We start from the raw sequence: 144,179 nt of genomic DNA on the forward strand, positions 1-144,179 counted from the left end.
TCATTGGTATTCTAATAAATAGATCACTGTAAATTATCTATAGAATTCGCCCACCAACCTCTTATGATTTTCAAAATAAAAGTTAGAACTAAGAATTATATTATTAAAAAATTGGTGTATCGGTTAGTATGTATCTTAAGCATGTGAAGTTTAGTGTACTGTAATTACATTATTCTATTAATGTTATAGTAAAAACAAATAATACAAATGATCAGTTTTGTTTAAATATTGTATATTAAATAAGTCTAAGAATCCAATTAATATCTTAAATAAACTGGGAGTGATCTCCCCTAAACTTTATCGAATATTCGAATATAACACTACGGGGGATGGCAACTCGGGATATAGACTTCGAGACATGATTTTTAATCCATTATAAATACTCAAACTTTTTAAAATAGAATATAATCTCGTAGAAAAAAGAATTGCACACCAAGTGAACGCTAAATAAAGATGTGCATAATAGTGCGCAATATTATTAGTACTTTATAAATTTACATGCGTTTTTTGAGAAATCGGAAATAGCGTAAATAAGTACTTCCGGTCAACGGAAATTACTCAAAATCTGACAGAAGGTAGAGAATTTCATTTATCTATCTGAAATAGTACTCAAGTTATAGGCTTTTGAAAAATTCAAAGTAGAGAAAGTACCACTTCCGGTTATCGGAAATCGCTCAAAAGTTGATACGGATCTACGATTTTAATAAAATACTTGTATATGAAATTTCATCAACCTAGCTGTAACGTACACAAGTTATCGTGTTTACACACGGACACACAGACAGACAGACAGACATACAGACAGACAGACAGACACACAGACATACGGACAAGATTGCAAAATTATGTTTTTTCCGTATCAGTGTGGTGTAGAACGTCGAGATTTGCAAAAATCTGGATTTATTTTTTGCACTATTACAAGACTTTCTCTATACTTCGTATATACGAGAAAGTAAAAATGGACGGAATCGTTGACACTACCATAACAGAAAATGAAAAGAACACTCATACATCAAACTATTGATCTAATAAATAAAATATATCACATAAACACTCAAATACCAAACAATTGATCTAATAAATATATCACATAAAGACCCACACACCAAACTATTGATCTAATAAATATATCACAAACACTCAAATACCAAACAATTGATCTAATAAATATCTATATATATAATTCTCTTATGGGAGACGCCAGAAAACAAGCTATAAGCGCGCCTTGCAGTCCTCTCTCTTCTTCACTAGGCATAAATCAACCTTCCCCACCCCTACATGGTCTGGTGAGCCGTAGTTCACGCTAAATGTTTACTATCATAGAGCCGGGTTTAGTGACTCCTATTAAGGGCAGATAATATAGTTTGAAACTATTTTAAACTTAGGGGAGGTAATTAAGAGGAGGCTGCTTTCACGGTGGGGGGGGGGGGGGGGTAGGTTAGGGGTTGGGGGAAATGAGGGTTAGTGGGGGATTATCGTCCTTAACGACCAAGTATTTTCAGTGGCAGCATTGGTACTGTCGAATTAAAAAAATATGAATTACTGAAAATTAGAAAATAAAACAACTAAATAGCGGCATATGATACGCCGCAGGTCGGCTCGTATCACATAAACACTTAAATACCAAACAATTGATCTAATAAATATATCACATAAACACTCACACATCAAACAATTGATCTAATAAATATATCACATAAACATTCAAATACCAAACAATAGACCTACAAAATAAATCACACAAACACTCAAATGCCAAACAATTGATCTAATAAATATATCACATAATCACTTAAATACCAAACAATTGATCTAAAAAATGTATCACATAAACACTCAAATACCAAACAATTGATCTAAAAAATGTATCACATAAACACTCAAATAGCAGCACAATTGATTTAAAAAATGTATTACATAGACACTCACATATCAAACAATTGATCTAATAGATTTTTTTGCATAAACATTCATATACCAAACAATTGAGCGTATAAAGAAATACATTTATACATCAGAAAATTAATCTAATAGAGAGATCACTTATAAACTCCCAAATTAAGCATATAAATTATTCACAAAAACGTAAGGTTATTTAAAAGTTAGATGTAGGAATCGTCAGACACAAATCATTAAGCGACATGTGACCAAGCAACACGTTTAAAATGTCAATTACGTAAAAGGATCTTATTATATTAATTGCTTATTTTAATTATTAAAAGTATAACAACACCTGTCAGAAAATGAATGAAAATAAAAAAGCCATCATAAATAACTCCAAGTATCCTCACACAAGTTACGTAAACTTTCGTGTACCAGGGACGTTCGAGGTAATCACGACACACAATTTTGTCAGAGTAACCTCCAATAATACCATGAGATAACGCTGTTACTTGATTGAGGTTGTAAGATTCTAGATCTACGTCACAGTGTCCATCCTCTTGCTCAGAAATGTTTTTGGCTGAAGATGCCCAGTGAAGAACAATCCAAAAATTGTAGAAAGCACAGATTAAGGACAGAGTAATCAAAATCTTGTTCCAATGCATTTTAGAACTATTCTTAGCTGTCAGTGATATATGGGGTTATTGTACTGCAAAAATATGTTTTGATTATTTCTGTAGAGAAAAAAAAAACATTTATCGAGTTAGTTGTTTTAAACTCTACTCGTGTTTATGAGTTTTGTAGTGTCTTTAGAGCAAAATGTAATTAAAAAAAATATTCCCAAATATAGGTCCATTTGCAGCAGCAGAGTTTTGTTAATTTTAAATCTCTCTCTCTCTTTATACATATACATATATACATATATATATATATATATATATATATATATATATATATATATATATATATATATATATATATATATATATATATATATATATATATATATATATATATATATATATATTATGTAGTGTTTAATAAAATTTTGCTCCAACGTAACTTGATTTAAAAATTGTTGGGAGTAATGTATAAACTTGTCTAGTCTAGTAAATCTTTCCCAAATTATTGTATTAATTTTCATCTTGTCTGTTACTTGTTTAAATCTTAAAATTGTATATTCTGAAATGAAATATATTTCAGTAAAATATTGTCATAATATATATTACTTTTCTGGTAAAATAAATATAATCGCACAGCTAAAAATGGGATTTCCCATAAGTGAAAATAACACGCCAGTAATTGAAGAAAGATTTAAGCTTCGATTTTTTTCTTTCCTAAAGTATACGTACAATATAATTTAACCAAATTTCTGAAAAGTTCAAGCATCTACTACAGAAAACGGAATATTATAATGTTTTACAATGCTTTAATTCTTAATTTTTAAAAATTAACTCTGCAAAGAACACAATAAACATTTTCTACACAGCTCTAGGGCAATTATAAAAAAAAATTCAAGCTCCCTAAAATTGAAAACAAAGTTATATTTTTGAGGTGATGGATATTATTGCAGCAAGTAGTATGGTTAAGCAATGGTGCTTGGACAAACTTCTTTCACATTGCTCGCTTCATTTCTGACTTGCAAAGCTTAATATGTTATTTAATTTGAATTATTTGAGACTAGTCATTTTTAAACGGCGAATATTGTTTCATATTTTAGTGCCCCTAAAATTGAAGATTGTGTTTCATATATGTACATTTAACAGGCTTAAGTTTTACATGTTTCTACTCATTACTTTAATGACTAATTAAATAATTTACATTTTTATCGTTCCCGTTGTACTGAGTGGGCAAGTGGAAAGAGATAAATACCAAACATTTATAATTTGTCTGCATGCTCCAAAGCTGCGTTAACGCTTGTTTTTAATTGATCTATCTAATACTGGTAAATAATAGAGACCTAACATTAGGTCTTCATATAACTTATGTAAGTAAAGTAATATCCTAAACACAAGTATTCATATATTTATATTCTACCCTTTTTCATTTTTAATTTTAAAATGGATGTATTTGTAAAGACGTCATATTCATTGTAATGATGACAGTAATGTCATCACATCTTTGCCAAATGACCATCGCCTGACTAGATAAGAATCATGCACCTTCAGGTGAAAACCTACGCAACCAAGATTTACCTGCCTATAGGATCATGCGTAAACTAGGTCGACCTTACCCTTCCTCAGAAAATTAGTATAATTATTGTTTTCTTCTGCCACTACTTCTGTGCAGTCATATCGCGTCTGATATATAAAACTAATTTCAAGACAGTCTGTATACTAGTTTTTATATAATATTATAATATTATATCAAACGAGCGAGTTATAGAAAAAAAAATAATTTAATCGGCGCATGCAGTAGTCTTGACACACTATAAACATACAGACGCGTGGGCAAAACTGTTTTCCAAAAGGTAAATTAATAGTGGATAGGCCTATAGTGTGTACCAGGTCACTGTGGGATGCCCCGTGTTTGTGTAGTGTGTTACTACATAACGAGGCGCATCTAAGAAGCTTTGGTCGGATTATAAATATTTCGTTGCAGGTTTGTAGGGGTGGAATATGTATTATTGTTATATTGTTTAGTTATTTGGTTGAATCTGTTTTTAAATGTATGAAAGCAAGCCTATTGTTGTCAGGTTAGTAGCAGTAATATATGTTATACTTCTTGTCTGAACCTAAAAACACTACCGTAAACGAAATTTCAAGTTTATTAACGACTCCAATATGTATGTATACTTTGTTTACTAGCCATTAATTGTTTAAGATAAACACGTCTTGTGTAAATTTTACTTGACCCATCTGTCTATGTTGTGTGTGTGAATGTTACTTGCCCAACCTATGACAGGTGTGTGAATGTTTTTGACCCACCTGTCTTTGTCTTGCTTGATCTATATGTTTATATCTTCGTGTGTGTGTAGGGTGGGTGGGTTGCTTGCCTTGCCTTGCGTGGAATAAGTTATAAAATGTTCAATTCCTTTCTTGACCATGGTAATTCATTAAGAGACGTGTAATTCGGTAAAATTATACCCAAATAGGACTTTAAATTTTTTATTAAATGCTTTTTTCTACTATCTTAAGCAAGATTCATACATATTTATCAAAATACATTATTTAAAAAAAATAATTTTAACATAAAAAGTATATATATATGTATTTTTGCAGGAGAATGTCTAAGACATTAAGTGATTTAGCGCCTGCTTTACTTCTTATCGGAAGGTCAGGAAATGGGATGAAACTACTTGCTAACTCTGTTGAAAAAACATACAGTAGTGAAAAGCTACAAAACTTAAAACTTATAAATCCTGGTTTGAACTCAGCCCGTTTGGCTTCTCTTACTACTACTACAGATACAGGTTCTGATACAGCAACTAAAGATCCAGGTTCTGATACAGCAACTAAAAATTCAGTTTCTGATACAGCAACTAAAGATCCAGGTACTGATATAAAAGATTCAGGTTCTGATACAGCAACTAAAGATCCAGGTTCTGATACTGTAACTAAAGATCCAGGTTCTACAACAGCAACTAAAGATCCAGTTTCTGATACAGCAACTAAAGATCCAGGTTCTGATATAAAAGATTCATGTTCTGATACAGCAACTAAAGATCCAGGTTCTCATACAGCAGCTAAAAATTCAGTTTCTGATACTTCAACTAAAAATCCAGGTTCTGATACAGTAACTAAAGATCCATGTTCTACAACAGCAACTAAAGATCCAGGTTCTGATACAGCAACTATTTCAAACGGTATGAAGTGTATACCAATAAGTATGAACGACAACGATTTTGATAATAAAGCAATACTACTTGATGAGCATGATAGTGCTTAATATTATGAAAGTTCTGGATTTTCAGCAGTGCTGATTGTGCTAAAATACGGAGTTCGCTTCACCAAACAAGAGAAAGACGCGATATCGTTGATAAAATACTCGATAGGTGAGGAATGTATAAGAAATTATGGTATTATTTTTATTACACATGGAGATAACTTTGATTTAGATCATGAAGATGGCGACACCCATAAAAACTTTAGTTCCTGGTGTAGAGAACAGAGAGGAGACGTTCAAGCTCTGTTTCTTGAGGTTGACGATAGATGTGTGGTATTTGACAACAAGACTAAAGATGTTATTCAGATACAACATCAACTGCTGGTTGATAACATAAAAAAAAATAAAAAGTACTCTTTTATACACTAAGGAAATGTACTGCCAACGTTTGTTAAAATTTTCTGAAAGGTACCTCCAACAAAAATTAAAATTTGTCAAAGATAAGGAAGTGTTCCAAGAACGAAATAAGGAACTGTGTATTATCCTACCCTCGGTAGCTAAAGCTGTTGAAGAGAAATAAAAAAATATTTTTATTCCTGCTGATATAAGAAAACGATTTTTCAAGATCCTAGATGAATTACAGAAATTACAAGAAAAATGGTCTTTATAAATTGTAAAACGGGCAGCATGCCTAGTGTGTCATAAGCGCTATAAAGCCACCCCAACACGAAGGCTAAACAAGGTGTTCAAAACATTCATCTAAAGAATGTTAGAACTTGGTACAACATCCGTCGCTTCTAGTGTATCGAACTTGGTACAACATCCGTCGATTCTAGTGTATCGAACTTGGTACAACATCCGTCGCTTCTAGTGTATCGAACTTGGTACAACATCCGTCGCTTCTAGTGTATCGAACTTGGTACAACATCCGTCGCTTCTAGTGTATCGAACTTGGTACAACATCCGTTGCTTCTAGTGTATCGAACTTGGTACAACATCCGTCGCTTCTAGTGTATCGAACTTGGTACAACATCCGTCGCTTCTAGTGTATCGAACTTGGTACAACATCCGTCGATTCTAGTGTATCGAACTTGGTACAACATCCGTCGCTTCTAGTGTATCGAACTTGGTACAACATCCGTAGCTTCTAGTGTATCGAACTTGGTACAACATCCGTCGCTTCTAGTGTATCGAACTTGGTACAACATCCGTCGATTCTAGTGTATCGAACTTGGTACAACATCCGTCGCTTCTAGTGTATCGAACTTGGTACAACATCCGTAGCTTCTAGTGTATCGAACTTGGTACAACATCCGTTGCTTCTAGTGTATCGAACTTGGTACAACATCCGTCGATTCTAGTGTATCGAACTTGGTACAACATCCGTCGCTTCTAGTGTATTGAACTTGGTACAACATCCGTCGCATCTAGTGTATCGAACTTAGTACAACATACGTCGCTTCTAGTGTATCGAACTTGGTACAACATCCGTCGCTTCTAGTGTATCGAACTTGGTACAACATCCGTTGCGTCTAGTGTATCGAACTTGGTACAACATCCGTTGCTTCTAGTGTATCGAACTTGCTACAACATCCGTCGCTTCTAGTCTTTCGAACTTGGTACAACATCCGTCGCTTCTAGTGTATCGAACTTGGTACAACATCCGTCACTTCTAGTGTATCGAACTTGGTACAACATCCGTTGCTTCTAGTGTATCGAACTTGGTACAACATCCGTCGATTCTAGTGTATCGAACTTGGTACAACATCCGTCGCTTCTAGTGTATCGAACTTGGTACAACATCCGTCGCATCTAGTGTATCGAACTTGGTACAACATACGTCGCTTCTAGTGTATCGAACTTGGTACAACATCCGTCGCTTCTAGTGTATCGAACTTGGTACAACATCCGTTGCTTCTAGTGTATCGAACTTGGTACAACATCCGTTGCTTCTAGTGTATCGAACTTGCTAAAACATCCGTCGCTTCTAGTCTTTCGAACTTGGTACAACATCCGTCGCTTCTAGTGTATCGAACTTGGTACAACATCCGTAGCTTCTAGTGTATCGAACTTGGTACAACATCCGTCGCTTCTAGTGTATCGAACTTGGTACAACATCCGTTGCTTCTAGTGTATCGAACTTGGTACAACATCCGTCGCTTCTAGTGTATCGAACTTGGTACAACATCCGTCGCTTCTAGTGTATCGAACTTCGTACAACATCCGTCGCTTCTAGTGTATCGAACTTGGTACAACATCCGTCGCTTGTAGTGTATCGAACTTGCTACAACATCCGTTGTTTCTAGTGTATCGAACTTGGTACAACATCCGTCGCTTCTAGTGTATCGAACTTGGTACAACATCCGTCGCTTTTAGTGTATCGAACTTGGTACAACATCCGTCGCTTCTAGTGTATCGAACTTGGTACAACATCCGTCGCTTGTAGTGTGTCGAACTTGCTACAACATCCGTTGTTTCTAGTGTTTCGAACTTGGTACAACATCCGTAGCTTCTAGTGTATCGAACTTGGTACAACATCCGTTGCTTCTAGTGTATCGAACTTGGTACAACATCCGTCGCTTCTAGTGTATCGAACTTGGTACAACATCCGTCGCTTCTAGTGTATCGAACTTCGTACAACATCCGTCGCTTCTAGTGTATCGAACTTGGTACAACATCCGTCGCTTGTAGTGTATCGAACTTGCTACAACATCCGTTGTTTCTAGTGTATCGAACTTGGTACAACATCCGTCGATTCTAGTGTATCGAACTTGGTACAACATCCGTCGCTTCTAGTGTTTCGAACTTGGTACAACATCCGTCGCTTCTAGTGTATCGAACTTGGTTCAACATCCGTCGCTTATAGTGTATCGAATTTGCTACAACATCCGTCTCTTCTAGTGTATCGAACTTGGTACAACATCCGTCGCTTCTAGTGTATCGAACTTGGTACAACATCCGTCGCTTCTAGTGTATCGAACTTGGTACAACATTCGTTTATATTTAAATAGCAGAGAAGAAGGTAGCAAATTGCAAATTTAGAAGTATAGTGACGACAAGGATTGTTTTTTATGCTTGTACACTAGCATGTTTGAGAGTTTATACGTCAGTGTCGAAATGTGTATGTGTGTGTTGGCGTGGGTAAGCATATCTGAGCGTGTGCATGTGCGTTCTTGAAATGACATGCGTAGTTTCAGGTTTGTGCTAGCGATTATTCTATTGCGAGTTGTTGGACTAGATTCTAAATAACGTGGTAAAGTTCGTTAAGATTTATTTTATTCGACGGAAATTATTTTAAACAGTCTATCTAACACTCTAAACGAAAGCAGAAATATTTAATAGATAAATAACTGTATAACTATATATATATATATATATATATATATATATATATATATATATATATATATATATATATATACATATATATATATACATTCCTATTGAGACGAATTTTTTTATATATATTATTTTTATTATAGTGATTTATATAAATAATTATGATAAATTGTATTCTCAAACGTCTGAAATTATGCTGTAAAGGAATATACACTTTTATGGATTCGAAACCAGCACAATAACCCTCCCCCAACCCTTACCTGTCTTTAACGTAACGTTTCTTCATTGTGTCCAACATAGTTATGGTTCTGATAAAAATAATATTCTGCGTCCTGGGAGTATTATTTTTTAGGATCTATTACCCACTCTTTTAAATTGTAATTACCATTGTTCCAATGACAGCGGTGAGAGTTAGTGTTTGCCACAGGCTCTATGTGTATATTGATTCTTACGGGAAGATGTTGTTTATTTTAAACCTAAGGTTATTATTTTTCTTTATTCAGGCTGGGGGACGGTTGGATGTCGGTTTCTGACCGACGGGGAATCACACAGTGACCCTAATGGTTGCTAACCGGCAAAAGGTTTGTTTCTGTGTCGAATGTGAACCGGCTATGGTAAGAGTTAATTTTCTTTTGAAACATGGAATTTTTGCACGATATTACTACGACTCGTATTGCCGTTATATGATCAACTTCATTGCGTGGTAAATCAAACATGTGACTTTGTCTAAAACGTTTCAAGTGTGTTATCCTGGTAACAGAGAGGGGAAGAATTTACATATGTATTTTGTTCTTTTGTAGAGCGTGCACATACGAGCTTTCCGTACACATCAAAATAAGTTCATTCTGCAACATTTGGTTTTGATCTCACTGATTGAAATCAAAGCTAATCTACAAACATAACATTAGAATTCTACTTATTGCATAACATTTTTTCATAACGGCTTTATTTGCTGTTTTATTAATAGAACATTTTAATTACCTTTTTGTTACAACCGTTTATTTTCAATAATCGTCCTTTATTCATGGTATGCAATCTCTGTTCAGTGCAATATATTTATTGCTGTCCGAACTTAATTTTTGAAGCTATAAAGTTACCAAGGATTGTTAAACAGTACATTTTCAGATAATCTTTAATGCCAAAATAATAAATCATGTTATCCACATGGTCTTTTCTTAAAAACGTTTCAATATATTGTTAATTAGTTTCAAACCAAATAAAAAAAGCACTGGAAATAGTTAATTAAGCTATTACAGTAAAATAATCCAATCTTAGTAATTACAATCCGTCGGTACCGTTACATGCGAATTATAGGCCTATGTATTTTAATGTTATACGTATTCGGAAAAAATATTTTATAAAATAGTTATTGGTCAAACCGCAACTAAAACATTGAGACATTAGTGACAAAGCAAAGAAATAACTGAATAGTCAATGATGGGGCACATTTAAAATAACAAAGACTACCAATACTTATTAAAAAACAAAATTATATACATTACTAGCGTACCCGTCCCCACGCGTTGCCGCGGGAATAGAAGAAAGTCCGACGAATAATATCAGAAGGGTTTCATGCATGCGTTATCGATCCTATATTCTTAGACGCGTGACCTTGGTTTTTAAAAGTGAGTTATTTAAATGTAAACAATGCCTGCGCTTGGATAATAAATATCGGTTACCTACACTACCGCATAAAAACTTGAGTGTACATTATTCACTCAACAAAATTATGAGGTAGAACACACTTCGGGGACCGCCCATGTGTTATGTCGTAGATGGGCGCTCTCATGAGCCTCCCTCCCCCATAACACTACGCATAGGGGCCTCGTACGGCCCCTGGCTTCTTAAAAGTAACAGGCGCCATCGTGTCAAATAGCATCCTGTTAACAATGATGCAGATTGCGTCATTCACTAAAGTGACACAAGTGAACAGGGTTTTTTCTTTAACATGTAAAACATTAATTGGCGTGTTTTAAATATCAGTCTGACTGATGCAATATGTTAGCGTTTTAATTTTGTGAGCGTTTGTAACGCCCCATCCTATCCATTGTCTATCACACTGTTTAGACCGAACGTAGTCGCCATAGCGGTCATGGGAAAGACCAGGGCGCCAAATCGCATCATGCCGGGAGGGAGGGGGTTACCGATTCAAAATTACATCCCCTCTCCCACCACCACCAATTCCACCCTCTCTTCCATCCCAGAAACCTTACCCTAAAGTTTTATGGCACCTAGATAAACTGTGTCGAACCGCAATCGTCTTTTATTTTTATATACCGTACATAGAGAAAAATAGCTAAAGTGTTCCGCACTATACCCAGCGGCCTTTGTTTTCCTTAAAGTGAGTTAGCATCAGAGCTGGGAGGATTCAGGGATGTTCTACAAGCTGAACCCGGATTCAAAACTCGAGACTTTTGAATTCACAGTACAGCCCTCTACCGGTAGTCGAGGAGATTAAAGCTTACGCGTCACGGGTGATATATATAAATAGATAAAAGTTATCTGGAAGATAAAATGCCGGGTACTTGTAAAAGGGACTGTACTTAGGTTTTTTTGTGTGTCGACAATATGAACAGACATATGAATCTATATATTGACAGAAAATTGCTGGGAATGCCATCGAGTTGAATGATGAACCAGATGTTAGCACCACACCAGTCTACTTCTCCTGCATTTGTAAAGAGGTCACAGTGTGGCATGACACGGGAATTGTTTGCATAAGGCTATGTCAGTTATGTAATGTGTTTGCATATAGGAAATTGTATTGAACCGAAGTAGTTTTCCCCTACTTGCACTAAATTGAATCTTTTTACACAGCTATACAAGTCGCTCCCCATCAACATCTGTTGGACAGTTCATCAGTGCAGCACCTTTAACTCCACAGCGCTCAAGTTTTTCCTTTCGTAAGTTTTATAACAACCAAAATTTATAAGATAGTCATTCAGAAGCACGTTCAATATAGACTAAAAAAAATACGTGTTTATTAAGTAACCTCTTGGTCATTATCTATAATTTTAAAAATTGACGATTATAAAGGAACTGCACAGACTGGAAGAATGATTTCTTTGGAAATAATGCTTAGACTTAACATGAAATAAAATGAAATATTTCGCCAACAAGAAGGATTATAAGATTAGAACGATTTCAATTTGGTTTTATTTTTACAGAGATCATCAACCCTGGTGAACAATGCTATATTACTAATGGACTGTGTAACAAGACAAATGCACGTGATAGACAGCCAGGGTGGGATTATGGTTCTATTGGATACGATGATTGAGTTAGGTGTCAATTATAGCTAGCATTTGTGCCTTAAAATTTATATTAAATAGAAAGCGATTACACAAATATTTTTAAATTTATAATAACCATATTTCATATTTTAAAATAAGATTAAGTTTGGCTTAATAAACTAGATTACGTATTACTACGTTCTCTTAAAATTTGAAAAACAAAATAGTTAAAGCAACATTAGATTTATATCTATATCTATATCTATATCTATATCTATATCTATATCTATATCTATATCTATATCTATATCTATATCTATATCTATATCTATATCTATATCTATATCTATATCTATATCTATATCTATATCTATATCTATATCTATATCTATATCTATATCTATATCTATATCTATATCTATATCTATATCTATATATATATATATATATATATATATATATATATATATATATATATATATATATATATATATATATACCGTAAATTTATTGTAACAAAATTAAGTTTTAAGCTTACGTACATTTGTATATTGATATATTTGGCCTTTGAACACTTTTAGCCTACCTCTCCCCTAAGGCTTAATCCGCCATTTTATTTGTATTCACCTACTGTTATGTACAATTAACGTTCTGTCTTGTTTTATTAAAAAAATGGTCTACAATTTAATTGAACACTTTAAAAACCTGAATGTTCACTACTTACGTTCAATGTTCGTCTCTATGTTAAAGCTACAACTATTAAGTCTCACTAATTGTTGAATTTACAAATTGTTTATACTAGGCTTGCTATTTGAACTCTAGCCTACATATCGAACCTCGCCAAGACAACTACATCAACACACCGCATCACGTGTATAAACGTCTAACGCACAACTTTACGCATGAGTGGATACATATATATAACCTATATAATTCGAGTTACAAACACGGCATTTGAGGGTGTGTTTTTTTTTTTTACTTAACAAGGTCTGGTCTTGCTATATTAAATATTTAAAAGGGCAAGACATTATAGTAGTAATAAATTTAATGTATCTTTGCAAACACAGAAATAGACTGTTTTCCTTTCTCGTATTTGAAACAACTTTGATGAAGACCTTTGCATACCTGATTTATTTATTTATTAGGTACTATAATCCAAACAAGCAATTTGAGGTTGATTGTTCAATGTTGGAAGAATGTATATTTATTGTATGTAATATTTTTGCCAACTCCTCCTCAGCCTCCCTCTCTGACAGCATTTCTTTTTACCTGTATTTGAAGTTCATTGTAAAGTCTTATGATAGTGTAGAGTGAAGGTGACAATCTTATGGTTTAACTTCCCATATGTATGAACTGGGTATTAAAAACCTATACCCCACTAGGAACACTATAGCGAGGTATTTATAGTAAGGGAAACTAAGAATCCGGATTTTTTAGGGATCTAAAAATAATACTTGTTACTGCATCACCATTTTAAATTTTCAGTTTATTTAAAAACTGTCATATTTGTGGCTGAAGGTAGGTAATTATAAAGTTTTTTACACTGTGGGTAGTGGGCGATGGTTGGAAGTTGCCAATGTTTGTGACTATGATTTATTATGTGGAACTTAAACAGACATAGGGGGTGTACTAGTGTTAAAAATGTAGTACTCGGGGCAGGCCGGCTAAAACATGAAGTAGTTAACGTCGGTGATAAGGAAGTTATAACGAAATGTCAGATATTTTTAATTAATTTGTATAAGGCACTAGATTTACTTTAATGTTCAGAGCATTTCTAGTGTCGAAGGCCATTGAAATTGAGCACATGAGAGAAAGAGAGAGAGAGAGAGAGAGAGAACGTTTACAACATTTATTACCATTATAAACTACTTAGCATAAATGCCTGCCTCAAAAAACTCAATAAACATTTCTGAATCTTAAACTAACCATAAAAAAACATGTGTGTTAGCCTTTATACGCTTCGAGATTTCATTTAATAAGATGCTTGAATTGTTAAAAAAATAGTGTTACGAATCTCAAACTCGCGTCAGATTTTCAAGTTAATGAAAACATTTTACTATACGTGAACGCATATGACTGTTTACATGGTATACGTTAACACTTTGCTTTGTCAATTTCACTAAAGTACCAAATTTGGAAAAACAAGTTAATAAAAAGTCTAGTGACAATTTAAGCGCAATTTCCTTATGTTATCTAAAAATAGCTCTGTCGTAGCGTAAAGCACACGGGGACAAAACACAAGACATATAATGCTGGGGTGCGTTCAAGCTGGAGAACGATCGGTTTGTAAGTGTTTATGTAATTTAAAAAATAAATTGTGACCGAACGAAAGGATATTTTTGAAAACTTTCTTCGGCAATATTGTTCTAAATTATGGCAGCAATCGATTGGTAAATGGTTCAAGTCGCTAAGTGGACTGGTTGCCGAGATATGGGCCAAAAACTGCATTTTTTCCCGAGGTTTTTGGCTTTTCCGGGAAATCCAGGAAGCAATTCCGGGAATTTTTTTGGCCCATTATCATCCTCAGAACTTGCGTAACATATTTGCTTTGGAACTAGTCCTCGATATTGCTTCGTTGAGGAGGAGGTACGACTTAAAGCTGCGGACACACATCCATCCATCCAGAAATGACGAGTTAATAATCGCAATCCCAGTATGGAAATTGCGCTAAAAATGGTTACATTTTTATTTGAATATGATTTATTTTTAAATATCGTGTTTATCTAACAGAAGAACCTGATGAGTATTGGCCCTGTAACTGTAAATGCTAAATGTTTTCTGTTGTAGTTTCCCATGTCTTATGTAATTATCTTAAAACAATAGGTTATAAGATTTAAGGTTATATTCAATTATTAAATATGTCCCACTTTATCAAACTAAAAATGGAAGGTAAATTTTGTAAGTCGATAATGCTGACTTAATACTTGAAAACCTCACAAGCTATTTTAAAACAATAGGTGTACTCTTATATAAATTTAGGAGACCGCGTCATTTTCATGTAATACTAAAATGAATATCTATTTCGTATAAAGATATGAAAGCGAAAATCCAGCTTAGGTTTTTAAAAACATACCACAACGGATGTCCAATATTTACCCTCGTAAAACCACAAACTTCAAAGTTATTTTTAAACCAGCCAATGAGAATCAAGGGAAAAACAACACATGTCATCAGCTAGCACACAATCTGGACATAAGTGATTTGACATGTTTTCCAGTTTGAGTACATTCCTAAATAGAATGTGATTGTCACATAGCCATTGTAAACAAAAGATTTCAGCAGAACAGTCAGCATTTTGCAAACCTCACTTAATACACCAGAGACACAAAACAACATCATCAATATGACAAGCGATATGCTACTGAAATTCAAAAACAAATACAAATAGTAAAGGAAAAACCACACGTTATCATGTACAGAGACAACTAGAATAAACAGTTCAGCTCTATGCCTGGTGCTCACCGACAGGCCAGAGCATCCAGTCGTGCTTCAAGAGACAGAAACCATGCTCAAGCTGCCCGAGTCGCTACGTGTCTGACGACCCAAAACAAGATTACACACATATTCTGGCCAGTATAAAATTTAAAGACATTGAAATTAAAACACTAGGTATGTGAGCAAAACAAACATTTATTGAAGAACTGCAAAACGACGACCGGAGCAACCCTGTGTCAGAAACAGATATATATATATATATATATATATATATATATATATATATATATATATATATATATATATATATATATATATATATATATATATATAAAGAGATGTATAGATGGATATTGATAATCAATAAATAAATCTGTAAAAGCTTATATAACGAGTTTATTGACAATACACAATATTTTAAAAATTTTTGTTAAAAAAATTCAATATTGTTTTCAAACAAGTGATTGTTATATGTTATATTAATAAAAATAAGAATGGAGCTTTAAAATACAACATAAAATAATGTTAAATAACATTTTAAAACTGTTTATTTATTTTACATAACTGATTTTAGTTCTATTGTTTATTGTTTCGCATTTTGTACGTATGTTGATGAATTACCATATAAACGGAAATGTCAAACATGAAATAAAATCGGGAAAACCCCATATTCCCGGACTTGACGTCGTACTAAAAATAATACTTTCTGAGGAATCGCCATTCCAGTTCAATATAGCCCTATACGAACTGTTGCTGAAGGTATGTGATTACTATTTCTCTACCTAGTTTTATTAATATAGTTGATTTGATTTTTTACTTTAATATAAATAGGGCTTATTAAATGAAACATTTTTATGTCTGTATACATCTATATAAAATTGCAGATTTTATTTTTCCCTTCATAAGAAATGGCTCAAAATCGGGTGACCCAAAAAAACAAAGGACCTGTATTTTAAAATTAATATTAATATCAAGTTTCTATTCAGCACTCCTCTCAACTTCCCCATTCATACTACCTTATATATATATATATATATAATGTAATTACTGATTAATTATGTCGTAATGTTGCCTACTGATATGCAACGAGTGACCCCTACATAAACTCATTGATTCTATTGATCAGTGGCGTAGCCAGGATCGCCTAAAGTTTGGGGTGTCCAATCTTTCACACACACACACACACACACACACACACACACACACATATGGTATTGTGTTGATTAATACAATATATAATTTGGTTTTAATTTTTCCAATAGGCATTGGTAGTCTGTGTTATTTTAAACAAGTATAAACATAGACATTAGATAAAACAAAGCCCCTTCTTTTTCATAATCTTAACAATGTTTCATTCCAAAGCTCTTGATCAATAACATGTTTCTTTTCCTAAGTTTCTGATAATGACTTTTTAAACAGCTGAATTACAATTCATTTCAATACTCACTTTCTGTAGATATATACGTTTATTTCAGGTATCTCTACCGTTTCTCCCCCTTTCACCTCCGAACGATATTGAAAAAGAGAATTCATGAAAAATATATAGAAAAACCCGTATCAGCTACCCCCCCCCCCCCCTTCCAACCCCCCTCGCCCTTCGGACAGTTTTAAATGCCGCTCCCTGGAAATAAATACCAAAAAGAAAAAGTTATCAGAATTGCCCGTGTAAGTGGTACCAATTGTTAGTTTATATAGAAAATATCTACTTTTATTTGTGTCAGGCCATCCACCCTTAGAAATGTATCTACACGCCCCGTTCAAAATGTATAGTGCCCCCCCCCCCTCTACTCTCGGAGAAAAAATGTATGAAAAAAACATCGTTTCCATGATTGAGGTTTATGATGACGTCACGTCTTTTTGACGATTTTTACATCCCCCCTCCCCTCCGTCACACATCGTCACAAAAAGCCAGAATCCCCCCCCCCCCCTAAAATGACGCCACACCTCTGTCTTTAACCCCCGCCAATCTTGTCAGAACTATGTCAACATAGAGTATTTTGATCAATTCATATTACAATTTATGTAAACCGTCTTGTAAAACGCCAAATAACGGCTAAAACTCGTTTTCTAACATTGCTTTTTTTTATAATGCAAAAGTGTGACGTCACACCATCTGAACACCCCCCCCCCCTCACCCCTAGAAGTGTGACGTCATTTATGGACGGCCAAAGTAGGAAACGGGTCTATAATAAAGAAGTAGGGTCTGCCTTAAATCTTTATTATCTACAAATGCGACCAGTGTTTCGTTCAGAAGTTTTGCTCCACGGAGGAGTTACTTGAAATTTTCGGGGGTTGGGATGAACCACTGGGGGCGGCCACTGGTAAAAGTATGTTTTCTATATTATAGGCCCCTAAATTATATTTCGCTTAAGGGGACGGTAGACGTGCTTAGGGGGAGGGGTGACTAGGCCTATTTAGATAAAGTATTTGTGTATGCAAATGTTGACCATATCCATATTCAAAATAATTAATCATTCTACTTATATCAAGATGCATATTATGACTCTACGATAGGTTGAAATTTAAATGAAAGATGAATTTTTTTTAATATGTTGATTTTAACTTTAAGATTCTTAACTTGTTATAGAAATAATAATGTATTGTATATTGCCTTATTTCTATCTACTAACTCAAGGCCTAAATGGCATACTCAAAAATAAATGATGGTATCGATACTTTTAAAAGCAAAACTAGTTATGCAGCAGACGATCATTTAGCTTCGTTGCATTAGCAAACTCAACTGGTACTTGGAGTACGTAGGCCTAGCATGAAACCTGTTAATTAATTAATTAAATATATCTAGATCTAAAATGTAAAACGATTAAGAATCTACTACACTTAATCTAAATTTCTAGATCTAGATTTCTAGAGTAGATCTTGTTGGTCAGCTATGTCTCTAGTACTAGATTTAGATCTAGAATCTAGATCTATCTACTATCTAGATCTAGATCTAGATCTAGATCTAGTAAAGTACTAGAATCTAGATTCTTCATCTCTAGATACTAGATCTCTAGATCTAGATAGTTACTAGATCTAGATCTAGACTAGATCTATTCTAGATCTAGATTTAGTAGTAGTGTAGTAAATCATCTAGCTAGATTCTAGATCTAGAAAATCTAGATCTAGGGATCTAGTATTCTAGATCCAGAATCGAGATCTAGACTAGAATTAGATCTACTACTAGTCTAACTACAAACCTAAAAGGTTAGGCCTAAAAAGTAACAATCTAATCTAGATCTAGCTAGACTATCTAGATCTAAAATCTAGACTAGACTCTAGTAGACTAGATCTAGAGTCTAATGTAGATCTAGAAAATCTTAGATCTAATTTTAAATTTAAGTAATGTCTAGTAGATTTAGAATTTAGTAAGTCTAGAATCTAGATCTTGAATTCTAGAGTTTTCTAGACTAATCTAGCTAGACTAGATCTAGATTTCTAGCTCTTAAAAACTAGACTAGTTTGCCCATAGTCTGTCTAGATCAGGGGTCTCCAAACTACGGCCCGCGGGCTGGATGCGGCCCGCGAGGTCCTCTCATCCGGCCCTCGGAGATCTTTTTGTCCACGGAAAAAAAAATGTTTGTTGTAGATGGTTGCGGAAAAATGCCACCACAATGATAAACTTGGAAGAAACTCTGGCCCCCGAACTTATATTTAATAATTAATGCGGCCCTCGGACTGAAAGGTTTGGAGACCCCTGGTCTAGATCTATATTCAAATTCATGGCTAAATTAGTGAAGTGGCAACGGTCCTAGGGTCCTAGAGTTCTAGACTGACACAGGGTTAGAGTTGTTAGAATCAGTGTTTCTTCCATACTTTTTAACCGGGGGGGGGGAGCACTTGAAATTTTCGGGGGGAGGTGGTAAACTTTCTTCGGGGGGGGGGGGGGGGCGGACACTGTTAAAAGTATATATTTTCTATATAAATTTCATTTAGTTCGGGGGGGGGGGGGGGCGGTAAAAAAATTTCGGAGGGGGGGGGGGGCGAAGAGATGCCTGGAAGAAACTCTGGTTAGAATAGTTTTAAAAAGTAATTTTCGTATGTTACCACACTCTCGCTCTAGTTTAAAGAAAACTTTTTAAAATTCTAGATCTAGACCTTCTCTTGACATGGGTTAGCAGCCAAGAGCTTAGGTTCTTGTTAAATATCTTACAGTCATTGAAATATAATGGAGGACCTACTTGTATATCTAAAGGGTGCTAAATGTATTAACACAATCTCCATCTCATTACATGACTTTATTTACTTTATAATACTTTAAAGTTTAAAGGGTTCCTGTGTTTATCTAGCCTTAATTGTATGCTTTCGGGTGTTGAAGTTTTGATTCTGCTGTGTGTTCAAATGCCGTTCCGTCCTAGCAAGAAAAGAGGTTGTGTTTAAGGACAACATTAAAGTGTTTGAATTGTGTGAATATTGTAAGCTATATTTAATTCTTTGAATTTTGATACAAATGTTGATAAATAGTACATAATTTAATTTATTTAAATTTAAGCTCATTTTTGGTAAAACGTTAAATTTTTAACAAACTCAAGTAGGCCTACATAGCTTACTTGGTAATATAATTTGTATAACAAAAATTAGTCACATTTGTGAATTTCCTTCACCACCATTACATCAATAAAGAGTAAAAATTAATTATATTATATGGTATATATATATATATGACATATGTTGTTATACTATATTGCATTTTCTCAGATCATTATTTCAAGGTCTGACAACTATCTGTTTATTCTAACAACATTTACTTGAGAACAGAAAGGTGTTTGTAGTCAAGGTTCAAGCTGAAACATTTAATAGTCTCCAAGTTGTAAGTGTTCAAAAATTTAGAAACTTACATTTTTTTAAATTTGTTAGACAAGAAGAAATAAGTATGGCTATTTACATTAATATTTTATTTTTATATAGACTGCTTAGTATATAAAAATTTGATACTATAAAGCCTAAAGTTATTACCTATTTTGCTAATTTAACCATTTTCAATTTTCTATAGTATCATTTTTTTTAGAATTAAAATAAATCTTAAGATGTTTAAATAATTTTTAAGATTATTACTGGTATATAATGTTACTTATTTTATACTACAGCAGTGGGCAATTCCCACAGAAAGCCAAAAAGGAAACAGGAGCCACGCAGTTCAGGTAAGAAAAAAGTTGATTTAAATTCATTTGAAAATGGTCAGGTAATTTGTTTTACAATTCTGAAATGATCTGTTATTGCTTATCAAGCTGTAGTTAAAAAATGTGTTTACTGTTACAATAAATGTCATAATAATTATAGCTTTAATTCACAACAGTAGCAGAAGGCACAGAGGACTATTTTTGACATTGGCTGTTTAAAAACATTTTTGCAACACATTATAAAGGGCGATTGAATATTAAAGATGTAGTACAAAGTGAAAATTTAGAAATATATGTCTGTAAAAATTAAATTATTCGCTATTATTAAATTAGCACTTTTGTAGCATTGTTTTTTTCTGTAAGATGGAAATTAAACTTATACATTGTTTCAGTTGTGGCAAGCTGTGAAATTCAAAACAAGCAAATAATGATTGAAGAATCAGGAGTATTTCATCTAGGTAGGATATACTAACACAGTTAAGGCAATTATAATGTAAACAGTTTAATATATGTGCTAGTTTAATATCTAAATGACTGTAGTAAACTTGTTCCATATTATAATTTTTTGTTCCATTAAAATGCAGTTGATCATTAAATTTAACATTTCTGTTGCTAGAGAAACAATTTGTTGTCTGTTCCTGTAGGAAATCATGAAGCTGAGATGTGCTATGGAGGAGAAGCTGATCTACACAAACATGTTACTGGCTGTAAGAAGAATCCAGGTCACAAAGATTTTATACCTCTTAAAGATTTCAACGCAAGTTGTCTCCCCTCACGTTACCATGACGACGACCTCATGTCTGAGACAATCAAAACATTGGCAGCCCTAACTGTCCAGGTAAAGACTAAATTCACCAGTCTAGAGAGACCAGAGTTTTACCCAGGCACTCAAGTTCCATATCCATGTTATAATGACAGAGGAAGTCTCGTGATGAGGTTAGGGACGGGGAGGGTGTGGCGTGCAAAGAAGTACACAGAGAGTGATGGATGGGGAACTTGTCGTTGTGCCAAATGTCAAGTCTCTGCCACACCCAGTAAAGTGTGGGGGGAGGTTCATGTGGTGACAGCCACACACGTGGTGTTTGATGACAGTGAGGCGAGACAGACCAGGTGTGTTTTAGGTTTTGATGACAATAAAAGTCCAGTGGTCAGTCTTGATGGCTGGGAGGTGAGGGGTGGGACAAACATTGAGAGAGACTGGTGTAGGTTGAGTTATGTGACTTGTGACTTAAAGTTGGTCGATGATCTGGACAAGATGTGGCGGCGCTTTGATGGTCTATGTAGGGATGTAAGGAACAAATACGGTAGATTTGATGATGTGGACAAGTTGACCGTTATAGTGTCACATCCTCATGGCTGTCCTAAACAGGTATCTGTAGGATAATGGACACACAAACGTGAGAGGGTTGTTAAACCGTTAAACTGGACCAGGTACTGGTACACAACATGTACATGTCCTGGCTCCAGTGGAGCGCCTGTCTACAGGCTGGGACATGACGGGTGGATGTATGACTATCCACACAGTGGATCAAACTCTGAAGGAAATTATAGTGGGGAGTGTTTGTACTGATGTAACTGTTAGTTCTCTCCCCTTGTCTGCATAATGTAAACAAACAAAATGGCGGAACTATTCCCATCATTAAACTGATTGTGTTAAGTCCTGCATGTCATGTAAACATTTTATCACATTTAAATGATTAAAACAAATGTTTTAATTGATGTAAACCGTTTAATCGTTATAATTTGCATGTACATTGATGGGTTTTAGAGTTTTTTTGTTTCAAATGTTGTAAATAATGTGCTTATAATTTTTGTCGCCAAATTGTTGTCATATAGATCTACTTATAGGCTGGCTATTACCTGTTAATAAAATGTAACCTACCTGCTAAATGTCATATTCATGCTGTTTGTATTTACTTACAAATTGTTCACACTAGACAACATTAAATGGTAACAGAAAATATCTTTTTACTGTTGTTATTTGAATCTTTGTTGTCTGTTGATGTTTAAGTTGTTGCTAAACAGAGCATGTTGTGATGTCGATATTCGCGCCAGGTTGTCATGGGTTGTAAGTTTAAACTTTACAACAAAGTCCATTTGTTTATGCTCAATACACCCGTAAGACTAATTTAAATTGAGATAATTAGAAACAAAAACGGAATTCTAATCATTTAAAAATATTTGACACATCGCATACTATATTTAGATGCTTCGTCGCTTCTAGACCTGCTCCAGTAGAAATGTGAAAAAGTAGTTTGATGCTGTCATTGACTGACATTTGTGTAAACACTGCTGTCATTGACTGACATTTGTGTAAACACTGCTGTCATTGACTAGAAATCCTTGTATAAACTGACTGTGATATTGTAAAACATCTTTTGCACAGGTTAATAGATAGGCAGTGAAAGAACAACTAGTGTAAATGTAAAAAACGGAATATAAGTTTTTAAACAACATGAAAACTGTAAACCGTGGCATAAATAACGCAATTGGAGAAATGGGACGACATGATCGAGTAAAATACTACGCGCATTTTATCTCCAATGACACGAGTTTGATTCCCATGTTAGATTACCTTTTTTTGCACTAATGTGATGTGTACCTGGACATGTTTTGAGAAAAAAAATTCGCCTGAGTGTTCCGCGTGGGCTCAATGACGTAATAAGTCATGGGTATAACATGAACTCTACTTTCTCTGCCAAATTGCCTGCACGCTATGCAAATTAGTTAAAGTTGCTGGTCAATGTAAATATAATATGTAACACAATGTTTAACACAACTGTTACATCAATCCTACTAAGGTTGAAATATCGATACATTTTCAGAATATTATGTACATTAATAAGGGATTATATCGGTTTCATGTTCTTCGCATATCAGAAGAAGACTCCCGAACACTGCACTAGAATGGACTCCACATAGAAAAGAGAGGGAGACCACTTGGAACATGGAGGAGAGAGATGGAAGAAGTTCTGGGTAATGACAAGACCTGACATGAACTGAAGTGGCTCGCCCAATACAGAGTTGAATGGCGGAGATTTGTGGCTGCCCTATACTCCACAGGGAGGGGCGAGGTTTAAGTAAGTATATCGGTTTCATAACTATACACTCTGTAGATATTGTGATAAAAACAATAAAACAAGCGTATGAAATAAAAGTTCTTGGACAAAGTTATAAGCGACCGTGCGATCTCTAAATTAAAATATAAGTTTTTATGGTCTAGGGGAAGTAACAATGAATATAATTGAATAAAAAGTATTTACATAGTTGTATCCCTGTTTATTAAATTTGACGTTTTACATTGTATTTCACAATAAAATATTCGTATGCACCCGACGGCTTGCAAAATATAAATTTAAAGAAAATGCTATTAAAATATTTGAATGACAGTCCACATTCTGGGATAAAATTCAGTCAATTTTAGCATCACGATCGGTTGTTTGCAGCTTTTTCTTTTAAATCAATTTCCAATGATTCAGTCTACATCAGTTCGTGCAATGTAAGAAGTTCCTTTGTTGTTAGGAGAATAATGTTTTTAATAGAGCGAATTAAATTGATAACAAGATAAGTACAACACATTGTTACCGTCACATGTATAGTGTACATGGAACAGGTGAAGTAGAGTTCCTCAATAGCAACAGTTGTAGATTTGTTTTATTGAACGTTTACAGCAAAGCTGTCAAACATTTAAACCTCCTAGATGAAACAGCATTTTGAGTATCAAAATGTGCCTTTCTAACTCGGGTTTAGAAACTGTTAAATAGTTTTACTTACACCACCCAATGTATGGTCAACTCGGGTTTAGAAACTGTTAAATAGTTTTACTTACACCACCCAATGTATGGTCAACTCGGGTTTAGAAACTGTTAAATAGTTTTACTTACACCACCCAATGTATGGTCAACTCGGGTTTAGAAACTGTTAAATAGTTTTACTTACACCACCCAATGTATGGTCAACTCGGGTTTAGAAACTGTTAAATAGTTTTACTTACACCACCCAATGTATGGTCAACTCGGGTTTAGAAACTGTTAAATAGTTTTACTTATACCACTCAATGTATGGTCAACTCGGGTTTAGAAACTGTTAAATAGTTTTACTTACACCACTCAATGTATGGTCAACTCGGGTTTAGAAACTGTTAAATAGTTTTACTTACACCACTCAATGTATGGTCAACTCGGGTTTAGAAACTGTTAAATAGTTTTACTTACACCACTCAATGTATGGTCAACACGTGTTTAGAAACTGTTAAATAGTTTTACTTACACCACTCAATGTATGGTCAACTCGGGTTTAGAAACTGTTAAATAGTTTTACTTATACCACTCAATGTATGGTCAACTCGGGTTTAGAAACTGTTAAATAGTTTTACTTACACCACTCAATGTATGGTCAACTCGGGTTTAGAAACTGTTAAATAGTTTTACTTACACCACTCAATGTATGGTCAACTCGGGTTTAGAAACTGTTAAATAGTTTTACTTACACCACGCAATGTATGGTCAACTCGGGTTTAGAAACTGTTAAATAGTTTTACTTACACCACTCAATGTATGGTCAACTCGGGTTTAGAAACTGTTAAATAGTTTTACTTACACCACTCAATGTATGGTCAACTCGGGTTTAGAAACTGTTAAATAGTTTTACTTACACCACTCAATGTATGGTCAACACGTGTTTAGAAACTGTTAAATAGTTTTACTTACACCACTCAATGTATGGTCAACTCGGGTTTAGAAACTGTTAAATAGTTTTACTTACACCACTCAATGTATGGTCAACTCGGGTTTAGAAACTGTTAAATAGTTTTACTTACACCACTCAATGTATGGTCAACTCGGGTTTAGAAACTGTTAAATAGTTTTACTTACACCACTCAATGTATGGTCAACACGTGTTTAGAAACTGTTAAATAGTTTTACTTACACCACTCAATGTATGGTCAACTCGGGTTTAGAAACTGTTAAATAGTTTTACTTACACCACTCAATGTATGGTCAACACGTGTTTAGAAACTGTTAAATAGTTTTACTTACACCACTCAATGTATGGTCAACACAGATGTCCGAGACAGTGTAACATGATGTCAGGCACGTGGTGTAAATGCCGAGAGACACATGGAGGGGGGGGGGGGACATGATGTCAGGCACGTGGTGTGAATGCCGAGAGACACATGGGGGGGGGGCTGTGTACGTGATTGAGCGACATATACAAGTCAGCATCTCCAGCAGTAGATAGAGCGCTCAACTGTTAGCTGTGTCATCCACTACCTTGGTGGTGACTGTGAGCCCCAAACATTACAACTGCGGTGTGTCACCAGCAGTAGATTGGGCCACCCTTGCGCTGTGTCACCAGTAGTAAGTAGATTGGGCCACTCTTGCGCTGTGTCACCAGCATAAGTTTGGGCCACCCTTGCGCTGTGTCACCAGCAGTAGATTGGGCCACCCTTGTGTCACCAGCAGTAGATGGGGCCATCCTTGCAGTGTGTCACCAGCAGGAGATTAGGCCATCCTTGCGGTGTGTCACCAGCAGTAGATTAGGCCAACCTTGCTGTGTGTCACCAGCAGTAGATTTGGCCAACCTTGCGCTGTGCCACAAGCAGTAGATTGGGCCAACCTTGCGCTGTGCCACAAGCAGTAGATTGGGCCATCCTTGCGCTGTGCCACAAGCAGTAGATTGGGCCAACCTTGCGCTGTGCCACAAGCAGTAGATTGGGCCAACCTTGCGCTGTGCCACAAGCAGTAGATTGGGCCACCTTTGCGGTGTGTCACCAGCAGTAGATTGGGCCAACCTTGTGGTGTGTCACCAGCAGTAGATTAGGCCATCCTTGCGGTGTGTCACCAGCAGTAGATTGGCTGTCATGGGTTGTAAGTTTAAACTTTACATCAAAGTCACATTGTTTATGTCTAATACACCTGTAAAACTAAGATGAATAAGAACATTTAAAAAAATTGGAACATCAGGTAGTGTAGTTTATATTTCGACGATTCTAGACCCGCTCCAATTGAAATGTAAAATGAGATCTTGCCGATTTGATTGACGAACAGTTGTGTAAGCATTGTTGTCATTCTAATTTACTAGATATCATTGAACAATCTGATGGTTATTTTGTGAATGACTTAAATAAACGCTTATGGACCCGCATTGGTATAGGCTACTTAACTAGTATTGTTGTAAAACATAAAACACTTCAAATATTTCAAAAATTATAACTGTAAAGCAGTACTTTCAAAAATCAACTGGATACATGGGACATGTTCGAGTGATGGAATACAAGCATTTTGTCCCCAAGAGCTCGAGTTTAAATCCCAGGTTTGAGTACGTACTTTGGTGTACATATTCTTATCTCTCATGTGTACAGGACATGTTTGAAGAAATAAAGTTCTGCTGGGTGTTCCGAATGGACTCAATACCACAATAAATCATGGGTAGAAGAAATAAATGAACTTTAACTAAGTCATGGGTAGAACAAATAAATGAACTTTAACTAAGTCATGGGTAGAACAAATAAATGAACTTTAACTAAGTCATGGGTAGAACAAATAAATGAACTTTAACTAAGTCACGGGTAGAACAAATAAATGAACTTTAACTAAGTCATGGGTAGAACAAATAAATGAACTTTAACTAAGTCATGGGTAGAACAAATAAATTAACTTTAACTAAGTCATGGGTAGAACAAATAAATGAACTTTAACTAAGTCATGGGTAGAACAAATAAATGAACTTTAACTAAGTCATGGGTAGAACAAATAAATGAACTTTAACTAAGTCATGGGTAGAACAAATAAATGAACTTTAACTAAGTCATGGGTAGAACAAATAAATGAACTTTAACTAAGTCATGGGTAGAACAAATAAATGAACTTTAACTAAGCCATGGGTAGAATAAATAAATGAACTTTAACTAAGTCATGGGTAGAACAAATAAATGAACTAACCCTAGATCTAGAAGGCCTAATAATTAGTAAAATTATAGATCTAGTTAGGCCTAGATCTAGATCTACTCATTGAATTTAATATTCTCTAGCCTCTAGTACAGGGGTCTCCAAACTACGGCCCGCGGGCCGGATGCGGCCCGCGAGGTCATTTTATCCGGCCCGCGACGATCTTTTTGTCTACTGAATAAATGTTTGTTGGAGGTGGCTGAGGAGCTTTGCACAGAAAATTCAAAACAATTTGAAATTGTAGCTTTGTGTGCGAATACAATTACTCGCCGTGTTGCAGACGGCTACAGGACATTACCCCCCTGGATATTTCCCCCCCCCGGACTTCCCCCCCCCCCGTATTTACCTCCCGGAGCAATTACCCCCCTGTCAATTACCCCCCTCCAATCCCGGGGAATTACCCCCCCCCCCCTCTCAAGTTAAAATCCTAACTCTAACTAGAATTTTATACCTATATACTACATTAATCCAAACCTTAAGAAAAAGACCAAAACCTTAGCATCCATCTTAGCCTAATACTTCACACAAAACCAAAACCAAAGCTAGACACAACCCTAACCCTAAAACTAGCTCTAACCCTAACCCTAGCCCTAACCCTAACCCTAACCCTAACCCTAAACCTAAACCTAAACCTAAACCTAAACCTAAACCTAACTTTAACCCTAAGCCTAAAACCTAACCCTAACCCTAACCCTAAACCTAACCCTAACCCTAGCCCTAAAACCTAACCCTAACCCTAACCATAAACCTAACCCTAACCCTAGCCCTAAAACCTAACCCTAACCCTAGCCCTAGCCCTAAACCTAAACCTAAACCTAAACCTAAACCTAAACCTAAACCTAAACCTAAACCTAAACCTAAACCTAAACCTAACTTTAACCCTAACCCTAAAACCTAACCCTAACCCTAAACCTAGCCCTAACCCTAACCCTAGCCCTAAAACCTAACCCTAACCCTAACCATAAACCTAACCCTAACCCTAGCCCTAGCCCTAAAACCTAACCCTAACCCTAACCCTAAACCTGACCCTAACCCTAACCCTAACCCTAACCCTAACCCTAACCCTAACCCTAGCCCTAACCCTAGCCCTAAACCTAAACCTAACCCTAGCCCTAAACCTAAACCTAAACCTAAACCTAAACCTAAACCTAAACCTAAACCTAAACCTAAACCTAAACCTAACTTTAACCCTAACCCTAAAAAATAACCCTAACCCTAACCCTAGCCCTAGCCCTAAAACCTAACCCTAACCCTAACCCTAACCCTAACCCTAACCCTAACCCTAACCCTAGCCCTAGCCCTAGCCCTAGCCCTAGCCCTAGCTCTAACCCTAACCCTAACCCTAACCCTAAACCTAGCCCTAACCCTAACCCTAACTCTAACCCTGTCCGGGGGGGGGGGTAATGTCCTACTGGGCGGGGGGTAATTGACAAGGGGGTAATTGACAGGGGGTAATTACTCTGGGGGGTAAAGTCGGGGGGGGGGGAATATCCGGGGGGTAATTGACAGGGGGGAAATGCCCTGTTCCCGTTGCAGACATTGGTGAAAACATTGCGACTCAAATAGCGAAAAATTCAAGCAAGTTTCGTTATTTTTCAATTGCAATGGGTGAGTCGCTGGGCAGCTAATCCACCTCTCAATTTCTTGTGTTCATTAGAGGTGTGGATGAAGACCTGAACATAACACAAGAGCTGGCTTCCCTACATATAATGTATGACACTGTTACCGAAGAGGTTATCTAACCATATATAGTTCAGAGATTAACACAAAATCGCAAGATTTACCATATTTCACATCAGTGAGATTGCTAATTTTGCGAGAAAATTCTGAGCAGAGTATCTAAGAAAAGAAATGGGTGACTTCCTGATAGTAAAGGCAAGTCTGGCCTTAAAGAAAATCTGGCCCCCGAACTGATATTTGATAGTTGATGCGGCCCTCGGGCTGAAAAGTTTGGAGACCCCTGCTCTAGTAGACTCTATGTTCTAAAATTGAATCTTTCATTACTGACTGACCTTTCATTCTAGGCTAGGTCTATCTAAATAAATAAATTCTTATGATCTATGACATAGTAATTAGATCTAGATCTAGTATTCTATGATTCTTTCTAGATCTATGTATATTATCTATAGGACTATTCTTTTGGGAGATCTATATTTATATTATTATTAGGCTATAGGCCTATATATTAGGCCTATGTATAAAGTATAATAGTATAGGCCTATATTTATTCTATTTCCATCGAATCTATTTTGAGATTAATAATTAAATTTATATTAATAGGTATAAATCTTATCTAAATTAAGAGTATAGATCTAGATTCCTGTACTGTAATGTTACTATATATTACTAGATCTATATAACTGTCTATAGGAATCAAGATCTAGGCTCAGGCCCAGACAATTGGATAATCTATTAATTATGATAGAAAGTCTGGATCTAGGACTAGACTACTAGTAATAATTAATTAGTGAGCTGATTACTTAAGTCACTACAGTCCTAACTATTTTTTATCAGCCCTTTTCTGTCTAGAAACCTGTTTCATTTAGGTATAGCCTGTAGGCCTATATATAAATTATATGTATCCAACACATTAAAGTTACAATCAGTCTAAACTGATGTTTATATTTAATTCATTCAGGTGCAGACGCCAAAAACCAAGTGGAAAAAACCTGCTTGATAAATTTAGAAAGGAGCATATCAAGATTAACAACAAAAGAGTAACTGGCAGTATAGCTCCAAACAAACCATGGAGATATTATAATCAATTATCGTTTCTGAATGATTGTTTCACTTTAAAGCAAATGATAAGCAGCATACAAGTACCTTCAACTTCAACATCAATTCAGTATCAAGTGAAACCATTGTTTAAATGATATTTTATTTTGATGACACTGATTCAAATTGTAGTCAAGTTGTGGAAGAAGTGGGAAGCCATTGTTAAAAATCCTGACCCAGGATTAATTAATTATGTGTTATGCCTAAATAAAATAAAATAAAATGAAAAGTGTATGTTGTTTACTGTTTTATTATATATTTTTTAAGAGATCTTCAAATGCAGGCCTAAACTGTAATGGAGAATTACCTATACCAGTAGTTAAAATAATAATTCAATGAGGCCTGTGCCTTATGAGATGTATTTATGTTAATACATGTTTTACAGATTTGCTTAATATATTAAAACAATGAATTATGCTTTTTAAATGATCAAAAACCAATACCATCTTAGTTTGTAACAATCTAACATGTGACTGACATTGAGTTAGAAAATTAAATCTAACTAGTAGGCCTAACTGGTGGAAATGGTGGAGGCCCTATGTTCTATAAGGAGCAAGGAGGACTAAGTCAAACTAAGACAAGTAGGCCTAACTAGTAGGAACTATTGATATTGATCAGGTGATTTGGCCAATGATTTTATTATTATCTATGAATAATACAAATAAAACAAACATAACAAAAAGAAGTTTATTTCAATTAAATATCAAATTCAACATGTTTCATAATACTTCAGATGGTGTCTTCAGTCTTCAAAGGCCTTGGCACATTGCTGCTGTTGGTAATGGTACATGCTTTTTAGTGAGGCATCTCCACATAATATCACATGTCTCATAGATAATTGTGGTGATAGGTGAATGGACAATTCGATATTAGTAGGCCAATCCTGTTGTAGCGAGGGGCCTATCTGTAAATGAAATTATTTTCATTTAGCACTAAAAGCAGGCCAGAACATAGAATAAAGACCTTATAGATTAGATCTACTCCCCCACTACTGAGGTATTGCAACCAAATTAATAGCTTAGATTTTACTTGTTTTAAATGTATAGATTACATAGAACACACTATTGTAATAATCAGTGGCGTGCAGAGGGGGGGGCGGACGGGGCCCAGGCCCCGGGCATCCACCACTGGGGGGCATCCAGCGGAGGCGGAAATTTTTAATTTTTTTTACTCTAAATTTTTTTTTTTTTTTTTTTTTTTTTTTTTTTTTTTTTTTTTTTTTTTTAGTAATTTAAAAATTGTTGCGAATATGTCTTGTCATATTGTCATCGCATATTTCCAACTTTTTTTCACTAAAAAAAAAATTGTAACACTCAATCATCTGTCACTTGTTTTAACATTACACTGTCCATATATAACTTATATAGAAAAAGCGGGCATCAGTGAAGGAAGTCAATGATATTCCCTTAATAAATGTGGGGGCATCGTTTAGAGTACTTGTGACCAAGTTATTCCCATGCACTGTAAGGGCATCTTAAACGTAATATGCGCGTATTCGTTATACTCATTTTTAAGGACATCCGTCGAGTAATTAAAACATATTTATTTTTATACACTGTAGGGGCATATTAAAGTAATTATTCGTATAATCATTATAATATATTTTATGAGCATTTAGTAATATGCCCACTTCACTTTATAATACATTTTAAAGGCATCCATACAGTAAGTATGCCCATCTTCATTTTATATATTGTAGGGGCATCTTGAAAGTAATTATGCTTATATTCATGTATTACACTCGAAGGGCATGCAACAGTAGTTACACCAATCATCGTTGTTAACATTGGGGGCATCTCTAAAGCTTTTTTTTTAATGTACTTCTTCATTATGATCCATTTTAAGGGCATCCAAAGGGTAATTATGCCCATATTATTATTATAATTTTTTGGAGCATCTTTGGTGAAATATATGGCCATTTGTTGTGTAATAACGCCCAAACTTTTTATTTTTGTTAAATTGTATGGGCAGCATTCAGTGGCGTAGCTAGGATTTTCGGTCCCCTATGCAAAAATTAACAATGTTAATGTTAGTCGCCCGTCCTCCCCCACACTGAATGCCACTGCCTGTACACTAAGAAAGGACTTGGGGCCTTTTTTAAATTAAATTATTTCTAAAGTAGAAAAAAAAACCTGATTTCATTTTTTTTAAAATTATTTATATAAAATAAATATCAAAATTCCAATGTAAAAGATTTAACTTTTTAAAAGAAGGAAAATTACCCCTATTTGCCTTGGGCCCTATGCCTTGCTTACTCTAGCTTTACGGTAGCTACGCCACTGGCAGCCTTTAGTATATATTTATTTTTCTGCATTATATAAGCATACTTAAGAATAAGAATGCCCATATTGATTTTGATACACTGTAGCGACAATCTCAAGAATACGAATCAACATATTGTTTACTAAACATTGTAATGATATCATTCAGAATAATTACGCCCATATTGATTTTTACAAATAGGAGGAGCATGCTTAAAGTAGTGTTAAAGTTAAAGTATTTTAAAGTAGAGCTTTCTTTAAAGTAATTGGGGGCACAAACAGAGCCAGTTTTATTTCAGTTAATAGTAGAGCTATCTATAGAGTTATTGAGCCCATAATGATGTAATGAAATGTGGGGATGCGGTGTGGGTTTTTAGGCTATGGAAGCCGTTAGTGGATTATCCCCCACCTGAACTAGACAGGCGTTACCTGGGTGTTAAATTTGTGAAAACGCGTCCAAGTTGTGGGGAGGGTCTGACAGAGCATAGTGAATTTTTAAACACAGTCCGGTGTAGAAGTGGTTTTTTTTTTTAGGGCTGGCAGCTTTAGCCAAACAAGGTACACTTCTGTTATATTCAAGGTTCAGATAGTTTGAGAGTATCTAGCATCACCCATCTCTTTAAAGAGTTGAAGTTTTGACCAAGTGGTTTAGAGAAAAAAATCTGAAACATCTCTAGTTCAATGCACACTCTCACCTGTATTAGTTACACTATAGGAATTCCTAAACAGGCCAAGAGAGAAACATCCCATCAATAAAGGCGTGTCTGACGCCCAAATTGTAGACACGGAGAACGTTTTTGTCCCTGCGGTCCCGGGTGGTAATACAACACCGGATGAGACTCTTTTGTAGTGCATCACAGACGCCCCCCTCCCCACCACGACACGTCCCGCAAATGTCTCCCCCTTTCCACCCCCCCCCTCCCCCCAAGTTCCAACCATTCATTCCATTTGGATTTAGCTGGCTGTAGTCAACGTTTTCATCTTAATTAAGATAAGTACAATTTTTTAAAAATGCTTTTCTATGTATATAAACGTCCAACATAACTTATTTGTTTTTTTTTAACTAAGCTATATATATATATATACATATATATATATATATATATATATATATATATATATATATATATATATATATATATATATATATATATATATATATGGGCATCTTCCGCTTGAGTTTGCCCCGGGCATCTACACAGGTCTGCACGCCACTGGTAATAATGGTATTTAGAATAGGCCTTACTCAACTTACTGTAACAAAATATCTTATTTAATAAGAATTAACTGTACAAAAACACTTGCCTCAATGTCAAAGCCAAGCGGTTCTTTGGAGAAATGCATTTCCTATATGATTTTCTGCTTTCATTAAGCCAAACAATGAATCTGCATTTGTTCGTCGATTTTTTGTATTGAAAACAATGCCCGCCGGTAGTCAGACATACGTTCTGACGGGCTACAGTGTAACCGCTGGGGCGCACCCCTCTTCGGCAGATTGGACAACACCTGACGTCAGATGAAAAAATTCGGTCTGCCGACGTATAGTGTAAACGCAGCCGTAGTGGCAAAAGTTCAACCGGAAACACAATCCTTCACGGCGAAAGATTTTCTCTCCGCTCGAATGAAATCAGCGTTAAGTCAGACTTGGTGTTTGGTGAACCTGTCACAGTTATAGACGGCTCAGGTATAGGGGACAGTGCTGAATACTTGCAGGTGGGCATGAGAACTCTGGTGAAAAATATCGAGAAAGTTTTTAATAAAACTCTCAATGGAGAATTCACAGCGCTGGTGCTTGTTCTTAAATTTTGTGACCGGTTCTCGAAACAACATAGGGACTGTGTGAAGACCATCAAGGCTATTTTTGGAGACCATGTATTTAAAAAGTGTGGGGTTATTGTATTAACTTATAGGGAAAACTTCGATAAAGAAGATAATATTGGGACATTTATAGAGTGTTGTTTGAGACAGGGTGGGGATTTCAGTAATCTGTTGATTGAGTGTGAATACAGGTGTGTTTTGTTCAACAACAAAGCCCAGTATAAAAAACAGAAGAAGACGATGGTCGCTCAATTAATGAAATGCATTGACAAAGTTAAATCCTACGGTGAAGAAGATTTTCTTCAAGCTGAAGTCGGACGTGAGAAACTTAAACAAGAGGGAGACATTGGAGCTTGGGACCAAGATGGACTTAAACAAGAGGGACTTATTAGATCTTCGGACAACAAGGATACCCACCAAATTATTCTCATTGAGGGAAGTACAGAACAACATCAACAGCCATGCTTAACACGAAACGAGCGTCTCGTTATATTCTTTTTTATAATTCTAATTAAGCTACTGGTGTTTTTGATTGTATTTTATACATACTAAGTAAAGTAAATTTCCCTTTTCAAAGCTGTCGGTCTATAGGGCAAGTGAAGTAGAGTTCACTATTTTTTGTGATCTCGGCATATGAAGAAATAGTATGGTCAGCACTACGCCCAGCCGCCTTTAATTTCCGTAAACGTTAGTTAGCTACCCATCAGAACTGGGTCGTTTCAGAGACGGTATACTGACTTGAACACGGATTCGAACTCGAGACATACTGGTTAGCAGTACAGCTCTCAACCGCTAGACCACACCTATCACTAAAACTGAATTACTTTTAGCACTGTATTATTGTCATCCGACAAGTTAGCGAAACAGTAAATCTCATATATATATATATATATATATATATATATATATATATATATATATATATATATATGGTTATATGACAAATGATCTCAGACAAAATATCTCACAGACAAATTATCCCAGGACATTTGGTCTCAAGGAAAAATGATCTCACGGACAAAAGATACCAGGACAAAATATATCATGAATACATGATCTCAGACAAAATATCTCAGACAAAATATCTCACAGCGAAATTTCAATAGTATGTGCGATGATTATAGTTATTTCAACTTTTTTTATTGACTGTCAATATGGATTTGTTTACTTTTTTTGCGTATAATAACTGTGAATAAGATGAATTTGTTAAATTTAACAAACCATCAAAAGGTTTATTAAACTTAATCTATATAGTAGCATTTGATTTAAAAAAGGAAAATTTAAAACAAACTTACTCCTTTAGCTTGAAAGGTATAATAAATGATAATGTATAAAACAAATAAAAACGGTAGCTATACAATATTAATGTTCAAAACACGCGAAATATTTTTCGAAAATGTAAATGGGTCTTCATGTTCGTAACGTTAAACTATTGTTTTTTATTGCATCATCAAAAAAACATAACGTTTACGTTTCTATGCTATAAGGTACATCGTTATGATCACACCTCTCCAAACTATGTGAACGTGTATTGTGTGAACTCTTGCTCGACATGTTCTAGCTTCACATTTCAAACTCTCTTTGCCTGCTGCTCCACTTATGGCATTTTTAAACATAAATTCACCAGAAACCAATGTTCTAAAACATTTCTGCGAGGTAACGAAAGATGCCATGGCTGAGTAATCACCGCTAATACTGCTTTGTTTGCATACGCACTTCGACAAACTTAGCTCTACAATGACCACTATCGTTTAAATAAACATTTGTTACTTGATCACCTAATTGTGACCGACGCATAACTATTGACTTTTATCTAGCCCAGGGGTTGGCAAAATGCGGCTCTTTTGATGTCAAGTGATGGGTTCCGAGTTCCATGCACAAATATTAGAAATTATTGTATTATTTTATTTTCTAAACCCATAACAAATATTATACTGTAAAGAAACTCAACTTAAAACATAATAAAAACACTAATCAGCGAACAATGAGAATAAGTGGAAGTTAAGAGAATTCAGACCTCTGACAGCCGCTTAGACACCAAGCCCAGTCCCACAGCCGTGCAATGCTTGCCACTTCCCAAGTGCCGAATTTTTCGGATATCGTTAAATGGAGAATGTTATTTTATTCATAATGCGTTTCCCTTGTAATTGTTAATTTGAACTGAGTGACATAGCTATTATTATTTAGCTTCCTACTGTTGAGCCAGGTACTTGACTGTGGGTTACGAGTTTACCAAAGGCTCTGTGGGTGGAAGATAAGTCTGGTGTGAACCGAAGGACAGAAGGGACCGAGACACGGTAATCAAACCGACGTCCAAGCCAGTTAGTCGGAGTTTGCTTTGTTGAGGCCTGCCTGGCTAAATGGGGGACACCTCCTGAGCGAGTGATGTCAGTAAATAAAAAAAAAGATAACTGCTTCTCAATTGGATTTGGATAGTCCTATAGTCATAGTTTTGTATTAATAAGTTTATTATTCTGGCGAAACATGTGTTTGTTTTTATATGGCTAAATAGTATTTCATATTTAAAGCTATTTATTTTAAGGATAGGCACCACGAATAGAATTTTTTTAAACACATTTCTGGGTGTTTAGTAAGTTCATATGATTATAGTTGTTAAACTATAGACAAAAATAATATATAGCCGTCAATAGCAGTACTGGTTGCCATGGAAACCTCGTAAAGGTGTGAAAACTAACACCTATTCAAACCTCTAAAACTTTGTTCCCATAAGAAATTTTAAAAAGCGGATGAAAGATTTAGATATCTCAAATCAAACTATACATTTCTACGTTTGTTCATTGCGACAGCTTAAAAACCGACCGTTGGTTGAATGGCGAGAAGGGGGTGAAGGGGATAAAGGAGATGGACAGTTCCAGTGTTTCTTCCAGACTTTTTTCTCCGGGGAGCGTGAGGCACTTGAAATTTTCGGGGGGGGGGGGGGGGGGTGGGGGTGGGGCGGTAGACTTTCTTCGGGGGGGGGGGGGGGCGAACACTGTTAAAAGTATATATTTTCTATATAAATGATATCAATTTCATTTCGTTCGGGGGGCGGGGGCGGTAGAATTTTTAAGAGATGCCTGAAAGAAACTCTGGACAGTTCATCCTTCAAACTGACAGACATGTCCATGACGCATTGTTTCAGCTTAGTATAAAGCATACTAAACAGCGTTTAATAGTGTTCCATTGACAATCAACAGTACTTTTCTAGGCAAAGTTTCAATTATTAAACTTAATGTTGTTGTATAACTTTAAAACAACAAATAGAAGAGTATATGCAAATAAAGTAAACAGACAAAGACAGGCGATTGTTTTGTTTATCTAGAAACTAGATGTCTGCTTAGTACACGTGGTTAGTTGCAACCTATCGTAGATTTTGATTTACTGTACAATTGTATGATTGGTCAAACGTATCAATGAATCTCTTCCGATTCGTTATTTTTAGGCGCATCCCCTTATATGGAGTTTGACATCAAATTTTACTTGGTTTATCCCACTTATTTGTGGTACAAATAAAGGTCGCTACACCAGCGTGTACAGCACTGCTTGGTCGATAGGTTGCCGTATACTTTACGTTGCCTCGTGGGCAATAGAACACGTAACACACGCTCGAAAATAGACGCTGTCCGCGTAGTAGTATGAAAATTTGATGGGAGGTATCATATTTCACATCGCAATACACGGATTACCGTTGGCTGTAGAGGTTTAGAAACGTTCAGGTTAGATAACTAAATGGTGTTACTATCAGAATTAGTGTAAAACCCATACTAGTAGACAAAATTTTAATTTGTCGAAACAAGTGTGGTGACTGGCCTTAAACGCTTTGTGTTGTGGTTTTTTTTTTTGCTTGGGAAATTTTGTATGGATATATTTAAAAAAACAACAAAAAACAGTTTTAATTTTAACTATACTAAGAACTAATATGTCTAGAAGCATGTGCTTATCGTTTTATTAAATTTACATTACAATACGACTACACAAATTACGATAGTCGAAGAAAGCAAACCGTATATACATTTAAAATAAACAGTATTCAGTGCTTGCATATTGTGTTTTGAATTTTTAAATTATTGTCTGATGGAATAGTAAACAACTTCAAAATACTTTTTTTTGCATTGAGTAATTGAACTTAAACGTGAATAATGCAGCCTACTACCCACCCTTACCCATACATACAAATATAACAACCACAGAAATGTTTCATGTCTACTAGTCACATTGGTATTTATGTTTATGGTGACTTTATTGTCATTTTTTAAATACCTTCAAACGTAATAACGAGACAGTAGAAATATGTGGTAGTCCAAGACTTAGTTAAGTTTTCCATAGTTCTTTATGTAATTAAATGAAGCGATAGCGTATTGTCATTTGAATATATTTAGTCTTGGTTTCTTTTGTTCGTGAGATCATTTGTCCTTGAGATCATTTGTCCTGAGATCATTTGTCCTGAGATCATTTGTCCGTAAGATATTTTGTCTGACATATTTTGTCTGAGATCATTTGTCCTGTCACCCTTTAAAACACTGAAATATAAAGACAAAGTTTCCTTCTGAACATGTGTTATCATTTTTCCGATTCGTGATTCTCTGTTTTATACGAGAATATTTGGGCCCAGTGTACATTTATATTTGGTACAAAATTATACTGTTGTCAAGCACGACTCACAAATTTGCAATATTTTGATTAGTTTACTTCCTATTTTAAAAGATGCGCCCATATATTTATAATTGTTAATGTTATTATTTTGTATTAACTAATGCTTTATTTTTTTTTCTCATATTACAACCATTCATTAAAACGCAATTGGTAATTTTATTGTTTGTTTGTGAAAATTATTATCACTTTTCTCTTTGGATGTCTGGGCTGTCTTTCATGGTGTATGAGAATTTACATCCGACGTGTTGGAGATCGTATTTATGGAGTCATTGAGTAAGCAAATACAGTGTTTGGAAATAAATGCATTTTTATTACACTTGTATAAAGAAGAAACTAAGGGTTTATTTTTCTTCGTGTAAGTCACATACAGTGACTATAATATATATATATAAAATTGGGGATAAAAGTGTACTTTATTGCGCTCTTTAACAGTTGAGCCAAAAAAGTAGACTTCTTGTGATTTAGTGATCATGAAATGAAAATATTAGGATGTCAGGTACCAGCAATAGCACGGTGGATTCTTACTTTTTCTACCCACCCGAAAATGGGTCAAAACTCAAGACAACGCCGTCCATTAGTCAAAGAGTTCTCGAGTTCGAACCCTCGGGCAGATGAGGCTCGTCAGCTGGGGACAGCCACTCTTCTAGGAGAGACAACTCCAAACTCAAACAACTGCTGCCTTGTAGTTTGTTCTTGGTTAGACAAAGGCTTTTGAAGCAAATCCATAAAGTAAAGCAGCCTGAAATCGGAGCCAATGGCCTCAATAGCGCATAACCAGTTAAAACGTATCCTTAATTGTGATGGAGGCGTGGTCAAGTCGGCAAAAAGCTCAGGGTTGATGAATTCGAAAGAACCCTCTGGCAGACAAGGCTCGATCCCTTCCAACACTAAAAAATAAGAAACGAAGAAGAAGAAAGAAGAAGTCAAAGAGTGTAGACAGAGAAAAGTAAATAAAAAATTAAAATAAAATTACGATTATTCATTAAGACTTTCAGATATTACGGTGAAGACAACGGTAGAAAAGTCTAATGATCGGTGCCGGCGAACTACGTGGCAAGATAAAATAGATTTCAATAGCTTCTATCATTTCGGTATATTCTTATGACGTGAAGAAGGTGCGGTCAGCAAAGTACCAATCAGAGCTGGACGGAACCAGGATCATTCTAGGCAAAAGAGTGCGCGATCCGAACTGGAGACTTTCGTGCTAGCAGTCATACATTCTATCAACCGACCACCTAATCCCATATTTTGATGATAGTATAAATAATATGTTGCAAAAAGCCAATTACTTAAATAAATGGACATTTAGAAGTACATATCACTAGGAGTTACTTAGATGTGTGAGTTGATTTCACTGCGAGAGTTATTTCTAAGTGTTAATAGTAATTATTGCGAAAGCAATTAATAAGTGTGAATACTAGTATGTTTAGAGATATCACAAAACTGACAATTAATACACTAGAACAGGGGCGGAACTACTTTGCCGCCAGACCCCGCAATGCGGGGGGGGGGGGGACGCTATTTAGGGGCCCATTTTTGACTTGACGGTAAAAGTTTTTTTAAATAACAAGCAGATCTACTACAGTTGTGATGTTATACAGTAGCTAACACATGCTGTTGCGTAAAAAATATATGCCTGAGCTGTAGTGTGAAAGATAGGCAAACGTTCAAAAACCGTATGACTTATTTCCCTTTTTAAATAGTTAAATAGTGATGCTCATAAGCTCCTTTTAATATATTTGCACTAAACAGATTAAAAAGCAATTACTTTTCTGAATTACGTTTTTTTTAAAATACATACTAAAGACTAAACAGACTAATACACTAATACGCTCATACACATGACATGTAATTTGTTTTATTTGAAAAAAAAACATTTTTTTCAAAACCCGATAAGGCCAGAAATGATTATCCAATGTTTATATACTGTGTTTATATTATATATATACATAGGGGGGGGGGGGGGCAGACATTTTTTTTTGCGGGGTGGCCCTTTTTTTCTAGTTCCTCCACTGCACTACACATTCAAAAAAGACATTTCAAACCATTTCCCAAACTCCTGTTCCGAGTATTTCACTTCTATATCAACATTCTCCACTCGTACACACCCCATTCGATCTATAATAACACACTGACCCTACACATTTAAAGCACATACAGATGCTACATTAACACAGCTGTCACCTAAGTGACGTAGAAAGTGTATTCCTTAGAAAAAAGATTTTAGTTTGCCTGGTAAACTGATATAGACAATTTATTCACCACTCAAAAACACAAACTCAAACACACAGAGACACAGACACAAACACACACACACACACACACACACATATATATATATATATATATATATATATATATATATATATATATATATATATATATATATATATATATATATATATATATATATATATATTTATATATATATATCAATATCTTATGTATATGTATAGCATAGTGTATAGACCTAGATACACATGAGTGTTTATTGTTTACCTTTGTTAGTATATTAATGCATCCTTTGTGAATACGTATTACGTATTTCTTAAACGAAGGTCGTTGAAAGGGATTTGTGGGACTATACCTTAATTTCTGATTTAAACTTTCAATTCTATTTTCTAAACCTAAAATATGGTTATTGTGTCCAGGTTATTTTCATCTTAAAATGGCTAACAATTTCTCCAAAATCCTCGATAATTTCTTTTGAATGTTTCAATTGATTTCATCTATTATTTATAAGAAAAATAAACTGCCACATTCCAAGCCATTTTTATTATACAGGTGTTACCATTATTTACGGTAATGTACGCTTTGTATTGATTAAATATATTCCACATCATGGCTAGGCGAAGCATGATTTATTTCTTTTCTGTGAAATGTATCTAGGTCATGGATAAAAATAGACGCGTTGCTGGCCTATTCAACACAGCAGTGGGAAAAACGATGCAGATGCTATGATGCACTACAGAAGGATCACGCAGTTTAGAGCATAGTACTTTGGCTGTTGTGTATGAATTGACATGTTTAACACAGTACTGGTTTAAAATGTAAGTAAAATGACATTTTTATGTAAATATAATCGAATTTATTAAATTATATATTTATCAATATCAATATATATGTAAATGTGGGAAGTTACGACCAATAGTGGTGGGGACATCACAATCACCCGACATTACCTGTACCCATTTATCAACTGGGGCGTGGCCAGAGTGACCTTACTTGCTGTGCCAAGATGGCTAGCACCATAACTACACCGGAAACGCTGGTCAGGCACCGATTAGATCTGGACACCTGCGGCGTTTAGTAGCGAACCACCGGCCATGTCTGGAATTGACCACGGGGCCGTGAGTAGTATCAAAAGGTAATTTACGTCGCACGGGACCAGATTAAGAGTAATTTACGGGAAGGACGGACTGGTACTTTGACAGATAGTACATGACTTATCGACATTCAGGAATATTGGCAGATTCCATGTGTAGCCAATAAATACAGACCCAATGAACTACGACCGGACAGAACGACCAGAAAGTACATGAGAGACGGTAGAATGGACTCTGGTTCTGGTGCAAATTATAAACACAGACCAGGTTAGAAGAAAACAGAACGAACGTGTGTTTTGTGACCGGACTTAAGGGTGAGTAAGGTTGTGCTTAGCTGTCATTGTTAGTCGATAAGCTGTGAGTGTTGTTTATGAATATGCGTTGTTAGTTGATATATTGGGAATGTTGAGTATGAATGTACGTTATTAGGTTAATAGGTTATTGACTAGTTGATTGTGATGGGTAACCTTTTTTATTGTTGATTTCTTTATAGACTTTGGAGGCCTGTTGGATTTTTTTTTTTTTTAATTTGGTTTTGCTAGTACCACAATAAAAGATTGAACAAACCATCGTGTAGATGACAAAACGTTTTACTGATCATATATATATATATATATATATATATATATATATATATAGGATCTTATCCAGAAAAACACCGCCACTAATGCATAAAATAATATGATGCATAGTTTAAACGTTAAACCCCTCCACTATTGACCTATTACTGATGTCTAGACATTGGAGTATTAACATTTAGTATTACTTGTGAATAAGTTATTTAATTGTATTCTGTATTAGGTCTAATATCAACCTTTTCATTGTTGGAAGAGATGGCAACGGAAAAACCTCAACTTGGAAGTCAATTTTGTCAGAACAAGGTCGTGTAGAGCCGTCAGATTTTATCAACATTCAAGGTAACCTCAACATAAATATTGGTACAGGCATGTTTGATGGAAGACGAATTACCGCCATTGATGGGAAATGTATTGGAGACACAGAACCGGATCTACCAAGCATACCGTCTTTGAAATATGCCATAGACAAGGCTATCCCACGTGATGGTATCACGGCCTTTGTGTTTGTCATGAAGTACGGTACTAAATACGCTAAACAAGAGAAGGACGCCGTTGAGAGAGCTAAACTTTTGTTCGGTGAAGACGTCTTCAGAAAGTGGGGAGTTTTAGTTTTTACCCATGGGGATAATTTTGATCTTGATCATGAGGATGATAAAATGGATTTTGATGCCTGGTGTAAGGAACAACAAGGAGATATCGCGTCACTATTTGTTGAATGTGACAACAGGTATGTGTTGTTCAATAACAAATCACAAGATAAACAGAGCATGGTGCTGAAACTGATGGAAAAAGTTCAATTGTTACGAGATGGTGAGAATCCCTTTCCTAAAATCTTTACTATCTTATTATGTATTCTTTTGTTTGTCATTTTCGACGGATTTTGATGTGGTTTTGCAATATTGTTTGAAATTGGTATTGGAGTAGATAACCTTATTATTTGTATAGTTTTAGGGATTACTGGACGTTGCCTTTATGTGAAGTAACGTAATAATCGTGTGGGATTAATTGTTCCATTTTGTACAGCGTTTCAATTTATTTATATATTCCGGTGCTCACACTTTATACTTTATATATTTGGTACTCTAGAGCTAAAAAAGATATCGTAAACAAAGATGCTTCAAACCATTTAAAAGAAGAAGTAGATAACAAAAGTAATTTATACAGCCCCTAATTATCATAAAACAGCAGTTTCCAGCTAATTGTACAATATACATCTTTGTACGGTAGAATAAAGAGCTAGAACCCATACAGATATAGTTAAAATTATATAAAATTATCATTATCACTCATTTTAACACTAAACAGTATCAGAAGTCATAACACTAACGAACGTTCACATTGCCGTTTTAACGGCAACCATTTTTGTCTACTATCGTGTATGATACATGGTAGATCATCATCATTTCTTTTCGTTCGTGCCCAAGACACATAGGGCAGATGAGAAGAGTGCATTTTATCTGCTTTAAGTACCTTGTTTTACAAGGGATGGTGTGGTCAGCACTATGCCAAGCCGCCTTTGTTTGACTCACGGGCGTTATAGAGATCCGAGCACGGGATCCGAATTCGACACTTTAATGCCAGCAAATTATAGAACTATTGCTCGGCCATTCACTATCAGATATGACGGTCATAAGAGGTTTTTTTAAGTAGCATTCACATGTTGCTGTGACTTTGGAAAGGTATATGTACTGCAACATTACATAATTTTAGCCAGATACCCATTTTAGCGAAGCTTTTTGTTTTATTCAACGACTTTAAACAAGCTTTCTGTATTTGTTACGCTGACTTTAAAAGTGTATATTTGCTTTTTCAGGTTTATGGTGCTTCAATAGCATATCTAATCGATTCAATACAGTAAGTTCAATATATTACTTCAAAGTAAACAATTGTAATTAATTCTATTGTATAATGAATGTTCACCCAAAAAATAGCCATAACTAAATATTTTTAAATGTTTGCTTTTAGTTGTTTTTTTTCCTACAGTTTTTTTTTAATTATAACATTATATATTTTAATAAATGCTATTGTAAAAATTTTGCAAATCAATTTAATAGGTGTTTATCATAACAATAAAAATGTTTTAAGTTTGGTTTTTCATTCATGATTGTTTTTGTATGTCAATTTAAAAAAATGAACTACAAAATCCCATATTGGTTACAAAACAACAATTTGAAGTTTTAAACTGAATATTTACTCGTATTTTTGCTACCAACCGTGAATTTAATGCAGATATTGCATATGGTTTCTCGAGTTCAGTTTTAGTATACTGTATAGTGTTAAGTTTAATTCATTTTTTTCATTGGAAGGCATTGTGTCTATTGATACCGCACTCGTCTCAACCTTAAAGAGAGCGCTAGTAGATAAGTTATTGAACACTGCACTAGAGACCAATAAGCAAGGTTTCATAATAAAATGAAGGTAAAGAATCCTCATTTCGACCTAGCGATCTATATGAAGGAGAAGTCACATGTTTCTTGGCACTTGGCCCAGCCGCTTTACTTTCCCTCGTGGCGATAACTTATTTCAATATGGTTGGGGCCATTTTTGCAACATAAATAATTTGACTCTCTAAGTATTTGTTAATTGAAACTTATAAGGATAAAACAAATTATCATCTACAGATTTCGATGGAAACTGACACAAAATGCAAACTGGAGCCAATAGGAGTGATTGACGAAGGTATTTTTCGATAATTATGTTAATTGTTTTCTTTTAATCATAAAAACATTTTAATAACAAGCTGTTATACACTTTTGAACTAAAAAAACAAAATGTTTTCTCAAAATATATAATATACACAAACAATTTAATAACTAAATAAAGCGTGGGTCGCTTCTTAAAACTTACTAATGATAATACATAATAGCGTGAACCAAGCTTTTGAATTAATTCATTAAATTTTAATTACATCCAATTAAGTCAAAAGTAAGTCAGTTTTCATTATAATTTGATCTTGACCCATGTAGCAAGTTAAAAACAAATCGGCTAGGTTGAAGTGGTAGAGTGTTTTCCACACACAAGACGAAAGTGAGTGGAAATATGTAAAAACAAATGTTCTGTTATTTTAAGCCTGTAATTACTTATTAAAATATACATTAAAAAGATATATATTTATACATTAGTTTTTTCAGTAATAATTTATTTTAATTAATATCGATTTTATGCAAATTAAATTAACAATTTAGACTGGAGAAGGGGTGCTTTAGTCGGCCGTGGTGCTTTTGGAACTGTGTACAAAGTAGAGTCTCTAAAAGACAACAGTAAATCACAATACGTTGTCAAAGAATTTATTGGCTCAGACGAATATTTGGTATGTAAAATACATGATCATAAAATATAGTAACTAGTACATTTTATAATAAATTGAAAATGTAGCCTAAATAGTTTTAAACGCCTAATCGGCATTTGTTAATATATGTTTACATTGAAACAAAAAAGTAAAAATAACAGACCTTCTTTGAAAACAAGTTAATTAAAAAGTCTAGTGACAATTTTAGCGCAATTTCCTTATGTACGCGTCATCACGTTCAATAGATGCGTCATCACATTCCATGGCTGCGCCATCACGTTCAGTAGGCGCGCAATGGTTTTTAGTCATATAACTCTATTGTTTTTAAAAAATGTGAAAAAATGATTAGGCCTAGCGAAACAAAACCTTGTAATTGTAACTCCCTATCACTCTCATATAAATTATAAATAAATTAATAGGGTACAAAAATAACGTTTGAATTAATAAGTAAATAAGTAATTAAAAAAATCCTTTCGAACCTCAGCGCTTTGCGCTAAAAACCTACAAGACGCTCAGTTTAAATTAAAACTAGGCCTACAGGACGCTCAGTTTAAAATATATTTTAAAAAATTTGTGACCGAACGAAAGTATAATTTTGAAAACTTTCTTCGGCAATATTTGTTTAAATTATGGCAGGAATTGGTAAATTGGTAAATGTTTCAAGTCGCTAAGTGGTCTGGTTGCCGAGATATGGAGCAAAAACTGCATTTGTTCGAGGGTTTTTGGCTTTTCCGGGAAATCTATTAAGGAATTCCTGAACTTTTTTGGCCCACTATCATCCTCATAACTTGCTTAACATAATTGCTTTGGAACTAGTCCTCGATATTGCTTCGTTGAGGAGGAGATACGACTTGAAGCTGCGGACAGACATCCATTCCCAGAAAAGACGAGTTAATAAACGCAATTCTCCAGAATGGAAATTGCGCTAAAAAATATATTTATAACAAAAATGATGTTTTTAACCGTTTTTAAATGCATATTATTTTACCCTAAAACAGAAAAGCTTCGAAACTGAGGCACTGGTGTTAACATCTATTGGTAGCCACGAAAGAATAGTTCCATTTATCGGCACAAGTAAATGTGATAACACCCTATTGCTTTATTTGAAATACATGGAAATGGTAAAATACCATTGACTGTCAATCTGTTCCATTATTTAAATACTTGCTGTTCTAAATAAAAGTTTAACTAAAGCTAAGTATTTAAAATGTATTAGTCACAATTAATTTTTTTTTCTAAACGACAATTTATTATTTAAAAGGGCTCCTTGAGAAAATATTCGGAGAATAAAAATGGTCTAACTGAAGCAAAGACAAGTTTCTATACAAGACAGATCTTAGAAGGGCTGGATTTTTTACATACACGCAGGCCGAAAATTATACACCGCGATTTAAAAGGTGATTACCTTTCATAAAAATGTAATTGTTGGATATAATTAATACAAAATTTACAAAAACGGGATATTTATAAATATTTAATCATAAGTGTTAATGACATGATTGCAGCTAATAATTGCACAGTCTTTACATGGATAACATTTACCATTTGAATATAATTTTTTTCTTTTAACATTAATGTTTTATTACAGGTGAAAATGTGTTAATGGAAAGCAAATATCATATTAGACTAACAGACTTTGGCATTTCTAAAATTCTCCAAGATGGTTCTCGTACAGCATCATTCGGTGTTGGTACTTTACGATGGATGGCACCAGAGGTGTTAGGTGCAAAGGAAGAAGATAATCCTAAATATGATGAAAAGTCCGACATTTGGTAAGGTGTAATCTAAACTATTTAATATATTTCGAAGTCCCAATTCAAGACAAGAAATTGTATGGCAAAAGAAATATCGATAAAAACGTAACATAAACAATAGCTAATCACTTAATTTAAACTGTAATATTTTTAAAATATCAATTTGGCTTGAAGTAACATTTGCATATCGATGGTCTCGGTCGCAAACCGTCTAACTCCGAAAATTTAAATTTTACAGGAGAGACAAAAAACTGAATATTTCCTTCTCGATCGCTCTAAAACAAAAAAATTTTAATGATATCTCCGAAGAAACTCTCTACTGACTATACTGTAGCGTTTTAAAATGAGTTTTTTTAATATTTACAAAATTATAGCAGGTTTTAAAAGATAGACGGTTTGCTCGGTCTAAAATTCTCAGTGCAAACCGTCTATCTGTGCGCGCGCAGACTTAGCTGTTTTGAGCCGAGAATTTCGGTCTCAGCCGCGTTCGTTCGTTTTGTAGAATGAACGTGATTTGGTTATAATTATGTTTTTAAATATAATTAACACTTCATAAAATTTAGATTATAGTTTTGGGCTCATATTTTAATTATTTGAGTTTATTCTACATTATGGGGTCAGTTTAATTTTTAGTAGAGATGTTTTAGTATTGCTTTATCGCTTTCGACTGTATTCATTATGTCTGTATTTAGCACTAGACTTGTGAACTGTTAAAGGTTATGCTTTATTTATTATATCTTTCTATTCTCACAGTTTATTTTACTTAATCTGGTGGGTGCTGGGTTTGTAGAATGATAATAGTAACAACAGAAACCGTATTGTCAGATATATTATGAATGAGACATAACACAGTAATCACATTAATACTGACTTAATGTTTACTTATTTTACAAAAATGTAACACAAAAAATGTGTTTATTTTTAAAATTTATTCTTTGAATAAACGTCACATAAAAAAACATCAAAATGGCAACATATTTTTAAAATCAGGGAAATCATCATAAAAAGGTGTGCTTATTACTTGCTTATAGGTGCTCAAATATGACAGCTTTTATCTTTTTTCTGCTCTTGTACAACTTGACAGGGGCTACAGATGAGATCAAAATCTTACGACCCTAGCTTAGCAATTGCCAGCTATCTGCTAATTCACTTCAAAGTAGATAGTAGCATCATGGTTGTACTGCAGTGCACGAATATTTGTCGCATTGAATTCTTGATAGGTCTGACTGGTCTTTGAGATCGGCTGGTGTCTTGTATGGTAAGGCTGGTCTTTTTGAGAGAGTTTGGTGTCTAATGTCTGTTATGTGAGGCTGGTCTATTGTATGTTACGACTGATCTGTTGAGAAAGGCTGGTGTCTTGTATGGTTGGACTGGTGTGTTGAAAGAGGCTTTTCTATTGTAGGATAAGACTAAATCTTTTGAGAGAGGCTGGTCTCTTGTATGGTAAGAATGGTCTGATGAGAGAGGCTGGTATCTTGTAGGGTAACATTGGTCAGTTTAGAGAGATTGGTCTTTTGTATATTACGACTGGACTGCTGAGAAAGACTGGTCTCTTGTATGGTAAGAATGGTCAATTGAGAGGCTGATCTGTTGAGAGTTACTGGTGTCTTACAGGATTAGACAAGTTGAGATATTCTGGTGTCCTGTGTGATAAGATTGGATTGGTCATTTAAGAGAGTTTGGTCTTTTGTATGTTACGACTAGTCTGTTGTGAAAGGCTGGTCCGTTGAGAGAGGATCATAAGTTGAGAGAGGCTAGTCTTTTGAGACAGGCTAATCTGTTGAGAGAGGCTGGTATGTCGAGAGAGGCCTGTTTGTTAAGAGAGGCTGATCTGTTAAGAGAGGCTGATCTGTTAAGAGAGGCTGATCTGTTAAGAGAGGCTGGTCTGTTAAGAGAGGGTGATCTGTTAAGAGAGGCTGGTCTGTTGAGAGAGGCTGGTCTGTCGAGAGAGGCTGATCAGTTAAGAGAGGCTGATCTGTTAAAAGAGGCTGGTATGTTGAGAGAGGCTGGTCTGTTATGTGGTAAGACTGGTGTGTTGAGAGAGGCTGGTCTGTTGAGAGAGGCTGGTCTGTTGAGAGAGGCTGATCTGTTAAGAGAGGCTGGTCTGTTATGTGGTAAGACTGGTGTGTTGAGAGAGGCTGGTCTGCTGAGAGAGGCTGGTCTGTTGAGAGAGGCTGGTCTGTCGAGTGAGGCTGGTATGTTTAGAGAGGCTGGTCTGTTGAGAGAGGCTGGTCTGTTGAGAGAGGCTGGTATGTTGAGAGAGGCTGGTCTGTCGAGTGAGGCTGGTATGTTGAGAGAGGCTTGTCTGTTAAGAGAGGCTGATCTGTTAAGAGAGGCTGGTCTGATGAGAGAGGTTAGTCTGTCGAGAGAGGCTGTTCTGTTAAGAGAGGCTGGTCTGTTGAGAGAGGCTGGTCTGTTGAGAGAGGCTGATATGTTGAGAGGCTGGTGTGTTGAGAGACGCTGGTCTGTCGAGAGAGGCTGATCAGTTAAGAGAGGCTGATCTGTTAAGAGAGGCTGGTCTGTTGAGAGAGGCTGGTCTGTTGAGAGAGGCTGATCTGTTAAGAGAGGCTGGTCTGTTGAGAGAGGCTGGTCTGTTATGTGGTAAGACTGGTGTGTTGAGAGAGGCTGGTCTGTTGAGAGAGGCTGGTCTGTTGAGAGAGGCTGGTCTGTTGAGAGAGGCTGGTCTGTCGAGTGAGGCTGGTATGTTGAGAGAGGCTGGTCTGTTGAGAGAGGCTGGTCTGTTGAGAGAGGCTGGTATGTTGAGAGAGGCTGGTCTGTCGAGTGAGGCTGGTATGTTGAGAGAGGCTTGTCTGTTAAGAGAGGCTGATCTGTTAAGAGAGGCTGGTCTGATGAGAGAGGCTAGTCTGTCGAGAGAGGCTGTTCTGTTAAGAGAGGCTGGTCTGTTGAGAGAGGCTGGTCTGTTGAGAGAGGCTGATATGTTGAGAGGCTGGTGTGTTGAGAGACGCTGGTCTGTCGAGAGAGGCTGATCAGTTAAGAAAGGCTGATATGTTGAGAGGCTGGTGTGTTGAGAGAGGCTGGTCTGTTAAGAGAGGCTGATCTGTTAAGAGAGTTTGGTCTGTTGAGAGAGGCTGGTCTGTTGAGAGAGGCTGTTCTGTTAAGAGAGGCTGGTCTGTTGAGAGAGGCTGGTCTGTTGAGAGAGGCTGATATGTTGAGAGGCTGGTGTGTTGAGGGAGGCTGGTCTGTTATGTGGTAAGACTGGTGTGTTGAGAGAGGGTGGTCTGTTGAGAGAGGCTGGTTTGCCAAGAGAGGCTAGTATGTTGAGAGAGGCTGGTATGTTGAGAGAGGCTGGTCTGTTGTGAGAGGCTGGTATGCTGAGAGAGGCTGGTATGTTGAGAGAGGCTTGTATTTTGAGAGAGGCTGGTGTGTTGAGATAGGCTTGTCTGTTCTAAAATTAATCATAAAAGCATCTACTAAAGACAACTAACCATGTCGTTGAACATGTACGCCAAACATGTTGTAACCTACCATATAAACATTTCTTAACACGTATCTAAACCCTCAATCTAAAACTAGTAGTGAATTAACAATAATTAAAATTATTGCACAATCTTGAGTAAATATAATTCGAATTATATTGTTTTGATTGATATTTAGATTCTAGAATAAATATCTAGTTTCCAAGTATTGTGTTAGCCTAAACAATTGTAAACCAATCAGTTTGGTTATAGAAAATCTGGAAATAGGCTATATTAAACAAATACTATTTGTTTATTATTATTTAAAATGATAAAATGTAATAGAATAGTTGAACATAATTAATCAAATATCCTTACCTATAAGTACTGTGACTGCTGTGCTGTAAAATTGTGTTATTACGACTGCGTTCCCGATCAAAAGTGTACTGACAAATATATCGATATTCGTTTTGCGCCGAGATTTTTAGCGCTAAAAATAGTAGGCGATTTGTTCAAATTATTATATCTCAATAATCATTCCACAGATTTCTATAATATTTTCAGGCATTATGGGGAATCATATTGGCTTTTGATTTATGTAAAAAAAAGAAAATCGATTTTTTTTTAGTTAGACGGTTTGCGACCGAGACCATCAATAGGCATATCAATAATACTCGTATTTCTTTTCATTATAATTTAAAGACTGTAATATACAAACTATTGCATAATTAAATCTCAGGTATGAAATCGAACCAATGCATTACAGCTAAAGTAAAATGTAAGCGTACACAATCATTTTAATAGCTATTTTATATCAAAATTAGGTTATGGTCATCACAAAGGTGGGGGGGGGATATTTGTGAAATAGTTCACCCGATATAGATGACATCAAACACTCATTTACGTAAGTAACTGAGAAAAAATGCATTTCCAAATTAATTTATTATTGATAGAAGTTAAATATATTAAACCATGATTTGTACTGTCTTAGAAAAAAAAATTCGCTGATTAAATTGTTTGAAATGTTTTATGCATTACATCAAAAATAGTATTGAGAGACAATAATTTATCAACATACTGGCTATATTAAATGGCGTAAATAATTAAACTATTTTAAAAATCCACATGAAAATATATGGGTGGGCAGGGGGAAGGGGAGCACTATACACCAATTCGAAAAAAATTAAGGTAAAATTAAAAGTAACGGATAACTAAAAAAAAAGAAAATGCAAGTCATCGCTATCGACCACCAGATTTAATTGTGACAAACAAGATCCGTGCACAATGTAAACCGAAATAGAAACACAATTACAAAATATAGAAACCCATAACCAAGATAACGCTAAGTAACTGAAACAGCTTTGACATTTTATAGAAGTAGATAGTGCTTCTGTTTCATTTAATGCTTGGTATTACGTTTTCAACTTCATAAATTGACGTTTCGAGTGTAAGGGATCTTTTTTAATAACCCTTTCAAAAATAAAGAAAACACGTGTCTTAAATACTACGGTATTTTTCTTTTAAGGCTTTTTCATAACAGATGAATTTTACAATTGTGTATGTGAGTAGTAGACGTGTGGGAATAATTTTTTTTTAACCTATTCGTTCTCTTTAATAGATAAATTAGATCGGGGAAGCGGGTCAATTTTTAACCATTCCTGACAATATTATAATTTTCTACGTGCTCTTAACACCCGAGTTAACTGTTTACCAAATGTAAAGATTGGATTACGTCTTGAAGTGGTCCATCTAATTCAAGCAATTTTACAATTGTGTAATTTTTAGGTCAAAGGTCAGATTAGATCAATTTTTATTGATTTTAATGCGATTATTGAATTGCTATATTTTTCTCGTGGGTTTGAGAATAAATTGCTTGGTTTAGCAAATATGGCCTCTCAAGCGTACTAGGAAGTACCCGATTCATTATAGACGTCATTTGCAAAATATTATTATCCACTTTGCTTGTATATGAATTTTTAAAAAAATGTTAGTTGTAATTGTACTCAGTATAAGCTGTTCTTTAATATTCTAATTTCTAAAGTGTTGAAAATTTAGGAGTCTTGGATGCACAGTAATTGAGATGATAACAGCACATTCTCCATACAAGAACATGAATGATCATCAAATAGTAATAACTCTCCATAATGGCAAATTACCTTTATTAGATACTGCTTCAAAAAAACTCAGCATTTTTCTAAGTAAAACGATGAACATGGACCCAACAAAACGACCCGCAGCAAAGGATTTACTTAAAAATGACAGTTTTCTTACCCGTAAGTTTGACATTAAATATAATTATTAGCCATTGGTTTTCTAGTAAAATTGTTGGAAACATTACCAAAATAATACATAATGTATTTGTGTCGATAATGTATTTTCATTTCAAACAAACTATTTAATTATTTTACGATTCTTAATGAAAAACGTTTATTTAACTTAATTACGTATGCACTTTTGTGATATATTAAATATGTTATTCCAAGTTACTTTAAGCGTCTCGATAGAATTACAGCTAATTACGGAAGTTAATTAAAATGTTTCATTTGCTAACGATATCGTAAAACAATATTACAGGGGCAATGTTAAAAGTGGACTCAAATAATGAAACAACCCAGGCGTCAAAGAAAATGCTAGTGTCTAATGCTGAAGGTAATCAGATAGTTGCTGATCATGTGCTATTTCTTGTTGGGAGATCAGGAAATGGATTAAGTTGCGTGCTAGACTCAATAGCTCGTATGGTTCGCTCCGAAGACAGTGACAAGGACGTTTCGTCTAAAGGCTCCGGAATTGCTATGATAACCTGCCGATATAATTCAGATAATACAGACTCGGTCATCACTGTGTGCGATGGCTTTAGTATCGTCGACAACTATTTTGAAGGCTGTCAAATCGATCCATTACTTGATGCCTTACGCAGTTGTCCCCACGGTTTTACAGCTATGCTGATTGTGCTAAAATACGGAGTTCGTTTTACCAAACAAGAGGAAGACGCGATCTCGTTAATTAAATTTTGTTTAGGCGAGGATTGTATCAGAAATTATGGTATTATTGTTTTCACATATGGGGATTACTTTGAATTTGATTATGAAGATGGTGACATCCATACAAACTTTAGTGCCTGGTGTAGAGAACAAAGAGGAGATATTCAATCTCTGTTTCAAGAAGTTGATAACCGCTATGTGATTTTTAATAATAGAACTCAAAACGAAAGTGAAGTTGAAAAACAGTGGGAGCTATTGTATGAAAATGTAAAACGAACTAAGTCGCAAGGATTTTATAGTTATGAAGAGTGCTGCGAAAATCTGCTACAGCGGTCAGAGAGGATCGTTAAGCAACTTGAGACAACGGAACATCAAGACGTGTTTGATTCAAAATGTAAGGAGGCTTATACAGTCTTAGCTTTGTTGACAAACGTATCTGAATCATATTTGTTGAAAGATGAAGAAAAAGTAAAAATGTTTACAGAAACAGCCACATCTTTATTAGAAAAAACGATTGGATTACATAAAAGTATGAGAGAAAAGCAGCAAGCACAAAATAATCGCTGGACAAACGCCATGCAGAAATTTTCAAAAATAAACTTTGGTTTTTTTAAAGCACAATAGTCGGGGGCTAGTACACACGGCTGCCATCCCGAAAGTCTGTGGTTCAGATCCAGATCTTCAGTTAGTGAAAGTAAGGGTGCCTGGGCATAGTGCTGACTACACTGTCTCTTCATAAACCAAGGTCACGAAAACAGGTTAACTCTACTTCATTTTCCCCATAGGCCGTCGTGTTTAAAAGGGAACTTTAGTTAGGAAGACAAAGTAATTTAAATGAAAAAACTCAGTACCTCGCGATCCTTTTTACTAATGGTTTTTGTGAGGGCTGGTGCAAATAAAGTTGTATGTATATAGAAATTTTTGTAAGAAATTTAAATAAAAAATCACTATTTCTAACATTACTTACGTTTTTTTAAAGATCGATTTGTAATAAAAAGCTATTATTTTTGGTGATTGTTTTGTACCATTTGTTTTTCATTCACATTCAGAGGCGTAGCAAAGGGGGGAGGGGGTATATATGTCCCCGGGCGCCGACCCTAGGGGTCGCCAAAATGGGTTTTAAAAATATTAAAAGCTCATTTTAGCTGCAGTTTTGCATTATAAATATAAAAATATATGGGGGCTCTACATGAAAAGCTTGTCCCGGTGGGGAAGGGGCGGTCCCAAATTGAAAGTTAGGGTTCTCTGTTCACATTGCCTTTAAGGCATTAACTAAAGAAATATAAAGCGACGTGTTATTTCTCAAGTGTTATTGAACGAGTACGCTTTGCTTTAATCTTTCACATATTTTGTAAAACGTGTGTGTAGAAATTATCAGCATGTATTTACACTTACCTCACTTATTTGGAGAACTTAAATTTCATATGGACTTTTTGTTGAGGTATTATGTCCGACCTCCGACAGCCGCGGAGGGAGCGGACACCCCAGGTTCGTTTGGTATGGCACCGATAGAAGTCGTTGTAATGGAATCCCAACAACTTGCCGAGAGCTCGTTAATTCTGTCTAGGGGTAAAACACGACAAATCGAAGAGACTCACACGACTTAAACTATGAATACCTTTTTAATTTATGTACAAGATAATGACACTAGGAAAGATCAAAATGTACAGATTCTCAGAGTACAATAAATAATCTCAAAAACTCCAACTTACAGTTTGAGAGAAATTCACAATAGATCACAGCCGTGGCTTAGTATATTAAACACCAATAAATCATTACTACACACAACTGAATGGCATATTAAATACCACAAAAAACCAAGAAGAGACTTATTGCCTCTACAACAATAGAAATCCAAATAAAGGATCCAACTATCACCGAAGTAATCAAACAGGTGCAATAATACACCAGAACACAATAGTTGAAATACTACAACTTGTCACAAAATACCTTATACAAAGGTGAAACAACATTTCACATAATTACAATACTGCAAAATGGCGTACATAACCACTGGCACACCTCTCCTGGTCCATAGGTCAATCTGGCTGCCTTTGAACTTGAGAATCCCTGGATTAAATAGCATTCAATAATAGGGGAAATAACTCAAAAGTCTTACGATTATTGGTTGAGGATCTGTCAAGGATCCTCACGGCCGCAAGACCATTGGTTGAGGTTCTGCCAGGGATTAAAGATAGAATCACCTGATGTGACAGAGTTCAGTTGACCGATTTGTACCAGTGAACTGACAATTCTCCCAAGGACAAATACATAACTCAGGAGATTAAATATAAATAAAGCAAAACAGACCTAAGTAGGTCACAGAGGCAAATATGCTCTTAAGAGTCGTAATGTTTACATATGTAGACGCAGTTATATGACGTCAAAATAATAATAATTAAATTTGCGAGGATATTTACTTTTTAATAACTGACATTTTCAAATGTAGGTAAATCAGTTGAATAGCTTTAAAAGTTGATTTAAAACATCAACTACTACAATGAATATAACAAAGAAATTATGCTAGATTGGAAAGTTATTTAATGTGCCACTGGTCATTGGGGCGATGTGGTCAGGCTTGTTAAACACGCAGACTCTTCTGACCCCAAACTGGAAGTAGTAAAATAATGCATCTGCTATAACGCATTCATTCAGACATCAATGTCACCGATATATTTATTGTGTATATTTTTATTATTATTTATTATATGACCTGACATTTACAATCTCAATTTATAATAATAAATAACAATGCCCCTAAACTTAACACATAGATCTGATTTAGTAGTTTCCACACTAAAATGTTTTTTTAAACTTAGTAACTAATTAAAAATATTTTATATTTTTGCATGTTTTTGGAAATGTATTTCTAGTTTTTTCAAATACGTAATAATTCAACTATCTTCAAGCGGAGTGCAAGAATCCTTCTCTGTACACGGTGTCAAATAATAGCAATAACTTACTCAGTGGAGCATACGTGTCGTAGCACAAGAATAGGTTAGATTTTATTTTGGCATTCTAAGTACCTCCAAAGATAAGAGAAGGTAGAGTGACTTGACTATAGAGTCCCTATCCTACAGGTCACATGACTCCGCCCTCATGACCTTAGACCAAGGTTATGACCTAGTCAAAGGTGCAAGAGATGGATTGGTGTGTGTAAAACAAGCCGGGAAATTTTTAAAGTGACTACCATATCCGATTTAAATTTTCATTGTTAAATTTGTATGTATATCACGGACCAGTCAACCCCTGAACAATAAGGTGTGACATGGCTTCAGGTACAGGCGTGTACAGTTGGCTGTTCGGTCGCAAGCACCACGTGGGAAATTGGAGACACAATGATAGATATTTCAAACTGATCATAAAAGCTGTAAAACGTGTATTTTCCTGTGTCTTGTTTCTACCCGCTAACAGAAAAACAGATAATGTTAAAGACATGACAGTAAAACATCTGCTTTAAGCTATAATTCCCCCCCCTTCTCCCCTTTCCCCATGATAGTTTAAAGTGCGCCCCTGAAAAAACATGTCTGAAAAAAAAAACATGATAGGGACTAAAATCCATATTAACCTATCGGATTGCCATTATATGCTGTCAGAACATCACACTAGATTAGATAAAATTTTAAGTTTTACGTGATGATAACACACGGTATACTGAGAGATTAGATCACAAGTGGCCAGCACAATACCAGTTTCCATTACACATATATTAACAGTCAACAGTTCACATTTCAAGTATGATCGTACCACACATGTGTCCGGTTAAAGATAGTTTTGTCATAACCTCACCGTACAGAACCCCCCCCCCCCCCCCCCATCATCGTCACAAACACATACATACACCAATATTTACTTCCTTGACAAAAAGCCCCCGTCGCGACATACAGTCCACGAGCAATACCTCCATCCCCGATTGATTATAGAATTGCTAACGATCAATGGAACCAAATTAGTAATATGAACGTAAAAATATTCCATATACCTTTTGTCTAGGTGCTACAAATAAAAGATAGCACAGTTTACGTGAACAGAAAACAGCTAACCAATCATGTGTGTTTATGTGTTACGGTTGTATGTGTAAATCTAATTTATGGCAACACCAATTTTTCAACGTGTGTGTACCTGTAATCGTGTGTATACATTTGCGTGTATATCATTAATAGCTCATCACTGGTTTATCTGAAGATTATTTTCTCTTGACGATTTGCGGTTCACTTGATACCGTAAGTTGTGTATCACACACGAGGACAAGAAGAGTGTATGTTACATTTTGCTATCGGTGTTCCTCGGCTGTTTCGATGTGAAAAGAATAGTAAGTACCAATTTAATGACGATAAAGTATTTATATACCATTTCTATAGTAGGATACCCTCACACATTAGTATATCTTCACAATTGCATGCTGTAACTCTTTTAAATACTTGAATAATTATTATGATACTAGTTTTTATAGCTAATGGTTGCTGAGCCGAAAAGTCCTGATTTTCAATACCCGGGCAGATAGGGCTCGAAATCTGAGGACAATCTCGCATCTAGAATAAATCAAACAACTTCTGCCTTGTAGCTTGTTCTTGTCTGGACAAAGACTACGAGACCAGGCCCAAATGTGAAACAACGGCCTTATGGCGCATAACAAGTTGATTGTGTTTTGGAGAGAATCTCTAACAACACAAGAACTAAGAACGAATAAGAAAATAAAATATATTTTGTTTCACAGAGAAATCGCCATGAGTGAAGAAAATATCCGTCTATTTTTTGTCGGGCTTGCGGGGAATGGAGTGACATCTACAATAACATCGTTGCTATCCGAAAACAATCAAGTACCAAGCAAATCAAAGTTGTATCAGATATATAAGGACGATGTGTTTGTAGCTGTAGATGGTTCAGGGATAGGTGATAATGGAGTCGATATGAAAGATTCGGATGAGGATGTACGGCAGTCTATAGCATGTATTTTGAAGGAAATTGGACACGATTTTGAAGCACTTGTGTTTGTACGCAGGTTCGGAAATCGCTTCACAAAGCTAGAAAAAGATGCTGTAGATAAAGTAAAACAGTATTTTGGTGAGAACATTTTTAAGGAGAGGGGAATAATCTTGATGACTTATGGGGATATTCTTGGCTTCGACAATGATCAATCATTTGAAGAATGGTGCAACGTACCGACAGGCCATTTCAAGGATTTTTTGTCAACATGTTATGGTAGAATTGTGTTGTTTAATAATTGTACAGGAGGTGTAATTCAAGTAAATAAACAAAGGAAACAACTCAAGCAAGCTGTAGAAAGTCTAAGAACAACGAAACCAGACAGATTTTCGCCTGTACCAGCATTGTCACATGAACAAGCTGTAGAGGATCAACGAAATATAAAACCTGACAGAAAATCGACCATACCAGCTTTACTTCATGAACTAGCTGTGGGAATATATGTAAGTTATTGTGTAAAGGTTCCCTGATACTCAATCGAAAAGATGCACAACGGAAAACAGCGTGAACAGACAAATGCGCAAATACAAACTAATTATACTAATACACTTCAATTGTGTCATATTTTGAAGATATATGTTTTATTATGCTACAATGTACACGTGTTTATTATTTAATAATGTTTATAAATTTCCAACTGCGAAAAAGCCCTTGCGCACTTTTTTGTGCTCAGTTTTCGATTGCACAGATTTCCTTTGAGCATCTTTATGTATTATTAGTAGTAAGTTGGAACATTAAAGAAACACAGGAATCAAACACACGTTTATTTTACAGGAAGCTACTAACTTCTGTACTTAATAAGTTATGGGGAAATGGTTCCTAGAAAAACGCGCAATCCGAAAAAAGCGCGAACAGAAAAGTGCGAAAATAAATACTTATTTTACTAATAAACTATAATGTTTAATATTTCAATGAAATATAATTTTGTATTCTACAATGAATATGTGTATATTCTTTGTTAATGTTTATAAATGCTCAATCTGCGAAAAATGCCCTTGCTCTCTTTTTTTTTTGTGCGCAGTTTTTCGTTCCGCAGTTTTCCGTTTCGCATTTTTCCTGTCACCATGTGTAATACACAGTGTAATCGGCTTTCTATAAAATAACTATTAATTTATTGATATTGTAAGTGTTCATTTTTATTTTGAGGCAAATTTATTTGCTGTTGCAACTCAAGAAAATTGGAGCAGACCTTCTAGGACAGAGCATGCTGGCATAACTACGGTAAGAATGGTTGATTGAACACCTCTATGATGCAATAAATTATAATACTAACTAAAATGAACCGGGAGTGATCTCCCCTAAACTTTCTCGAATATTCTTATGTAAAACAACAGTGGATGGGAACTCGGGATATAGTTATGATTTTTAATCCATTTTAAATACTTAAACTTTAAAAATAGAATCTCGTAGAAAACAGAAATGCGCACCAAGCGAACGCCGAATAAAGATGTGAATAATAGTGCGGACTATTATTAGTACTTAATAAATTCATATGCGTTTTTTGAGAAATCGGAAAGAGTAAAATTTACTACTTCCGGTCAACGGACAATACTCAAAATTTGATAGAAGGTAGAGAATTTGATCTTTTATTTCCATGTGAAATTTCATTAATCTATCTGAAAAATTCAAAGTAGAAAAAGTACCACTTCCGGTTAGCGGAAATCGCTTAAAGGTTGTGAAACTTTGGGAAGTTGATGTGAATATTCCTGGGGAGGCTTCTGCAAAAAAAAAAATTTCAAATTCGCAAAGGCGGCGCCACGGGAGGGTGCGGTTTTTCTTTATATTCGGTATATAAAAATAATATAAGTGAATTGCAGTAACACCGTTCACACGATCGCCATGAAACTTTGGGAAGATGTTGAGAATACTCATGCGGAGGTTTTTGCACAAAAGACATTAAAATTCGTAGGGGTTAGGGTTAGAGCCTTTTTACTGAGTGTTTTTTTAGTAGTATACTTTTTATTAGCACGCTCTGGGGCGGGATTTATGGAAGCCTTTAGAGTACGTTAATCATTCTCAGTAATAGTGAGCTAGAACACACTTTCGCAATCGCCCATGTGTCAGGGACCTATCAGGGCTCTCTTGCGAGCCCCCAGTTACACTAAAGCGGGGCGCCGCGTACAGCCACTTACTCGGTTTAATCAACAAATGTAGTGTGCCACCGTGTTAACTTTATAGGTTGATCTTTAAAACTAACGTGGACACGTCTGCTTCAATTTAGTGAACGACTTTAATACCATATTTTATCCATATTCTAACGCACTCTTTAAAGCTAATGGATGCGCCATAGCGCTCAAGATAAATCCCGAATAGCTAAATAGCACCCTGTGGTGCGCTAGTGGACTCAACAAATTCAAGTTTGTGAGCGACAATAGCAACCCATTTTATCCATTGCCTATCGCGCTCTATAAAATGAACGTAAGCACTGTAGTGCTCAGGGTGAATCCGGGGCGTCAAATTGCCCCCTCCCGGTGAGCCGGAGGATGCGTCTGATTCGATATAGTCATAGATTATTGTCTGGTGCCTAACGTGTATTTATATTATAGACTTTTTTAAAACGAACATAGGTGCCATAGTGCTCACGGGGAGCTTCGGGTCACGCAATCACCGGGGCGCCAGTAGATAGGGCGAACTGTGTAAAACCGCAATCGACTTTTATTTAAGTTACCAAATATAGAGAATAATCGATATCGCGATCTGTGGGCGCAACCTCTGCGAATTCGATTTTTTTCCACATAAGCCTCCACAGGAGTATTCTCAACAACTTCCTAAAGTTTCATCACGATCGGATGAAAGGTGTAGTAGTGCATAAAAGACACACACACACACATACACACACGCACACATACATGCATACATTGCTTCATATATATATATATATATATATATATATATATATATATATATATATATATATATATATATATATATATGTATAGAATTTTTCTTTAGGTTTCTTCCGAAATAGCAAAAAAATATAAAAATGGACGGACTAAAAAGACTACTTTTTATTACCTTGAGCTTATTACGTTTTTAATACCCGCTAGAAATCATTGGCTAGATTTTTCAAATTGTTTTTAATTGCAGATCCTGATTACATTTTCTATTAAATACGCTTAATAGCTGTTTTCATTTGTATCTTGTTAAGCATAGCTAAAACCTACTAATAATAACTATTTTTTGTATCCAAGTTTTTGTGATAGAAAGACATAAGTCTACTTACAATAATTTTGCACATCAAATTATTTACTAATTATTATTGTAATCTATTTAAAACATTTTTTTCCAAATAAACTAAATTTTATACAATTATTAACATTTAAATACCTTTCATCGGCGATAACTTATTTCAGTATGAGAGTGGCTATATTAAGAATTAAAATATATTTTATCTCTCAAAGTATTTGTTAGTTGAACATTATATAATGATAAAACGTATGATCATCTACAGATTGCTATGGAAACTGATGAAGAATATAACCTCGAGCAAATAGGGGTGATCGACAAAGGTATTTTTCGATCATTTGTTTTTTTTTTTAAATAATAAAAACATTTCAATAACTGGCTTTTATACAATTATTCACTATAAAGAGTTAGAAGAATTATTTTCTATATATAATAATGAATCGCCATTTCAATAACTAAAAGAGTGTGGTTAGCTTATTAAATTTTATTAATGATAATCCATTCAAAATAGTGTCACACAGGTTTTTAATTAATTCATATTAAATTAATTATGCACATAATTAAGTTAACCTTAAATTACGTTGCATTGTCATCGGATCTTGACTCACGTGCCAAGTAAAAACTAATCGGAGAGGTACAAGTAGTCGAACGTTCTCTTGCCATTTTACAGACACAAGACAATATACAGAGGAAGCAAGTTAAATATAAGCCTGTGGAAATATATACACATTTTACTGTTACTTCAAGCCTGTTTTTTTTTAAAATATAAATTAGAAAGTTGTGCAAACATTAGATTATTTTTTAGTTTTCATTATTATTATTTTTAAAATTAAAAACCGATTTAAAAAAAATAACAATATGGATATAACTCTTAAGACTGGAAGAAAGGTGCTATAATTGGCCAAGGTGCTTTTGGAACTGTGTACGAAGTGGCGTCTCTAAAACACAACAGTAAACCACAATATGTTGTCAAAGAATTTATTTGTGTTGGCCTTAACGAACAAAAGAAATATTTGGTACGTAAAATGCATTTTCGTAAACAGTAGTATATAACACATATTAAAAAAGAAAATGTAGCCAAAGTAGATTGAATACATAATCGCCAGTTTGTTAGCATGTTTAAACTATTAAACTGATTAAGTAAAAATAATAGATCTTTAAAAATATATTTAAAACAAAAAAATAGCATGGCTATAATCGCTCAATAATGCAGATTTGCTTTTCTCAAAACAGGAAAGTTTCAAAACTGAGACACGAGTGTTATCATCAATTGGCAGCCACGAAAGAATTGTTCCGTTTATCGGCACAAGCAAGTGTGATAATACCCTATTGCTTTTTTTGAAATACATGGAAATGGTAAATTACCCTTACTTGTCAATATGTTCCCTTATTTCAAAACTTGCCTTTAAAATATAAGTTTAACTACAGCCAATTATTTCCATTGTATTAGTCACAGTTTGAAAAAAAAAACAACTTTATAAACCCGACAATTTATTTTTGAAAAGGGCTCCTTAAGAAAATATTCTGAGAATAAAAATGGTCTAACTGAAGTACAGACAAGTTTCTATACAAGACAGATCTTAGAAGGGCTGGATTTTTTACATACACACTGGCCGAAAATTATTCACCGCGATTTAAAAGGTGATTTACTTTTATAAAAATGTTTTTTTAAGGACTGAAACTGGGACTTTTTAAAACTATTATAATTTTAGTTGTAAGTATGAACCTATATAGGAGGTCCAAAGAACATCATTTTGTTTGTGTACATTTCAGTTATTATTTACTTTAAAAATTACTGTATATATTAGATTTTCAGAAATTCAAACTATTTAAATTTCTATTTAAGTATAATTTTAGACCCAAACATTATAATTTGGAAGTATGATAAATTGCATTGATAACTGTCTTAAAGTTAACTTCATGTACAATCAATATAATTTTGAACACTAAATGTTTTTTCTTTATTGGTAAAACATTTACGAAAATGGCATGCATATAAATATTAAACGCAATGTGTTTAATGGAAGCATTTTACTTGATGCATAAACTTGCACGATTTTAATATTTACGAGGATTATACTAAGTAATTACAATTTAAATATTTTTTTCTATTCATATTAATGTTTATCACAGGTGCAAATGTGTTAATGGAAAGCGAAAATCATATCAGACTTACAGACTTTGGCATTTCTAAAATCCTCCAAGAGGGTTCTCGTACAGCATCAACCGGTGTTGGTTCAGTAAGATGGATGGCACCAGAGGTGTTAGGTGCAGAGGACGGAGTAAATCCTAAATATAATGAAAAGGCAGACATATGGTATGTTGTAATAGAAACTATTTATAATATGTCTACGCCCATTTCAAGACAAGAAAGTGTATGACAAACCAAACTATGAATACAAACCTTAAACATTAACACTAAGATTTGTAACCTCCTACACTCTCAAAATTAACTGATTATTTATTTTAATGATGAATGCATTTCAACAAACTTGGTATTGAGAAGCAACCGTTTTCCAAATTTAGTAGCGTACTGATTATTGTAAATTACGTAAGTAGTTGAACTAATAGAAATGATCCACAAGAAAATATGTGGGTGGGGACAGGGGGCATATAGCGGGATACCTGACACACCCATCTGAAATAATTCTGGTAATAGTGAAAGTAAAAATAAAGTTAAATAAATAAAAGAGAAAGCAAGTCATCGCTATCGACCACCGGATCTAATTCAGACATATTTGAAAAAACCAGAATCATACTCAATGTAACCCCCAAACTAGCATCATCCACTTTGCTTGTATATGGATTTTTAGAAAAATATTATTTAAAATTGTAATCTGCATAAGATTGTGTTTAATATTCTAATGTTCAATGTATTTAAATTTTAGGAGCCTTGGATGTACAGTAATAGAGATGATAACTGCACATTCACCATACAAGGATAATATGCATGATCATCAAGTAGCAATAGCAATCTATAATGGCAAATTGCCTTCAGTAGATAGAGCTTCATTAAAACTCAGCATTTTTTTAAGTAAAGCGATAAACATTGACCCTACAAAACGACCGGCTGCAAAGGATTTACTTCAAAATGACAGTTTTCTTAATCGTTAGTTTGACATTTGATTTAACTATTAGCCACCCTCATAGTAATAGGACTGCAATGGTTTTTGAAATGTACTTGTATAAAAAAATTGCTTATTTTTTAAAATTAATGTTAGTTTTAGTAATGAAAGTGTCTTTGGTTTTTGCAAGACGTAGTTAAAAAGCGGGTATTTTAACCATGTACTATTAAGGTATTTCAAAATATCATCTCTATACATGATAATATTTTATTTTTGTTTTAGAGCTCTTATCATTTATAATGCTGCCATAAGGGACATGCTAAATATTTTATGGATAAAATGATGGTAAGTGAGGGTAGATTCTTGTTTGTGGCACACTGGAATTATTTTCTTGTGTTGACAATTATTTTCCCTACTGTATGTCAGGTACCCATGTGCAGTTGGTTGAAATCTGGGCTTACAATATCTAGGGAAAAATCCCACTGCCTCCATAAGGACTTGAGCCCTTTACATTGAATGAAGGATGAGAGCTTCAATAATCGGGTAAACCTCTGGATCATACCCACTTTTCTATTGACATTAACGGCAGTGTGTACACATACCATATTTCGAACTAGCCAACGCACTGAAGGTAAAGCTATTTACTTACAAAACGCTGAACAAAAAGAAGACTGGCAAACTTGCAGCTTGTTTCCATCACTACAAAGAAAGTATTTGAAAGTCATATTTTTTGTTTTTTTCCTCTGATCATTCACTCTGACTCTTTGCGTGGTGTCCACATCAAACAAAGCTACTATAGCAGCATCTTGTGACACTTTGTTCATTTTGCTGTAAAACTCTGCATGGCATTTCATCAGGTCACCAGGTGTTTTATCTCCAGCCTGAAATAAATACTACGTGTTTATGTTTTGCTACATTGGACGATTTAATTTTATAACAAAGTTATACTAATTACTAGAATCTAGCTTGTTTTGATATGTTGAGTCAAGTCTTGAATAAAAATGTATTAATATCGGTAGGTCTAGGCTACTATCAGCTCTAGCTTAACATTCCAAAAGTAGGGGGAGATTCTAGAACTAAGACTTAACTTCGAATTAGCTAACTTTGACTTAGCTAAGTGAGTTAGAATAGACTTACAACTTTACATTCTACCATGCAAAATCCTTTAATATGATTACCCACAATGGACGGGATCTTTCCTCCTCCTGATTGGAATGACGAAAGATCTTTTCTTTTAATCTTTCTGTGCATGACTTCTTCATTTTTCTGGACTGAAATGTCAGTAGGCCTATAACACTTTAGTCAAGAACATTAAAGTCCGCCATTTTAACAAGTTTCCCTTAGATATGCTTAATGCGTATGCGCAGATAAACAGATACTACTCTCACGAATTGGTAAAATTTACTACGCTGCGTTTTGAAACCAAAGGTTTGTTTCCCAAAATAAAAATAAAATGAAAATATTGCGCTGTCAAGATCATCTTTAAGTTTTCTTAGAAGTAACAAATGGTAGCTGCAGTGAGGTTAATGTAATTAGTAATAAAACAGATAGTATTAGTTACCTCACAAGTTAAAGACAGTTACAAGTACTATGGACGTTTCGACCCAAGGTCTTCGTCAGCACACAACAGTGTGATTACAGATTAGACAAATAAAGACAAACAGTAACACATTTTTTGACTTAGCTCGACAGAGAAAACACGTCTTGTCTGCTAGCCACGATATCCAAAAGAAAAGACGCGTGAGAAGGACGCTTGGACACCGTATAGGGGTGGGGTTGGGGGCGTGGTGTATGCGGGAGGGGGGGGGTTGTTAGGTGAAAGATATCTGTTCATTCAAGCCATCAGGTGCCCGTGTACCAAATTTAAGTATTAGTCGCGTTTCAGTGCTAAGGCGATTTTTAAAATTGTGGCAAAACCGAACGGCGGTTACACAAAAGTCCTTTTTTAAGTCATGCCCACTTGTAACTGTCTTTAACTTGTGAGGTAACTAATACTATATGTTTTATTACTTAGAAGTAACTGAGTAGCTTTAAAACATAAGTGCGTTATATATTTTTTTAAATAAACTCTTTGTACGTTATTCCAAATTTTTTAAATTGTAAATCCAGGTGTCAATGAAAATATTTTATATATTAATATCAAGCAACAATGGAACAGCAACGGATCTCAAACACAAAATCACATTTTTCTCAAAAGTTAAAAACTGCCAATTGTGTTTTATTCCTTGCGGTATTCAATTAAATATATCTGATTTCTAGTGCTGTTTCATTACAAACCGTATCAATTTTATTTACAACCTCACCATTTCGTGGGCAATTTTAGCATGGCCCATTTGGCCGATAACAGAGAAGAAAAGTGCAAGGCAGCTGTATATCTAATGCAGAATTGGAAACACAACGGGAAAAAAAGTATGTGCTCTAAGATATTTTACCGGAATAATAAAATATAGCTTTAATATACAAAACAATAACTATAATAAAAATAATGTAACGAGTGTCCCCAACATTATTTTATAACGTGACTGACAAAGCAACTATTTGAAGCTTCAGTCGAACACATATGGCAATAGGAGTTGATATTAATATGTTTTAATTCAAGCCTATCAGGCGCAGTTCTGGCCTGTTAAATGTAAGCGTAATTAAATTGAAAAGTTCATCAAGTTATTTAAATTCATCAATCCCTTAATGCTTGAAATGTTTTGTTTTTTACTTTCTCGTATATACGAAATATAGAGAAAGTCTTGTAATCGAGCAAAAAAAATTCGAGATTTTTACAAATCTCGACGTTTTACACCTCACTGATACGGAAAAACATAATTTTGCAATCTTGTCCGTATGTTGTGTGTCTGTCTGTCTGTCTGTCCGTGTGTAAACACGATAACTTGAGTACCGTTACAGCTAGGTTGATGAAATTTCATATTTAAGTATTTTATCAAAATCGTAGATCCGTATCAACTTTTGAGCGATTTCCGATAAACGGAAGTGGTACTTTTCCTACTTTGAATTTTTCAAAAGCCTATAACGTGAGTACAATTTCAGATAGATAAATGAAATTTCACATGTAAGTAAAAGATCTAATTCTCTACCTTCTGTTAAATTTTGAGTAATTTCCGTTGACCGGAAGTAGTAATTTACGCTACTTCCGATTTCTCAAAAAACTAACGTAAATTTTAAAAGTACTAATAATATTGCGCACTATTATGCGCTTTTTTATTTGGCGTTCACTTGGTGTGCAATTAATGTGTCTACGAGATTTTATTCTATTTTTAAAACTTTAAGTATTTAAAATGGATTAAAAATCATGTCTATAGCCCGAGTTCCCATCCCCTGTTATTTTATATAAGAATATTCGAGAAAGTTTAGGGGAGATCACTCCCGGTTTATTTAATTTTACTTTTCCTTTTTTTCTGTCTTCGAAATATATTTGTATTTTTATTTTACCAAATTATCACTTTCGACTTCATGCAAAAGTAGTTAAATGTACTGAAAATATATGTTTACCATTAAATAATTATCTTATCGATTTAGCATATTTTGGTTATATTATGGGTTTAAATTACACTGTATAATTAAAAGAAAATGTTGTTGGATAATTTAAAAAAATATATTTTAAATGTCCAAAAATTCATTCGTAAACTAAAAGCCAGTATAACAATAAACTAACTTAAAATGCAACTTAAAAATCCAATAAACTCTGATTCATTAAAAATATTACAACCATTAGGATAAGCGATGTGGCCTCTGTATTGTCACGTTGGTAGCGGCAAAAAGTTTGCAGTTTACTGTATGCGTTTGCGGCGCTTAAGAAAAACACGACTCAATCTAGAGATTGCGAATTCGTTAGAAAAAATTACTTGTTTAGATTGTGCAAATAGCACCAATGCTAAACTGAATAAAATTATACCGTGTCCACGTTAAAAGATACAGGGATACGTTATAAATAATCTGTATGAAGGTCTGGTTGGAGAGACGTCGTATGGCTGTCAAAGAACATTTAACGTTTGGATGAACTCGCTCAAAATTTAAGACTCAAAATTTCTGTTTGTTTTGGTGTGATCACGTGGTGTCATATATTGTATTCTATATTTTTCCATGTTTTCTATATTGTTTTAAATATAAAAAATGTCTAAAATGTTAAAACACATTGGTATTGCGATAGTTTCTGATTATAATGTTAGAAAAAACAACAAAAATGAAAGCAAGAGTAAAATTAGTTTACTTCTAACCTTTACGTTTTATGTAGAAATTTAAATAATCAGTGAAACATAGTTAATATAGCATTTTTCAAAATTAAAATATATTGCTTGTTTTCACGTGCTTATATTTTTACGAAATATTACCTGAAATACGTACTGTTTGTTTTTATGTATTTAAATAAATCCTAAAAATTGTAAGCACTGTTTGTTGTTTTTTGTTCTGGCGTCACTACTTGCAATTGTTTGTAGATTGTCTTAAAACTGTCGTTACAACATTAAATGAGGTACAGTAATTATGTCTGAAAAACGTGTCATAAAAGGTTCACTGAAGATGTTTGCTAATGACATTACGCTGGTTCTTATCAGGGGCTTCTTATTATCGCTGTTCTATTTATAAGCTATTTATGATAGTTGTCTACCTTGTGATACTTGACTGCCATACCATTAAAACCTTTGCCATCGCTAGTGATATTTGATTGTTATCATTATCGTCTTTTTACAACCTGACCCATATGTTGGCTATTTAGAGCTGAGTCTATATGCTAATAAAACGCATGTTAAAATAAAACAGATGTTATTTATATTAGCAGTACAGGTTAAAAAGGTAGTCTTTGTATTATAAACACGGGGAGGGAGGATTAACCTGGAGGAAACGGATTACTATGTTACCTTAACCTCGAGATTGTACTTGACACTATTAGGATAAAACTATAATGATCTGGGTGGTTAGTTTGCTGCTTTATATTAATTTTGTTATCAAAGTAAAACTTATTTTAGGAATTAGTAATCACACGTTTGAAACAAAGTTATTGAGGTCGTTTCACATACGTTTACAAGTAAAATGTTTTAACTAACAAACTTCGTAAACAAGTGACAATACGCCCATTTATGAAACTGTGAAATAGAGTGGTGGTCAAGAAATGCAAAATAGCAAACCTTGCATTAACCTACTAGTTTTAATTGTGTTAGATAAGTGCTCGGGGTGTCACTTTAATACTTTTAAGGTCGTATTTTGGTCAATAGAAAGACAAGTAGAGATTGTATAACGGGATGATTAGCTAAGGACATTTTGTGAATTAAACTGCTTTTACGCAAAGTCTTTAAAGCTAAATTGGTTTGGAATATTTTAAATCTAATGATTAGTTTCAAACGTGTCGTCTAAAAAGTTGTGCTTGGTTATTAAATCAAACATGCATACAAAATACTTGCCATAATACTATGGACCAAGTTTTTGTTAACTATTATTTTGCTATTTGTAGCTGTTATTGAAGCTAACCGAAATAGATAAGGCGTCCAGATGGTCACTTTGTTTTCAGATACAGTTACGTTACACCAATTTTAGAATATACAGCTTGTTTATACTTGGCTTGCTATGTTTATTTTAGGCTTGCTATGTGAACTCTAGCCTACATATCGAATCTCACCAAGACAACTATATCAACACAAAGTTATACTAGGCTTGTTATATGAACTCTAGCCCACATATCGAACCTCACCAAGACAACTATATCAGCACGCAATATCGCGTGTGTAAAAGTAATCGATTACTTGAAGACAGCTTGGAGGATTCCGACCTTGCACCACTTTACGTTTGAATTGATTCGTTGTTTATGACTTGTTAAATTCAAATTAAACGCACGGCAGCAGAGAGTTTTTTCTTTACTGAACAAGGCCTAGTCTTAATACACTAAATATTTAAATGTGCTGTGGTCAATACAATTTAATAGTGAGTAATAATAAAAAGTATTTTTTTGCAAAAAAAAAAAAAAAAGAAATAGTTATGATGTGAGTTACTCGGCTAGGGTCGATGCTTGCATGAATACGTACAAATACAACAACGATCCAATTTATATAAGACAGAACGGCGTTGATATATTCCTCATCTTTTATTGCATATAATATACATGACTACATATTACTAGATCGACGGCAGACAGGATGAAGACTTCTAGATCCCAACTCGACGAGAACTAGACTAAGACTGATTTCAACTATTTGCTCTAACAACCAAACATACTTTCCCTCGTCATATTCTTAACTGCTTTGTCACGCAATTATAATCTTTTATTAATTCCACTACACACATACTCTAAAACTATCAACATCTTTTATTAAACACTTTTCACTACACATACACTCTCAAACTCATTCAAAACATCAATGTCCATTCGCAACAGTAGTGCCGTATGGGACACTTTCTTAAATACCATACCTACCTATTACTTAAAGAGTGTCTAGGATGTTATCGCCAGCCATCAATTACTCCCCAGAAATCTCGCCCTGATAACCCGTCGGAGAAATGACGCTCAAATAATTACTCCAAATCAGAATGACATATACCCCCTCCCACTTCAACTAATAATAGATCTATGTTTACAAGATGAAAATGGAAATTAATATAAAAAAATAACAATAATTATAAATGTAATAAGTATTCCAAAGTGATGGAATTACATTTACCAACAATTTTGTTAACGAGCTGACCCGCACCGTAAGTATAGGCAACTATTTAGTTGTTTTATTTGCTACTTTTTAGTAATTCATAATTTGTGAATTCGACACTACCCTCTCTTACCCCTCCCTCCTCCCCTCTTCCTCCTCTCCTCCCCTCTCCTCCCCCACTCCCCACTCTCCATGAAAACGGCCGTCTGTGACGACAGTTTACAGGCGACTATGAAAATCTCAAGGAGAACTCGGTTTCAAATTGTTCAAAAGCTGAAGTATCGGCTCCTAATAGCCGTCACATTGTAAACATTCGGGGTGAACCACAGCTCACAAGACTGGTTGGGTGAGGGTGGTAGCGATAAGCCTAGAGTGCGGGGTAGGAACGACTAAGCCCTTACTTGTCTGTGTCTTGTTTGGTCACCACGTAGAGAATTATATATATATATTATGTGGCTTGTTTATGTTAAAGAATTGTATTTATTTTTACAGTACTTATGGTAATGTTGTATAAACGCTTGTGAAGCAGTAGAATTTCGAAGCGGATGACGTACATCTATTATACTACTAAAAGTCAAGTTTGTTTACATGTTTGAATATTTATTTTTTTGTTTGTTTGTTTTTTTGTTTGGCTGATCGAGTATTGTGAATACTTCTATTCATCGTGGACAGCTGTAAAATAGTATGTAGGTAGAGAAAATATTTTTTTTTTAAGACAGACTGTTAATCACACATTTATTTAAAGACGTTAATTAATTTATTGATTTATTCATAGGTAGATTAACCACTTTTTTAAAAAAAGATTACAAAATCCACTAGACTCGACGGAAACAGTGACGTCACATGATGTGTTTATTTTTTTACATCCATAATGGCGGCCTATCGAAAAAGATTGTGTTCCCATTCCAATGTTTAACGCGTTCTAAAGCTAATTTTCTGTCGGCTTTAACTTTAACAATACGTCCGTTTGCTGTATTTATTACGTTCCAACACTTATATCAAATTTTCAACTGTCTTTTTTATTTAGTTTTACGATAAATTTCTGTAGATCTACAATCTGTCCAAGAAAGTTATTTATAGATCTAGATCTAGATCTAGAATCTAGGTCAAATCAAAGATTTATTAGTTATAAATACAATCCAAAAAAAAAAAAAAACGAGACTTAAGCAAACCAGTCGTAGATCTAGAATATAGATAATTCTATCTAGATTTAGATAATAATGAGTTTCTATATACTAAAATATTTTAGACCTTTATTATTTTGTATAAAACTTTGTTTCGACTATGCAAATTTTGAAATGCTGGATCCGGGCCTATTTGCGTAGCTTAAGATTCATACGCGGCTTCGATACCGCTAATTTTGCTAAATTATAAACGTAAATTCTAAATATAGCTCAGTCGTAGATCTAAAATATAGATAATTCTTTCTAGATTTAGTTAATAATGATTTTCTATATACTAAACTATTTTAGACCTTTATTATTTTATATAAATCTTTGTTTGGAATATGGTAATTTTGAAATGCTCGCTCCCGGGCCTATTAGCGTAGCTATTAGCTAATGATTAGATCTAGAAAATCTAGATTCTAGATCTAGCAAGAAAAACTAAACTTAAGACTTAAGCAAACGAGTCGTAGAATCTAGATCTAGATAATTCTATCTAGATCTAGATAATTTCAGACCTTCTTTATTTTATATAAAAATCTTTGTTTGGCTAATTTAAGATAAAATTTAATTTGAAAGTTACTACTACTTGACTTAGATCTAGATCTATGCGCGTAAATCAAGTTGCATAAGGAGACTCAAAGTATAGTATAAAAATTCACGGTTGGCGTCACTAGTGAACAGCTAAGTTGGTAGTGAAATCGGCTCTCATGCGGGTGGCACAGGTTCTAGACCAATACGTCAATGATATTTTTTTTTTCAATTTTTTTTTTTAGATGTGAATGATAAAGTTGCCTATCTGAACTTGGCAGGATACAGGGCAGGTGAAGTAGAGTTCATTTGTTTCTTTGTCCTAAGCATATGAAAGGAAAGTGTGGTCAGAGACATGCTCGGCTGGAATCGTTTTTTAAACGATAAAAACATGTTGTCTGAGACTTGGCGGGACACTGGGCAGGTGAAGTAGAGTAGAGTAGGTCACCTGTGACGTCAGTATATGAAGGGATTGTCCGAAATCGGTGTTTTCGGTGTTTTTAAAAGATAAAAAACATATTTTTGAATGTGGGGTCTGTTTTTTGTAACGATAAGTGACACTGCAGTAGCGTAGCGAGGAGGGGGGGGGGGCATATGTCCCCGGGCGCCGACCTTAGGGGGCGCCAAAATGGATTGGAAAAATAAATTGAAATGTTGAGGGGTGCAAATCGAAAGTTTGAGTGGGGGGGGGGGGTTCAAATCGAAATCTTGAGGGGGTGCACATCAAAAGTTTTGGGGGGGGGGGTTGCAAATCGAAATCCTGCGGGGGGGGGGTTCAAATCGAAAAGTTTGTCCCCGGGCGCCGGGAAGGGTTGCTATGCCTCTGAGTGACAGACGTGATGTGTTTTGATGGATGACCACCGAAACCCACAGTTATCCAACAGATGACGGGTATTCTAGTGTTCTATTATAAATGGTTCTTTTACTGTCTTCTTATGCTGAATTATACTTTGTTATCCCGCATTGCCCTTGACTTGCAGTTAAAATATTATTTTTAAAGTTTATGCAATCGAACTGAATCGTATTGATTTGTTTTTCGCTTTTTGAAGAAGATAGGTTTATAGAATGTTAAACACATTGAGCCAACACATAGTCCTTAATCGATATTGTTCCCTGCCAATTTTTACATGCTATTTTTAGAGTTCATTCAAGGGTTGTCAGTAAATTAACATTCGAAGGGGGAGAGGGAGGGGACTATTAGTGGTGGAACACCTCAACCAATGAAGTACGTGGTTGAGAGGGGGGTGACTATTAGGGGTGGAACACCTCAACCAACGAAGTACGTGGTGGAGAGGGGGGGGGGGCGGACTATTAGAGGTGGAACACCTCAACCAACGAAGTAAATTAAGGGTGGAACACCTCAACCAACGAAGTACGTGGTGGAGAGGGGGGTGGACTATTAGGGGTGGAACACCTCAACCAACGAAGTACGTGGTACAGAGAGGTTCAGGCTGAGGAATATTACGAAATATTCATTAAGATTTTCTTAAAAAATCATCGCAGATATCAGATATCGTCGCAATGTTTAATTTTGTCGTTACATTTAGTGAAACGAGAAACATATTTAGAGTCATGTGACCATATAAATAAAATTTGCGCAGGGAAAATTTATGGAAAAATTATTTATGAGATTTACGTGAATCGTTCAATTGATCATTATTTATATTCTTCACCCAGCATGACCACCAACACCCAGCAGGGTTGGACATCATTTTATGGGAGAGGGTTATGTTTACATTAGTGAAGCCTAACGACAATGAGGTGAAGTAAAAATAGTTTGTACAAAATAACGTTATTAATAAAAATGACGTTTCTACAAGGAATATAGTTTTTTTTTAGAATGGTTAAGATAAAAAATGGACACAAATTTAGACAATGTAGTAAAAAGAGAAAACTGGTTGGATTTTATCAAATGCTTTCGTCTAAAAGTATTTTTAAGCTTCTTTTGCAAGAGTCCACGGTGGGTTTTTAAACTACTAATTTCAGTGCGTAAAAATCTGAAATTATTTGCATGTGTTTTTTCAATGTGCGTAAGTATGTGAAATACACAATTCCTACTGCATAGGATAACAAACTGTTTGTTTTATTCGCAAACTGCATTAACGACTTCACATAGAAGTGCCACGTTTAATCCTACAAAACTCTTGTTACGTCACGTTACTGGTCTATATATTGCAGAGGCGTAGCGATGGGAGGGCAGGGCAGGGGGGGGGACATATGTCCCTGGGCGTCGACCTTAGGGGGCGCCAAAATGGGTTATAAAAACAAATTAAAATGTAAATTTAGCTGCAAAATTGCAGTTTGAGGGGGGGGGGTGCAAATCGTAAAGTTGACGGGGGGGCGGGTGCAAATCGAAAAGTTGAAGGGGGGGGTGTGCAAAATTGAAAATTTGCTCCCGAGGGGGCGCCAAATTGAAAGTTTGTCCCCGGGCGCCGGGAAGGGTCGCTACGCCTCTGATAAATTGTACAACACACTTTTCTTAACATGGTTTTACCTTCGGGAATACCAAACAACTAACTTATTTCTTATGTAAAGAATTATTTTTAGCTCGGTGCTGGCAGCGTTTGTAGCCTAGAGCTACAGGTAAACAGTAACCCCCACCCACTGCCTCTCCCCCACCCCACTACGTGCCCTCAATCAACGACCACCAGAACAAGAGGTGTTTCAAGTTACAGCTATTGACAACGGTGTGCCTGTCGCTCTAAGTTTACTCTTTATAAAAGTTTTAAACGTCTTTTAAATTTTTAAATTTAGTTATTAAAACCATTATGTAAGGTAAATCTATATAATTATATATATATATATATATATATATATATATATATATATATATATATATATATATATATATATATATATGTGTGTGTGTGTGTGTGTTTTAATAATATTTTCCTTCAACGTCTTCATTTTACAGTAATAAACTGCCCAGTAGTTTTCTCTCGATAATTCTGGGGTAACTGATTTTAAAAAAATAATGCTTAGAAAGTCTCGCATTCTATCTTTAAACAACTTTGTTTTGCTAACAGTGTCGAATGCATTGTTAGGTCATATCACCATGACAATAATGCAGGTAACATCACTAATTTGTAATTAAATATCACAATCCCAAACATGCCAGAACATCAAATTTTGAGAAAGACGAGATAAAAAACATAGGAACATTTCAATTGAATATGTATCTAACTGTTTGTTTACTTAAAGTAAAGACCTAAATAAAATACTTACATTTCAAAACAACATACGCTTTTTTAAGAGTATAAATATTTACAATTTAAAAGTAATACACTATTTAATAGTTGAAATTAATAAATGAGAAAAAAATCTGGCCAACACGTAGCCCCCCCCCCCCCATAACACGCATATTTTTTTACAAAATATCCTGGCTGTTTGCCAACCGACGTGTTATGTCCTCTTTACGTTACGTCAAGGCTTTTATTCATAACTATAAAACAACCACGATCTTAATACATTCAACACAAAAGAAAGGTAAGATTTATTTTAGTAATGAATTAATAAGAAGCGATCAGGTTGAGCTTCCATTTATTGAGGTAAGTAAAGATGTTAAGCACAGAATAAACTATGACTGAAGGAATCTAATTTATAGACGGATCTCTCTCTCTCTTTCTCTCTCTCTCTCTCTCTCTCTCTCTCTCTCTCTCTCTGTAGTGTCTTGTGGTACAAGAGAATATGAACATGACTGAAAAATAAAACGAGACATAAAACGTATTATTATGGAACGAATGAGTTTAAACTTTAAGTAGTTATTACAAGACAAAGCGCATTTGTAAAATCGTATTGTAGTCGACACACATAAGAACAAAGAGCCTCGTATGTCCCGGACCCAGAACTCAATAATGGCGGGTCAGTAAATGTTTTTGTCTGACTATTTAAACGACCCGCTATCCAACGAAATAAGTATTGACACTACAGAAAGACCAGCTCTCCCTCACTTCACCCACCCCCCCCCAATAAAAGAACATTTCATAGCTCCTCTCTATGTACAACATGTCCAAGTTCTTAGCCTTATTATCACCAATCACCATCCACCACATATTGTCGTTTAAGTCGTTACCCACATGACCTTCTATTTCTAACGGTTTATGTCGACGTCAACAACACTAACATAAAAGTCATGCAGGGATTTCCCCAGATCTACACAGGTCGTGTCTATTTTCAGAATCGTCTATGTATACATAAGCCTTGAAACCAAGAGCTACCAGTACACAGACAGAGCAGCAATCGAAGAAGCGTTAACCTAACCTTTTCTTGTAAGTAAACATGCAATAGCCAGTTCAATATGTGTGTTTTTAATTGTACTGTCTAATACCACTATAGAAGAAATAAATAGTATGTCTTTTTATCATAACCAAATGAGTATGTTCATATCTTTAACAAATGCTATTGATTTTATTTTGACAATTTAAAACATTAATATTTCAATGCTTTCTGTGGGTGCCTATTTAATAAACATTATGTATTTTATTTTTATATTTTTTTACTATTTTTAAGCTATCTAAATTTTTAAAAATACAGTAACAAGCTCTTTACATATTTTAAAAACAATATTGTTGTATCGCTTGTATGATAACCACATTAGACGAAAAAATGTTTTGGGAGTCATCCATAAATCGCGACACGTTTTTTAAAACAACATTTACCTACCAATAACATGTCGTTACAGATCGTCACAAAAATAAACAGATTTAGTAGGAGACCACAAACAAATATAATGGCCTGTAATGAATTGTACCATACAACCTTAACTTTAGTATATATATATATATATATATATATATATATATATATATATATATACATATGCAGTATAAAATCATAGTTAGGTTTTATGTATTATTCGAATGCAGATGATTAAAATAAACTAATAGATATATAGAAATGTGTGTAATATATTACATGTTGAAATTACTTATACACATCATATTGACTAAGTAAAGAAAATTGAATACCTATTATTAAGCTTCGACCTATCTGCACACACGAATTTGACTTTGTGAATTTAACTTTTTAAATCTTATTAAATCTGCATACACAAAAATTAAAGATTTTAAATTTATATCAATATTAAGTTTAAAATATACCACACCAACACCCCCCCCCCCCAAACCACAGATACTTAACTATTTCACTATGTTTCCCCCCTCCCCACATTCCACGTGCGTTTCGTTAAACGGTAACAGTGAAATTCTGTATAACTTTACAAAATGTTGTCAAAGGTCAATGCTACTATATATATATATATATATATATATATATATATATATATATATATATATATATATATATATATATATATATATATATATATATATATATATATATATATATATATATATATGTAGCTGCCAAATTGTGTTACTTTATTTGACCAAGCTGTGGATCTGCTTTTTTATAAAAACAGTTTCTGTTTAATTTTTGTTCATGGTTTGCCAATAACTGAACTGAACCTTTTTAGTAAGTTCAATACGGATATGTTATGTGAGTTTTTGTTTTTTTTTGGGAGGAGTCGAGCTTAATGTCAAGCATTGCGAGGGTAGGAGGCAAGGTGTGTGTGTGGGGGGTGTGTGTGGAGAAGATGTGGTGCTGTGACGTTTTAAATATGAAAGATAATATGATAGGTGGCATGGTTAAGAACGAAGAAATGCAAATAGATTTTATTGGCCAAGTGGGTTTTTAAAATCGATCTGAAGTAAGTTATTGTTAAATAAGTTATGCATTGTTTAAAACACATTTTAGTTTTTGTTTCTCCGTAGACACAATAGTTTTGAAATTAACGGAAATAATCAAATTGAATTTCCCAAGAAAAAATTAATAAGATCAAAATATGAAACGTTTTCAAACACATTAAAATATCATCACTTATTAATTATGTCGTAATGTTGCCATTGTCACAGAAACAAGTGAACTGTACTTCACTTGCCCCATATTTAAAATAATTAAACGTTCTACTATTACCGAGATACATTATAGCCTTACAAAATGTTGAAATTTAAAAAAGATAGATGCTGTGTTTAAAATATACAGACTTTAAAGCTTTTAAAAAAAAATAATCCCCGTAAAATAGCCTTAATTCTGTAACTTAAGGCCTAAATGGAATGTTAACTGATAAATTATGGTATTGATACTTCAAAAAGTTAAACCAGTTTTACAGCAGACGATCATTTCGCGTCATTTCATTAGCAAACCGGTAGGCCTACTTGGTGTAGTACGTACCAGTAATATATTAGTTAATTAGATGGTTAGATGTATATCTTGTTGGTCAGCTGTGTAGTAGTGTGTAGTTGACTATAACTATACCGCCGTTACGGAGACTACAAGACTAAGTATACTGAGACTTGAGACTATACTCAACACATAGATCTACTAGATCTAGATCTAGATTCTAGATCTAGATCTAGATCTAGAACAGTGTTTCTTCCAGACTTTTTTCTCCGGGGGGGCACTTGAAATTTTCGGGGGGGGGGGGCGGTAGACTTTCTTCGGGGGGGGGGGGGGGGCGGACACTGTTAAAAGTATATATTTTCTATATCAATTATATAAATTTCATTTCGTATGGGGGTGCGGTAAAAAAAATTCGGGGGGGGGGGGGGGCGACTCGCCACCCCTCCCCCCCGAAGAGATGCCTGGAAGAAACTCTGATCTAGAATCTAGATCGAGATTCTAGATCAAGGATCTAGATGTAGATTCTTGTCTAGACTTTATTCCAGACCTAGATCTACTAACTACGTTATCTAGATCTAGATTCTCGTTAGTAGATTTAGAATCTAGATCTATATCTAGATTAGATCCAGTGTAGATTGACTAGATCTAGACTAGATCTAGACTTAGATCTAGATATAGAAGAAATCCAGATCTAGATCTACTAACTAAAAAGTTAAAAAGTAACAATCTAATCTAGATCTAGACTATCTAGATTCTAGATCTAAAACTAGACTAGAATCTAGATCCAGAAGCTAGTCTAGATCAGTAGATTTAGCTAGATTAGAATTAGATAAATTCTATAAGATCTAGAGATCTAGTTTTTTTTATCTAGACTAGAAAAAAATCTAGATCTTATATTCTTATAATTATATAGAGCTCTATTATATAGACTATATAATCGTATAAAATGGGGTGTGGGGAAATTGCGAGACGCGAAAAGCGAAATGGCGAGGCGGGAAAATGCGAAAAGGTAATGCGAGACATACCTGCGGAATTAAGGGTAAATAGCGAGACAATTTTTGCGAAAAATGTTTTTTTTTTCTTTTTTTTTCCATCTTTATTTATTTAAATTATTTTTTTTTAAAATAAACAAGGATTTAGCCATACCCTTTAACACGAGTGTTGTATGTTGTTATTTTTTATCTAGATACTAAGAAGATAGATCTATATCTAGATCTATCTATTTAAAAATCCTAACATCGTTGCTGTGCTACTGTCATCGCCCGCTCTTGTTAGCGAGAGGAAAATCCCGTCTCAGTCGGGATTAATTTAAAAATCTAGCCCGCTCATGTTTATAGTGTGACTTCACATCTAACCCCCCCCCCCCCCCCTCCTCCCCCTCATCACACATCGTCATAAAATTACAGACCCCCCCCCTACGAGTGTGACGTCATTTATGGAAGACCCCAAAAAACACCACCACCAAAACCAAAAAATTCAGATAAGTTCAACTTGGTTTTAAAAATATTTGAAGTAGGCCCATAGCTTACGATATAGCACGAGCAACTGATAATATCGGTGACGTCACTTTATTTTTTCCCCAAACAGTAAGTAAGGGAAAAAAACTGGAGGCATTGAGAGTTCATAAAAGCTTAGGAATAAGCAACACGTAAGGGAGGGTTAATCTAGTCCTCATCTTCACATAGGGCAGTAATCGCATGCTTAATTTGATGTTATTTTTTCTGACTTATTTATGGAAATAATAAATAATAAATTATATATATATATATATATATATATATATATATATATATATATATATATATATATATATATATATATATATATATATATATATATTGTTACGACCCGACCTACCTAGATCTTTCGATTTAGGAGGAGAGGTAGACAAGAACACACGTTAAATATAACGAACACCTTTTCCATAACAACGTAAGTTTAATCTTCACAACAGAGATACAATATATTGAAAAGTAACCGCCATCAAAATACAACACAAAAATCCTACCACCTAGTCTAAACTATACTGTCTACAACTACACGTCCTAACTGGTGAGCTGCCGTACCCTGACTGTCTTAACCCTCCTAGTCCTCACTTCTTTGTCTCCCCCATCCGGTCTACCCTAATTTACATGTCGCCAACAGTTCTGTCGTGCCTGATTAAAGTGTCAGACCCTGCTAATAAACTACCCCCATTACGGTCACCCAGGCCAACTAGATACGTGTCTGCTACACCTACCCCCATTGATGATGCCGTCGTCCGTAATTACAATCTAATTGCAACACGTACACCGCTAATCGTCTTCGTCAATACCTGTTTAGTCTGGGTCACGTCTCTCGTCAACCCTACCCCTCCAATCTATGCCCCCACAGTCGTAACAATATATATATATATATATATATATATATATATATATATATATATATATATATATATATATATATATATATATATATATATATATATATATATATCCTTGTGCTTAGATTTATATGGTAAAAAAAAAGCTAGAAAAAATCGTAGGCGGCGGCTATAATACAAATTTTCTATGCAACAATAGAAAATATATTTGCGGCGGCAGCGGATCCGGGCAAGGCGATCTTCAAAGACGGTAAATCAGGCGGCCTCGGCGTTCCTCACAAAAGACAGAAGTTGATCTATCGTCGGCGGTATTTCCGTCGGTTTCGAACAAGGTGGTATTCTAAGTCGACACAAAAGATGGGGGGAGTTGACAAAACATCAGTATGTCTAGGGACGGAAAAATCGGAAGTTTTAGCAATGTAAACGAAACATCTTTGAAGTCTGGACCAAATACCACTGAAAATCGGGTGCGGTTAATTTTTCGCAGAAATCTTCGCATTTCAACACCACTCAGTGTAAGTATCGGCTTGTGGTAAAATGCGAGACAAAAAAGTCACGTGACCGACCGTTTTCGCGCCCTTCTCGCATTTTCCCGCCTCGCCATTTCGCTTTTCGCGTCTCGCAATTTCCCCACACCCTATAAAATGTATACTTAAAGGCCTAGATCTATATAATATTCTTCTAGATCTAGATCAGGGGTCTCCAAACTACGGCCCGCGGGCCGGATACGGCCCGCGAAGTCCTCTCATCCGGCCCGCGGAGATCTTTTTGTCCAAGGTAAAATCGTTTGTTGGTGAAGGCTGAGGAACTTTGCCCAGAAAAATCAAAGACATGATTGGAAGAAACTGGCCCCCGAACTGAAATTTGATAGTTAATGCGGCCCTCGGACTGAAAAGTTTGGAGACCCCTGATCTAGATAGATCTCTCGCTCTCTAGATTTAAAATCTAGACTTCACTCTAATTATCTAATACTAATAGTTACTAGATCAAATTTCAAAAACTGCATTTTTGCATACAACATCAAAATAAAGTAGCTAGATCTAGATTATCTATGGATCTAAATAAAACCGCAGAGTGACTCTGGCGTTGGGCATTGTGCAGATCGGCTAAGAACTCTAGATCTAGATCACAATCCAGACTCTAGTAAGTAGATCTAGTCAAGTATTTAGAATCTACTAGATCTAGTAACTAGTAGATTTAGAATTCAGTAAGTCTAGAATCTAGATCTTGAATTCTAGAGTTTTCTAGACTAATCTAGATAGACTAGATCTAGATTTCTAGCTCTTCAAAAATTAGACTAGTTTCCCCATAGTCTGTCTAGATCTATATTCAAATTAAATGGCTAAATTAGTGAAGTGGAAACCATCCTAGGGTCCTAGAGTTATAGACTGACATAGGGTTTGAGTTGTTAGACGGTTAGAATAGTTTTAAAAAGTAATTTTTGTATGTTGCCACACACTAGCTCTAGTTTAAAGAAAACTTTCAAAATTCTAGATCTAGACCTTCTTTTGACTTGGGCTAGCAGCCAAGAGCTGAGGTTGTGGTTAAATATCTTACAGTCATTGAAATATAATGGAGGACCTACTTGTATAACTAAAGGGTGCTAAATGTCTTAACACAATCTCCAGCCAATTACATGACTTTGTTTACTTTATAATACTTTTAAAGTTTAAAGGGTACCTATGTTTATCTAGCCTTAATTGTATGCTTTCAGGTGTTGAAGTTTTGATTCTGCTGTGTGTTCAAATGCCGTTCCATCCTAGCAAGAAAAGTGGTTGTGTTTAAGGGCAACATTAAAGTGCTTAAATTGTGTGAATATTGTAAGCTATATTTAATTCTTTGAATTTTGATAAAAATGTTGCTAAATATTACATAATTTAATTTATTTAAATTTAAACTCATTTTTGGTAAAATATTAAATTTTAAACAAACTCTAGTAGGCCATAGCTTACTTGGTAATATAATTTGTATAACAAAAATTAGTCACATTTGTGAATTTCCTTCACCACCACCGTTATCAATAAAGAGTAAAAATTAATTATATTATATGGTATATATGTATTATATGACATATGTTGTTATACTATATTGTATTATTTCAGAGCATGATTTCAAGGTCGGACAACTATCTGTTTATTCTAACATCATTTACTTGAGAATAGAAAGGTGTTTGTAGTCAAGGTTCAAGCTGAAACATTGAATAGTCTCCAAGTTGTAAGTGTTCAAACATTTAGAAACTTACATTTTTTTTAGTTGTTAGACAAGAAGAAATAAGTATTGCTATTTACATTAATATTTTATTTTTATATAGACTGCTTAGTATATAACAATTTGATACTATAAAGCCTAAAGTTATGACCTATTTTGCTAATTTAACCATTTTCAATTTTCCTATAGAATAATTTTTTTAGAATTAAAACAAATCTTAAGATGTTTAAATAATTTTTAAGATTATTACTGGTATATAAAGTACTTATTTTATACTACTGCAGTATAGGCCATGGGCGATTCCTACTGAAAGCCAAAAAGGAAACAGGAGCCACGCAATTCAGGTAAGAAAAAAGTTGATTTAAATTCATTTAAAAATGGTCAGGTAATTTGTTTTACATCTCTGAAAGCATCTGTTATTGCTTATCAAGCTGTACAGGTAAAAAAATTGTGTACTGTTACAATAAATGTCATAATAATTATAGCTCTATTTCACAACAGTAGCAGTAGGCACAGAGGGCCTTTTTTCACATTGGCTGTTTAAAAACATTTTTGCAACACATTATAAAGGGCGATTGAATATTAAAGATGTAGTAGAAAGTGAAAATTTAGAAATACATGTCTGTAAAATTTAAATTATTCGCTATTATTAAATTAGCACTTTTGTAACATTGTGTTTTTTCTGTAAGATGGAAATTAAACTTATACATTGTTTCAGTTGTAGCAAGCTGTGAAATTCAAAACAAGCAAATAATGATTGAAGAATCAGGTGTATTTCATCCAGGTAAGATATACTAAAACAGTTAAGGCAATTATAATGTAAACAGTTTAATATATATCTGCTAGTTTAATATCTAAATGACAGTAGTAAACTTGTTCCATTAAAATGCAGTTTATCATTAAATCTGTTGCTAGAGAAATAATTTGTTGTCTGTTCCTGTAGGAAATCATGAAGCTGAGATGTGCTATGGAGGAGAAGCTGATCTACACAAACATGTTACTGGCTGTAAGAAGAATCCAGGTCACAAAGGTTTTATACCTCTCAAAGATTTCAAAGCAAGTTGTCTCCCCTCACGTTACCATGACGACGACCTCATGTCTGAGACAATCAAAAGATTGGCAGCCCTAACTGTCCAGGTAAAGACTAAATTCACCAGTCTAGAGAGACCAGAGTTTTACCGAGGCACTCAAGTTCCATATCCATGTTATGATGACAGAGGAAGTCACGTGATGAGGTTAGGGACGGGGAGGGTGTGGAGTGGTAAGAAGTACACACAGAGTGACAGAAGGGGACCTTGTCGTTGTGCCAAGTGTCAAGTCTCTGCCACACCCAGCAAAGTGTGGGGGAAGGTTTGTGTGTTGACAGCCACACACGTGGTGTTTGATGACAATGAGGCGAGACAGACCAGGTGTGTTTTAGGTTTTGATGACAATAAAAGTCCAGTGGTTAGTCTTCATGGCTGGGAGGTGGGGTATAGGCCAGACATTGAGAGAGACTGGTGTCAGTTGAGATATGTGACATGTGACTTAAAGTTGATTGATGAACTGGACAAGATGTGTCGGCGCTTTGATGATCTATGTAAGGAAGTAAGGGACAAATACTGGAGATTTGTTGATGTGGACAAGTTGACCGTTATAGTGTCACATCCTCATGGCTGTCCTAAACAGGTCTCTGTAGGACAATGGACAAACAAACGTGAGAGGGATGACTGGACAAGGTACTGGTACACAACATGTACATGTCCAGGCTCCAGTGGAGCGTCTGTCTACAGGCTGGGATGTGTCGGTTCGTTGCATCACCATCCCCACAGTGGATCAAACTCTAAAGGAAATTATAGTGTGGAGGATTTCTACTGATGTAGCTTTTGGTTCTCTCCCCTTGTCTACACAATGTAAACAAACAAAATGGCGGAACTTCCTGTCATTAAACTGTTTGTGTTAATACCTGCATGTCTTGTAAACATTTTATTACGTTTAAATGATTAAACAAATGTTTAATTGATGTAAACCGTTTAACCGTTATAATTTACGTGTACATTGATGGGTTTTAGAGGGTTTTTTTTGTTTCAAATGTTGTAAATAATTTGCTTATAATTTTTGTCGGCAAATTGTTGTCATATACTTATAGGCTGGCTATTACCTGTTAATTAAATGTAACCTACCTGCTAAATGTCATATTCATACTGTTTGTATTTACTTACAAAATGTTCACACTAAACAACATTTAATGGTAAAATAAAATATATTTTTACTGTTGTTATTTTAATCTTTGTTGTCTGTTGATGTTTAAGTTGTTGTTAAACAGCTCATGTTGTAATTTCGATTTTCGCGCCAGGTTGTCATGGGTTGTAAGTTTAAACTTTACAACAAAGTCCATTTGTTTATGCTCAATACACCCGTAAGACTAATTTAAATGAGATAATTAGAAAAATGAGGAATTCTAATCATTTAAAAATATTTGACACATCGCATACTATATTTAGATACTTCGTCGCTTCTAGATCTGCTCAATAGAAATGTGAATAATAATCATTAAAAAAGTTTTTAAAAACCCACGTTTTCTGATTGAACTAAAAAGTAGAAAATAAATGCTATACATCACAATAATGCAAGCGATCACTCTACTATAAGCGATCAAAAACGTGGGGCGCCGTAATTTTCGTAAAGTTTCTAATACTGTTGACTCTCTACAAGCTCCCTAATAAAAGTCAATAGTATTATCTAATCAATAGTAATATAACTTTTACTTCGGCGCCCCACGTTTTTGATCGCTTATAGTAGAGTGATCGCTTGCATTATTGTGATGTATAGCATTTATTTTCTACTTTTTAGTTCAATCAGAAAACGTGGGTTTTTTAAAACTTTTTTAATGATTATTATTTTCTACTTTTTAGTCCTTGTCTGTTTGTTTGCATTAAAATCTTGCTATCGATTTTATCTTTTCACTTTTTTTTGGGTAAACGAAGACAACTCGTAAAAAGACAACTCGTAAAAAACACGTTGTGTGAATACGTTACTGACTAGAACACATAGATTTGAACCCGTGTCGAGTGGGATAGCAATCGTGTGCCCAACCACTCGACCATATCGTCTCCCCCAAACTGGCCACCAGTGGTAATAGTTACCCTGAAAATTTCAGCGCGCTAGCTAACTGGGAAGTGCCAGAAATTTCGATCGCAAGATTGGATTGGAAAGACAAACACAGACACAGAGAAAGCAAGTTAAAGAAAACGTGGGAAAAAAGTAGTTTGATGACTAACATTTTTGTAAACACTGCTGTCATTGGCTGATATTTGTGTAAACACTACTGTCATTGACTAGAAATCATTGAACAAACTGACTGTTATATTGTAAAATATCTTTTGCACAGATTGATAGATCGGCAGTGAAGGAACAACTAGTGTAAATGTAAACATGGAATATAAGTTTTTAAACATGAAAACTGTAAACCGTGGTATAAATAACGCATTTGGAGAAATGGGACGACATGATTGAGTAAAAGACTACGCGCATTTTATCCCCAATGACACGAGTTTGATTCTTATGTTAAATTACTTTTTTGTTGCACTAATGTGATGTGTACGTGGACATGTTTGGAGAAAAATATTTCTGCTGGGTGTTCCGTGTGGACTCAATGACTTAATAAGTCATGGGTATAACACCAACACATGAACTCTACTTTCTCTGCCAAATTGCCTGCTTGCTATGCAAGTTAGTTAAAGTTGCTGGTCAATTTAAATATAATATGTAACACAATGTTTAACACAACTGTTACACCAATCCTACTAAGGTTGAAATATCGATACATTTTCAGGATAGCATGTACATTAATTAGTAATTATATCGGTTTCATGTTCTTCGCATATCAGAAGAAAACTCCCGAACATAGCACTAGAATGGACTCCTCATGAAAAAGAGACGAAGACCACACGGAACATGGAGGAGAACGATGGAAGAAGTTCTGGGAACTGTCAAGACCTGGCATGAACTGAAGTGGCTCGCCCAATACAGAGTTGAATGGCGGAGATTTGTGGCTGCCCTATACTCCACAGGAAGGGGCGAGGTTTAAGTAAGTAAGTATATCGGTTTCATAAGTATACACTCTGTAAGATATTGTGATAAAAACAATAAAACAAGTGTATGAAATAAAAATTGTTGGACAAATTTAAGCGACCGTACGATCTCTAAATTGAAATATACGTTTTATGGTCAAAGGGAAGTAACAATGAAAATAATTGAATAAAAAGTATTTACATAGTTGTATCCCTGTTTATTAAAATTGACGTTTTACATTTTTGTATTTCCCAATAAAATATTCTTATTCACCCGCCAGCTTGCAAAATATAAATTTAAAGAAAATGCTATTAAAATATTTGAATGACAGTCCACGTTCTGGGATAAAATTCAGTCTATTTTAGCATCACGATCGGTTGTTTGCAGTTTTTTCTTTTAAATCAATTTCCAATGTTTCAGTTTACATCAGTTCCTGCAATCTAAGCAGTTCCTTAGTTGTTAGTAGAATAATGTTTTTAATAGAGCGAATTAACTTGATAACAAGGTAAGTACAACACATTGTTACCATAACAGAGTATAGTGTACATGGAACAGATGAAGTAGAGTTCCTCAATAGCAACAGTTGTAGATTTGTTTTATTGAACGTTTACAGCAAAGCTGTCAAACATTTAAACCTTCTAGATGAAACAGCATTTGAGTATCAAAATGTGCCTTTCTAACTCGGGTTTAGAAACTGTTAAATAGGTTTACTTACACCACTCAATGTATGGTCAACACAGATGTCCGAGACAGTGAAACATGATGTCAGGCACGTGGTGTGAATGTCGAGAGACACATGGGGTGGGGGTGGGCTGTGTACGTGATTGAGCGACATATACAAGTCAGAATCTCCAGCAGTAGATAGAGCGCTCAACTGTTAGCCGTGTCATCCTCTACCTAGGTGGTGATTGTGAGCCCCAAACATTACATTTGTGATGTGTCACCAGCAGTAGATTGGGCCACCCTTGCGGTGTGTCACCAGCAGTAGATTGGGTCATCCTTGTGTCACCGGCAGTCGATCGGCCCATCCTTGCGGTGTGTCACCAGCAGTAGATTGGGTCACCCTTGTGTCACCAGCAGTAGATTGGGTCACCCTTGTGTCACCAGCAGTAGATTAGGCCAATCTTGCGGTGTGTCACCGGCCGTAGGTTGGCTGTCATGGGTTGTAAGTTTAAACATTACAACAAAGTTACATTGTTTATGTCTAATACACCTGTAAAACTAAGATGAATAAGAACATTTGAAAAAAGTGGAATACCTGCTAGGTTAGTTTTTATTTGGACGATTCTAGACCTGCTCCAATTGAAATGTAAAATGAGATCTTGTTTATGTGATCGACGAACAGTTGTGTAAGCATTGTTGTCATTCTAATTTACTAGATATCATTGAACAATCTGATGGTGATTTTGTGAATAACTTAAAGTTTATGGACCCGCATTGGTATAGGCTACTTAACTAGTATCATTGTAAAACATAAAACACTTCAAATATTTCAAAAATTATAACTGTAATGCAGAACTTTAAAAAATCAACTGGATACATAGGACGACATGTTCGAGTGATGGAATACAAGCATTTTGTCCCCAAGAGCACGAGTTTAAATCCCAGGTTTGAGTACGTACTTTGGTGTACATATTCTTATCTCTCATGTGTACAGGACATGTTTGGAGGAATTAAAGTTTTACTTGGTGTTCCGAATGGACTCAATAGCACAATAAGTCATGGGTAGAACAAATAAATGAACTTTAACTAAGTCATGGGTAGAACAAATAAATGAACTTTAAATTTTCTGCTTAACTGACCGTATGATATACAAGTTTGATTTAATGTTGCGTTTTAAATTTAACAAAATGTGATGTAACACAATGTATAACACAACCGTTAAATCAAGTCTACTTAGTAAGACGACAATAAAACAGTTATTACGTGAAAATAAAGCTTGCCAACATGTTTAGCACAACTACTGAAAACTTACGTTCTGTATCAGTAAATTATGTTAAAATGTATTTCCTATGTAATAGAACTGATCCATTATAGACAAAGAGTAATGAACGAAGTTATTGGCCAACGGAATCGTCGCCCACATGCTAAAGGGCGGAAAGCCAAAAGAAAATGCTAGTTGCTATTCTTAAAAGGTGAACAAGCGGGTCCATGCGACTTGAGATGACGTTAGTGTAAAATGGATAAATAGGTATTTTGTAATACTTCCATATTTCTAAAAGTAAAGGAAAGAATGCAAATTGTAGGCACCATTATTTAAATCAATGCAAATTTATAGAGCAGATTAAACTTTGTGCACTTGGACTTGTACATATTTTCTTTTATAATTGTTTTATTAAAAACTTGTCGGCCTTACGGTCACTAGGCCTCTTGTGTGTTTGCTTTGTAGATGTCGGCATTATGGTCTATCTGCATTAGATCAAGTCGGTGTTTTTTATGTCGATCTTGTAGATGTCGGCATTATGGTCTGTCTGCCTTATATCAAGAAGGCATAGTTTGATGTTAACTCTTTCTTGTTTCATTAAAAAAACTAATTGTTCAGGTTCTTTAACTAAAATACTGGTATAATCAACGTGAAGTCCAATTATTCAAAACGCAGTCTAATAACAACGATTTTAAAAGTTAGGCCTAAAGTGAGAATATAAACTGAAATGAAATGTAACAAAATGAAAATATATTTCAAATTATGTAAGTAACCTCCCGATGATAACAGAACAACATCGTTCAGCATTTTCATCTGTCCTCGGCAGCCATCTTTTTTGCAGCATCTTCATGTCGTACTTCCATCAGCATTTGCTCTGTCCTTTCGATATCTGTAGCCTTCGACCAATATAATAACCTTCCCTTTCTGTGATCCGATCTTCTCCACGTTACTTGGGTTAGAAATATTTTCAAACTGCATTCATAACATATTGAACATAATATATAAATAAACACGTCGTTTTATTGTACCGCCGATTGTTTAATTAATTAAAACAAGTGTTAACCAGGTCATATTCATTTAGCGTACAACATGTGTTTTTTTTTTTATTGGCTGCGCTCTTTTGTCGGCGCTCGTTTGTCTGCGCTCTTTTGTTGGCGCTCTTATGTCGGCGCTCTTTTGTCTTCGCTCTTATGTCGGTGCTCTTTTGTCTTGCGCTCTTTTCTCGGGTCACCATAGCCAGTAGACTCCATCGTCAGCCAGCTTTACCTTCTGGGTGTGCTTCCAAAACAGTAAACTGCCCAAGAACAAACTTTACGGCAAACGTTGTGTTCTCTTAGAGTTTTCTTTTCTACATGGGTTGCTGGCCCGAGGTAAACGAGCCTCATATGCTCGGGGCCCGAATTCGGGACTTTAGGAGTTATTTATTTTTATATTTATGAATCAATTTTGTCTAATTTTAGGACATAATTTGTCTTGGTTATTTACTTCACCATATTTAAAATGTTTATATTAAATTTAACTAAATTATTTTTAAAGTTTACGCAATCGAATTGAGTTGTATTGATTTGTTTTTCGCTTTTTGAAGAAGATAAGTTTATAGAATGTTAAGCACATTGAGTCACAACATAGTCCTTAACCGATAGGGTTTACTGCCAATTTTTACATGTTATTTTTAGAGTTCATTCAAGGGTTGTCAGTAAATTAACATTCGGAGGGGGAGAGGGGGTGGAATATTGGTGGTGGAACACCTCAACCAACGAAGTACGTGGTGGAGAGGGGGTTGGACTATTAGGGGTGGAACACCTCAACCAATGAAGTACTTGGTAGAGTGGGGGGGGGGTGGACTATTAGGGGTGGAACACCTCAACCAACAATGTACGTGGTGGAGAGGAATATTACGAAATATTTATTAAGATTTTCTTTAAAAATCATCGCAGATATCAGATATCGTCGCAATGTTTAATTTTGTCGTTATATTTAGTGAAAGGAGAAGCATATTTAGAGTCATGTGACCATATAGATAAAATGTGCGTAGGGAAAATTGGTTGAAAAATTATTTATGCGATTTATGTGAATCGTTCAATTGATCATTATTTATATTCTTCACCCAGCCTGGTCACCCACACCGAGCAGGGCTGGAAATCATTTTGTGGGAGAGGGTTATGTTTACATTTGTGAAGTCTTACGACAATGAGGTAAAGTAAAAATACTTTGTACAAAATAACGTTATTAATGAAATGACGTTTCTTAAGAGGCAATCTACAAGGAATATAGGGTTTATTTTTTTAGAATGGTTAAAATAAAAAAAATGGACACAAAATTTAGACAATGTAGTAAAAAGAGAAAACTGGTTGGATTTTATCAAATGCTTTCGTTTAAAAGTATTTTTAAGCTTCTTTTGAAAAGAATCCACGGTGGGTTTTTTAAACTACTAATTTCAGTGCGTAAAAATCTGAAATTATTTGATGTGTTTTTTCAATGTGCGAAAGTATGGGAAATACACAATTCCTACTGCATAGGATAACAAACTGTTTGCTTTATTCGCAAACAACTACATTAACGACTTGGCATAGAAGTGCCACGTTTAATCCTACAAAACTCTTGTTACGTCACGTTAGAGGTCTATATATTGTACAACACACTTTTCTTAACATGGTGTTACCTTGGGGAATACCAAACAACTAACTTATTTCTTATGTAAAGAATTATTTTTAGCTCGGTGCTGGCAGCGTTTGTAGCCTAGAGCTACAGGTAAACAGTAACCCCCCCCCCCCCTCACTGCCTCTCCCCCACCCCACTACGTGCCCAGACCACCAGAACAAGATGTTTTTCAAGTTACAGCTATTGACAACGGTGTGCTTGTCGCTTTAAGTTTACTCTTTATAAAAGTTTTAAACGTCTTTTAAATTTTAAAATTTAGTTACTAAAACCATTATGTAGGGTAACTCTATATAATTATATATATATATATATATATATATATATATATATATATATATATATATATATATTATATTATATATATATACACACACACATATATATATATATATATATATATATATATATATATATATATATATATATATATATATATATATATATATATATATATATATATATATATATATATATATGTATATATATATGTATATATATGTATATATATATATATATATATATATATATATATATATATATATATATATATATATATATATATATATATATAATTATATATATATAATTATATATATATATATATATATATATATATATATATATATATATATATATATATATATATATAAACATATATATATATATTAATAATATTTTCCTTCAACGTCTCCATTTTACAGTAATAAACTGCCCAGTTGTTTTCTTTCAATTATTCTGGAGTAACTGAACTAAAAAAAAATAATGCCTAGAAAGTCTCGCATTCTATCTTTAAACAATTTGGTTTTGCTAACAGTGTCGAATGCATTGTTCGGTCATATCAACATGACAATAATGCAGGTAACATTACTAATTTGTAATTAAATATCACATTCCAAAACATGCCAGAATATCAGATTTTGGGAAAGTCGAGATAAAAAACAAAGGAACATTTCAATTGAATATGTATCTAACTGTTTGTTTACTTAAGATATAGACCTAAATAAAATACTGAAATTTCAAAACAACATACGCTTTTTTTAAGTGTATAAATATTTACAATTTAAAAGTAATAAATTATTTAATAATTGAAATCAATAAATGAGAAAAAAAATCTGGCAAACGCGTGCACCCCCCCCCCCATAACACGTATATTTTATACAAAATATCCTGGATGTTTGCCAACCGACGAGTTATGTTCCTCTTTACGTTACGTCGAGGCTTTCATTCATAATTCTGAAACAACCAAGCTCTTAATGCATTCAAAGAAAAAGGTAAGATATATTTTTAGTAATGGATCAATAAGTAGCGATCAGGTTGAACTTCCAGTCATTGACGTAAGTAAAGATTTTAAGAACAGAATAAACTATGACTGAAGGAATCTAATTTATAGACGGATCTCTCTCTCTTTCTTTCTTTCTCTCTCTCTCTCTCTCTCTCTCTCTCTCTCTCTCTCTCTCTCTCTCTCTGTAGTGGCATGTTGTACAAGAGATGGACCTGATGGAAAAATAAAACGATACATAAAACGTATTATTATGACACGAATACGTTTAAACTTTAAGTAGTTGTTAGAAGACAAAACGCATTTGTAAAATCGTATTGCAGTCGACACACATAAGAACATAGAGCCTCGTATGCCCCGGACCCAGAACTCAATAATGGCGGGTCTGTAAACGTTTTTGTCTGACTAGTTAAACGACCCGCCACCCAACGAAATAAGTATTGAAACTACAGAAAGACCAGCTCTCCCTCACTTCAACCCCAATAAAAGAACATTTCATAGCTCCTTTCTATGTACAACGTGTCCCAGTTCTTAGCCTTATTATCACCAATCACCATCCACCACATATTTTCGTTTAAGTCGTTACCTACATGACCTTCTATTTCTAACGGTTTATGTCGACGTGAACAACACTAACATAAAAGACACGCAGGGTTTCCCAAGATCTATTCAAGTCATGTCTATTTTTAGAATCGTCTATGTAAATATAAGCCTTGAAACCAAGAGCTACGAGTACACAGACAGACCAGCAATCGAAGCAGCGTTAACCTAACCTTTTCTTGTAAGTAGACATACGATAACCAGTTTTAGTATGTGTGTTTTTAATTGTACTGTCTAATAACACTATAGTAGAAATAAATAGTATGCCTTTTTATTATAACCAAAAACAGTATGTTCACATCTTTAAGAAATGTTATTGATTTTATTTTGACAATTTAAAACATTAATATTTCAATGCTTTCTGTATTTAATAAACATTATGTATTTTATTTTTATATTTATTTATTATTTATAAGCTATTTAAATTTTTAAAAAACACAGTAACAAGCTCTTTACATGTTTTAAAAACAATATTGTTGTATCGCTTGTATGATAACCACATTAGACGAAAAAATGTTTTGGGAGTCATCCATAAATTGCGGCATGTTTTTTAAAACAACCTTTACCTACCAATAACATGTCGTTACAGTTCGTCACAAAAATAAACAGATTAAGTAGGAGACCACAAACAAATATAATGGCCTGTAATGGATTGTACCGTACAACCTTAACTTTAGTATATATATATATATATATATATATATATATATATATATATATATATATATATATATATATATATATATATATATGCAGTTAGGTTTTATGTATTATTCGAATGCAGATGATTAAAATAAACTAATAGATATAAAGAAATGTGTGTATTATATTACCTGTAGAAATAACTTATACACATAAAATTGACTAAATAAAGAAAATTGAATACCTATTATTAAGCTTCGACCTATCTGCACACACGAATTTGACTTTGTGAATTTAAATTTTTAAACCTTATCAAATCTGCATACACAAAAATTAAAGATTTTAAATACATCAATATTAAGTTTAAAATATAGCACACCCCCCCCCTCACTTAACTTTTTCTCTATGTTTACCCCCTCCCCATAATCCCCGTGCGTTTCGTTAAAAAGTAACCGTGTAGGCTTGTTATACAATTTGGGGGGGGGGGGAGCTGGGATTAAGGTACTTGTTCTAGAGTAAAATTCTGTATAACTTTTCAAAATGTTGTCAAAGGTCAGTGGTATATATATACATATATATATATATATATATATATATATATATATATATATATATATATATATATATATATATATATATATATATATATATATAGCTACCAAATTGTATTACTTTATTTGATCAAGCTGTAGATCTGCTTTTATAAAAATAGTTTCTGTTTAAGTTTTGTTCATGGTTTGCCAGTAACTGAACTGAACCTTTTTAGTAAGTTCAATACGGATATGTTATGTGAGTTTTTTTTTTTGGGAGGAGTCGAGCTTAATGTCAAGCATTGCGGGGGTAGGAGGCAGGGTGTGTGTGTGTGGGGGGGGGGGGTGTGGAGAAGATGTGGAGAAGATGTGGAGAAGATGTGGTATTGTGACGTTTTTAAATACGAAAGATAATATGACGGGTGGCATGGTTAAAAACGAAGAAATGCATATAGATTTTATTACCCAAGTGGGTTTTGAAAATCGATCTAAAGTAAGTTATTGTTAAATAATGTATGGATTATTTGAAACACCCATGATTTTTGTTTCTCCATAGACACAATAGTTTTCAAATTAACGGAAATAATCAAATTGAATTTACCAAGAAAAAATAAATAAGGTCTACATATGAATCGTTTTCAAACACATTAAAATATCATCACTTATTAATTATGTCGTAATGTTTGCCAAGGTCACAGAAACAAGTGAACTCTACTTCACTTGCCCCATAGACCATCAGGTTTGAAAGGGAAAACTTTTTAATGTTGCCAACTGATCTGCAACGAGTGACCTCCTACATGAACTGATTGGTTCTATTGATCAGTTTTGCTGCAGGATGTAAAAAATAATGTGGTTAAAAGTCGCAGAAAATGGGACAGTTTAAATCTAGTATTTATATATGCCAATTTGGACCATATCCATATTTAAAATAATTAAACGTTCTACTATTACCGAGATGCACATTATAGCCCTACAAAATGTTGAAATTTAAAAAGAAAGATGCTGTGTTTAAAATATGCAGAATTTTAAGCTTTTTTTTTTTAAATTAATCCCCGTAAAATAGCCTTATTTCTGTAACTTAAGGCCTAAATGGAATGTTAACTGATAAATTATGGTATCGATACTTCAAAAAGTGAAACCAGTTTTACAGCAGACGATCATTTCGTTTCATTTCATTAGCAAACTGGTAGGCCTACTTGGCGTAGTACGTACCAGTAATATATATATATATATATATATATATATATATATATATATATATATATATATATATATATATATATATATATATATATATATATATAAATTAATTAGATGGTTAGATGTAAAATGTAAATCGATTAAGAATCTACATTGTAACTACATTTCTAGGTTCTGGTTATAGGTCTAGAATATCTTTCATCTAATTTTAAAATTTAAGTATGTTGAACATTATATATTATATATGTATTATGTAATGAGTTATCATCTAGATCTAGAATTCTAGATGTAACCCTAGATCAGTAGATCTAGCTAGATTAGATAAAGTCTATAAGATCTAGAGATCTACGTTTTTATCTAGACTAGAAAAAAATCTAGATCTTATATTCTTATAATTATATTGAGCTCTATTATATAGACTATTATAGACTCTATCGTATATATTATTTATACTTATAGGCCTAGATCTATACAATATTCTTCTAGATCTAGATAGATCTCTCGCTCTCTAGATTTAAAATCTAGACTTGACTCTAAGTATCTAATACAAATAGTTACTAGATCTAGATCAAATTTCAAACACCGCGGTTTTGCATAAAACCTCAAAATAAAGTAGCTAGATCTAGATTATCTCTAAAGATACTAGATCTAGAATCTAGAATATCTCTATAGATTCTAGATCTAGATCTAGATAGATCTCTCGCACTTTTGATTTAAAATCTAGACTTGACTCTAATTATCTAATACTAATAGTAATAGTTACTAAATCAAATTTCAAAAACTGCGGTTTTGCATAAAACATCAAAATAAAGTTGCCAGATCTAGATTATCTATAGATAGATCTAGAGTCTAGGCCGAAAACCGGAGAGTGACTGCGGCTTTGGGCATTGTGCAGATCGGCAAAGAACTCTAGATCTAGATCATAATCCAGACTCTAGTGAGTAGATCTAGTCTAGTATTTAGAATCTACTAGATCTAGAAATCTAGTAACTAGTAGATTTAGAACTCAGTAAGTCTAGAATCTAGATCTTGAATTCTAGTTTTATAGACTAATCTATCTAGACTAGATCTAGATTTCAAGCTCTTAAAAACTAGACTAGTTTCCCTATAGTCTGTCTAAATCTATATTCAAATCCATGGCTAAATTAGTGAAGTGGTAACTATCCTAGGGTCCTAGAGTTATAGACTGACATAGGGTTAGAGTTGTTAGACAGTTTGAATAGATTTAAAAAGTAATTTTTGTTTGTTACCACACACTAGCTCTAGTTTAAAGAAAACTTTTTTAAAATTCTAGATCTAGACCTTCTCTTGACTTGGGTTAGCAGCCAAGAGCTTAGGTTGTGGTTAAATATCTTACAGTCATTGAAATATAACGAAGGACCTACTTGTATAAGTAAAGGGTGCTAAATGTCTTAACACAATTTCCTGCTAATTACATGACTTTATTTACTTTATAATCAGGGGCGGAACTACAGTGCCGCCAGACCCCGCAATGCGGGGGGGCCCACGCCATTTAGGGGCCCACGGCCGACCCTAATAGTTTTTATTATAGTTAAAAAAATCTAATTTTCTTGCAATTTTTGACTTGATGTTTGTTTTGTAAAACGATTACCATAGCTGCGGTTTGATTATCTTTATTCTATAGACACCATATATTCTTGTATATTCTTTTTCCCTTTCTTTTTAAACCACTGTGAAAGCCAAGTCCTCTCTCCTCTACAATTAAACTTAACAAAGATAAGGAAACGTTCAAACCACTTCCATGACTTATTTCCCTTTTAAAATAGTCAAATTGGGGTGCTCATAAGCTCCTTTTAATAGAATTGTACTAAACAAATTAAAAAGCAATTACTTCTCTTACTAAATATTTTTTCATAAAATACTTTCTAAAGAATGACCTTTGTATAAAAAGGAAATGTATTTAAAATTAATAATATAAATACAAAAAAAACATAAAAATAATCACAACACGAGACACCATTACTTCTACAAAGATTTTATGTTTTATATTCTTTTGACCAGATAGATGTTAAGAGAATTCATAACAGATAAAATGAAAACTGATTTTCTCAAAACACACTAAAGCACTTACACACATGACATGTAGTAATTTGTTTTAATTGAAAAAAACCCATTTTTTTTCAAAACCTGAACAGGTCAGCAATGAGCATCCTATGCTCTGTTCGTATTTTGTGTTTATATATATATATATATATATATATATATATATATATATATATATATATATATATATATATATATATATATATACATATATACATATATATGGGTGGGGGGCCTAAAAAAATTTTTTGCGGGGTGGCCCTTTTTTTCTAGTTCCGCCACTGTTTATAATACTTTTTAAGTTTAAAGGGTTCCTGTGTTTATCTAGCCTTAATTATATGCTTTCATGTGTTGACGCTTTGATTCTCCTGTGTGTTCAAATGCATTCCGTTCTAGCAAGAAAAGAGGTTGTGTTTAAGGACAACATTAAAGTGTTTGAATTGTGTGAATATTGTAAGATTTATTTAATTCTTTGAATTTTGATACAAATGTTGATAAATGTTACATAATTTAATTTATTTAAATTTAAACTCATTTTTGGTAAAACATTAAATTTTAAACAAACTCAAGTAGGCCTACATAGCTTACTTGGTAATATAATTTGTATAACAAAAATTAGTCACATTTGTGAATTTCCTTCACCCCCACTGTTATCAATAAAGAGTAAAAATTAATTATATTATATGGTATATATGTATTATATGGCATATGTTGTTATACTATATTGTATTATTTCAGAGCATGATTTCAAGGTCTGACTGCTATCTGTGTATCCTAACAACATTTACTTGAGAACAGAAAGGTGTTTGTAGTCAAGGTTCAAGCTGAACCATTTAATAATCTCCAAGTTGTAAGTGTTCAAAAATTTAGAAACTTACATTTTTTTTAATTTGTTAAACAAGAAGAAATAAGTATTGCTATTTACATTAATATTTTATTTTTATATAGACTACTTAGTATAAAAATTTGATACTATAAAGCCTTAAGTTATTACCTATTTTGCTAATTTAACCATTTTCAATTTTTTATAGTATTATTTTTTTTAGAATTAAAATAAATCTTAAGATGTTTAAATAATTTTTAAGATTATCACTGGTATATAATGATACTTATTTTATACTACAGCAGTATTGGCCGTGGCAATTCCTACAGAAAGTCAAAAAGAAAACAGGAGCCACGCAGTTCAGGTAAGAAAAAAGTTGATTTAAATTCATTTAAAAATTGTCAGGTAATTTGTTTTACAATTCTGAAATCATCTGTTATTGCTTATCAAGCTGTACAGTTAAAAATGTGTGTACTGTTGCAATAAATGTCATAATAATTATAGCTCTATTTCACAACAGTAGCAGTAGGCACAGAGGATCTTTTTTCACATTGGCTGTTTAAAAAACATTTTTGCAACACATTATAAATGGTGATTGAATATTAAAGATGTAGTAGAAAGTGAACATTTAGAAATATATGTGTGTAAAATTTAAATTATTCGCTATTATTAAATTAGCACTTTTGTAGCATTGTTTTTTTTCTGTAAGATGGAAATTAAACTTATACATTGTTTCAGTTGTGGCAAGCTGTGAAATTCAAAACAAGCAAATAATGATTGAAAAATCAGGTGTATTTCATCCAAGTAAGATATACTAAAACAGTTAAGGCAATTATAATGTAAACAGTTTAATATATGTGCTAGTGTAATATCTAAACTTGTTCCATTAAATCTAACATTTCTGTTGCTAGAGAAATAATTTGTTGTCTGTTCCTGTAGGAAATCATGAAGCTGAGATGTGCTACGGAGGAGAAGCTGATCTACACAAACATGTTACTGGCTGTAAGAAGAATCCAGGTCACAAAGGTTTTATACCTCTTAAAGATTTCAATGCAAGTTGTCTCCCCTCACGTTACCATGGCGACGACCTCATGTCTGAGACAATCAAAAGATTGGCAGCCCTAACTGTCCAGGTAAAGACTAAATTCACCAGTCTAGAGAGACCAGAGTTTTACCGAGGCACTCAAGTTCCATATCCATGTTATAATGACACAGGAAGTCACGTGATGAGGTTAGGAAACGGGAGGGTGTGTGATGTGGACAAGTACACAGAGAGTGACAGAAGGGGAACTTGTCGTTGTGCCAAGTGTCAAGTCTCTGCCACACCCAGCAAAGTGTGGGGGGAGGTTTATGTGTTGACAGCCAGACACGTGGTGTTTGATGACAGTGAGGCGAGACAGACCAGGTGTGTTTTAGGTTTTGATGACAATAAAAGTCCAGGGGTCAGTCTTGATGGCTGGGAGGTGGTAGGGGGTGAGGCAGACATAGGGGGAGACGTGTGTAATTTGAAATATGTGACATGTGACTTAGAGTTGATTGATGGACTGGACAAGATGTGGCGGCGCTTTGCTGATCTATGTAGGGAAGTAGAGAACAAATACAGGAGATTTCATGATGTGGACAAGTTGACCGTTATAGTGTCACATCCTCATGGCTGTCCTAAACAGGTCTCTGTAGGACTATGGACACACAATAGTAAGAGGAATAGCTGGTACACCAGGTACTGGTACACAACATGTACATGTCCTGGCTCCAGTGGAGCGACTGTCTACAGGATGGGATATGACGGGTTGTGGTATCAACATCCCCACAGTGGATCAACTTGTGTAAGTTGAGATATGTGACATGTGACTTAAAGTTGGTTGATGAACTGGACAAGATGTGGCGGCACTTTAATGGTCTATGTGATAAAGTAAGGAACAAATACAGGAGATTTGCTGGTGTGGACATGTTGACCGTTATAGTGTCACATCCTCATGGCTGTCCTAAACAGGTCTCTGTAGGACAATGGACAAACATACGTGAGAGGAATGGCTGCACCAGGTTCTGGTACACAACATGTACATGTCCTGGCTCCAGTGGAGCATGTGTCTACAGGCTGCGATATGACGGGTGGTGGCGGTCGTCACTTCCCCACAGTGGATCAAACTCTGAAGGAAATTATAGTGGGGAGTATTGGAACTGATGTAACTGTTCTCTCCCCTTGTCTACAAAATGTAAACAAACAAAATGGCGGAACTTTTCCCGTCTTTAAACTGATTGTGTTAAGACCTGCATGTCTTGTAACCATTTTATTACGTTTAAATGATTAAAACAAATGTTTTGATTGATGTAAACCGTTTAACCGAATTAATTTACATGTACATTGATAGGTTTTAGAGTTTTTTTGTTTCAAATACATATAGGCTGGCTATTACCTGTAAATAAAATGTAACCTACCTGTTAAATGTCATATGCATGTTGTTTGTATTTACTTACAAAATGTTCACACTAGACAACATTAAATGGTAAAAGAAAATGTTTTTCTACTGTTGTTATTTAAATCTTTGTTGTCTGTTGATGTTTAAGTTGTTGTTAAACAGAGCATGTTGTGATGTGTATGTTCGCGCCAGGTTGTCATGGGTTGTAAGTTTAAACTTTACAACAAAGTCCATTTTTTATGCTCAATACACCCGTAAGACTAATTTATATGAGATAAATAGAAAAATGAGGAATTCTAATCATTTAAAAATATTTGACACGTCGCATACCATATTTAGATACTTCGTCGCTTCTAGAACTGCTCCAATAGAAATGTAAAGTGAAAAAGTAGTTTGATGCTGTCATTGACTGACATTTGTGTAAACACTGCTGTCATTGACTGACATTTGTGTAAACACTGCTGTCATTGACTGACATTTGTGTAAAAACTGCTGTCATTGACTAGAAATCCTTGAACAAACTGACTGATATTGTAAAACATCTTTTGCACAGGTTGAAAGATCGGCAGTGAAAGAACAACTAGTGTAAATGTAAAACACGGAATGTAAGTTTTTAAACATGAAAACTGTAAACCGCGGCCTAAATAACGCAATTGGAGAAATGGGACGACATGATCGGGTAAAAGACTACGCGCATTTAATCCCCAATGACACGAGTTTGATTCCCATGTTAGATTACCTTTTTTTTGTTGCACTAATGTTATGTGTACGTGGACATGTTTGGAGAAAAATAATTTGTCTGGGTGTCCCACGTGGGCTTAATGACGTAATAAGTCATGGGTATAACACCAACACATGAACTCTACTTTCTCTGCCAAACTGCCTGCATGCTATGCAAGTTAGTTAAAGTTGCTGGTCAATTTAAATATAATATTTAACACAATGTTTAACACACTTGTTACACCAATCCTACTTAGGTTGAAATATCGATACATTTTCAGGATAGCATGCACATTAATTAGGGATTATATCGGTTTCATGTTCTTCGCATATCAGAAGACTCCCGAACATAGCACTAGAATGGACTCCACGTGGAAAAGAGAGGAAGACTACTGGGAACATGGAGGAGAGAGATGGAAGAAGTTCTGGCTACTTACAAGTCGTGGCATGAACTGAAGTAGCTAGCCCAATACAGAGTGGATGGGCGGAGATTTGTGGCTGCCCTATACTCCACAGGAAGGGGCGAGGTTTAAGCAAGTAAGTACATCTGTTTCATAAGTATACACTCTGTAAGATATTGTGATAAAAACAATAAAACAAGTATATGAAATAAAAGTTCTTGGACAAAGTTAAGAGACAGTGCGATCTCTAAATGAAAATAATTGAATAAAAAGTATTTACACAGTTGTATGCCTGTTTATTAAATTTGACGTTTTACATTTTTGTATTTCACAATACAATATTCCTATTCACCCGACAGCTTGCAAAATATAAATTTAAAAAAAAAATGCTATTAAAATATTTGAATGACAGTATACATTCTGGGATAAAATTCAGTCAATTTTAGCATCACGATCGGTTGTTTGCAGTTTTTTCTTTTAAATCAATTTCCAATGTTTCAGTTTACATCAGTTCCTGCAGTTCCTTTGTTGTTAGGAGAATAATGTTTTAAATAGAGCGAATTAAATTGATAACAAGATAAGTACAACACATTGTTACCGTCACAGAGTATAGTGTACATGGAACAGATGAAGTAGAGTTCCTCAATAGCAACAGTTGTAGATTTGTTTTATTGAACGTTTACAGCAAAGCTGTCAAACATTTAAACCTTCTAGATGAAACAGCTTTGTGAGTATCAAAATGTGCCTTTCTAACTCGGGTTTAGAAACTGTTTTATAGTTTTACTTACACCACTCAATGTATGGTCAACACAGATGTCCGAGACGGTGAAACATGACGTCAGGCACGTGGTGTGAATGGGGGGGGGGGGGGAAACATGATGTCAGGCACGTGGTGTGAATGCCGAGAGACACATGTTGGGGGGGGGGGGGGCTGCGTACGTGATTGAGCGAAATATACACGTCAGCATCTCCAGGAGTAGATAAATTGCTCAAGTGTTAGCCGTGTCGTCCTATACCCAGGTGGTGACTGTGAGCCCCAAACTTTACCCTTGCGGTGTGTCACCTGCTGCCTGCAGTAGATTAGGCCATCCTACCGATGTGTCACCGGCAGTAGATTGGCTGTCATGGGTTGTAAGTTTAAACTTTACAACAAAGCCACATTGTTTATGTCTAATACACCTGTAAAACTAAGATGAATAAGAACATTTGATAAAAGTGGAACATCAGGTAGTGCAGTTTTATATTTCGACGATTCTAGACCCGCTCCAATTGAAATGTAAAATGAGATCTTGCTGATGTGATTGACGAACAGTTGTGTAAGAATTGTTGTCATTCTAATTTACCAGATATCATTGAACAATCTGATGGTGATTTTGTGAATAACTTAAATAAAAGTTTATGGACCCGCATTGGTATAGGCTACTTAACTAGTATTATTGAAAAACATAAAACACTTCAAATATTTCAAAAATTATAACTGTAAAGTAGAACTTTAAAAAATCAACTGGATAAATGGGACGACATGTTCGAGTGATGGAATACAAGCATTTTGTCCCCAAGAGCACGAGTTTGAATCTCAGGTTTGAGTACGTACATTGGTGTACATATTTTTATCACTCATGTGTACAGGACATGTTTGGAGGAATTAAAGTTCTACTTGGTGTTCCGAATGGACTCAATAGCACAATAAGTCATGGGTAGAACAAATAAATGAACTTTAAATTTTCTGCTTAACTGACCGTATGATATACAAGTTTGCTTTAATGTTGCATTGTACATTTAACAAAATGTGATGAAACACAATGTATAACGCAACCGTTAAATCAAGTCTACTTAGGTTCGAATATGGAATAAAATTCATAAAGCATGATGATATATTATGTCGTTTTCTTAAGTTTATTTTCTGATAAATAATTTAATTAAACTTGTAAAATAAAAAACAACTCTTTGCTGTGGTCTTTCAAATACAGGTTATAAAGGTATATTTAAAAAGCTAAGCAGGTCTTTAATAATAATATTTAATAAAACTATATACGATCAAAGGTGAGCAACAATTAAAATGATGGATTAAGAAATACTTATTCAGTTGTTTCCCGGTATATTTGAATTTTACACTTTTGGATTTCACAATAAAAATACTTATCACATCCTCCAAATCGCAGTAATCGCACATATACACATTTAAAGAAACTGCTTTTAAAATGTTTGAATGATAATCCGTATGGTAGGATAAAATCCGTCAATATAAGCAACAAGATCTGTGTAATTGTCATTTTTTAAAATCACTTTTACTTTAGCCTACATCACTCAATTATGTTTCTAGTTTATACTCTTGTGTAGACGTTACATGGGAAAGATCAAGTAAATTTCCTCAACCGCGACAGTTGTAGATTTGCTTTATTGTACGTGTATGGCAAAACTATCAAATATTAAAACTTTCAATCTCAAACTTAATTAAGTTTATTGAGTATCAAAATATGACTTTTTGACTTTGGTTTAGAAACTTTTAAATTATTTGTAACTTGTTTTACGCTCACCGCTGCCCTTATTCTGAAAACGAGGATATGCACATTGCATCATTTTGCCATAGTTTAGATAGTAGATCAGTGTATATATATATATATATATATATATATATATATATATATATATATATATATATATATATACGCGTTTACGTAAATAGCTAGAGAAAATTATTATATTTTTATTTTACATTAGCCTCGATACCAGAAACCACAAAAACATACTGTATAAGGAGTTGTGATATAAAATTTATACTCTTGTCTTGTCTTAGGTGTATATTGAGTGCGGCTGTAGTACGACGACAATAAAACATTTATTACGTGAATATAAAGCTTGCCAACATGTTTAGCACAACGACTGAAAACTTACGTTCTGTATCAGTAAATTATGTTAAAATGTATTTCCTATGTAATAGAACTGATCCATTATAGACACACAGTAATGAACGAAGTTAATGGCCCACGAAATCGTCGCCCACATGCAATAAGGCGGAACGCCAAGAGAAAATGCTAGTTGCTATCCTTATAAGGTGAACAAGCGGGTCCATGCGACTTGAAATGACGTGAGTGTACAATGGATAAACGGGTATTTCATAATACTTCCATATTTCTAAAGTAAATGAAAGAATGCAAATTGTAGGTTCCATTATTCAAATCAATGCAAATTTATAGAGCAGATTAAACTTTGTGCACTTGGACTTGTACAAATTTTCTTTTATAATTGTTTTATTAAAAACTTGTCGGCCTTACGGTCACTAGGCCTCTTATGTGTTTGCTTTGTAGATGTCGGCATTATGGTCTGTCTGCCGTAGATCATGTCGGTGTTTTTTATGTCGACCTTGTAGATGTTGGCATTATGGTCTATCTGCCGTTGATCAAGTCGGCATTTTTTATGTCGACCTTGTAGATGTCGGCATTATGGTCTGTCTGCATTAGATCAAGACGGCATTTTCTATGTCGACCTTGTAGATGTCGGATTTATGGTCTGTCTGCCTTAGATCTAGTCGGCATTTTCTATGTCGACCTTGTAGATGTCGGCATTATTGTCTGTCTGCCTTATATCAAGTCGGCTTTTTTTATGTCGACCTTTTAGATGTCGCATTTTTTCCTGTCCTTGTTTTTTCCTAACGGTATTTTTCGTGTCGGCTGTTTGTCTGTGTCGGCCTTTTGGTTGCTTACCCAAGATACTTACTTACCCAAGATGTTACTTACCCAAGGTGTTTACTGTCCCAAGATGGTTACTTACCCAAGATGATTATTTTAACAAGATGGTTATTTATCCAACATGGTTACTTAATCAAGATGGTTACTTACCCTACAAACTGTTTACAAAATCACAAATGAAAAGATAAAAAATTAACTTTATCACCTTATTGTTTAATAATTTGAAAAACATTCTTGATTATAAAAAATTTAAACTATATTATAAAAAAATGTATATTCTCTAAAGCACAAATATAATGATTAAATCTAATTTAAGAACAGTAGGCCCCTATATGTTTTATAAAAGAATTTTGTAGAGACGCGACAGCTTTCTTTAATTTCAATTATCACGATTACGATTTTCCTAGCAACAGAAACTCTATTTAAGTCATTGTGTAACACAATATCTATCTAACTAAACACTAATATAAACAATACATGAAAAAACCTACAAAACATACAAGAAACTTAAAGACACACATTTACACAAAAATGCAATACAATTTTCTTTTGTTCTGTCTCCACGTCAAAGGCCTAGACATTGTCTCACATAAAAAAAATTAACCTCTCATCTATATAAAACAGTGTCAAACATGGCCTTGGTTTAACCCCCACTGCCCTACTAAAACATCACATTTGGCCTTGTTCTGCAAATTTTTTTTCTCTGATATAACCGACTCATGTGTAAGTTGTAGAAGTTATGTAAGTGTCAATTGTGTCCTTCAATTTTTGTTGTACATTTTAACACTATACCGTCACTCGTCTATTGAAGACATAGTATACCACTGCTTCTCTCTGAAGCTGAATGGTGGAGGGGGGGGGGAATAATTCTTAAAAAAAAACCAACTTATTTCCCCTTGTTCTACCAATGCCTAATAAGAGGTTAGGCTCTAATTCTGTCGAACGCGATGTATATCACATTTTCTTTGTATAAGTTAATGTAGAATAGTTGATTATTATCTGTTATGTTTACATTTTTTTGGTTATGATTGCTTTGTTCTACTTAAACATCTTTTGATCCCAATCTATATTAATAATTAAATTTTAGACTATTGCTATATTTTTGCTATATTTTAGTCTATAGCATGGCCTGGCGGTAGGGCGCTAGACTGCAAGCCGAAAGCCTTAAGTTCGATTCCGTAAAATTCAGTAGTACTTCCCCGAGTCCACACAGCTATGATGGGTACCTAAATCACGATAAGGAAAGTCAAGACGGCTGAGGACAGTGGTGTCCAGACTATCCCCTAATATGCCGAGATCATAGAAAAAGGTGAACTCTACTTCACATCGACCGTCAGGTTCGTATAGGGAAGTGTACGGATTTACGAACACATACACTTATGTCTGAAAATAAAAGTTTTTTTTTAAAAATACATTCTTTAAAAAAAAAAATAACTACACATTTTTATGAATAGCTTAAATATATCGCAGCCTTGTTCAGCTCTTATTAAAAATGGTATCAATTTCTTATGTTATACTTTGGCGGAGTACAACGTCACATTAGAATTAACTTTTTAAATTTAATTAGCTTTTAGTTAGTTTAATAGTAAACAAAATATACATATTTAATCATTGTATACAAATATAAAAATAAATGTTCAACTATCTACAACCCCCCCCATCTAGTTGAATGACGTCATTAAACAACGAATAACATAACTCAAACTGTATCAATAAAGTCTAAAGCCATGTATGTTATAGTTATGGGAACAGAGTGGTCTAGCGGTCCACCCAACACCGATGGGTACCTAACTCACTATCTCAATATGCTCTACTTCACTTACTCCATAGACCGTCAGGTTTGAATGTATTGCTTAATATATACACTGCAATGAATCAATTTAGGCATAAGTCTTCTTCTTCTTCTTCGTTTTAAATTTTTAGTGTTGGAAGGGATCCCCTCCATCACAATTAAGGATACGTGTCAACTGGTTATGCGCCATTGAGGCCAATGACTACGATTTCAGCCTACGTTTCTTTTGGGATTTGCTTCCTTAGCCTTTGCCCAACCAAGAACAAACTACAAGGCAGCAGTTGTTTGATTTTGGAGTTGTCTCTCCCAGAAGAGAGGCTGTCCCCAGCTGAGAGGCTGTCCCCATCTAACGGGCCTCATCTGAATAAGAGAGGCTGTCCCAGCTAACGGGCCTCATCTGCCGGAGGGTTCGAACTCAAGACTTTTCGATTTAGCAACCATGAGCTTTACCGACTCGACCATGCCGACCCTAGTCATAAGTCATAAGTGAATACGAAAAGTCGACCGGATGTTTCCCTGTTTTTATTGTAATGTGACGTCACCTGTATGTGTAAGCGTGTGTACATATGTGAGTGAGTGTCAGTCTTGATTATATTAACTTTCACGTTTTCCTAAATTACTTTAGTTATAAATGCTTTGATGTATACATTTTATTTCATGATATATACATCGAAAGATCTTATTGAAACATTATTCCACATTCGTTTTAAACCTCTGTAAATTAATGTGGGGTCACTTTGAATGTAAATACATCACCTTTGTAAGCCGATTAAAATTTAATTCATCACCTTTTGTAAGCAGATCTCAAATTGACGTACGCTGTACACGTTCTATAAAACTAATCATTTTCTATTTGGTGAATCGTATATTATTTTCGATAAAACAAAAGAACTAACTTCATATTACAAGAGTTATCCTCAAATTAATAATTCTTGACAGACTGTGTAGAGAACATAATGTAATTTTGAGTGTGCATGAAACACACTGTATTTATGGACTACATAGTATTAGTATTTGCTTTCTATGCAAACGCAAAAAAAAAATATTAGAAATTCTAAGGGGTACCACAAAGCAAACTATTGCACAATTTACAAAGTCAGGTTATTGTGTTTAACATATTTGAATAAATAAATGTCACCAGAGCATTCGGAACTCATTAGAACATAAACGGACCTTCACCATAGTTAGGGTAAATGTCTGGCCATCCTAATTGTTTATTTTGGAGCTGGTTGTGCTAATTGATAGGATGAAGAGTAAGATGATACTTTCTGGCTTTTCATACAATAACAAAATCACGTTTATTAGATCGGGAAACTTCAAATTATATAGAAGTTTGTGTTATAAATTAACATAGATTATTTATAAAATTCCGAAGGGGTAGCAAGCACTAGCCTACGTTATTTAACGCGATATTCATTATCGCAGTATTTTTGTATTGTTTCAATAATGTTAAAAATTTCCTTCGCAAATAAAAATAACGTAAACGCCGGTCGTAATTTACTGTGGTGTTGACTAATAACCTCCCATTTACATTTTTAAGGTAGGGCAAAGGAAACAACCTTCATACAACTTTCCTAAACATGAAATACATCATTATTTGCTTTATTTCACTTTAACGATCGTTGTTTACTAAATTGATAATTTTTAAAATTATCTTTTTTTTTTGTTTAAAATTGTCATACAACTATTTGTGTTTGGTGTTTGAAGCAAATAAATTACTTCTAGTTAAAAACAAAAAGTATTAACATAATTTTATATAATTTACGTATATATTTAAGTCAAAATCTTTCAATAACTGCATCTCAACCCTCTCCCCCCCCCCCGCCTCCCTCCCTCCACCCACCCACTCACCCACCCGTAAATTAATTTATTGATTTATTTATTAGTAGATTAACCGCAATAATTATAAAAGTTCAGAACAATGACTTTACTTAGAGTGAATAGTGACGTCACATGGTTTATTTACTTTTTATAACATTAATTGCGGCTTCCATACAAGATTGTGTTGCCCATTCAGAACTTTAACGCGTTATAAAGCTAATTTTCTGTCGGCTATAGCTTTAACGATGCGTCCGTTTGCTATTTTCATTAGGTTTCAACACTATTGTCTATGTTTTAACAGTTCTTTTTATTTTAGTAGGCCTATACAATACATTTCTCTAGATCTTCAGATCAGCAGTCGAAGGAAGAAAAAGGTATAAATCTAGATCTAGGTCACTAGACTTAACGTAAGTTCTAGATCTAGACTTAATGCAAATTCTACATCTAGAATCTATTTCTTTGTTTAGCTTCAATGATCATCTAATTCGAGAATGCATGGGATTTATCTATCTAGGTTCTAGATCTAGAGTTATGGCAAAAACTAGAATCTAGACTCAACGTACATTATACATCTAGAATCTAGAACTAGAATCTATAAACTAAACTATTTCAGGCCTCAATTATTTTGTTTGATTAGCTATGGAATTGGCTAACTTGGGATATAGGTCCCTAATTAAATAGGACTTATTCGCGTAACTGGTTTCTTACTTTGCAGCACATTATAGGACTAATTCTACAGTGCTTTTGACATAAAAGAATATCTGACAATGTACGGTTCAACAAAGCCTTGGTAACTTTATAGCTTCAAAAATTAAGGTCGTACAGCAATAAATGTATTGCACTGAACAGAGATCGCATACCAATTAAAAAAAAAAGACGAATATTGGAGAAAACGGTTGTAAGAAAAAGGTAATTAACATGTTCTATTATTAAAACAGCAAATAAAGCCGTTATGAAAAAATGTCATGCAATAAGTAGAATTCTAATTGTATGTTCGAACTTGTAGATTAGTCTTGATTTCAATCAGTGAGATCAAAACCAAATGTTGCAGAATGAACTTATTTGGATGTGTACGGAAAGCTTGTATGTGCAAACTCTACAAAAGAACAAAATACAAATACACAGAGAACGGAAACTTGTTGGTTGCCGTATAGCGCAGGTAAGAAAATAGGGAATTAACTTAAGTTTAGGAAATTTGATGCATGTTTTATTTCAGGAATGTAAAAAGGTTACTTGTTGTTCAACCATAAAGATTAAAACATGCACTGTCCACATGAACGCAGTCACACATAATGCTTACATGGGGTATAGGGCAGCCTATATGGGGGAGAAGTACACCTATATTAGTAGCCTATATAGATTTATATATAGCTATACGAAACGCTGGGAGTTGTTGTCTTACTGTTGAAAAATAGAACCCACTTTCTGAAATTTATAGTATGTAACAATGTTATTTTCACTCAGACAGCACTAATAACATTATCCCTTAAAATGACGAGGTCACAAAATCTGGTGAACTCTATTTCATCTGCCTGTGAACCGCCAAGTCCGAAAAGTTAACAACTAATATTTAATTAAAGTGAAATTTCTATTTACGGTGAATGTAAACTTGGTGTAAAGTAATTAGTTAAATAAATAAAAGATAATGGTAATGAAATATGGTTAATCTTAAATACTTAATCAGGCAGCAGTTTAAAAATTATGGCACACATGTATACATATCTTGTATAATTTAAGAATCAACATTAGTCACTTTTTAACAAGAAAAAATCGACTGACTTGTTAAATTTAACACATAAACTGTCTTGGTATGTTTGCAGCACTAAACGAATTCTAACAATATCAAAATTCAGAAATCAATCATGTCATCAGTGCGTCAGGTAATGAAACACTACAGGCACTGGATAATGCGTCAGGTAATGAAACAACCCAAGCGTTAAAGAAAAATCTAGCGTCTAATGCTGAAGGTAATCAGGTAGCTGCTGATCATGTGTTATTTCTTGTTGGGAGGTCAGGAAATGGAAAAAGTTTCTTGCGAGACTCAATAGCTCGTATGGTTTGCTCTGAAGAACCTTTCATCTAAAGATTCCGGAATGGCTATGATAACAGGCCAGTATAATTCAGATAATACAGACTCGGTCATCACTGTGTGCGATGGCTTTAGTATCGACGACAACTATTTTTAAGTCTGTAAAATCGATCCTTTCCTTGATGCTTGTCATTGTTGTCCCCACGGTTTTACAGCTCTGCTGATTGTGCTAAAAATATGGAGTTCGTTTTACCAAACAAGATAAAGACGCGATATCTTTAATTAAATATTTGTTAAGCGAGGACTCTGTCAGAAATTATGGTATTATTGTTTTCACATATGGTGATAACTTATTTAGATCATGAAGATGATGACATCCATACCAACTTTATTGCCTGGTGTAGAGAACAAAGGGGAGATATTCAAGCTCTGTTTCAAGAAGTTGATAACCGGTTTGTGATTTTTAATAATAGAACTCAAGACGAAAGTAAAGTTAAAAAACAGTGGGAGTTATTTTATGAAAATGCAAAACGAACTAGATCAAAAGGATTTTATAGTTATGAACAGTGTTGTGAAAATCTGCTACAGCGGTCAGAGATGATCGTTAAGCAACTTGAGACAACGGAGTATCAAGACGTGTTTGATTCAAAATGTAAGGATGCTTTTACAGTTTTAACCTTATTGATGAACTTATCTCAAACATCTTTGTTAAAAGATGAAGAAAACGTAAATAAGTTTACCGAAACAGCCACATCTTTTTTAGAAAAAACTTTTGGATTACATAAAAGTATGTGGGAAAATCAGCAACAGCAAGCACAAAATAATAGACAACCCAATCGCTGGACAAACGCCATGCAGAAATTTCCAAAAATAAACTTTCGCTTCTTGAAACACAATAGTCAGGGGCTAGTAAACACGAATGCCATCCCGAAAGTCTCTAGTTCAAATCCACATCTTGAGAGAGAAAGTAAAGGCGCCTGGGCATAGTACTGACCACACTATCTCTTTATAAAACAAGGTCACGAAAACAGGTTAAATCTACTTCATTTGTCCTATGGACCGTCATGTTTAGTTAGAAAGACAAAGCAATTAAAAATGTACAAACTCATGACCTTACGACCCGTTAGTAGTATATTAGGTCCCTTTTGATTATTATGGGTGAGCAGGAGCAGGATACGGAGGCGGAGGCGGAGCAAAGGATATATACTCCCCCCATCTGAGTGAGGCGGAGAGACCCGGCGGGACAATGACAAATTGTAAAATACTCACCAACCTGGGTGAGATGGGTGAGGCGGAGGAGCCGGAGGGACAATGAGATATAGTAAAATACTCACCCACCTGGGTGAGGTGGGTGAGCAGGTGGGTGAGGTGGGTGAGCAGGTGGGTGAGGTGGGTGAGCAGGTGGGTGAGGGGGAGTAGTCAGTAGGTAAGTAGGTCAGGCGAGGGGGATGACCTTGTGACGTAATTACCACAGGTGACCTAGTTACGTAATCACCACCGGTGACCTAGTTACGTAATTTGTTTATTTGTTTCATTTTAATTAGTTTGTTTTTAATGAGTTTTTTATTTTGTTTTTAATGAGTTTTTAAATAGTTTAATTTTTAATTAGTTTGATTTTTTAATTTATTTTGTTTTTAATTTTTATTTATAAAGTTTTATTTTTTAATTTTATTTTTAATTAGTTCAATTTTTAATTAATTTGTTTGTTAATTTTTAATTTTATTTTTAATTATATTTTTTTAAGGATAGGCACCACGGATAGAGTTTTTTTTATTTAATACATTTCTGGGTGTTTAATAAGTTCATATGTTTATAGTTGTTAAACTTTAGACAAAAATGATATATAGCCGTCAATAGCAGAACTGGTTGCCATGGAAACCGCGAAAAGTTGTGAAAACTAACACCTTTTTAAAGCGCTATAACTTTGTTCCCAAAAGAGATTTTTAAAAGCGGATGAAAGATTTAATTTTCTCAAACCAAACTAAACATTCTACGTTTACTCATTGCGATAGCTCGTACTCAATTTTTAATACAAATTTTTACGTAGATTTATGTGCAAAAATTAGGGGGTGGTGTTACATAAATATCAATATTTCCTAAAGTATTGTAGTAAACTTAATGTACAAACGAAATTTTGTAGATGGTATAATGCTGAATGCACGTGGAATGTTTTAGTCTTGTATGACAAAGGGTTCCAAAGCCTTAGCGATTTGAATGTTGAATTTTGAGTAAAAATGCTAAGTTGAGAAAACGTAAAAAGAAGAACGGGAAAAGGCACTGTGCGTTTTCTCTAATAGAAAACAGAAAAAAACGTCTTGTTATATGTAGAAGAACCATTTGTCTAATAAAATGCGCTTCGATTTATGATGTAAGTTTTAGACAGATTTTTCTATGTAAGCAGGAAATATGTTTACAACAGGTAATGATTTTATGACTATTAAGTATTACACATCCTATCAATCGAGCTGTATTCTCAGAACAGCTATCATCCAACCAGATCAAGTTTTGTTTGTTAGCCGGTCTTCTCACTTCAAAACAATGTCTTTCTCTACTTAAATGGTAGCTTACACAAGTTTATTGCCTTATGATAATAGCCTACTACACAACACTGGGTTTAACGCTTGAGACTAGACACGCCCCTCCAACCCACCCCACCGCTGGATAGTGCGTGAAGAACTGATGAGCCATATGTGACCTACTTAGGTCTTTTTGCTTTATTTATATTGAATCTCCTGAGTTATGTATTTGTCCTTGGGAGAATTGTCAGTTCACTGGTACGAATCGGTCAACTGAACTCTGTCACATCAGGTGATTGTATTTTTAATCCCTGGCAGAACCTCAACCAATGGTCTTGCGACCGTGAGGATCCTTGACAGATCCTCAACCAATAGTCGTAAGACTTTTGAGTTATTTCCCCTTAATCTGAGTTGTATTTAATCTCGGGTTTTTTCATGTCTAAAGGCAGCCAGATTGACCTTTGGACCAGGAGAGTTGTGCCGGTGGTTATGTGTGCCACTTTTTCAGTATTGTTATTTTGTGACATGATTAACACCTTTTGTATAAGGTATTGGGTGGCAAGTTGTAGTATTTCTAATATTTTGTTCTGGTGTATTATTGCACCTTTTTGATTACTTCGGTGATAGTTTGACCTTTATTTGGATTTCTATTGTTGTAGAGGCAATAAGTCTCTTCTTTGTTTTATGTGGTAATTATGATGCTATTCAGTTGTGTGAAGTATTGATCTTTATTGGTGTATAATATACTGAGCCACAGCTTTGTTATATTGTGATTTTCTCAAACTGTAAGTTGGAGTTTTTGAGTTTATTTATTGTACTCTTAGAGTCTGTACATTTTGAACTTACCTAGTGTCATAATCTTGTACATTTATTAAAAAGGTATTGATAGTTTAAGTCGTGTTGAGTCTCTTCGATTTGTCGTGTTTACCCCTAGACAGCTTTAACGAGCTCACGGCAAGTTGTTGGGATTCCATTAGAGTGACTTCTATCGGTACCATACCAAACGAACCTGGGGTGTCCGCTCCCTCCGCGGCTGTCGGAGAGCGGTCCATAACACATAGATTACCAATGTTCATTCAACCGCGAATAACACATCTGTGTAGATAGGGTCCAGCACAGGGCCTAAGTGAATGCTTCTCAGCTATCCTATCAAGTATTTACGTTCGTTGCTACCACACCCTATACGGAGAGATGGGCATACACATTAACACATGTGTCGTACGTGAACGGAAAAAAAGTCACAGGAAAAAAAACACAGAAAAAAAGTCACAGTTTTTGCTAGGAAAAAAGTCACAGGAAAAAAGTCACAGTGGAAAAATTTTATCGAAAAAAAAGTCACAGAAATAAAGTCACAGAAAAAAAGTCACTAAAATCGTTTAAGAAATATTTTTATTAATTTGTTAAAAATTGTAAAATTGTGTATATTTATTGTTGTGGGTTGTATTTTTTGATAGCATAAATTATTTATAGACGTTAAAAGCATTATGATTTATAACAATTGTAAGTTAAAATACTCTAAGATAATTAACACAACAATCTCAACATTTGTTATGTATATAGTTAAATACGCGGAAGAAAAGTTAATTATAAAAGAAATTTATGCACATTTTGCCGTAGGCTATTCTTTGGTCGGCCTCTCCTCAGTAGGCATTGTCCGAACATATTTTGTGTTGTTGACGTTATGCGTCATCGACAGCCTTTGAACCTTGTCGGCTTTCTGTTTTGATCCTAAGTTTTGTTATGTAATGAGCGTGATAAATGTGGGCAGTAAAGGTGGTTGAACTAATCATAACTATTGTTGCCGTGATTTGAGGGCAGCAAGTCAGATAAACTTACCATTTCACTGTAATTTAATATTGGTATTTTAAAAAAACACGATGAAAAACATGGACTTTGGAGCATTCTATTAAATGCTACTAATCTTAAGTTTAAAATAATTACAATCTACATACTTTATAATAAATAATTTTAGATGAATTATAAAAATTCCTTTGCGTATACAGCCTAGACTCATTACATCACATTTAATTAATCCTAAGTTAATTTGCACTATCTAAATATTTAATACATAAAAGTAGTAACAAATATCATGCAAATATATATTTGTGACTTTTTTTCCTGTGACTTTTTTTCCTGTGACTTTTTTTCCTGTGACTTTTTTCTGTGTTGTTTTTCCTGTGTTTTTTTTCCTGTGAATTTTTTTCCTACAATCGTGTCGTATACAGTTCGGTGTAAAGCCTGATGAACGCGTTCAAGCCTATCACAACATACCGTAACAAGATTATAAACCAGCCGTTGCTTGAATGGCGAGAAGGGAATGAAGGGGTAAAGGGGATGGGCAGTACATTCTTCAAACTGACAGACATGTCCATGACACATTGTTTCAGCTTAGTATAAAGCGTACGAAACAGTGTTTAATATTGTTCTAGTGATAATCAACAGTACATTTCTAGGCAAAGTTCAATTATTAAACTTAATGTTGTTGTATAACTTTAAAACAACAAATAGAAGAGAATATGCAAATAAGTAAACAAACGAAGACAGGCGATGATTTCATTTATCTAGAAACAAGATGGCTGTCTAGCACAAGTGGTTAGTTGCAACCTATCGTGAATTATTTTTAATTACTGTACTATAGTATGATTGGTCAAGCGTATCAATGAATCTCTTCCCATTCACAATGTGTACGTGCATACCTTTATTTGGGGTTTGATAAAAAATTTTACTTTGTAGAATACAACTTCTATCCCACTTATTTTTAGAAGAAAAGAAAAGGTCACTACACAGTGGCAGAACTAAAAGAAAAGGGCCACCCCTTTATATATATATATATATATATGGTGACAGGACAAATGATCTCAGGACAAATGATCTCAGACAAAATATCTCAGACAAAATATCTCAAGGACAAATGATCTCAAGACAAATGATCTCAGGACAAATGATCTCAAGGACAAATGATCTCACGGACAAAAGATACCAGGACAAAATATATCAAGACAAATGATACCACGGACAATTGATCTCAGACAAAATATCTCAGACAAAATATCTCACACCTAAATTTTAATAGTGTATTGGGTGATTTTAATTGATCTGATTTTTTGTTGTTGACTGTCTTATGGTTTTGTTTACTATGTTTAATATTGTTTATATGCCTAGGCCTATATAATAATTGTAAGCAATGTTTGCCGTATAAATGTGTCATATTGCACTAAAGATTTTAAGGTTAGTATTAGTAATATAGTATTCCAAGATTAAAGAAATAATTTCGAAAGATAGCGTAGGTGTGCTTGACAAACGTGAGACAATCCTACAACGTCAGGTGGACGAAACTAGATCAAAGGGAATGAAATAACAATAAAGACACACCTTCGTATTAAGGTGGCCGCCCGCTTTGATAGCAGAGACATACCTTAAGGGAAAGACATCCGCCCTCCATGGACAATACGACTTGTATCTAAAGTGTATTGTTATGCGTCGGTCACACCTTAGTGATCAGGTGACCAATGCTTATTTAAACGACAGCGGTCATCGCGGAGCTAAGTATGTCGTAGTGTGCATCAAACAAATCAGTATTAATGGTGATTGCTTTGCTATGGTCTCTTTCGTTACCTCGCAGAAAGGTTTTAGGACATTAGTTTCTGCTGAATTTATGTTTGCCATAAGCAGGCAAAGAGATTTGGAAATGTGAAATTAGGACATGTCGAGCAAGAGCTCACACAATAGATGATCACATAGTATTGGAGAGGTGTGATCATATTAATGTACCTGCCAGCAAAGAAACTTAAACGTTATGTTTGTGCTGATGATGCAATAAAAACAATAGTTTAACGTTACGAACCTTCAGACCCATTCACATTTTGAAAGATATTTCGCGTGTTATGAACCTTAATGTTGTGTAACTGCCGTTTCTTTGTTTTATACATTATTATTTATTAAACCTTTCAGGATAAAACAGTAAGTTTGTTTTAATTTTTACTTTTTCAAATCAAATGCTACTACAATTGCTCAATACACCTTTTGTGGTTTGTTAGGTTTCACTAATTCATTTTATTCACAATTATTATACGTAAACAAAGTAAACAAAATCATATTAACGGTCAATAAAAAGGTTCAACTAAAATCATCGTAAATACTATTAAAATTTCGCTGTGAGATATTTTGTCTGAGATATTTTGTCTGAGATCATTTGTCCATGATATCATTTGTCCTGATATATTTTGTCCTGGTATCTTTTGTCCGTGAGATCATTTGTCCTTGAGATCATTTGTCCTGAGATCATTTGTCCTGAGATCATTTGTCCGTGAGATATTTTGTCTGAGATATTTTGTCTGAGATCATTTGTCCTGAGATCATTTGTCATGGAACCATATATATATATATATATATATATATATATATATATATATATATATATATATATATATATATATATATATATATATATATATAAAGAAAATAGGATACTCATTTCTGGCCTGATCGGGTTTTGAAAAAAAATACCTTTTTTTCCAATTAAAACAAATCATAACAACATGTCTTGTGTGTAAAGACTTCAGTCTGTTTGAAAACCTCTAGACTCTCTAGTAAGATTTAGATTACCAAGTCAGTATGAAGTATGTGTTGAGTATAGTCTCAGTGTAGATATAATGACAACAATGTTTACACAAATATCAGTCAATGACAGCATCAAACTATTTTTTTTTTAATTTTCTATTGGAGCAGATCTAGAAGCTTCGAAATATATAACTACAGCATGTGACGTGTAGAAATATTTTAAAATGATTAGAATTCCATTTTTGTTTCTAACTATCTCATTTAAATTAGCCTTACAGGTGCATTAGACATAAACAAATGGACTTTGTTGTAAAGTTTACAATCCATGACAACCTGGCGCAAACATCGGCATCACAAAATGCGCTGTTTAACAACAACTTAAACATCAAAAGACAACAACGATTAAAATAACAACAGAAGAAAAACAGTTTCTTTTACCATTTAATGTCGGTTAGTGTAAACATTTTGTATACAAAAACAAACAGTATAAATATGACATTTGATAGGTAGGTTACATTTCATTTACAGGTATTATCCAGCTTATAGATCTAGGTAGAATCTACATGACAACAATTTGCCGACAAAAAGTATAAGCAAATTATTTAAAACTTATGAAACAAAAAAAACCTCTAAAATCCATCAAAGTACATGTGAATTAATTTGGTTCAATGGATTAAATTAATCAAAACATTTGTTTTAATCATCTAAACGTAATAAAATGTTGGTAGGACATGTATGTCTTAACACAATCTGTTTAATGACGGGAAAGGTTCCGCCATTATGTTTGTTTACATTGTGTAGACAAGGGGAAAGAACTAAAAGTTACATCCTTACCAATCCTCCCCACTATAATTTCCTTTAGAGTTTGATCCACTGTGGCGATGGCCATACGACCACCCTTGAGATCCCGGCCTGTAGACAGGCGCTCCACTGGAGCCTGGACATGTACATGTTGTGTACCAGTACCTGGTCCAGGGGATAACATCAACATCATCAACCCTCTCATGTTTGTGTGTCCATTGTCCTACAGAGATCTGTTTAGGACAGCCATGAGGATGTGACACTATAACGGTCAACTTGTCCACATCAACAAATCTCCTGTATTTGTCCTCTACTTCCCTACATAGATCATCAAATCGCCAACACATCTTGTCCAGTTCTTCAATCAACTTTAAGTCACATGTCACATAACTCACACCAGTCTCCCTCAATGTTTGCCCCACCCCACAACTCCCAGCCATCAAGACTGACCCCTGGACTTTTATTGTCATCAAAACCTAAAACACACCTGGTCTGTCTCGCCTCACTGGCATCAAACACGACGTGTGTGGCTGTCACCATATGAACCTCCCCCCACATTTTGCTGGGTGTGGCAGAGACTTGACACTTGGCACAACGACAAGCTCCGTCCCACTGTGTGTACTTGATCACATCACACACCCTCCCTGTCCCTAACCTCATCATGTGACTTCCTCTGTCATTATAACATGGATAAGGAACTTGAGTGCCTGGGTAAAACTCTGGTCTCTCTAGACTGGTGAATTTAGTCTTTACCTGGACAGTTAGGGCTGCCAAAGCTTTGACTGTCTCAGACATGAGGTCGTCGTCATGGTAACGTGAGGGGAGACAATTTGTGTTGAAATCTTTTAAAGGTATAAAACCTTTGTGACCTGGATTCTTCTTACAGCCAGTAACATGTTTGTGTAGATCAGCTTCTCCTCCATAGCACATCTCAGCTTCATGATTTCCTACAGGAACAAATTATTTAAATTGACTAAAATAGCTTTAAAAATGATATACAATTCTTTAAATTTAATTAATTAGCTATGCTTTTGTTAAACTAGCACAAATGTATAATTATGTATATTAGATTTAGCTTATGTTTATTGTTTCTTACCTGGACAAAACACATAACTGTGTCTGACTTTGTTGGGGTTTTCACAGCATGCTAAATCTTAAAAAGAAATTAAGAATCTATATGTGGTTTTCTTACAAAACAAGGGAAACATATTCTTCTAAAAGGTTTAAAACAGATAAATACTTCTATACTATAAACGTCACATATTATTTTAATACAAATATATTACGTTCATGCTAGCACAGATTTACATGCACTACATCTAATTTCAAAACTATTAGTATGTCAGTTTTCCTTACTTACAGAAAGATATAATAACACAAACCCATTAAAATGAACAAAAATCATTATACTTTTTTCTGATAATCTAACATTAAAGGATACCTCTACCTGTTGACATAAAACTATAACATAACATAATTGTATTGCTAGATTAGCACACTTTTATAGAAGATTTATTAATTCTCCCTTAAATTACTGAGCAGATACTTAATTTTTGTATAATAAAGTTGTTCATTACCTGTAAATGTAGAGGTTTTTGCCTTTTTGTTGGAATTTTCCATGGCAAGTGTCTGTAGATATTTAAAGTGTTCTATTAAAAGCCTGCCATTGGTTTGTAAGATTTACCAAAAATGTAGGCCTACACAGTTTTCTGTTTGAAAAGATGTTTACAGTACAAATACACACAGCTGTCACAACTGATCTTTGAGATCTGAAATCATACACAGGAGTGTAAAATGTAACTGTTTTATTTCAAGAAACAAAAAATATGAGATATAGAAAACTACATACATTTTAAAAAACAAACTAACAAGTAATAACCAATATTTTAAGAACTAAATTCAATTTAAAATACTTACTGTGCAAGCATGTCAGCTTGGTATGGCTATAATTTCACTTGAATATAAAACCTCTCATCAGGAGGGAAAACCATTTTAATGAACACAAACAGCTGCCAAAACTGGATGATCTGAAATTTAACAGTTAAGAATAATGCTATGTAAATAATTCACAAAAAAAGGTAAAGCACCAAAATAATACTTCAACTGGGTGAAATAAGGAGACTAATTATTATAGTATCACAACTGCATATCTATGTGACTTACATAACTGCAGTAAATTATAATGAAGCAGCCTAAATCCTAATTCTAGTGTTTCAATTTCATAGTTGATAATATATAGTAGACAATTGTAAATAGACAGGGCAAAAGAAGTGAGTATGCTGACAGTGACATGCATACATCAAAATCTATATATATAAAGCAAAGTGGTCAAATTTGGCACGATGGTGCCTTCGGGCAATATAACACGAGGGCGGGTGACGGTTTGCCGAAAAGTCTACGGAGAGGGGGTCAAAACTGACCTCGACTGACCGGCGCCTTATATGGGCTATATTACGAAAAAAAATTTCCTCCGACGACCCCCCTTGATATTTTGTGAGGTGGTAGGAGAACGCCTTGGGGTGTCACAAAAAACTCGCGATGTCCGGGAAAAATCGGGAAATGGGTCAAAACTGACCAGTCGTATTTCCCTATATAATCTTTGTATTTTATGGGAAAAACAGAGGGTCATTTCAAAACGGATTTTAGGGCACTTACCCTCTTTACATCTGGCTAATTTTTGGCATGTTTATAGGTAAATGGCTTGACCTTAGGGCAGACCTGTCGGTCTCACTCAAAACCCTCGACGAGGGCTAAAAAGTGACCGCGAGTGAAATTCTCTTTATATGAGCTCTATTACGAAAAAAAATTTCCTCCGACGACCCCCCTTGATATTTTGTGAGGTGGTAGGTGAACGCCTTAGAGTGTCACAAAAAACTCGGCATATCTGGGAAAACTTCGTAAAGGGGTCAAAACTGACCAGTTGTATTTCCCTATATAATCTTTGTATTTTATGGGAAAAACAGAGGGTCATTTCAACGCGGATTTTAGGGTACTTAAACTCAGTAGATCTGGCTAATTTTTTGCATACACCTCTATAGATGAATGGGCCGTATGGAAAAACTGTTGTTTAGCATCAAGGCCCTCTTCGAGGGCTAAAAATGACTGCGAGTGAAATTCTCATTATACTAGATTTTGTCATTTGGTCTAAGAGCAGGGGAGGTAACTTTTTAATGTAACAATTTTTTAATATTTTGTATACTCTTTTTAAGAAAAAAAACAAAAATCATAAAGTATAGCATTGTTTTAAATGGATATTTTGTTATAAATTAAGTTTTATATTGTATTGAAATTGTAAAAATAATTGCAAAAGTAAGTTAATATAATATTTGATTGATAATTTTTATGAGAGCCCTTTCAGTTCTAATAACCTTGCGAGTAATAAGTTTGCGAATATTCCATCAATTTATGGGTACAATATAGTACCCCACTGTATAAATTTAGGCCCTAAGCATTAACATAACAGCCAATCAACTATTAATTAATCATTCAATTTCTCAACTTTTTTGAAAACCTAAGCGAAGCTAGGCAGTATGCCTAGTATAGTCTATATGTCTATTCTTTTTCAAAAGTAGCCCTACTGATTGACAAAATCATCATATAGCAATTTAGTTTTAAAGGTACTTAAACAATTGTAGGGCTTTTGTTTAAATGTATCTTGTAGATCTATATTTACAATTTATTGTATTAAAGAACTTTCAAATGTTACTATGGTTTATTATTTAGAGCACTCTTTTATGTCTCATGCTTTTCTTAGGAATAGAAATATCATATTAGATAGAAAAACAAGCCAAGAAACTGTAACAACAAAATTCACCAGCATATAAAGTATTTTGAGTGTGTGTCTAAATTAAGAATGCAAAATAGGTGCAGTGTTATGATGCATGTTCTGAGTGTAGATCGGTGCGATTGAATATTGGTGCGAAAGGTATGTTGAACGTATGGAATGATGACGTGTATAGTGCGACAGTGACAATTTTGTGTAGAGACTGGTTGCTGGGAAGTGTGTGTGAGGCAGTTTTCTCTTGATAGTCGTGACGAAAAGATGTACGTGAGTCAAGTATGATAATAAATCTAAGAACACGAAATCTGCGTTCATCTCATTGATTGGTCGTCACTTGTATTGTCTCGGTGAGCAAGTGCATGAAGCCTGTCTGTGGATACAACCCCTCTACATGATAGTGTAACGTAATGTAGTGGTATGGAATCGAATCAAGTGAAACCCTCTCACTAAGCGTAACATGCAGGGTATTGGAAAAATAAGATATGAGTTACGATTGTTATATTTTCCTACTTAGTACTAGTGGACTTACATTCTGATTTATTTATAGCCTAGCCCTATACCCATAACACAAAACATATAGTCTTAGACATCTAGACCTAAAGACATAATACGCATTAGTAAGTTGAAAGATGTGTATTTATACTGAGGCTATTCATAATTTATAGGGTATTGCAGGTATTGTAATCCTATTCACATAAAATCTAGATCTAGATCTAGTAAAATACTTAACTTTAAGGTAAAATACTCAGTCAACTAAATTACTAGAACTAGACTCGCTATTAACTATTAATAATTATCAAAATTTAGATCTAGATTTAGATAATAATATTAGGCCTATCTATACTATTTTCTAAATAGTATCTAAACTAGATCTACACTGAGACTATACTCAACATATACTTCATACTAACTTGGTAATCTAAATCTTACTAGAGAGTCTAGATCTACTAACTTAGTAGGATCTAGATCTAGTCTAGTTAAAGTAGTTAGATCTAGATCTAGATCTAGATCTAGATTTTTAGTAGATCGAGATCTAGGTCTGGGTCTAGAATAAAGTTTAGGCTAGAATCTTAATCTAGATCTAGATTAGATCTATTGAGTAAGATATAGATTACCAAGTCAGTATGAAATAGATCTAGAATCTAGATCTAGATTAGATATCTAGATCTAGAATCTATGTGTTAAGTATAATCTCCTTAACGGCGGTTTAGTAGGCCCTACAGCCATCTACACACTACTAAACAGCTGACCAACAAGGTCTAGATCTATATAACTAGAACCTAGAAATGTAGTTACAAGGTAGATTCTTAATCGATTTACATTTTACATCTAACCATCTAGGTAATTAACTAATATATTACTGGTACGTCCTACGCCAAGTAGGCCTACCGGTCTGCTAATGAAATGACACGAAATGATCGTCTGCTGTAAAACTGGTTTAACTTTTGAAGTATCGAAACCATAATTTATCAGTTAACATGCCATTTAGGCCTTAAGTTACAGAAATAAGGCTATTTTACGGCGATTAATTAAAAAAAAACGCTTAAAATTCTGCATATTTAAAACACAGCATCTTTCTTTTAAATTTCAACATTTTGTAGAGCTATAATGTGTATTTCGGTAATAGTAGAACGTTTAATTATTTTGAATATGGATATGGTCCACATTGGCATACATAAATACTAGATCTAAATAGTCCCATTTTCTGTGACTTTCTACCTAATTATTTTTTACATCCTGCAGCAAAACTGATCAACAGAACCATCATTTTATGTAGGAGGTCACTCGTTGTAATTGCAAATCGGTTGGCAACATTAAAAAGCTTTCCCTTTCAAACCTGACGGTCTATGGGGCAAGTGAAGTATAGTTCACTTGTTTCTGTGACCTTAGCACAGAGGCGTAGCGAGGGGGGGGGGGGCGGGGGGGACATATGTCCCCGGGCGCCTACCTTAAGGGGGCGCCAAATTGAAAGTTTGAGGGGGGGGGGTGCAAATGAAAAGTTCGAGGGGGGGGGGGTGCAAATCGAAAGTTTGAGGGGGGGGGTGCAAATGAAAAGTTCAAGGGGGGTGGAAATCGAAAGTTTGAGGGGGGGTGCAAATGAAAAGTTTGAGAGGGGGTGCAAATCGAAAGTTTGTCCCCGGGCGCCGGGAGGGGTCGCTACGCCTCTGCCTTAGCAATATTACGACATAATTAATAAGTGATTATATTTTAATGTGTTCGAAAACGTTTCATATGTAGACCTTATTAATTTTTTCTTGGTAAATTCAATTTGATTATTTCCGTTAATTTGAAAACTATTGTGTCTATGGAGAAACAAAAACCATGGGTGTTTTAAATAATGCATAAATTATTTAATAATATTTTACTTCAGATCGATTATAAAACCCCACTTGGCCAATAAAATCTATTTGCATTTCTTCGTTTTTAACCATGCCACCTGACATATTATCTTTCATATTTCAAAACGTCACAACACCACATCTTCTCCACATCTTCTCCACACCAACAACACACACCCTGCCTCTTTCCCTTGGCAATGCTTGACATTAAGCTCGACTCCTCCCAAAAAAAAAAAAAATTTACATAACATAGCCGTATTGAAATTATCAAAAAGGTTCAGTTCAGTTAATGGCAAACCATGAACAAAACTGAGTTACAAAATGTTTTTATAAAAGCAGATCCACGGCTTCATCAAATAAAGTAATACAATTTGGTAGCAACATATCTATAGTAGCACTGACCTTTGACAACTTTTTGTAAAGTTATACAGAATTTCACTCTAAAACAAGTCCCTTAATCCCAGCTCCCCCATATTGTATAACAAGCCTACACTGTTCCCGTTTAACGAAACGTGGTTGGGGGGGGGGGGGGGGGAGGTCAATACGATGTGTATAAGTTACTCAAATGTCCTTAATTATGTTACGTTATTTAATCATCTACATACGAATAATATATAGGCCTTCATCTTTACTATAATTTACTGATACATATGTATATATATATATATATATATATATATATATATATATATATATATATATATATATATATATATATACATATGTATATATATATATATATACATATTGATGTTATTGTTTCTAGTAGTTAAAAAAAAACCTTCTTTAATAAACTGGCGTTAGGACGTCCTTATCTACTTTAATAACCACACACACTTTAAATCCCCCCTTGAAACTACACTTCTTTCCGCAAAAAAAAAAAAAAAAAAAAAAAACATTTATAAACAAGTAGTTACATTTTTCACACAGTTTAGCTGACTACAGGCAACTGCTAGCTAAACATTAAGACTATATGTTAATATGTTAATATGTTAATTACGTACGATATATGCCAATATATGGATGTTAGATTGATAATTTGTGTTTGATATAACTTAATAAGAATAAATCGAAGCATATTTCAGTTTATCTTATTCAATGTGGCCTAATTATTTTGAAGTTAAGAACTAATTTTTTAAAAATAAAACTTATTAAATTAATATAACTAGAAAGAGATATAATAATTACATACAGCCAGCAAAAGTTCCTTTAGGCCTATGTTGATTCAAAATGGCGATCGTTCACAGAGTGCTATTATTAGTATCACGAAAGTTTGTTAATCTGTGGTTTTCCCGAACTTATATATTATGTCTAAATCGTATGATAAATAACTTCTTATATTACCTGTTCCCGATAAGTTCCAATGTCTTTATTTTTTTCTTTGCGTATTCATTTTTGTTCGTCAGTGTGAAAATGTATGTGTATAGGGAGAAACATAAACACATGTGATATTTTTAGAACAAGTAAGAGTCCTGTAATAAGATGTTTTCCCGATTGACAAGCCTATACTGTTAGCGTTTAACTAGGGGGGGGGGGGGTGAGGGAGGGATTCACAGAGAGGATGGGAAGGCAAACAGAAAAACGTTTAGAGTGTGTGGTGAGGGGGGGGGGGTGCTGAATATAAACTTTATTTTAATATATATTCAGTTTCAATAACATTTTCTTTCGTCCCGTATTTTGACTCATTGTTATGAAGCAAAATATTAAATCTGCTGTTTTTTATGCCGATTTAAAAAGTTTTTAAAAAATGTATCAATGTTGAATTCCGTGTGTGCAGATAGGTCGAAGTTTCATGATGTGCGTTCATTTTTTTTTACTTAGTCAATATAAAATGTATATGATCGACTCATATTATTTCAATCGGAAAAATGTTAGACGTAAGTAACTAGTATATTCTAAAATTGGCGTGACTTAACTGTATCTGAAAAAAAAGTGACCATCTGGACGCCTCATCTATTACGGTTAGCTACAATAACAGCTACACATAGCAAAACAATAGTTAACAAAAACTTGGTCCATAGTATTATGGCAAATATTTTCTGTGCATGTTTGATTTAATGAACAAGTAAAACTTTTCAGACGACTTGTTTGAAACTAATCATTAGATTTAAAATGTTCCAAAGCAATTAAGTTTTAAAGACTTTGCGTAAAAGCAGTTTAATTCACATAAAATCCTTAGCTAATCATCCCGTTATACAATCTCTACTTGTCTTTCTATTGACCAAAATTCGACACTAAAAGTATTAAAAAAACAAAATATGCTGCCCTAAAAGGTTAGAAAGAAGTAATTTGCTTATTCTAAAACAAATTATCCGCCTATTTAAAACGCTATTCAAAATTACTATTAAAAAATCACCTCTAAAGTGTTAAAGTTAAGCTATTTTGCATTGTAATTGTTGTTTGGTTCATGAACTTAACAAGAGAAGTTTTCAAAAGTTGCCGTGTCATAGGTAAGTTTTTCTGGCCTCTGTCTTAGTGATCGGGTAGTTTATTATTCAAAATCTCAGACAGCGCACCCCTTACCCAATGTATCAATAATCATTACCCTTTTTTGCATTTTACATCACATAGTGCAGGAATCTTGAGAATATAGTATAGTCAAGCCTGAATTCTCGACACCTATTCCTTATGAGATCATTTCTTAAACTATTTATTAAAGAAGTCTGTTAAAAAAAAGAATACAATATAAAAAAATATCATTAGGTTAACATCATACAACAATTTAGATAAAGCTGTATTTATCTTGCGTGAAACTTAATAAAGAAGTAAGATACAGTACACGTGCCAAATTATACGTGTAGAAACTGAATTACATAAAGTGAACAAAAACTTTTGCTACATAGAAAATTGTAATTAAAAGATTTTCGTTGGTGTAGAACATAGAATAGAATTTTTTATATATATATATATATATATATATATATATATATATATATATATATATATATATATATATATATATACATAATGAAATAAACCTGAACATAATCTACTAGATCGTTGGATTATTGCTCAATGAAAATCCAAGCACCCAAAACAAAACAGGACATTACTATAGCTTGGAAACAGAAGTGTCGCAAGAGTAGCCTAAAGGAATCCTAATTTGGTAATTAGATGGGCCCCATCTCTGTTTTATTTAGGAATTTTCTTTCTTAGATAGGTGGCCGTCCCCAGATTACAAGCCTCATGTGCCCGGTGGGTTAGAACTGAGTTGGTTAAATGTAAACAAACCAGGCGCTATATGTCTTAGATCCCAGTTGAGGGTTGAGAGAGCCACATCTTAACGTTTTAGTGAGGTAGATCATCTCGACGACCCAGAAAACACGAGTGTAATAGTGAGATATAATATCTCGACGACCCAGATGTAATAATGAGGTAGATCATCTCGATGACCCAGATGTAATAATGAGGTAGATCATCTCAAAGGCACGAATGTAATATCATCTCGACGTCCGACCGGGTATTAGGGTCGTAGCCGGGCGCTCTCAGACGCCATCGGTTACACTACCGCAAGGGCGCCGGGTCCGTCCTGTGGTTGGTGTAGTCTAAATAATATAGGGCGCTCTATAATACTAATGTATACACCTTAGTACTGATAGGGAAGCCTGTACGCTTCAGGTCATACAACTGTCGGGGTACCGATTGACGCTACTGATTCGGTTTAGTTATAGAATTTAGTTTCCCATCGTGTCCTTACTGTACGACAATCTCCGACATAGAGCTCGCGTTAAATCTCGAGATAATATTTTTTGCTACTAGGCCTACTATACACTTCAGCAAGAATATTTCACACCATCACACGCAAATTTTTTATTGTCGTGCGAATGTACTTGTTCTAAACTTGTGTGGAGTTAATCCATGTTAACAGCATTTTAGTATCAAAGTTTTAAATTGAAAACATTTTCCTATATTGTTATGTTAATCAGAAAAAAATAGCACTGTAAAGTTTAATATTTATTTTTACCTTGTTTATTATATTTAAAAAATAAAACTTCTAAATTATTTTAGAATTTTTTTTATTACCTGTAATTTATTATAGCAAACTATATATTTCTTCAAACATTTACAGTACAATTAGTGCATACTTTATTTATTTAATTTGTGAAGCAATTCAAACATATAAATTATCTAGAGACTTGAAAATTCAAGTCGAAAAAAAACTAAAATACATATTATTAGGTAAACAGTATACAAACACAATTTAGATAAACTTGTATCTACCTAATAGCGTTTTAGGTTAATGAAGAAGTGAGAGACAGAATAAAAATAAATATATACTTGTAGAAACGTGGAATGTTTTGGAATTGCATAAAATATATGTATCTTTAAAATTTTTATACGTTTTTCGATATCTCACTTATTTTCTTAAATCTTTAAAAATGTTTTAACACAATGAAAAGAGAGCTATAAGCTTGTGTTTGTCTAATTAAAATCTAGAGTTTTTATATTATAATGTTATGTAGCATTTTTCTTCTAATTCTGTAGTTTTGTAAATAATTTTGTTTTAAATGCACAAGGTTCGAATTAAGGGATGATTTTATTTCAAGAATCAGGATCCTGTATAATTTAACGGAATTAGCACAAACGCTGCAATAAAAGTGTTTTTTTTTAAATCTGGGCATTAATCATTTTAAACCATTACAGTATTTTTATATATCGGCTGCAATGAAATAATTAGTTTTCAAGATTCAGTTTTTTGATTGGGTTAAAACATTACGGTATAAGCACAAAGAATGCAACAAAAGAAGTGGTGATGCTGTGTTTACGTAGCTACATAACGACATCAATCGTCGCTGCTATTTCGTTGAAATTGTGCCTTAACAATGAATGAAGTGATCGATAAAAAGTTGTTTTAATATGTGCTAACTGTTATTGCGCGTAAACGGCTGCTTTAACATAAAACTAACAGCTGTTAAAAACCGTGTTTCCAACATCACCGCTCTACCCTCGTAAAACCACAAATTTCAAAGTTATTTTTAAACCTGCCGATGAGAATCAAGGGAAAAACAACACATGTCATCAGCTAACACACGAACTGGACATAAGTGATTTGACATGTTTTCCAGTTTGAGTACATTCCTAAATAGAATGTGATTGACACATGGCCAGTGTTAATCAAAAGATTTCAGCAGAATGGCCAGCATTTTGCAAACCTCTCTTAATACACCAGAGACACAAAACAACATCATCAATATGACAAGCAATATGCTACTGAAATTCACAAACAAATGCAAATAGTAAAGGAAAAACCACACGTTATCATGTACAGAGACAACTAGAATAAACAGTTCAGCTCTATGCTTGGTGGTCACCGACAGGCCAGAGCATCCAGTCGTGCTGCAAGAGACAGAAACCATGCTCAAGCTGCCCGCTACGTGTCTGACCACCCAAAACAAAATTACACACATATTCTGGCCAGTATAAAATTTAAAGACATTGAAATTAAAACACTGGGTATGTGAACAAAGCAAACATTTATTGAAGAACTGCCAAACGACGACCGGAGCAACCCTGTGTCAGAAACAGAAATATATATATATATATATATTTATATATATATATATATATATATATATATATATATATATATATATATATATATATATATATATATATATATATATATAAAGAGATGTATAGGTGGATATTGGTAATCAATAAATGAATCTGTAAAAGCTAATTAACGAGTTTATTGACAATACACAATATTAAAGTTTTTGTTTCGTTAAAAAAACTCGATATTGTTTTCAAAACAGTGATTGTTATATGTTATATTAAAAAAAAAAAAGAATGGAGTTTTAAAATACAACATAAAATAATGTTTAATAATATTTTAAAACTGTTTATTTATTTTACATAACTGATTTTAGTTTTATTGTTTCGCATTTTGTACGTATGTTAATGAAGTGCCATATAAACGGAAATGTCAAAAATAAAATAAAATCGGGAAAACCTCATATTCCCGGACTTGACGTTGTACTAAAAATAACACTTTCTGAGGAATCGCCATTCCATTTCAATATAGCCCTATACGAACTGTTGCTGAAGGTATGTGCTTTCTATTTCTCTACCTAGTTGATTTGATTTTTTACTTTAATATAAAAAGGGCTTATTAAATGAAACATTTTTATGTCTGCATACATCTATATAAAATTACAGATTTTATTTTTCCCTTCATAAGAAATGGCTCAAAATCGGGTGACCCAAAAAACAAACAACCTGTATTTTAAAAGTAATATCGATATCAAGTTTCTATTCAGCACTCCTCTCCCCTTCCCCATTCATACTACCTACTTATATATATATATATATATATATATATATATATATATATATATATATATATATATATAATTACTGATTAATTGTGTCTTAATGTTGCCTACTGATATGCAACGAGTGACCCCTACATAAACTCATTGATTCTATTGATCAGTGGCTTAGCCAGGATCGCCTAAAGTGTGGGGTCGTCAAATCTTTCACACACACATACACACAAACAAACACATATGGTATTGTGTTGATTGAAACAATATATAATTTGGTTTTAATTTTTCCAACAGGTATTGGTAGTCTGTGTTATTTTAAACAGGTATAAACATAGACATTAGATAAAACAAAGCCCCTTCTTTTTCATAACAATGTTTGATTCCAATGCTCTTGATCAATAAAATGTTTCTTTTCCTAAGTTTCCGTATTGGACTTTTTAAACAGCTGAAACATCATTTCCATGATTGAGGTTTAGGGGATCATCCAAAAATGACGTCACGTCTTTTTGACGATTTTTACATCCCCCCTCCCCTCCGTCACACATCGTCACAAAAAGCCAACCCCCTCCCCTTAAAGGACGCCACACCTCAGTCTATAACCCCCACCAATCTTGTCAGAACTATGTCAACATAGAGTATTTTGATCAATTCCTATTACAATTTATGTAAACCGTCTTGTAAAACGCCAAATAACGGCTAAAACTCGTTTTCTAACATTGCTTTTTTATAATGCAAAAGTGTGACGTCACACCATCTGAACCCCCCCCCCCCCCTCTAACCCCTACAAGTGTGACGTCATTTATGGACGCCCCTTAGCGGCCAAAGTAAGAAACGGGTCTATAATATAGACGTAGGGTCTACCTATAATCTGTATTATCTACTGGCCACTGGTAAAAGTATGTTTTCTATATAGGCCCCTAAATTATATTTCGCTAAAGGGGACGGTATCGTGCTTAGGGGGAGGGATGACTATTTAGATAAAGTATTTATGTATGCAAATGTGGACCATATCCATATTCAAAATAATTAATCATTTTACTTATATCAAGATGCATATTATGACTCTACAATAGGTTGAAATTTAAATGAAAGATGATTTTTTTTAATATGCTGGTTTTAACTTTAAGATTAATAACTTGTTAAAGAAATAATAATGTATTGTATATTGAACTATATTGCCTTATTTGGGTGTGGGGAAATTGCGAGACGCGAAAAGCGAAATGGCGAGGCGGGAAAATGCGAGAAGGGCGCGAAAACGGTCGGTCACGTGACTTTTTTGTCTCGCATTTTACCACAAGCCGATACTTACGCTGGGTGGTGTTGAAATGCGAAGATTTCTGCGAAAAATTTACCGCACCCGATTTTCAGTGGTATTTGGTCCAGACTTCAAAGACGTTTCGTTTACATTGTTAAAACTTCCGATTTTTCCGTCGCTAGACATACTGATAATTTGTCAACTCCCCCCATCTTTTGTGTCGACTTAGAATACCACCTTGTTCGAAACCGATGGAAATACCGCCGACGATAGATCAACTTCTGTCTTTTGTGTTGTGTGGAACGCCGAGGCCGCCTGATTTACCGTCTTTGAAGATCGCCGTGACCGGATCCGCTGCCGCCGCAAACATATTTTCTATTGTTGCATAGAAATTTTGTATTATAGCCGCCGCCTACGATTTTTTTTCTAACTTTTATTTGCCATATAAATCTAAGCACAAGGACATGCCTACATCATTTGGATACAACAAAATAAAGTGACGTCACCGATATTATCAGTTGCTCGTGCTATATCGTAAGCTATGGGCCAACTTCAAATGTTTTTAAAACCAAGTTTAACTTATCTGATTTTTTTGGTTTTGGTGGTGGTGTTATTTGGGGTCTTCCATAAATGACGTCACACTCGTAGGGGGGTGGGGGTCTGTAATTTTATGACGATGTGTGATGAGGGGGAGGAGGGGGGGGGGGGTAGATGTGAAGTCACACTATAAAAAAGCAATGTTAGAAAAAGAATTTTAGACGTTTTTTCGCTTTATAGAAAACTGTTTTAATACATTGTAATAGGAATTGATTAAAATACTCTATTTTGACCGAAGTTAGACAAGATTTTGGGAAAATATCAATGTTTTAAAAAAACTGAACTGCTGGTGACAACAATAAGCAAGACTTTGCCAAAATTACAGAAATGAGAAAAAATACAAATTATAAAAAACGGAAAACAGATGTTGAGCGTGCGGATGATGATGATGAGAACATGGGTGCCAGTGTTGTTTGTGGGATGAACGAGGAGGTCAACTGTGATGAGAATGTGAAATGTTATGAATGTGGATTGGAAGAAGTAGCAAAAGAAAAATGTATAAATGGAGGTCTAATGAACTGGGTTGGGTGTACTATGTGTGAAAGATGGTGTCACGAGGTGTGTTTGAGGACTGTTTCAGAAGATTTTGTTTGTAAATTTTGTTTGTAATTAAAATTACTTAATAAAAAAATAAATTGCACTTTTTAGAATTGTTTATACTTTTACACTTTTTGCAAGTACAAAATTCCATAAATAGATGTTGCAAAATATCTCTCCTGCTGACAAGATTATACCAATTCACAATGACACAGCTCACGTTTGTATAAACATGAACGGGCTAGATTTTTAAATTAATGCCGACTGAGACGGGATTTTCCTCTCGCTAACAAGAGCGGGCGATGACAATAGCACAGCAACGATGTTAGGATTTTTAAATAGATAGGTCTAGATATAGCGTCTATCTTCTTAGTATCTAGATAAAAAATAACAACATACAACACTCGTGTTAAAGGGTATGGCTAAATGCTTGTTTATTTTAAAAATATTTTTAAAATAATTGAAATAAATAAAGATGAAAAAAAAAGGAAAAAACTTTTTTCGCAAAAAGTGTCTCGCTATTTACCCTTAATTCCGCAGGTATGTCTCGCATTACCTTCTCGCATTTTCCCGTCTCGCCATTTCGCTTTTCGCGTCTCGCAATTTCCCCACACCCGCCTTATTTCTACTAACTTTCAAGGCCTAAGTGGCATACTAAATGTTAAATGATGATATCGATACTTTTAAAAGCAAAACTAGTTAGGGCCTATGCTGCAGACGATCATTTTGCTTCGTTGCATTAGCAAACTGGTACTTGGAGTACGTAGGCCTAGCATGAAACCTGTTAATTAATTAATTAAATAGAATCTAGATCTAAAATGTAAAACGATTAGGAATCTACTAACCTTAATCTAAATTTCTAAATCTAGATTTCTAGAGTAGATCTAGATCTAGATTCTCTAGATCTAGATCTAGATCTTGTTGGTCAGCTATGTCTAGTAACACCTAGGATCTAGATCTAGATATCTAGATTCTAGTTCTAGATCTCTAGATTTCTAGATTTTAGAGGATTTTAGTTTAGTCGATCATCTAGATCTAGAATTTCTAGATTCTTCTATCTAGACTCTTTAGATCTAGATCTAGATTTCTAGTATTCTAGATCTAGAATCGAGATCTAGATCTAGAATCTAGATTAATCTAGATCTAGACTTGATCTAGATCTAGATTATTCTAGATCTAATTCTAGACTATCCAGATTCTTCTAGATCTAAAATCTAGACTAAAATCTAGATCTATAGGCCTATCTAGAGTAGAATCTGTCTAGTCTAGATCTAAAAAATCTTAGATCTAGATTCTAGATCTAATTTTAAAATGTAAGTAATATTGAACTTTATGAGTTATGAATCTCTAGATCTAGACCTAGATATCTAGATCTAGAATTCTCAGATTTAACCCTAGCTAGGCCTAGATCTCTAGATCTAGATTAGATATATTATATTGTATAAATAAGATCTAGAGATCTAGGTTTTTATCTAGATTCTTAGACAACGTTGAGAGGTCATTGTGAAGGCCTATAGCATACGTCAACTGCTATTTGAGATAGCTGATGACGTCACTTTATCTCCCCCCCCCCCCCCTCAACCACCTTGCGGTGACGGCTGACATTTTTAAAATCAAATAGACACACATCTTAATTAAATACATTTAATGTGAACTTTATATTAATCTAGACCTACAATACTAGTTATAACTTGGGATAACCAAGTACTTGGACTAGATTTAGCGCATGCTCACACTGTGCTGTGAGTTTTCTCTCGCTGGTTGACAAAAGAACGCAGGCGGGCTAGCGATGTTTGTAATTTGCATATATCTTCGCTCACAGGCGATCATTTTAATGCGATTGGCCTCTTTTTATTTTATAGGCCTAATTAATTGTATTTGATAGGCTAACTTTTCTGGTTGACAAAACTAAGCGAGCGAGATGTCTGTCACGCGCACTGCCCGTGACGCTGTTTAGAATGTATTTCTCGCTAACTTGATGAATTTGAATGCTATTGCAGTGTTTTTTAAAATAAATCAAATACTTACAAATCTTTACATTTTAAACTGAGCATAGACAAAACTTTGTAAATAACACACCTGTCCCAAGTGAAGTGAGAGAAGAGGGTTAGATTAATTTTACAATGACATCGCAATATTTTATGAATTGCCCTGATTAAGCATTGCTAAAACACTTACACTATTTAATAAAACATGCATGGGCATGGGATTGAATATCTTTAAAAAGATTAGATCTATACTATATATTCTTGAACATGTTGTTCATTAATTTGAATTTAGTTTTCCTTTTTAAACACCCTTCCATTTAAAAAAAAATTAAATAAAAATATTTAAAAATTCTAGATCTAGATCTAATTCCATTATGTGATTTTTTATTCTGACGAAGACAGTGTCCATACGAATAGAAATGTGGTAATAAAATCAAATATACTGTGCATATTCTGCTAAAATCAAATCAGCTGCAAGGTCAACCCAGCAGAGTTCGTCTCTTCAGAAAAGTAATGGCGATCTGGTTGTCACGGATTATTTGGCTTGCAATGTTTGGAGTGGCCAATTAATAAAAATCAGTAATTAAGCTCCAAATGAGTTTATTTTCAACAAATTAAGTATTTAAACAACTCAAACTATACCCATGTTTACGTTTGACTTCCCTGGTCGGAAGCAAATTTTTAAAAAAAAATTCTGCCAAAAATAGGTTTGTCATCTTCAGATAGCTTAAAATACGCGAAAAAAAACGCCATTTTTCGCGTGATAATTATTTTTAAAATTAATGTTAAGGTGGTCTCTCGAACAAAGCAGAAAAAATTGCCCAATCGTAGGCCAAGGTGTGGTAGCCATTTTCTGGTTAGCAACCAAGGACGCTTTCAAGTTAGTGAGTATCGCTAATATAAACTGTAAATGAAATGTAACCTAACTATCAAATGTCAAATTTATACTGTTTGTTTACGAAATGTTCACACTAAACGACATTAAATGGTAAAAGAAAATATCTTTCTACTGTTGTTATTTTAATCTTAGTTGTCTGTTGATGTTTAAGTTGTTGTCAAATAGCGCATGTTGTGATGGCGATGTTCGCGCCAGGTTGTCATGGGTTGTAAGTTTAAACTTTACAACAAAGTCCATTTGTTTATGCTTAGTACACCCGTAAGACTAATTTAAATGAGATAATTAGAAAAATGAGAAATTCTAATCATTTTAAATTGTTGCCACGTCGCATACTATATTTAGATACTTCGTCGCTTCTAGACCTGCTCCAATAGAAATGTAAAGTGAAAAAGTAGTTTGATGTTGTCATTGACTGACATTTGTGTAAACACTGCTGTCATTGACTGACATTTGTGTAAACACTGCTGTCATTGATTAGAAATCCTTGAACAAACTGACTGTGATATTGTAAAATATCTTTTGCACAGGTTGCTAGATCGTCAGTGAAAGAACAACTAGTGTAAATGTAAAACACGGAATATAAGTTTTTAAACATGAAAACTGTAAACCGTGGCATAAATAACGCATTTGGAGAAATGGGACGACATGATCGAGTAAAAGACTACGCGCATTTTATCCCCAATGACACGAGTCTGATTCCCATGTTAGATTACCTTTTTTGTTGCACTAATGTGATGTGTACGTGGACATGTTTGGAGAAAAATAATTTGTCTGAGTGTTCCGCGTGGTCTCAATGACGTAATAAATCATGGGTTTAACACCAACACATGAACTCTACTTTCTCTGCCAAATTGCCTGCATGCTATGCAAGGTAGTTAAAGTTGCTGGTCAATTTAATATAATATGTAGCACAATGTTTAACACAACTGTTACACCAATCCTACTAAGGTTGAAATATCGATACATTTTCAGGATAGCATGCACATTAATTAGGGATTATATCGGTTTCATGTTCTTCGCATATCAGAAGAAGACTCCCGAAAAAAGCACTAGAATGGACTCCACATGGAAAAGAGAGGAAGACCACACGGAACATGGATGAGACAGATGGAAGAAGAAATTCTGGGTACTGGCATGAACTAAAGTGGCTAGCCCAATACAGAGTGGAAGGGATGAGAATTGTGGTTGCTCTATACTCCGCAGGAAGGGGCGAGGTTTAAGTAAGTATATCGGTTTCATAAATATACACTCTGTAAGATATTGTGATAAAAACAGTAAAACAAGTGTATGAAATAAAAGTTCTTGGACAAAGTTAAGCGACAGTGCGATCTCAAAATTGAAATATACGTTTTTATGGTCTAGGGGAAGTAACAATGAAAATAATTGAATCAAAAGTATTTACATAGTTTCAACACAGGTGTGAGACAAGGATGTCTGCTGTCGCCCCTCCTCTTCTTGGTAGTTCTCGACTGGGTGACACGCACAGCCTATGCCAGTTCTGGAAAAGGTATTCAGTGGACACTCACGGGGAAACTAGAAGATCTGGAGTTTGCAGATGATCTTGCCTTACTCTCGCACAGGCTAGAGGACATGCAAGAAAAAGTTGATGCATTAGGAGCCATCTCGCAGCGCGTAGGTCTGAAGATCAACAAAGATAAAATACTTAAAAAAACTTTTTTAAAAACCACGTTTTTCTTGTGGACTAAAAAGTAGAAAATAAATTTTCATACATTTGATGACAAAAAACGTGGGTACGTTCACCATCAAATTTCCCGACCCATCTGCCCGACCCACGTTTTTTGTCATCAAATGTATGAAAATTTATTTTCTACTTTTTAGTCCACAAGAAAAACGTGGTTTTTAAAAAAGTTTTTTTTAAGTATTTTATTTTCTCCTTTTTAGTCCGTTGCTACACATGAAAAACGTGGTTTTTAAAAAAGTTTTTTATATAGCTTATTTGCTACTATATCTAATGACTTGATTAAGTATGACTTGGCTAAGTGTTTATAAATACACGGACTAAAAATCTTGAGCGACCAGGATTCGAACCTGGGTTGTCGCGGCCACAACGCGAAGTACTAACCACTATACGATCACGGCCAGCGCGCTCACATCGATTGGGGCCGAAGTAACTGTGCCAATAGGCCTCCAGTCTTGTCGGTATCTTTAGAAATCATGTCCTAAATTTTATGGTCCTTGGGGCGTAATTAAATTAAGCTAATTACGGTCTCTAATTGCTAGTTTTTATGATTGCATCTGAAATTGTTAGGCGAAAGTAGCCTACATGCCAAATTTCAGATCTATTGAGCAATCAGAAGTGGGCTAATTTTCGATGTCAATTTTAACAACAAACAAACAAATCCACAAACGCGAAGCTGAGTTAAGAAAAACGTGTTAATAAAATACTTAAAAAAAAACTTTTTAAAAACCACGTTTTTCTTGTGGACTAAAAAGTAGAAAATAATTTTTTTCTTTTGTGCTTCCTCGAGCTGTGCAGATTCTTGTGATGACTGACAAAAAACGTGGGTACGTTCACCATCAAATTTCCCGACCCATCTGCCCGACCCACGTTTTTTGTCAGTCATCACAAGAATCTGCACAGCTCGAGGAAGCACAAAAGAAAAAAATTATTTTCTACTTTTTAGTCCACAAGAAAAACGTGGTTTTTAAAAAGTTTTTTTTAAGTATTTTATTTTCTCCTTTTTAGTCCGTCGCTACACATGAAAAACGTGGTTTTTAAAAAAGTGTTTATAAATACACGGACTAAAAACTTGAGCGACCAGGATTCGAACCTAGGTCGTCGCGGCCACAACGCGAAGTACTAACCACTATACGATCACGGCCAGCGCGCTCACATCGATTGGGGCCGAAGTAACTGGGTCAATAGGCCTCCAGTCTTGTCGGTATCTTTAGAAATCATGTCCTCAATTTTATGGTCCTTGGGGCGTAATTAAATTAAGCTAATTACGGTCACTAATTGCTAGTTTTTATGATTGCATCTGAAATTGTTAGGCGAAAGTAGCATGCATGCCAAATTTCAGGTCTATAGAGCAATCAGAAGTGGGCTAATTTTCGATGTCAATTTTAACAACAAACATCCAAACAAACAAACAAACGCGAAGCTGAGTTAAGAAAAACGTGTTAAAAAGACGGAAATGATGAGAATTAACAATAAACAGGAGGCTCCAGTGTCAATAGACGGAAGACAGGTAAATGATGTGCAAGAGTTTGTCTACCTTGGCAGCAGGATCAGCAAAACGGGAGGCACAGAGGAGGACATACGCGCTAGAGTTAATAAAGCCCGCTGCGCTTTCACAGTCCTGTGACCCATATGGAAAAGTTCGGCCATCTCCATTACCACAAAAATTAGGATATTTAACTCTAATGTCAAGGCAGTTCTGCTGTATGGAGCAGAGACATGGAGAGTCTCCAAGGCAAGCACAGCAAAGATACAGACCTTCATGAATAGATGCATTAGACAGATACTGAAACTGAGATTGCAGGACAAAGTGCCGAACTTGGAACTATGGAGGAAAGCTAGGCAGGAGCCTATAGGTGTGCAAATAAGAAGGAGGAAGTGGCGCTGGGTGGGTCACACACTGCGAAAGGCTCACACAAATGTTACACGCCAAGCGCTTGAGTGGAACCCCCAGGGAAAGCGGAAGAGAGGGCGCCCAAGACAGACCTGGAGGCGGAGTCTTCTTGAAGAACTGAAGCCAATAGGGATGTCTTGGGAGATGTCAAAATTAATAGCCGAGGATAGGAAGAAATGGAAGGAAATGGTGGAGGCCCTATGCTCCATAAGGAGCAAAGAGGACTAAGTGAAGTGAAGTATTTACATAGTTGTATCCCTGTTTATTAAATTTGACGTTTTACATTTTTGTATTTCACAATAAAATATTTTTATTCACCCGCCAGCTTGCAAAATATAAATTTAAAGAAAATTCTATTAAAATATTTGAATGACATCCCACATTCTGGGATTAAATTCAGTCAATTTTAGCATCACGATCAGTTGTTTGCAGTTATTTCTTATTAATCAATTTCCAATGTTTCAGCTTACATCAGTTCCTGCAATGTAAGCAGTTCCTTTGTTGTTAGAGGAGAATAATGTTTTTTATAGAGTGAATTCAATTGATAACAAGATAAGTACAACACATTGTTACCGTCACAGAGTATAGTGTACATGGAACAGATGAAGTAGAGTTCCTCAATAGCAACAGTTTGTAGATTTGTTTTATTGAATGTGTACAGCAAAGCTGTCAAACATTTAAAACTTCTAGATGAAACAGCATTTTGAGTATCAAAATGTGCCTTTCTAACTCGGGTTTAGAAACTGTTAAATAGTTTTACTTACATCACTCAATGTATGGTCAACACAGATGTCCGAGACGGTGAAACATGACGTCAGGCATGTGGTGTGAATGGGGGGGGGGGGGAAACATGACGTCAGGCACGTGGTGTGAATGGGGGGGGGGGGAAACATGATGTCAGGCACGTGGTGTGAATGCCGAGAGACACATGGGGGGGGGGCTGCGTACGTGATTGAGCGACATATACACGTCAGCATCTCCACGAGTAGATAAATTGCTCAAGTGTTAGCCGTGTCATCCTCTACCTAGTTGGTGACTGTGAGCACCAAACATTACAACTGTGGTGTGGCACCAGCAGTAGATTGGGCCATCCTTGTGGTGTGTCACCAGCAGTAGATTGGGCCATCCTTGCTCTGTGACACCAGCAGGAGATTAGGCCACCCTTGTGTTACCAGTAGTAGATTGGGCCATCCTTGTGTCACCAGCAGTAGATTGGGCCACCCTTGCGCTGTGTCACCGCAGTAGATTGGGCCACCCTTGCGGTGTGTCACCAGCAGTAGATTGTAAAACTAAGATGAATAAGAACATTTGATAAAAGTGGAACATTAGGTAGTGTAGTTTTATATTTCGACGATTCTAGACCTGCTCCAATTGAAATGTAAAATGAGATCTTGTTGTTGTGATAGACCAGGGGACTCCAAACTACGGCCCGCGGGCCGGATGCGGC

General features: G+C 34.6%; 4 protein-coding genes across 8 annotated transcripts in view; 3 read left to right on the top strand and 1 right to left on the bottom strand.

The window, feature by feature from the left end:
- Positions 1-16,400: 16,400 nt before the first annotated feature.
- LOC131938144 (uncharacterized) lies at positions 16,401-87,163 on the top strand. Of its 4 annotated transcripts, none has more exons than XM_059296060.1 (6): positions 16,401-16,472; positions 84,457-84,562; positions 84,845-84,956; positions 85,235-85,294; positions 85,669-85,734; positions 85,894-87,163. In XM_059296060.1, exons 5-6 carry the CDS (start codon positions 85,704-85,706, stop codon positions 86,805-86,807), a joined length of 945 nt encoding a protein of 314 aa, XP_059152043.1. In that variant the 5' UTR covers positions 16,401-16,472; positions 84,457-84,562; positions 84,845-84,956; positions 85,235-85,294; positions 85,669-85,703; the 3' UTR covers positions 86,808-87,163. The 4 variants fall into 4 exon arrangements, with proteins under 4 accessions (XP_059152043.1, XP_059152040.1, XP_059152044.1 ...); XM_059296058.1 differs by lacking the exon at positions 16,401-16,472 and adding an exon at positions 78,378-78,468; XM_059296057.1 differs by lacking the exons at positions 16,401-16,472; positions 84,457-84,562 and adding an exon at positions 19,995-20,125.
- A 13,123-nt stretch (positions 87,164-100,286) lies between these two features.
- LOC131938139 (uncharacterized) overlaps positions 100,287-144,179 on the top strand; it is a 312,258-nt gene continuing 268,365 nt past the window's right edge. The window contains exons 1-2 of one of the 2 annotated variants that reach the window (XM_059296049.1): positions 100,287-100,356; positions 100,642-100,705. The gene's annotated coding sequence lies outside the window, so the exon portion shown is untranslated. The remainder of the gene's footprint in view (positions 100,357-100,641; positions 100,706-144,179) is intronic. The other variant, XM_059296047.1, reaches the window with a different exon arrangement.
- Positions 101,193-102,793, top strand: LOC131938145 (uncharacterized). Its single transcript, XM_059296062.1, has 3 exons — positions 101,193-101,317; positions 101,465-101,530; positions 101,666-102,793. Exons 2-3 carry the CDS (start codon positions 101,500-101,502, stop codon positions 102,559-102,561), a joined length of 927 nt encoding a protein of 308 aa, XP_059152045.1. The 5' UTR covers positions 101,193-101,317; positions 101,465-101,499; the 3' UTR covers positions 102,562-102,793.
- LOC131938146 (uncharacterized) lies at positions 121,143-128,840 on the bottom strand. Its single transcript, XM_059296063.1, has 5 exons — positions 128,788-128,840; positions 123,393-123,502; positions 123,053-123,244; positions 122,572-122,628; positions 121,143-122,422 (listed from the first exon to the last, which is right to left on the bottom strand). Exons 3-5 carry the CDS (start codon positions 123,093-123,095, stop codon positions 121,851-121,853), a joined length of 672 nt encoding a protein of 223 aa, XP_059152046.1. The 5' UTR covers positions 123,096-123,244; positions 123,393-123,502; positions 128,788-128,840; the 3' UTR covers positions 121,143-121,850.

This window comes from Physella acuta, unplaced genomic scaffold (genome assembly GCF_028476545.2).
Source record: "Physella acuta isolate Inbredline_101_S28 unplaced genomic scaffold, ASM2847654v3 ptg000235l, whole genome shotgun sequence".
Taxonomy (NCBI): Eukaryota; Metazoa; Mollusca; class Gastropoda; family Physidae; genus Physella; species Physella acuta.

What these genes read in the sequence shown, in the direction of transcription:
- LOC131938146 (XM_059296063.1), bottom strand. Translation starts at nt 123,095, where the DNA reads ATGGAAAATTCCAACAAAAAGGCAAAAACCTCTACATTTACAG. An exon ending in AAAAACCTCTACATTTACAG is followed by an intron (nt 122,629 to 123,052) that starts GTAATGAACAAC and finishes TTTCTTTTTAAG; the next exon opens with ATTTAGCATGCTGTGAAAAC. An exon ending in CAGTTATGTGTTTTGTCCAG is followed by an intron (nt 122,423 to 122,571) that starts GTAAGAAACAAT and finishes TTGTTCCTGTAG; the next exon opens with GAAATCATGAAGCTGAGATG.
- LOC131938144 (XM_059296060.1), top strand. Translation starts at nt 85,704, where the DNA reads ATGATTGAAGAATCAGGTGTATTTCATCCAG. An exon ending in ATCAGGTGTATTTCATCCAG is followed by an intron (nt 85,735 to 85,893) that starts GTAAGATATACT and finishes CTGTTCCTGTAG; the next exon opens with GAAATCATGAAGCTGAGATG.
- LOC131938145 (XM_059296062.1), top strand. Translation starts at nt 101,500, where the DNA reads ATGATTGAAAAATCAGGTGTATTTCATCCAA. An exon ending in ATCAGGTGTATTTCATCCAA is followed by an intron (nt 101,531 to 101,665) that starts GTAAGATATACT and finishes CTGTTCCTGTAG; the next exon opens with GAAATCATGAAGCTGAGATG.